Source organism: Cibotium barometz, chromosome 7 (assembly GCF_041138505.1).
Source record: "Cibotium barometz isolate CiBa-2024 chromosome 7, ASM4113850v1, whole genome shotgun sequence".
In the NCBI taxonomy this organism is placed as follows: Eukaryota; Viridiplantae; Streptophyta; class Polypodiopsida; order Cyatheales; family Cibotiaceae; genus Cibotium; species Cibotium barometz.
Genome location: NC_141052.1, coordinates 59,462,552 through 59,606,730, shown reverse-complemented (window position 1 = coordinate 59,606,730; position 144,179 = coordinate 59,462,552). Strand labels below are relative to the sequence as shown.

The following is a 144,179-nucleotide window of genomic DNA, read 5'->3' as shown; positions in this document are numbered from 1 at the left end:
ATAATAGCATCCATATGCCAGTTATTAACCAGACACATTCCTATGACAAATATGTCTGCACACTTATGTAATGGGTGCCAGCACTATATATTGTGAATCCCATCATTTGATAAGAGAAACACCCTAAAGACGCTCCCAGTATTGATCTTCAAAAGACAGACAAGAGGATCTTGGTCAGTCGGCCAAACCATAGAGAAAAGCCTTGTAACTGTGTTTTGGGCGCCTCGGGTAACTTACTCCTGGGTGACCTAATGGGAAAAGGCTTGGAACTATAAAAGCCAATTTCTCTTGTTTGTAACTCATTCTCCCATTTGTGCAATAGAAGTGTAGTGTTCTCTCTCCCCCTCTCTGCGGCAACTCTAATCTAGCATGTGTGACATGCTTAGGGTTAGGATTTAGGACTGATTAGTGCTAATCACTTGTTCCCCCCCCCCTCTCTCTCTCTCTCTCTCTCTCTCTCTCTCTCTCTCTCTCTCTCTCCTGATTAGGGCTACCAATGTGATCCTCTTCCGCAGAGATCCCACACGATCTTCGCAACAACAACGAGAGAGCTTGCATCACCCATTGGATTAGAGCAACCACCTCGGTGGTGTGACAACGAGTGCGGGAGGATGGCAGTGAGAGTGGCTACCGTGGAGCTCTTAAGCCATGCTCGAGCGGCGGATAGACAACTTCCCATGCTCGAGCGGCGGATAGGCAACTTCCCATGACACGTTAGGGTAGGGTTTCCTTAACATCTTTGGTGCCGTTGCCGGGGAGCGCCATCCGCTACTTGTTTATGCCATCTTTGATTCGAATCTGATGGAGCCTAGGCTCTTTGGCATGTGGTGTTTTGATTTTTTGTTGTATTTTGATATTTTACTTGGTTCTTTTTATTGAGATTCATGTATAGCTTTGTGTTTAGAGTAGGATTATCACTTATTTGAGTGAAAAAAAACTTGAGATTTTGATGATAAATTAGAGAGCTTAATCAAGAGGATTTTTACTTAAACCTAAATCGTCTTTCTTAATTTTTAGCTTAATCCTTTTTCTTTTGCTTAAGCTAACCTACCTTTGTATAGGTAGATTAGCATTACTAGATAGAACACTAATCAAACAAAAAAACCATAACCTCTCTTAATTATCACTAGTTATCACTAACCTGGTTAGTGTGATTAGTGGACTTAAAGAGCAAAAAAATAAAAAATTGAGCCTAATTGCTTACAATTAGTTGGAGTGGCATTAGTGTTCTAAACACTTGCCTTGACTTAAATCTATGTTTAGTTCACTCAAATTAGGCTAAGATTAGCACTAATTTGGTCTCTTTTATCTAATTTTTCTCTTTTGAGTGAATTAATTAGTGACCTAATTAGTGAAATTATTTTGGGATAATCACAGCTTTGGATTAGTATAAACATTGCTAATCCACCTATCAAATTCCCATGCTTAAACTCCTCACCAAAATAAATAAATAAAACCCTATGGTCGTTCCACACATGGTCATTCTATACTAAAGCCACGGGCATATGTTTGTAAGCATACGGTTGTACCAAATAAAAAAAACTTTAAAAAAATCCATACGACCATTTCACACTTGCCACACGGCCATTCCATACTAAAGCCATGGGCATACGCTTGTAAGCATATGGCCGTACCAAAACGAGAAAAAAACTTCAAAAAATAAAAATAAAATCCATACGGCCGTTTCACACTTGCTACGATTGTTCCATACTAAAGCCACGGGTGTATGCTTGTAAGCGTACAACCATACCAAACCAATTTTTTTTTCATTAAAAAAATTAATTTGTACGGCCATTCCATTCTAAAGCCACGAGCATATGCTTGTAAGCGAACAGCCATACCAAACAAAAAAATTAATTTGTACGGCCATTCCATTCTAAAGCCACGAGCATATGCTTGTAAGCGAACAGCCATACCAATAAAAAAAAAGTAAATTTTTAAAATTTTTTATTTTCAAAATTTTCAAATCTTTAGAGGTGCTTTTGATCTACCTCCCCGACTCACTAGGGTCGTTTTTACACGCATAAAACGCCTCAAAAGACCACTTTTAACCTTAAGGATGCATTCATGCTTAAGACAAAACTGAGCTAAAACTCCTATTTCGGGCCTGCATGCACACCGCTAAAGCTTTTTTAAGCTTCCCCACGCACACCATGGACACCTTTCGGTCATGGTTGTATGCCCCCAATGCCTCCATTCCATTCGGCGGCACTCGGCCTAAATTGCACATTCACATGTGGTCGCCATGCCACACATGTTTGGCCATGCGGGTGAAATGATTTTTGAAGAGCTCTCATCTAGTGGTGCCCCTCCATACCTGCACCCCGACGTGGATAGTTGCCTCGCGTATACTCACGTACCTCCTTCTCTATCCACCATGGATCTATTCCCACCCCCCACCCTTGCACCACCTCCCCTTATGCCAAAACTTAATATTCCGAGCTTAGCACAAGCTCTAGGAAGGGGAGTGTCACACCACTTGCACCCACAAACATCACATACAAAACCTATGTGTGGGTGAAAATTTTCAAACTTCTGCCAAAATTCCACGGAGTTGGAGACCTCGTATTCCACATCGAGGTCTTTAACCAAATTTGTTAGGCATTTGGAATTTTCAACGAGATGCAGCCAAAGTCCATCTCCTTAGACTCAGCCTTGAAGGCAAGGCCGTGCAATGGTTCCAATCCTTGGACCCTTGGCACAAAGGCGCTTTCAACGCAGTAAGAGAGGCCTTCATACTTGGCTTTGCACCCTATGGGCCCAAATGGAGTTCTATCATCCAAATGTTCCAATTCTAACATCCAATTCTAACAGAAGCCCGAGGAAACATTACAAGACTATATAGCACACATCAAGCACCTTGATTCGCGTTGCGAAGCAAGGGAAAAATTAAGTGATAATTAATGGACCGTTTCCTCTTAGGCTTGCACAATCCCAGGCTTTACGCGACCACCTGTTGGTCAAGGACCTCTCCACCTTTGATCAGGCCTGCAAATGGGCGATCTTTCTCGATGACAACATGCGAGAAAGCTATTCCACACAATTGGCCACCCCACCAATAACAACCCAAAGCTCATTTGGAACATTACCTTTCTCCCCTCTTGGGCCCAAGCCTTACTGGTGGCACCACCCCAAACTAACTACTCACACCTAGCACCACCACGACCTTCTCTAGTACCAACCTTTCCATTCCAACCGTTGCCTCTCTAGGCACACCCTATTGCTCATGGAAAGATCCCAACTAGGTCCATTGCTAAACTTGTGGAGCCCATGCGCTCCGCTATCCCCGAAGCACCCTTAACACCTCATCTCCCTTTGCCAGTACCTCACATGGAGCCTAAACCACTTGTGCACACTATAGGTGCACCCACAGCAGAGGGAAAACACCTCTTTTGTGTTTCCTCTACCAAGGACCCCATAGAGTGGCTGAATGCCCTCAAAAGAAACACCTCTAGTGAAGCCACAATGTCATGGCTGTGGAATTTACCATTACTACAAGGATTTCCATTTGCAATCAATTTCTCATTCCACAGTCAAAGGCATGCCATCCCTCAACGTGTTGTGTGTTCAACATGGGAAGATTTCGACTGTCCCATTGAATGTCATCACATGGTTGCATGCCAAGATAAAGAAGGTCATATCCTAAAAGAAACAATGCTCTAAGTATGCTGGCCACTTATTGCAATGCCATCCTTGAAAAGCAACGACTATGGTGACATCTGGGCTGGGGAATAGATTTTCAGTGTCACGTTGTCTACCAGCAGGTGTACTCATCATAGATACTATGCCTTTTGCTCGAATTGTGAGATGCTAAATGTATTTCCATAATCAAAAGTGGAAAGAACTTCACCATGTGGATCATATTATCTCTAAGGAGGGAATCTGCATGAATCTCGATACGCTTAAGATAATACAATGATGACCCTAACCCAAGAATATCCAAGACCTATGAAACTTACTTGGGATGTGCTCAAATGCAAGAGATTTATTGCACAGTTCCTCACATTAGCAAGTCCATGAATTACTTAAGTAAAAGATGGACTTGCCTAAGCTCATGATACGGTAACTATGTTTCTATGATATTTATTGCATAAACATGTTGCATCCTAATGTTTTTGTGACAGTTTCTTCAGGAGGCCCAAGCATTGGTAGAGCGATACCAGGCTCAACTTGAACCGCCACCCATTATGGTAACCTTTAACCCCGTACACTTGAGTGTGTGTTGTCTCTCATTGAACCTAAACTTCCGCACTAGGTAAGGTAGGTGTCCCCGTAAATGCTCAAGGTCGTAGAAGATCCGTTCGCCAACGTGATGTTGACAAACAAAGATTTTGCCCCACATGTGCCCCCAAATTCCACAGTGCCTATTCCACAAAATGCCCAACCCAAATCTCACGTTCACATCAAACAACTCAATGTGAATAGTGACATAGAGTCCGACAGCGACTCACGAGGTCCGCACACCAAATTTGATGAGGTATTTTATCCTCCTATGGCCACCAAATTGCAACCTCCACCCTTGTCAAATAAGGAGAAAATTGAACTTCCATATACTATTGCTGGTCCACCCCATGATCAAGGCCTTGCCCCTCAAGAAGCTCCTACTCATCAACACGACCTGGCCGGCCTCTTTGCCTTCCTTTCCTCCCAAATCTAAATGCCCATTGGAACCTTGTTAAAAGGTAGTCCAAATTTATGGAATGACCTTTGGGATTGGATGGAATGCAAACTACAGGCTTCTATGGAGGAGGGTGCTACCTCAGATTCCTCAGACGAATCTGAGCCCCATCATCTAGACTTACTCCATCACCACAACCCACAACCCAAAGGTGCACCCACAATTCGTGTCAATACATTGGGACAATACTTTGAAGGTGATGAAAAAAACGCAGCATTGCCCATTTCCTATAAACAGACATGTGGTCAAGCATTCTCACACAAACATGTTGGGACAATTGGGGCCAACCGTGCCTTGATCCCACCACATTGGTGATCAAGCTTGCGGACGGGAATTCTGCAAAACTCCTAAGCATAGCAGATGACCTCAAGGTCAAAGTTTGTGACATGACATTCCACCTCACATTTGTCATCATGGACTTTGGTAATGCCACCTATGATGCCATCTTGGGTCTACCCTTCATGAGATAAACCCGACTGATCCATGACTGGGATATGCATCATGTGTACCTCCGCAAAGGGTCTCAAACGCTTAAGGTCAATTTACATACTTGGCACTCACATCCAAAGGCCAAAGCTCCCTTTGCTGAAGGCTTTGTGACCACCGCCAAGAGCAATGATCTCTTGGTTTGTGATGCTTTCATCAAGCCATTGATGACGCGCGGGTGCCATGCATGATAACTTCTGTTAAGAGTGACAAAGTCGACCATGATTTGCTGAAATCCTTGCTACACTTGAAACCCTCCTAGATCGCAAACTCGGCACACAATTCGTGCTCCCCCAAACAACTAAACCATTCCTAAACCCTATAAGGCCATTGCCTCGCTTAACACCCTCAATGTAAGTGTAGCTCCTCAACATGAAACAACCACCCTAGAGTCTGGATAGATTTTTCCATTTGTAGAAATATGCAAAGAAAAAGTGCCTTGCTGTCACCCACAGCTAGCCATAATCTTTTGCCATCGAAAACATGGGTCTCTCTAGGCAAACCATCTCCTAAAACTGCCCATGCCAAAGTTCAATTTTCGGGTGTACAACACATACAAAGCCTTGGGTCCTTTACACAAACTGTCCAAACTGTCTCTAACCCATTGGCTTGTAAGTTCTATGTGGTTCCCACAGGTAATATAAAAGAAGCAGTCATCCTTGGAGGAAGCTGGGTCTAGAATGCTATAAGTACAATCAACTCCACTGACAACACAACTACCCTAAAGCTCCCCCACGGCAAGGTAACAATGATCCTCTAGGATGGGGAGTGCCTCGAATCTATTCCTCTATGTCCACCACCGACAACTTCCACAAAGGGTATTCGCACACCCCCCCCACAATAACTGGTAAGCCTTCCGCTGCCCTTGAACTACCACCAAACCTCAACCCACCAAGCATATGGATTGGACTCTTGAGTGCGAATGGTCTACAACGGTGGCAAGCCCACATATATCCTATGGTCTGCACTAATCTCATATTCTTGGAGGTGTGGAAAGCTCTTGGAAAACCCACACTAACAAAAGAAGACACTTACAAAAGAAGACACTAACAAAAGAAGACACTTACATTTAAATATCACACGAAATGCGTTTTAGTGAGTGTTGGGTCGTTAATTCTTAAAATTTCTATTGGGAATAACAAGTTGGAGTGCAGATTTCATGTTATTGATGCACGAGAACTCCAAGGCCAGATTATCATTGGAAAAGAGTGGATTGATGCCACTCACTGCCAAATTAATTGGCGTGAAAAGACAGCCACCATGGCAGATAATGGCCAAAAGGCCACAATCCTCTTGTGTCCCCAATAGGAAATCATACACACACCCTCACCCCCAATGATTGCCCTTACTCATCCCGCCCCATCCTCATCACCGGTAGTCTCCCCTGTTCCCACACCCTATGACTCACCAAAACTGGTCGATCGGCCACTATCGACACCATCCACCAATGATAATCAAGCCTTGTCGTCGTCGACATTACCCCTCAACTCTATAGCCTCGACCACCCACATTGCAAGCCCCCCCCCCCCGCGGACCTCTTACCTTTACCCCATGACAATCAGTGGTGGGTGCACCCAAGCATCTTCTTATCGCTCAGGGATTCTATGATGGTAACATAGAACTCTCGATCCCAAAACGGTGATCTCCACCCCCCAAGTGCAAGAAGCCAACTAAGCCAACAAAAACCAATGCTACGTCCAAGCTTCAACGTTGGCTAGTCCCTGATTGCCTGTTTAACGAGAAGATCTTGGCTTTTGTAGTGCCTTTAAATTCCCCACACGAAAGAAGTCCACTTCAATCGATGATGGTGGTGGTAAAGAACCCAAATCGATGACTTTGAGGTAAATCTCCTCTCTTTCTCCCTTGAATTTAACGAGGTCCCAGCAACAAAACACAAATATGTACAATCTCACCAATCAAAATTCTAGGGCTCCTCATTTATGACCTTGTTGGGTGTACATTGTCAAACTAGTATAATGAGCAATTAGACACATGCTAGAAGAGGTAATGAGTAGACAATAAGAGAGAACATTAACACAAGCACAAGTCACATTATATATGTCGACAAGCTTACTAAGTTAGAAAATCACCATTAATACCTGAGGAAACTATAACTCCATTACTAATAATCAAATCACACATCTAGTAGGAAAGTGATAAGCTATAAGAGTGAGGGTAAAGCTCTATGACTTAATATACTAATATACTAGTATATACATTACAAGTGAGCAAGAAGGATTTGTCACTCTCTTCTCAAGAGTTACATTGAGAATAGAAGAAGAGTTCAATTTTGGATTTCCTAAGCACATATGTCACTATCACTTTGTGCTTATTGGTTAATTTTGACATGTGTCTATTAGATAATTGGAGCTTCATGTGTGTGAAATAGTCCTTATGTTCATGTGTTTGTTTGCATATGGATCACCTCTTATCAGTGGATAAGATAAGGTATGCCACATGTCATTAGTTTGTGTGTGTGTGTGTGTGTGTGTGATTAAATTTAGTCAAAGATAAGGCTTTATGCCTACAAAAAGGCATTGTACTCGATGAATTTGGAACACAACATCTAATCATTCCTATTTGAGTCGTGCAAATCATCTCTCTTGAATCTTATCATCTCTTCACTCTCTCTCTACTGCATCACCTGCCATGAATCTCTTCGATCCCCCATAACCAATGCGTTCTCTGCTAACCCTAAATCTAGAAAGCACACAATTTCTTGATTTCTTAATTCAAAGATTTGTTGACTTGGAAAATAGGCTCAACCATAGAGCCCACACAAAGGCCCTGCTCACTCCTATTTTATGGTTCATTATCAATTCTATACACATTTAGCACTATAACCAATACCAATGTACTTATAAATTAGACACATGAACACTCCACTCATTCTCACACCCAATACATAATATTACATAGAATTCATTGGAGCCCTTCACGTGAAATAAGATATTTGGAGTCAAATCATCACATAAAGCCATAGAAAGCCGTCGCCAAGCAGCTCATACAAGCTTCCCAAGCTACCGTCTACCCCATGAGAAACTATTCACATAAGCATTAGCTTCTTGTGCAAGCGCCTTCCTAGTGAGCACTAATGGCATACCAAATGTCAAGTCCCACATGGATAATCACCACAAATATATATATATATATATATATATATATATATATATATATATATATATATATATATATCATCATACATTACAATAAACAAACCTTAACAAGCCTTGTGAGTCTGAAATGTTTGGTATTTCAGACTCACAAGCAGTCTTCTTTGGGAAAAGTTTTATTACTGCCCCCTTTTTGCCAATATAAATGCCAAACTCTTGTAAATGACTATGAGCAGGGTAATGGGTATTCAATGGGTAAAGGATTCACAAGAATTATTCTTCTTTGGGAGAAACTTTATGACACACTCTTACTAACCTTTCCCTATCCCGAATTCTTGGATAAAAATTCAATAAAAACTTCAACAAATAGAACATTCCACCTTGGGGATTTGTGCCTGCACCAAGAAGACATTCATCATGGCCAATAAACCATTCCACCTTGAGGATTTATCCCTTCCCAAAATTTTTAGAGCAAAAAAACATTCATCATGGTCAATCCACCTTATAGATTAATCCCTTCCCATTGTTTTAGAGCAAGAAGACATTCATCATGTTCAATAGGTCTTTCCACCCATTCAACTTGATCAAGAGAAATCTTCCTTTAGATGATAACCAAGAGCCTTTTTTGTGGCTCTAAACCTATCGTAAAAAATGTATTCCTTTTGACTAAATGTTTTTCCCAAGAAATTCGTTCATTTTTTAACCATAAAGTAGAACCTATTGTTAAAATTGTCCTCCTTTTGACTCAAGGTCTTTCCCAAGAAATCCACCCATTTTTCAATTCCATTTAAAGTAGGGGTATCTAAGAACCCTACCACTTTCATCTTTTGCATGCCTTACTATTGACTTGGCATGCAAAAGTACCTATTAGGGTCTCTAAGAACCTATTGTCAAAATTTTCTTCCTTTTGACTCAAGGTCTTTCCCACCAAGAAATCCACCCATTTTTCAACCATAAAGTAGGGATCTCTAAGAACCCTACCACTTTCATCTTTTGCATGCCCTACTATTTCCTTGGCATGTTTGTCTTTGAGAGACTTGAATAAGTATTTGCATGTGGATTTAGTATCTTAAATATTAGCTTCCTAGATAGGATTCTACAGGTTTGGTCCCTTTAGGGCTCAAAGAGCTCAAGTTGGCCAAATGCATTTCATCTTGATTTAGTGATGAGATTTATCCTTTTTTAATTAATTGACCCCAAGGTTCCTTCATCAATCTCTAATTCTATCTTCTTTCAATAGTTCTGAGCTTGTCCACTCTCTTGATGATTGATGATTTCCTATAAGATTGTTTTTCCCCAATTAGTTGGATCCTCCTTTATGTGAATAGCATTGAGGGTTAGTCAGGAAATAGTTCATCCTTGTGAGTAGAGAGTTGTTTTTACCATCAATTTTCTTTTGGTAAATTTAACCAACCCATTACCCCATCAAATTTAACCAACCCATTTCTTTTGGTAAATTTAACCAACCCATTACCCCATCAAATCACATATTCTTAGCTCCATGTAAGGAAAAATTGATTAGAGGGAATGGAAATCTACTCACAACCTTGAGTTTTTGGGAAATCCAGTGGCCTTATTACCAAAGTAGACTGTGTCAAGTCTAGAGGAGAACCAGTGGCCCTATTACCAAAGTAGATTGTGTCAAGTTTAGAGGAGATGATATTAGTATATTGTAAGCTAAATTATGTGTGCCCCCATTTTTGAGCACCAATCTCCATGCTTCTAACCATTCACTAGCCCTTTATAATTCTAAGTAGACTTTGTCATCATGGTATCATCATAACCCGTTTCTACATAACCTGGGTTTTCAAAATCCCTCTTTCTCTAAATCATTCACCATGGTTGGTCATGTGGTTAGAGGCACCAAAATCAACATAGTATACATCTTTGAAATTTGGTGCATCTACAGTTTTAGAACTAAGCATATGTGATACATCACAAATAATTGCACATTTCTATCTTCAACATGTTTTTACTTCAAAATGCATAGTTTCCTTGTTGCTGCTCAACTTTCCACTTTTTATGTCATTTTTCTTTTTACAGTAGTCCTTTTCTATATGCCTTTATTTGCCACAATAGTAGCATTCTATGCTATTTCCACTTTACTTTCACTGCCATCCACCTCAACCTCCTTGGCTCCCCCTGCCTCTAGAGTGGCTTCCCCTACCTCTAGAGTGGCCTAGAGTGTCCTCTTCCATGTGTTTGTGATTGATAGTCCTATTGTTGTTGTGTCCATGACTCCTATTTTTATATCGACCAATCTAGATGAGGATCTGCTGCTACCTCTACATGTGTTCGAGTAGAGGCATGCTCTCCTATATATTGCTAGAAGAGAATTTACTCTCGACATTCATCTCCTCGTTGAGATTAGAAAAGGTCTATAAGGTCTTGAAAGTTAGGAAAATGTTCCTAAGTCCAGATAGAAGTCTAAAATTTCTCATAATCTTTTCCTAGCCCATTTAATGTGACAGACACCAAGTCACCATCATCAGCCTACTGGTGCTCCAACCAAGCCGAGAGCATTAAGTCAAACAACAAGTCCCCATCATCGGCTCTGCTCTGCTGGTGCTCGAATTGATCCGAGAGCATCAAGCCCTTTAAGCTTCAATGAATAATCATTGATACATAACTTTACCTTTATCACATTATGCATCTCCTTCTTCAATTGCATCTTTTAGTACTTGTGCTATATAGCTGTTAGACCATGCATCTTTAGGTGTCGCTACATTTTGTATGTGACCAATCATAGAGTCCGACACACTAATAGAGAGCCAGCACATGACCTTTTTGGTGGGGGCCTCTCATGCTATGCTTTAAAAGCATGTACTTATTGTGGATAAGATTCTTTCAATTAAGGATTTCTATATTTGGCAAGGCAATCCTTTCAATTATGGCGTAATTTTTAAGAGTTCTTTAAGCTCATGCAAAACAATTTTCATGGGTGTGAAAAAATGTTTGAAGATTTTCACAAGCAAGCCCTAAACTCCTAATTTAACTAATTGAGTTTGGGTGAGGCTAGATTTCTCATAAAAAACCCAAAACTCCTAATTTAACTAATTGAGTTTGGGTGTGGCCAAATTCATCATAAATGTTACAACTTTTATAGTGCCTTTACATGATGCTTATTTTTCACTCTCATGTAATGGTGAAGAGCATCTATTGACCCAGAATAGTGTTAAGATGTCTAGACTAGCAAGCAAGTTTTTGGATAAGTATAGATTAAGCAGCCACCATTGAGTCAATCCATGAAAGATTTGAGGTGGTGCACGACATCAGCAAGGATGATTGGGCATCAGCTCTGTTACATTCCCTAAACCATGCAAAGGGTATCATGTCTACAATGAGTTTTATCAAGATCTTACCCTCATACATATATCACAAACATTAGGGGGCCTAGGAGGTCCATAAAAGGGTCCACACGATATCAACAAGGATAATTGGGCATTAGGTTTTACTTTCCCAAAACCATGCAAAGGGTATCATGTCTACAATGAGTATCATCAGCGATGATAATTGGGCATCAAGTTTTACTTTCCCAAAACCATGCAACGGGTATCAATATCTTATCCTCATACATCACACTCCCCGAGCTTCTTTTTTATACAAGATTTGAGGGATGTCATGTCCATGCTCGACTGGTGGGGGGTGTTGGAGGTGCAAATCTAGCATGGGTAGTGGGAATTGCAAAATGGAAAAGGTGCCTCTGGGGTACTAATAGCCCTTGCATGGAGGGACAGCAAACTAGATGGGGCTGGCCTTGATGTTTCCCTTCGCGCCCTGCCACCACTGCTAGCATAAACGGTTTAATAGATTCCCTGCCAACTTGTCCATGCTCATGTCCTTGACTAGGACTCTAGCTAGTGCCAGTTGGGCACCCTTGGTCGACTTTGAGGCTTTTAATGATGTGTCCCCTATCTATTGGTTCAAGTGGATGACTTCTACATCCTTGTCTTACATATTTTCTACTAGGTCTTTTGCCTCGTGGCATTCATCAAAGATGTAGTGCCTAGACCTATAGAGATGGTCATGAAGCCTTTTGTTCTTGAGATAGAACATAAATTAATTAATGAGCGATAAGTCATCTAGTCTTTCGCGGGGGCTATATCTCATGTGGAGATACTTGATTATGGCAATATAGTCCTCCACATGGTTTCTCCCTCCTCTTGCTTGAAATCATAGATCTATGCAATTGGGATTGATCTGGCTTCACTGAGTGGGTATAGGGACCTTAATCACTGGCCTGCTTTGCCTTCAAGGCAAAGTTTGAATAAGAAGATCTTGGTGGGATCATCAATCTGTCCCATGGCCTCACACATTTGATCAAAATTCTCTAGGTACTGAATGGGACCTCTAGTTCCATCAAATTTGGTCATCATCCTTGAGGTGTGGATTGGCTTGGTTTTGCCCAACTCTAAGCCTCTAGGTGTGCAATGTTGGTTGCAACCCCCCTTCCTATTTTGAACATCATCCTAATCATTTCCTCTACGTATTCACACATAAGGTGGCCGCACGAAACCCTCTGTTTCAAGGCATGGAATATGTTACCCTATGGGGTTGGGTTGCACGGTTTCTAATGGAACTTATCCTTTGCCAGCCTAGCCTTAAGGTTGCAGGCTCAAGGACATGTTCTATGATTGCCTTTGCAAATCCCTTTGTTAAGAGGTAGTCCTGCCATTGGCTCTTTACCCTTCCCCACATTCTCTATTCCTCGTCCAAATGAAGAAGATCTCGAACGTGAATCTGGAGTTTGGAGGACCGTTGGCAGCTGTTGTTTCCAAGTGTTGCATTGTACCTCCGCTCATGTATGTGTTTCATTGGCTCATTTCCTCCCAAAGCTCCTCGCTGGAGATGGATCCCAAGGAGTCTAGCCTGCTTAATTGGGGAACACTCTGTTGAGTGTTGATTGTTTGCTAGAATCGAAGGCTTGGTGGGTTTGAGAAGGTCTAGTTTGATACACTACAATTGACTATATTACCGTTTCCAACAATAAGTCTAGATTACAAAGGTCCCTCTTGGTTCTAGATCAAGTTTGAGAATGATTTCAAACAAATTTTTTTAATGATTTTTTTATTTTATTTTTTGCTGCTAGGCTCACATGTCAAGGTTCACATCTCCAAGCTCACGCATGTAGGTGGACTCATTGCCTTTAAGCTCAGGTGTCCAATTTCACATCCCTAGCCTCATGTCTCTTGGCTCACATATGCAGGTTCACGTGTCAAGGCTCACGTCTCTTGGCTCACGTCCTTTCCTGGCATAAGCTCACACCCTTTTTGTATGAACTCGGCTCACGTCCTTTCCTGGCATGAAATTGACCTGTTTAGGACACGAAAAATCTAAGGACATGGCCTATGACATGATTGGTGTGCACTTATTGGAGAATTAGTGTACTTAATTTTTTAATAATTACAAAGTATAAGAATTTCCCTTAGAATATGTAGCTGGTATACAGATTGTATAACAAGAATATCTTCAAGGAAATAGATAGGTACGTCCGTGTGGGTCTTTATGGCTATAATAATTGGTCCGTATACATTAGATGTAGCATCAAACCTCACAATAATATGACAAAAATATGTGACAAAGAGGGCCAATAAGCTCATGGACAATTTCAAATACACTATGGTAGAGCCAATCGGTGATAACAAATATATAATAAGCTACATGGGCAAAGATTGAAGGCCGACGATGATAGGACCTTATAGATCCAACATTTCTCACAGTCACGAGATGCCGGTTCTTCCTCACTATATTAGATATTCCTACCTCCAGGCTCATGTCGCACATCTCCAGGCTCATGGCTCACGTGTCTAAACTCATAGCTCACGTGAAACCGACCTTCAAATCTTTTGTCTGACGGGCGGTGAAACAAACACACACACACAAAACACTTCATCACCCATGGGGACCTGGAAAAGGAAACAAACAGGGGGGAGCTAGAGTGCTCTTGCAAATAGTACAAAGACACCGATTGGCCCCAAAATGCAGTGTTGCCCCTTGCGGTATTTCTTTACTTGATCAAAATTTGAGTACAAAGTACTTCTTGTAGAATCCTCTACCAATAGGATCCCTCGAAGCTTTCACCCATGACTTCCAAATAAGAGCTCTCGTTATTACAGCAAAGCATTCCATAGAGAAGGCACACCTGTATGACATCTCCCTGCTTGAAAAGGTCTTCTCCATCTTCGCCATGGATCTCTCAAACCCTTTCCCAAACAGCAGTAGGGCTGTACCAAACCATATGTCCTTCCCTATAGTCACAGCTTGCATGTAACCTCGAGAAAACTAGAACCTGTCCGCATGAATCCAAAGACATGTTTTCCACATGAAACCAAAGACCTGTATCCGATAAACCATAGGCCTATTTCCTCGATACTACCAAAGTGTTGTTTCCTCTCGAAAACCAATGTCCTATTTCCATGACAGATATACCATCAAATCATGGTTGCCAAAACCTAGAAAGAGAAAGATAGAGGACGTGTCAAGCAATCCTTGAATACACATAGGTCCAAGACGAAGAGCAACAACACATCTCTTCCAAGAACATCATCATGTGCACCTTAGCTTGATCCTCTGTATCCTAATCTCATAAACAAGGCCTGCAATCCATGATGAGAGAGAGAACAATATCCACGCACCAGGGCCTGTAATCCACGATACCAAAGTTCACCTGCTTGGCTGCTTCCACACACGCAGCCCAACAAATGCGCCACACAAAAGCACGAACGTCCATAGCATAGAGACGCACCCAATAGCAGCACACGTGTGCTTCTATGCGACAATTTGGATGCGACTCCTGTAAACCTGCGTAGCCAACAATCCAGCCCACATGGCAGTATGGCGTACGGTTCTGGTGCCCGCCTGGCTGCTGTCCACATATGTAGCCCAACGCAATCCCTTTGGCGCTCGCAGCCCATCTGGCTGTTTCCATACGCGAAGAAGCACCCTTGCTACTCGCAACCAGCCTGGCGCTTGTTCCGCCTGACTGCCTCAATACACGCAGCAGCATGACGCGCACCTGACTGGCTGCCCATGTGCGTAGCAGCGCCCAGGTGGCTGTAGCCTATGTGCGCAGTCCTATGTGCGCAGTAGCGCCTGGTCACCCATACAGTCGCCTCGTCACCCGTACGCGCAACGACCAGGTCCAAGGTGATGCGCTCGTATATACCATGTGCCAGATCGCGCTCAAGGGGATGCGCCATACTCCATGCGCCACCCTTCGCCTTTTTATAAAGATCCGATTCGATTTCTCAAAAACGCCAAAAGCAAAATATCAAAAACGCATGCTTAAAAAATATATATTTTTTAAGCCTTCAAAGGTTTAAAAACCTTATAAACTTAAAAATCCCTTTTGTCCCCTTTCACACTTGGGCTGGCCACACACATATAGGTTTCCTTTGCATACCCATACTGATGCCGTTCACACTTTCCATCCCGTGCCCGTGCCCACCTGCTTGTTGTCCAGAGAAAAACACGGGCTCGTAACATACCCCCCTCTTGAAAAATAACAAGCGTCCTCGATTGCACTCAATAACACAATAAACATCCAATGAAGAAAGTGTCCCCATATGACAAAAGCAATGCCCCTCCAGTGCATCTGGGTGATGAAACAATCATCCTGGACAATAAGGCTACACTGTCACGTCGAAGTGACAAACAACTCTTGCTTGTTCCTTTAGAACCTGTAGCAAAAGTCTAAAACCAACTGGAAACACGTAACCTGTGTTAGCCGAAAACAAAACCATACATTATTCTATACATGACAAACATATGCATGACACATATATACATTCGCAAACAATATGCTCCTCAAGATGCTCTACCCACTCCAAAATAACAGTCTCAGGGTTGCTTGCAAGCCTTACACCCATGGATATCCCTACAGGACCCATGACTGGAGATACAACATGAGCATATGAAACTTCCCGCACATGTCCCATGGCTATCCCGCAGGAGTCACACTCAGTGATGCTTCCATGAACATAATAAAGTACTTGATGTATCACACCAACATACATACATCTCATCGTGAGACACATCCAGAGGATTACCCATGTATTCTCAATGGGTACAAAGATCCAATGGCACCAAAATTCCATAATACCTCAGAAAGTGTATAAATACATGCACAGATAGAGTTCGATCCATATGTCCATGAACGAAACCAACTCTAGGACTGCTCGCAAGACTTATGCCCTCCATAGAGTCTCGAAGTGTTAGCTCAAGTTGTCGCAGAATTTGAGCTCAACCAAACCATGCCATTCCAAAGGAGATCAACTCCACAAATAGCATCATCTAAATATCCAGTTGACCGATCCTGTGGTCAAGAACAGCCAGAACCATATGACAAAGATCAATATTCCAATCTTCCTCAGTCATACCTTAGTTCCAAAGGCAAAAACAATCCCTGTTACCCATAGATGTAGACAAAGTTATCCATAGTTGCAGTTATAGTTCATAGTGCGGCCGACTGTGAACCATACCCAACTTTACCATCTCATGTGACTAGTACACAATATCATAGAAGTCCCATAAGCAGATGTACTGTCAGCCTCAGTACCTCGGGTGAATACAAAGATATCACCAAGCGACTTCTAGATGAAAAACTACCCCCCTTTTGAGCATCAGGCAATGCTCCAGACCCATGCTCTGCTGAACCTGAATGAGCCATAACAAGAGTCGGCTCCAACTCAAAGGCATCAAGATAAAGCTGCAATACCTGAGGTGAATCTGCTAAGTCACCTTCCTCCATCCACTTCGCATCCATCAATGAATAGTTCTTTAAACTTCACAAGATAGCGACAGGAAACTTTACCTTGTGCCTTTCTTTCCTTATGTGCCAGTATCTGCTCTGGAATAAGAACCTCATCAAGTTCCTCTACTTCCGATTGAGCCTCATTTGATACATCCACAGGCACCCAAAACATGCTTTCACTCCACCCCAAGTGGTAAGCACAAGTCCCTATGAAGCATAGTAGATCACCACTGCTAGACATAGAAAGAAGTTGCCTTCCGAACCCCATGAAGCCTCCCTGAAGATACCACCAGTGATAAAGTGTCGAAAGCCATAGCCTTCAACCCATCTCTTGCACCATAACACTTCAACTGCTTCTTGTTCTTGGTTGACTACTCCTTGTCCTTGGTGTCTTTTCTCTTGAGCTTCATCCTTAGCTTTTGCTCTTCACCTCATATAGGCAAAGACACACAATCCTGCTGGAAAAGGAAACAAACAGGGGGGAGCTAGAGTGCTCCTGCAAATAGTACAAGGTCACCGATTGGCCCCAAAATGCAGTGGTGCCCCTTGCGGTATTTCTTTACTTGATCAAAATTTGAGTACAAAGTACTTCTTGTAGAATCCTCTACCAATAGGATCCCTCGAAGCTTTCACCCATGACTTCCAAATAAGAGCTCTCGTTATTACAGCAAAGCATTCCATAAAGAAGGCACACCTGTATGACATCTCCCTGCTTGAAAAGGTCTTCTCCATCTTCGCCATGGATCTCTCAAACCCTTTCCCAAACAGCAATAGGGCTGTTCCAAACCATATGTCTTTCCCTATAGTCACAGCTTGCATGTAACCTCGAGAAAACTAGAACCTGTCCACATGAATCCAAAGACATGTTTTCCACATGAAACCAAAGACCTGTATCCGATAAACCATAGGCCTATTTCCTCGATACTACCAAAGTGTTGTTTCCTCTCGAAAACCAATGTCCTATTTCCACGGCAGATATACCATCAAATCATGGTTGCCAAAACCTAGAAAGAGAAAGATAGAGGACGTGTCAAGCAATCCCTGAATACACATAGGTCCAAGATGAAGAGCAACAACACATCTCTTCCAAGAACATCATCATGTGCACCTTAGCTTGATCCTCTGTATCCTAATCTCATAAACAAGGCCTGCAATCCACGATGAGAGAGAGAACAATATCCATGCACCCAGGCCTGTAATCCACGATACCAAAGTTCGCTTGCCTGGCTGCTTCCACACACGCAGCCCAACAGATACGCCACACAAAAGCACGAACGCCCATAGCATAGAGGTGCGCCCAACAGCAGCCCACGTGTGCTTCTGCGACAACCTGGATGCGACTCGTGCAAACCTGCGAGCCACACAATCCAGCCCACGTGGCAGCATGGCGTACGGTTATGGTGCCCGCCTGGCTACTGTCCACATATGCAGCCCAACGCAACCCCTTTGGCGCTCGTTTAAGCCTTCAAAGGTTTAAAAACCTTATAAACTTAAAAATCCCTTTTGTCCCCTTTCACACTTGGGCTGGCCGCACACATATGGGTTTCCTTTTCATATCCATACTGATGCCGTTCACAATGTCCATCCAGTGCCCGTGCCCACCTACTTGTTGTCCAGAGAAAAACACAGGGTCGTAACGTCATGTCTCCAAGCTTACATCTCTAGGCTCACGGTTCACATCTCCAGACTCACGGCTCACATCTCCAAGCTCACGGCTCACTTTTCCAAGATCACGTCTCTAGGCTCACGTCTTTTTGGGTGGGACTTTGGGCTCACGTCCCACCTCGAGAGTTGGTTTGGCCTAGTTTTTGGTGGTTTTTTTTTGTGACTTTTTAGACATTGATGAGTATTCCTAATCTTAATTGAGAATTGTGATACAAATAATTAACTTTTGATTGTTTTTAGGTGATTTAACATGCTTCTCTCTACCAATTCCATAATGTATGAACAATTTATGAAAATTTATGAAATGCATGAGCTAGAATTGGCAACCTCACTCTAATTCAACCTAATGTAGCTCAATGTTCATGTTTTTGGAGTGAATTTCAATCCTAATCATAATTGCTATGCTAAGTCTTGGATCAAGGCAATGAAATCCAATTTTCTTGGGCTCCAATTTCATGTAAATCACTAAAAAATCCAAGATTTTTTACTACTAATTGATGAACTTAGAATGCCCTAATGCAAACTAAACCTCAAATTGAAAAGAAAAGAAACAAACAAACACATCCAAGGCTCCAAAACACATGCTTTTCAAAGTGTGACCTCCTAATCAACATCGGACAATATTGGGGTATCCCAATAGGCTAGAATGGATGAAAAAACAGAGCTAAGCCCTAGGCTAGTCTTAGTAGTCCTAAATATGTTTGAGTCAAGATCTTACCTTAACCTTGCTGAAGCATGTGTCATTGGGTCTTGCCTTGAAGCCAAAATTTATAACTTCTCAAGTGGGTGCGCTAGCTCATTCTGGCATCACTCCGTTGTCACACTAGAATGCTCCTTGCCAAAGGGGTGAAGGGAAAGCTCTCAATGCTTGGATGGAGGCACGAAGAGATCATCCTTTGCAATGGTTCTCTCACAAAAAGCAACGGAAGAAGAAGATAATCCAAGAGAGAAGCCCACAATCAAACCTACTCAAGCGTGCATCCATCAATAAGCAAGCATGAATTCAAAAAGCAAGCATGAATTCAAAAGCATACAAGCAAGCAAGAAGAGAGAAGAAGGAGAGCTCACGAGTAAACTATTGTAAGGGAATGATTGTGTAGTGCTTATTGCCAAAAATGACTTATATACAAGTGACTAGTTTTCAGACTAGGTCGGTCAAACTTAAAAATGGATCGATCTCTATTACTAGTCTTAAGCAACTATGTACACTAAGTCCATAGACTTTCCCTATTTGACATTAAGCATAGAGTAGCTTTATATATTCTAGCATTGTCTTACAAAGGGTACATACCCGTTCGCATGGGTAAGATGGTAAAGCGGCTTATGGTAGGTTAAGCGGGCGGAACCATGTTAATTGTTGGTGTCGGGTCAGGACTGGCACTTACGTGGTTCCAAACCACCTAGTCAACTCCGAAGGAGACGCAACTAATGCAACCACACCCAATGCAATAAGCCAACGTGCAAATGTTGAGCTGCCGTCTGCCTAAGTGCGGGGAGATTGAGCATGAATGCAAGCAGGTTAGTTCCTATGCTATTCAGATACCAGACAACCTATGACATCCAGACAGGAATAACTTAACACAAGATTAAATACAACACAGATAGAGATGAGTAGATAGAAAGCAACAACGAGACAAGACAATCCATTCTTGAATATTACAATACAATTCCTTTAGAAGCACTCTGTCCCCATCAACTGCTCTCTCAACTCTCCTGTGTCCCTATTTGGTGTCGTTCCTCTCCTCAGATCATCCTGAGTAGACTCGACATATATCTTTATCCAGACAGTGATGCACACCTTCTACAGTCTCAGCTGGGTAGAATCGACTCATGCTCACTCCTTTATTCCCTTATCCGACTAATCTCCCTCTTTCCATTACAACCATGGGTACTACCCATTTATCAAGAAGCTGTTACAAGTTTATTATAAAATAAGAAGACCCCGTTTGTTGCGTAATGGTCAGTCCAACAGCAATCTGGCTGGCAACCAAATGAATTGGTTGGCCGCTAACACCTCGTGATCATGATGGACGCTGCGCCAGCAATGAAGCCCACAGTTGCGGTTTTGGAAAAATTGTTTCTGAATTGCAACTTGGTCCGGATCCTCCCATCTTCCACTAGCCACCTTCTAGTAACTCCTCTGTGGGGGCAATGCCCCTTGAGATGAACTTGATAGGGTGATTGGGAGCATACCGTGGCTCATAGGCTCTCTTTCTGTTGCTCACCCAAGTGTGCCCAATGCCAATTCTTTCACCAGCTTTTCGGAACTGCACTTCAATGGGCCTTGCGTCCGGATGCCTCACCCTTGTCCTATGCATTACTTCCACTGCCATTCGTGCAGCGAAGGCGTGAGGCTATGTCTGCTCGGGGGTGATGAGGTCCTCTTCAAACACCATCTATTCTAGTTCCTTGGGCCATCTCTCCCCATCACGACCCATTTCCACCCATAAGGTGGTGTTCATGTAGGTTCAGGCCTTGGTGTCTCCCTTTACATGTCTGCTAGTTGACTCCGTTGGTGAGGGGATTTAGCAGGGTTGCTCTGTTGTCGCCTCACCCAAGTTCGCGAGTCACAAGAGACCACTGCTTTTGCATACCTCTCTGGCTCCGGGGGGCTTCTTCCTTGTCTTGCTGCACCTACCTGTGAGCTGCCCTGCCCCTTCCTTCCGGCCTTCGACCCTTCCAATTGGTTCATGAATTTCACAATCTCCTCCCAGTTGGAAGGCCTTAGGGCGCCTGCTGCCTGTTGGGTTGTCTGAATTAAAGTCTGCATGTAATTCAAGGCAGTGCCTTCCATAGACGCCCATGCTCTGTTGTCCTAGCTCTTCCTGGACCCTCTTCTGCAGCTCTTCCTTATCCCTCTTTTCCCTTTTGGACCATCCTTGAAAGTGTTCTATCATCTTCTCCTTGGCCCTGATTTCCTCGGCATGCCCCTTCCTCATGGCATCCAGTTGATCCTATCTCTTTCGGAGGTCAGCATGTTGACGTTCAACTCATTGACGATCATTCTTTCTCCTTTTGCTCATTGACATTCAAGGTGACATTCAACTCATTGACGGTCATTCTTCCTCCTTTTGATCTTGTTTTCTTGGCAGGGGTTGTAGATTCTACCCTTTCTAGTTCTTTAATCTGCGCTTTAAGTGCAGCCTCGTGATTCTCGTGCTCCTCCAGCTTCTTTGTTTCAGCCCACGCGTGCTCCCTTAGCTCATTGCCGGGGATCACATCCATTGATAAACCCTTGTATATGACAAGCTCCTTTCCCTTCCTGTCTGTTGGCGCAACTATCTTTTTCCCATCTCCCTTCAGGAGTGTGAACCGATGCTTCCAGACCTCCACCTCGTTTTTGAGCTGCTCAATCTCCTTTTGCACTTGCTTTTCTATGCTGGCAATTCCCCCACTTCCCCCGGCCTCCTTGTCTTTTTGGTTGGGTGTTGAAACCGGCCTCTGATAGAAAACCAGAGTGCGGTAAGAGCTAACACCCGTCCACTTGTAGTCTAGATGATAAACAAAACACAGATTGAGGCTAGAGTGCCCAAATCTGAAAACACAACGACACCTGTTGGCCCCAAAGCTTGGCGCCCCTTGCGGTATTTCTTTATTCCATTAAAATAATATGTATGGCTGAGTACAACATAAAAACCAGCCAAGAGTTTACACCTGTAGTCCAATCTGACTGCCCACAAATCCTTCTCAGCACAGAGGATCTATGCACACAGATCTGTGTCTTCAAACAACACACTGTGCCTCCCTCTGATCAGCCAAGTTCACAAAGCAGGCCAGCCATGGGCATACATCTGGCATAACTCATAAGCATGATACATCTTCTCAGCTCAACATACATGTGCTGTTCAATCCCTGTCTTAATCTCTTGTCAATCTGCTATACTCCTCCTCTCACAAGGAGCCAGATAACACATACCTGTAGCAGACATCAAGCAATAGAAAGAGAGATGGATGAACAGAGTCAAGGCTTACCAAGTTCAGCTCGTGAAACAACTCTGGAAGAAGCAACAGCACTAATCTGTGCCTGCAGGCACTTGAACCCACAATCCTGCTTCACACATGTGCTTGCACTTGCCTGTATCTTCCTCCTGATGCTCACTCCTATGCTGTCCTTGAAAGTACAGATCTGAAAATCAGCACTGTACTTGATTGTACCGCCTCGGAATGCGTGCCAGGCGTTGTACTTGCAAAAACAGCCTGCTGTCCACTTCTGTACCAGCCTGAATCAGCCTGCACAGGTCTGTCCAGCACCTGTAATCACTTCTGCAGCAGCTGTACCTTCTGTACCTGACTGCCCGTACACTGTACGGCAGTCGTACAGGGGTGTACTTGCTGAAAAACCAACTGTGCAGCCTGAACAGAGCTTCTGCGCAGCCACCAGCAGCAGCTCTGTGCGCCGCCAGCAACAGAGGAGAGAGAGGGAGAGAGAGAGAGTGTCCTGCTCTGGCCGTACAGTGCTGTACGGCTGGATCCACTCTGAAAAACAGCAGCCAAACTGTTGTACAGCAGTCGCCTCCTCCTCCTTCAGCTTTTCCACGCTAGGAATCACAAGCGCATGAGAGAAGCTCCACTTTTGCTACACGACTCCCCAAAAAGGGAGGAGAGAGAGTGAAGAGAGAGAAAACTCCTTTTCCAAGTTAATCCCTAGGGCCCCAACTTAATAAGTTCCCTAGGGCCACTAAGGCCTAGGGGCAACTTTCAATAAACATTCAAACTTAATGTTTTAATGTTCCCCCTTCACACCTAGGGTTGTCCACACATCTTAAACACTGTCCGGGCACCCCCCATGTGAATCATAGAATATTCTGACTCTGCAACCACCATGCCCACACTTGTCCTGCTCCATTTTCACAGGGCCATGACATACCCCCCTCTTGAAAGATGGCAAGCGTCCTCGATTGCATTCTGGTGATGCATCAAAATATCCAAAGTGAAATATACAATATGGCAAGATCAGCGTCCCAATCTCTCTGAGCCATACACATGTATCATCATTCACTGCAAAGCAATGGCATAGTAATAGTCCAAGTTGTATACCACTGTGAACCATACATATCCACAAAAATTTCCATGTGACTAGTACACATATATCATAGAAGTCCCATAAACAGATGTACTGTCAGCCTCAGTACCTTCGGATGAGATAAAATCTGCACCAAGCGACCTCTAGATGTCATCTGAGCCTGTCTGTATCAAGGGAGTGGAGGTGCTACCCCCCTCTTGAGCATCAGGTAATGCTCCAGACCCATGCTCTGCTGAACCTGAATGAGCCACAATAAGAGTCGGCTCTAACTCAAAGGCATCGAGATAAAGCTGCAAAACCTGAGGTGAATCTGTTAAGTCACCTTCCTCCATCCACTTCGCATCCATCGGTGAATAGTTCTTGAACTTCACAAGATAGCGACGGGAAACTTTACCTCGTACCTTCCTTTCTTTATGTGCCAGTATCTGCTCTGGAATCAGAACCTCATCAAGTTCCTCAACTTCCGGCTGAGCCTCATCTGATACATCCTCAGGCACATCCCCACGGAAAGGTCTAAGAAGACTCACGTGAAAAGCATTGTGAATCCGCCAGTGATCTGGTAACTTCAAACGATAGGTTACCTCACCAATCTTTTCCAATACCTGAAAAGGCCCATAATATCGCATACTCAACTTAGGGAATAAGCGCTCTTTACCCTTCATCTTCTTGAGTCTAGCCTTTTCAAAGCGCAAAAGAACCCAATCACCCAATGCAAACTGTAAATCACGTCTGTGACGGTCTGCGGCTTTCTTTTGCTTCTGCTGAGTTTTCTGGAGGGCCAACTTAACTCTCCGATAAGCTTCATCCAAGCTCTCCACATACTGATCAGCTTCAAAAATCTTATCCTTTGTATGCAAAATGGGTGGTATCTTCTTCCCTCCTTCTACAATCTCAAAAGGCGCCTTGCCTGTCGAGCTATGTACAGTGTTGTTATATGCAAACTCCACCAAAGGAAGATACTTTTCCCATTGTTGCTTGTGCTCTGACACATAACACTTTAGAAGATCCAACACTGTAGAGTTAGCCTCTTCTGACTGACCATCTGTCTGTGGATGAAATGACGATGAAAACTTGAGAGTTGTACCCATGTTGTCAAACAACCCTCTCCAAAACAAACTCGTCATCCGTGGATCACGGTCACTAATGATAGACGTAGGCAAGCCATGATACTTGAAGATGTTCGCCATGAACAACTTCACCATATGATCCACTTTAATTGTCTTCCTCACGGGAATGAAATGAGCCTGCTTACTGAACCTGCATATGATAGTCCAGATGCCATCATTTCCCGTTTGTGTCCGTGGAAGATCAAATACAAAATCCATGGCAATGCTTTCCCAAGGTCTATCCGGAATAGGTAAAGGCTGTAATAACCCTGGTGTCTTCTGACGGTCAAACTTTACCTTCTGACATACGATGCATTGCCTCACAAAGGCATCAACATCTCTTCTCAAGGTTGGCCAATAAAAGAAAGTCTCCACTGCTTTGACCGTGGCGTCAATACCTCTATGACCTGCATACGGTGGAGCATGACTTTCAATCATAACCTTGAGTCGCAATGGCCTGGTAACACACAGTCTGCCATGCATCAATAAAAACCCATCTCTAAGAGTGTAATGCTCATGCCGCTGACCCTCAGACATCTGATCATACAACCTTTCAAAATCCTCATCATGGGCATACTGCTCTTTCATTTCATCAAGCTCATGATGATAAGCAAGTGAAACAGCAGAAACCTGTGGCTTGCGTGACAAAGCATCTGCCACTACATTCTTTTTGCCTTCCACATGCACAATCTGGAAGTGAAACATTGACAAAAAGTTTGCCCAACGCATATGCTTCTCTGAAAGCTTAGTCTGCGTGAGAAAATATCGCAAAGTCTGATGATCTGTCTGCACAGTGAAATCAGCCCCAAGCAAGTAGTGTTTCCATGTAGAAAGAGCGTGAATTACAGCCAACATCTCTTTCTCATACACCTGTAAATGCTTCTCGGCATCTTGCAAAACTCTACTCTCATAGGCTATCACATGTCCCTCTTGCATGAGAACTGCACCAATGCTACTTCCACATGCATCACACTGGACAACAAAAGCCTTTCGGAGGTCCGGTAACACCAATACTGGGTCCGAAGTAAGCTTTTCTTTGAGCTTTTTGAATGCTGTAATTTCCCGATCAGCCCATCTAAACGGAGTTGCTTTCTTCGTCAAAGCATGAAGAGGCGAAGCAATTTCAGCAAAGTGCCGTATGTAACGCCTGTAATAGGAACACAATCCTAGAAAGCTGCGTACATCATGCACGGTCCTCAAAGCTGGCCAATTAAGTATTGCTTCCACCTTTGCTGGATCCATACGGACTCCATGACCAGACACAATATGCCCCAAGAAATGTATGTCCTGCAAGAAAAACTCACTCTTCTTGCCATTAACCACCAACCTATGGTTTCTGAGTTCTGCAAACACAATGGCCAAATGCCTTCTATGCTCTTCCTCAGTTTGTGAATGCACAATCATATCATCAAAGAATGTGCCCACAAACTCTCTATGAGGTCGGAAAATCCTGTCCATCATTCGGTTAAATGTGGCAGGCGCATTCGTCAAACCAAAGGGCATAACCAAGAACTCATACAACCCAAATGTGGTTCGGAATGCTGTTTTATGCACATCCTCGGGTCTAATGCGTATCTGATGATACCCGCTTTTCAAGTCAATACGACTAAAAACTGTGGAGCCCTGTAAGCGGTCCAAGATGTCATCGATCCTTGGTATGGGGAATCGATTCTTGATGGTATTCTTATTCAGCGCCCTGTAATCAATACACATGCGCCAAGAACCATCCTTCTTCTGCACTAAGAGCACAGGTGAGCAAAAGGGTGATGAGCTAGGCTGAATCAATCCCTTATTCAATAGCTCCTGCACCTGACTCATAATCTCTTCTTGTTGGGCTGCACTAACACGATACGGCGGTCTATTCGGTGGAGTACTACCAGGAATCAGATCTATGGCATGATCTTCTGGCCTCTCAGGAGGTAATTCTCCTGGCAATGACTCGGAAAAACAGTCTTGAAACTCACTTAAGAAATCAGCCCTGTCTTTATCTAACATTGACAAATTAGACTTAGACTCATCATCCTGTGCATCCTTTACATAAATCAAGTACGCGGAAAGATGCTTTTTCATTACTGATGAAATCGCCGAAGCGGATACAATAGGAACAGATTCCCCTTTGAGTTTTACATCCAATACATGCTCTTTCCCTCTATGAGTCAGAGTAATTTTCCTATTGTAAGTATCCACCACCGCATGTACTCTGTGGCACCATGGCATCCCCAACAAAACATCACAGCCATCCAAAGGCATGATGAAGAACTCCTCGCTGTCCACATAACCCTGCAAATGAAGCCGAAGCTTCCCAATAATAGGAGTAACGGGTTCTGCATACCCTGGACAAGCCATATTTGCCTCATGTAATGGCCCCATCTCCTCTGCGCGAATCCCCAATCGGCCAGCCAAATCTGGTGAAATGAAGTTGGCTCTAGCACCTGTGTCAAAGAAGATCAAAGCATTCTGATCTCTCACTTTGCCCCATGCCCTGCACAACTCTGTAGCTTCACCACCTAGCTGCTCCCCCACAAGATCAGGAACTAAGCCTGCAGAAGGCTTTGGTTTCTTTGGCTTGGGCTCTCCTTTATTGTCAGGGTCCTTCTTGGACGTTCTCTTGGGACAATTGAATGACATATGCCCCTCTTCAGTACAGTAAAAACACTTTTGAGCATCTCTCAAAGCCTGTCTTTCCTCAGAAGTTCTTTTGGGCATTGGCAACTTCTTATACTTTGTCTCTGTAGACCCTTTAGCATCACGAGAAGCATGCCCAAATTTTTCAGCTTTCTTGCCCAATTTCTTACTGCCTTTAAACCCAGATGAACCACCTGTGAGTAACGCATTAGCTGTCATAGCATTTTCAATCATCTGTGACATGTTCGTTACTCTTGTCTTTATACAATAATCTCGTACCTCCTTGGGCAGCCCACAACAATACTTCTCTACCTGCTCAGATAATGGCACGGCACGATAAGAAGTCACTGGGAGTAGAGCTTCCCAAAACTTCTTGTTATAATCCTCCAAACTATCACACTTTGAAGCATCCAGCTTGTGCCATGCTGTCATAACATCCACCTCAAATGTAGATGTGAGCCATACAGAAGAGAAAACCTGTTTGAATTGGACCCATGTGGTGGGTGCTATGCCCTGCAAAAGAAGAGTAGACCACCACTGCAAAGCATTACCCTTGAGAAAAGTGGCAGCTTTCCTCACCTTTGAGGACTCTGTGTAATTCCCACCAGAAAAAGCAGCATCAAACTGCTGTAAAAAGGTAAGTGCCTTCAATTTATCCTTGGCCCCACTGAAAGTGTCAAACTTCACTGCAGCTCCCCCTTCCTTGTAATCCTTCGCCTTGCCCATAGGCGTTAGATTATCATATGGAAGTGGTTTCGTAAGATTGCTGCCCCCAACATTCATACCCATCATTGGGTCAACATTTCCCATTCCAACACCAGGCATACCATACATCCCAGCCATGTTTCCATACATTCCACTATGCATACCTGGCTGCATGCCACCAAACATATTGCCTTGCATCCCAGGTTGCATGCTTCCAAACACATTTCCTTGCATACCGGACTGCATACCACCATACATATTCCCTTGCATGCCAGGCTGTAAATTGGCTCCAAAAGGCCCATACATACCCATGCCTCCCTGAGGATAACCCCCAGTCATGGATTGAAACACTGAGCCACCACCAAAGTACCCTGGATGCATGTTCTGCTGAGGAATAGGTGGCTGTCCATAGAAGGAACTCTGTGGGTTTGCACCAAAAGCATGCTGCATGTTCGGAAACTGTGCAGGAGATGGATCCTGTGGAGTGGTACCACTATGACCATGAGAAAGATTCTTCGAACGAACCTTCTTCTTCTTTTTCTGGGGCTCTGTGCGGGGCTCTGAGCGAGATCTCAAAAATTCAGCAAATCTCTCACTCTGTGTGAGCTGCATAAAAGTATCCATAACACTAGCCAAGCGATCTTTGAACTTAGCATCATCATCCTCTTTACCATGCACATCTTCTGGCTGTGTTACATCCTCATAAGGCTCAACATCTGCAGCCTGTTCTCCTGCAAAAATATCCTCAGATACATCTCTTTCAGGAGAAGTCTCTTGCTCTTCTTCTTCTTGATAGAAGTACTCTTCCTCTGTATCAGACATGATTGCTGAATTTTCAGCGATGGCTTTCTCCAAAACAACCACGAGCTCACCCCCTTCAGAAAGTTGATGATTGGTCCCGGGGACGGAACCTTGAAACCGGCCTCTGATAGAAAACCAGAGTGCGGTAAGAGCTAACACCCGTCCACTTGTAGTCTAGATGATAAACAAAACACAGATTGAGGCTAGAGTGCCCAAATCTGAAAACACAACGACACCTGTTGGCCCCAAAGCTTGGCGCCCCTTGCGGTATTTCTTTATTCCATTAAAATAATATGTATGGCTGAGTACAACATAAAAACCAGCCAAGAGTTTACACCTGTAGTCCAATCTGACTGCCCACAAATCCTTCTCAGCACAGAGGATCTATGCACACAGATCTGTGTCTTCAAACAACACACTGTGCCTCCCTCTGATCAGCCAAGTTCACAAAGCAGGCCAGCCATGGGCATACATCTGGCATAACTCATAAGCATGATACATCTTCTCAGCTCAACATACATGTGCTGTTCAATCCCTGTCTTAATCTCTTGTCAATCTGCTATACTCCTCCTCTCACAAGGAGCCAGATAACACATACCTGTAGCAGACATCAAGCAATAGAAAGAGAGATGGATGAACAGAGTCAAGGCTTACCAAGTTCAGCTCGTGAAACAACTCTGGAAGAAGCAACAGCACTAATCTGTGCCTGCAGGCACTTGAACCCACAATCCTGCTTCACACATGTGCTTGCACTTGCCTGTATCTTCCTCCTGATGCTCACTCCTATGCTGTCCTTGAAAGTACAGATCTGAAAATCAGCACTGTACTTGATTGTACCGCCTCGGAATGCGTGCCAGGCGTTGTACTTGCAAAAACAGCCTGCTGTCCACTTCTGTACCAGCCTGAATCAGCCTGCACAGGTCTGTCCAGCACCTGTAATCACTTCTGCAGCAGCTGTACCTTCTGTACCTGACTGCCCGTACACTGTACGGCAGTCGTACAGGGGTGTACTTGCTGAAAAACCAACTGTGCAGCCTGAACAGAGCTTCTGCGCAGCCACCAGCAGCAGCTCTGTGCGCCGCCAGCAACAGAGGAGAGAGAGGGAGAGAGAGAGAGTGTCCTGCTCTGGCCGTACAGTGCTGTACGGCTGGATCCACTCTGAAAAACAGCAGCCAAACTGTTGTACAGCAGTCGCCTCCTCCTCCTTCAGCTTTTCCACGCTAGGAATCACAAGCGCATGAGAGAAGCTCCACTTTTGCTACACGACTCCCCAAAAAGGGAGGAGAGAGAGTGAAGAGAGAGAAAACTCCTTTTCCAAGTTAATCCCTAGGGCCCCAACTTAATAAGTTCCCTAGGGCCACTAAGGCCTAGGGGCAACTTTCAATAAACATTCAAACTTAATGTTTTAATGTTCCCCCTTCACACCTAGGGTTGTCCACACATCTTAAACACTGTCCGGGCACCCCCCATGTGAATCATAGAATATTCTGACTCTGCAACCACCATGCCCACACTTGTCCTGCTCCATTTTCACAGGGCCATGACAGGTGTTGTTGCTTCTAGGGCTCTTGTTGGTTCCGAGCTTGTTAGTTGAGCTTGGTTTGGCTGTCCGGAGCCTCCTTCCGGATTGTTGTCCTGTGAGTGGTAGGGCATCATCTATCTCTAGGACGGTGTCGAGGCTTGCATTGCTGCTGACAACTTCTTCAAATAATCCCTCCACACCTCCTTTAGATCTTCAATGGTCTGCCCTTCCCACTGCTCCATCTTTTTAGCTTCCAGCTCATATAGTTTCGGAAGTTCATCAGCGTCCAAGACAGCCAACCTTGCTTCTACCTTGATGAGGTTTACTCTGTCTCTATCAGCCCTGGCCTGCACTTCTTTGATGATTCTGATGTGCTCTCCCCTTATTAAGGCAACCTGGCCTTCTGTCCATAGCCTAACTTTCCCTAGCCCTGTCCCCTTGCAACTACATAACCTCTTGCTCTATGACGAGGGTGTCAAAAAGCCAGCTCTTCGTCCTGGGCTCCTGGAAATGTACCTGGAAGCACTGCCGCTCAAGTAAGCTCAAGGCTGCATATCCCCGCGTCACTCTGGCATGTGCTGCGGGAAGCATGGTAAAGTGTAGGCCACTAAAAGTGACACCAAGGTAGACATAGGATGAGACAATCTCCACAAGATCCCCTCTATATGTGAAACTCAATCTGGATGTGAAGGGGCGAGAGGTATTGAAGATCATTACCTTGGTTTTACCAAGGTTAATAGAGAGGTCCCACTGAGTGCGAAAGTCATGTAAGGCATCCAACTGTCTCTGAAGCCCTTCGGCTAAGTCTGAGAGGAGGACGATGTTATCTGCATAAAGTAGTATGGGGATCAGTATGCCTGCCAGTGTGGGACCAACCCTGCCTAATCCATCAATGAAGCTCGAGATCTCATTAATGTAGAGGCCGAAAAGAGTGGGTGATAGAGGGCAGCCCTGTTTCACCCCAATAGTGCTGGAAATCTCCTATGATGTACCCCCTGGGGCTCTCACTCGTCCGGTGACGGACTCATAGAGAGCGATGATGCTCCAAACCATGTCAGATGGGACTCCGATCTCTTGTAGATGGTGTAGGAGGCGGGCTCGGGGTGCCCGATGTCGTGCTCTACCCTCCTCGATGATGGCACGGAGGGTGAAGATGTGGTCAACGGTAGAGTAACTCCTCCGAAAGCTAGCCTGTCCTGAGGCTCTGCATCCCTGGCTCTCTGCAAATGAACTGAGCTCCGCCTCTAGCACTGATCCATAGCTAATGTGTCGCCAATCATGATCGTCATGTAGTTATTAGGATCAAGTGGATCTCCGGCTTTGAGGATGGGGGTGATGGTGTTGGTGGACCAAGACGGTGGAAATCCTTCACAAAGGGCTCTATTGAACATGTAGGCTAGTAGGGGCGCCAGGGTATCATCGGCATGCGAGATGTACTCGGCAGTGAGTCCCTCATGATCTTGGGCTCGCCCATTGCGTAGTCTATGAATGGCCTTGAGGATCATGCCCTTTGTGAAGAAGGTGGAGGTGGTGGGGGTAGGGGTGGCTGATGGGGGATATGATAGAGGGAGCGTGCATAGGAGTGCCATGTGTCATACACTGTGATCTCCTCACGGTCCTGTGACGATTGCTGCAGCCATGTGTCAGTGATGTCCAGCTCTTGTAGTCTGAAAGGGTCGTCTAGATCGAGTAGTGGGACCTGCTGACTTCCCGTCCTACTGTTGAAATCCCTGAGCAGGAGGACTTTCCCCAACTGTGAGAACTCCATGATATCCCCATATAATGGTAAGTACGGTGACTGGCCATGCTGTGCGGCATGGTGCAAAATAACACAAAGCAATGTGGATGACTCTGTCACTACTAAGCTGTAGCCGCACCCAAAGATATCGTGCATACACGTCCTTCCGGACGATGCTGAGAATCGTCGGGGATGGAATCTAAAAAGGACAGCTACCCCCCCATAGCCACGTACTCCTCCTGATGTGTGGATCTCACCTCGAAAAGCTAACTCCCACTCATACCCGGCTATGTATGGTAAGCCCCTCTCAGGGCTCTGATGAGTCTCTGTATAAAAAATGGCATCCCTGCTTGTGAGAATCTCGCTCAAGCCTCCTGGATTCGACCACAGCATGCCATTGCAATTCCATACTGCCAACCCCAGGTGTTTGGTCTCATAGACCCCGCGTCCCTATTTGGAACCACGCTCAGTGATAATGACTCTACCATCTTTGTAGATAGCCCACTTGCCTGCTCTGTGGGCCGCATGAACAGTCACCATCGCCTCACGCCGGGGTGCCTGCTGTGCTGGAGTGAGATCATCTCCCATGTACACTTGTGTGCATGTGAGGGCGGCCCACCTATCTAAGAGGGCCTGTCTGCTGGTTTCGCCTCGAAAAGCTGACTCCCACTCACACCCGGCTATGTATGGTAAGTCCCTCTCAGGGCTTTGATGAGTCTATGTATAAAAAATGACATCCCTGCCTGTGAGAATCTCGCTCAAGCCTCCTGGATTCGACCACAGCATGCCATTGCAGTTCCATACTGCCAACCCCAGGTGTTTGGTCTCATAGACCCTGCGTCCCTATTTGAGATGGCGCTCAGTGATAATGACTCTACCATCTCTGTAGATAGCCCAGTTGCCTGCTCTGCGGGCCTCATAAACAGTCACCATCGCCTCACGCCGGTGTGCCACCTATGCTAGAGTGAGATCATCTCCCATGTACACATGTGTGCCCTTGAGGGCAGCCCACCTGTCTAAGACGGCTAGTGGTGGCATCAGGGAATCTAATGATGAGGGGTTGCTCTCGTGTCATATCCTTTCCTGCCCTCCATGTATCTACAAAGGGGGGGGTGATCCCGTCCACTCCTAGCATCTGCAAAGCGTCACGGCATCCTCCTTGGGGGAAGCCCCCGCCTATAGCCCCCGTACTCGCACATGGAGGGCCCTATCCTTCCTGCGTCTCTCCTCCTCGATAGTCTCATGTATGATGCTATGTGGGGGTTTGTGCTTCTTCACCACCTCCACCCAATCTTTCTTAGTGGTTTGCAGTTCTTCCCGCAGCTTTCAACTGCTCCAAGTCAGTCCTTAAACCCTCCTGAATATTCATTTCTCCTTCCTCCACTGTATGGTCCTTGACCGTAGCCTTTAGCGCTTCCATTTCTGCCCGGAGTTCCCCTATCATTGGGGTAGCCTCTAGCAATCCTGTTTGTTGCAGCTGGGTCTCTTTCAACATCTGAATCACCTCTTCCTGGTGGTTCACCTCGGCTTCCAGTTCTTTAATCTTGTTGTTCTTTCCCTGTATCTCCTTGCGGAGGCCTTCCAACTATTTTTCATGTTGGTTCAGAACCCTGTCCAACACCTTCTTTTGTTCGCCCAGTAACTTCTTGGTGTTGTCCTCCACTGTCTTGATGTATGCCTCTAGCTCCTGTAGGTTCATTGTGGCTATTTCCCCCTAGTTGTTGCCTTGGGGGCCTGAGCTACTAAATGTGCTCCTAATCCTCCCTGTCTGTCTATGTAATCCGAGATCTCGTCACTGTATAGACCAAATAGAGTAGGAGACAAGGGGCAGCCCTGATTCACCCCAATAGTGTTGTGTATGATCTCTGAGTCACCTCTTGGAGCCCGTACTCTGCTTGCTGACTCATAGAGTGTAATGATCCCCCATCTCTGTTGGCACTCCCATATCCTACAGTCTCCTCATCAGTATGGCCCGAGAGAGAGAGAGAGAGAGAAAGAAAGAAAGAAAGCTGTATTAACGTCTACTAGAGGCCAAACTCGACCTATGAAACAAATCAATGTACAACTGTCAATGTCTTCTGGATGTCCATAAAAAAAAAGGACAAAATGAACATGAAATAAACTATGAAAGTACTGAGCTAGTGGGGCGGTGTGATGGATGGAGCGCTACTGCTAGAGGCTCAGTATGCAACCTATATGCGCAGGGTATATACAAGAATGCAATGCAGATCTCTCTAGCTCCAACCAGTACCATAATGGGGGTGTAATATGTGATACATAGGCGATGGTGAGGCAAAAATACCTCGGAACATGATCTCCGGGTGTGAGTGTAAGTGAGCTAGCCGCTCCTGGATATGGTGCTGATGTCGAGCCCGTATCTCTGTGATCTCCCTCTGATGTAGTCTGGGAGTCTGGTAACCTGGTGCTCTCGGTCTCCGTCTGGCTCGGAGGTCCGCAGCGCGCTGAAGTGTAACCCCCTCCTGTGTCAAGATAGGCACTGGGATAGATCTCTGGAAGAAATCAGTGAGCTGGAGCTGTCGCCCACCTCTCCTTGTGGTATGAGTCCGTAGCAGTCTCTCTATGGCGCTGTGTCTCTAGCAAGAACTGGCCACTATATGCTCTGCATCTGCATACATAATGTTCCTCACTCTCAACCTCCTCTTGGCATCGCTGCCACAAATCCTGCCGAAGGACTCTGTTCCTCTCACTGTGAGAGAGTTGGATGTGTGGTGCATGTATATCATACTGGAAAGGTGGCAGGTGAACTATGTCAAGACCATACTGAGTGAGCCACTGTATCATCTGTGATACCATGATCTCCTATCTGCACTCTCTGTGAGCTGCCTGGACGCCTTAGAAGCTCTATGTGAGAGTCGATTTGATGGCATATCTCTGATCCTCTGTATGAAGCAGATCATCTGGAAGAGGGCCTCTACTAGCATAGGAGGTGCAGCAAACTCCGTCCGGACAATGTCATGTGGGACGGAGGGTTTGTCCTGCGGATCATCCGTGAGAGCATGAGAATTTGAGGCCTCTCTATCTGAGAGCATGAGAATTTGAGGCCTCTCTATCTGAGACCATGTGGAGGTGGCGAGCCTAGGTGCCCATACTGCTGCAGCATACATCAAAGCAGGCGTGACTAGTGTGTCAAACAACCACCCCTTCGTGCGGGGCTCCTAGAAGTGTGCCTGGTGACACTGTCTCTCTAGCATGGCCAGAGCTACATACCCTCGTGTGAGTCTATCCCTGGCTGCCTGTGCCATAGTAAATCTTCCTGGCGGAGTCGTAAATGTAATCCCCAGGTACACATATGAGTCTACCACCTCTACCTGTCCTCCTACTAGTGTGAAGATGAACCGGCTCCGAGGTGTGGAAAATCATGGCCTTGGTTTTCCCAAGGTTCACTGTAACCCCCCTCTGTGTGCACAAGTCATCGAGTGCATGGAGATGGTGCTGTAGTCCCATCCGCGACTCAGAGACCAGAATAATATCATCTGCATATAGCATAATGTGGGCTGTGGTACCTGCTGAGATGTCTACCCCGTCCCCACCACCGTGACTAATGAAGTCAGCCACCTCATCGATGTATAGCCCAAATAGTGTAGGAGAGAGTGGGCATCCTTGCTCCACACCTATGGTGCTAGCAATAGCATCAGATAGCCCCCCAGGGCATCGTATGCGCCCGAAGACTTGCTCATATAAAGCATAGATGCCCCAAACCATCTCTGATGGGATCCCCAATGACTGTAGGCGTTGGAAGAGTCTCTCTCGTGGCACCATGTCAAATGCTTTGCGGAAATCCACAAAGCAGCAGTATAATCTCTTCTCCTGCGCCCTAGCCTGGTCAATCAGACATCTCAGAGCGAATATATGGTCAATAGTGGAGAAAGCTCGTCGGAATCCAGCCTGCCCTGGTGCTCAAAGTCCCTCCTTCTCTGCATATGAGCTCAACTCTACCTCGAGCACTGCGCCATAAAGTTTGGCCAATGTATGACCAATCATGATAGCCCTGTAGTTGCTGGGGTCTAGCATGTCTCCCGCTTTGTGGAGAGGCACGATGGTGCGCATAGTCCACTCAGCTAGTAGGCCCTCCACTAGTGCCCTATTAAAGAGGTGAGCAACAAAGGGTCCCAGTGTGTAAGCTGCATAAATAAGATGCTCACTCTGTATACCTGTGTGGTCAGCCGATCTCCCATGCTGTAAACTGGTAGATAGCTCTCTCTACCATCGAGGCGGTAAAGAAAGTAGAGGTGGTAGGGCGGGATTCCTGTGGCTGTGGTATGGGCCGCTGCTGAGGGATATCATAGAGGCTCTTTGCATATGTGTGCCATGTGTGTGGATCCTCAATCGGGGTACGAAGGTATATATCCCCGTACTCTGCCTCCTCATATGCACACCTCTTACGGCGTGCGAGGATCCTCATCTTTCGGCTCACCTGTCTCTGTGTAATGGTCCCCAGTGCTCTATGGGCACGAAGGTGTCTGTGTAGCTCTCTGCACTCATCATCATACCACCGATTTTGGGGCATGCTCCTAGATCTATTTGTGTGTGCAATGTGTGTATGATGGGGGAAGCTACGGGTGGCGGCCGTATGTAGTAGAGATGACAGATGGGTGGTGAGTGTGTCTAGAGGTGACAGGGGATCCATCTGGAATAGCCCGTCATATACATGATGCTCCTATATGTTTGCCAAGTCATGGGTGAAGTAGAAAGTTGTTTGCCAAGTCATGGGTGAAGTAGAAAGTTGTATGCGATGCCTATGTGGGCTGTGTGGGTGCTGGTGTGGAGCTCGCCAGTGACAGTAAGAGGTATGTGTGATCCGCACCAATAGGACACGTGAGAAAGAAAGAAAGAAAGCAAGCTGTATTAACGTCTACTAGAGGCCGAACTTGACCTATGACACAAATCAATGTACAACTGTCAATGTCCTTTGGGTGTCTAGAAAAAAAAAGGACAAAATGAACATGAAATAAACTATGAAAGTACTGAGCTAGTGGGGGGGGGGGTGTGATGGATGGAGCACTACTGCTAGAGGCTCAATATGCAACCTATATGCGTAGGGTATACAAGAATGCAATGCAGATCTATCTAGCTCCAACCAGTACCATAATGGGGGTGAAATATGTGATGGCGAGGCAAAAATCCCTCGGAGCATGATCTCCGGGTGTGAGTGTAAGTGAGCTAGCCGCTCCTGGATATGGTGTTGATGTCGAGCCTGTATCTCTGTGATCTCCCTCTGATTTAGTCTGGGAGTCTGGTGCTCTCGATCTCCGAGAGAGAAAGAAACAAAAAAAGATATACTAAAGACCCGAGAGAGAGAGAGAGAGAGAGAGAGAGAGAGAGAGAGAGAGAGAGAGAGAGAGAGAGAGAAATGAAATGAAATATTATATTAACGTCTTCAAAAGGCCAAAGTGACCTATGAGACCAAAGTTACAACCATGTGACATCTGATACACTGTCTAGAAAAGAAAAGAGATAGCCCCACAATATATCAGTAGTAGGGGGGAAGCTAATGCTACTAGTCAAAATGGGGTACATGAGTACATGGATACCTGAATACATAAATATGGGGGAGTACAAAAGTAACAATGAGTACAACAGTATATGGCTAGAGTCGTAATCATCCTAGGAGCTCTAGCATGGGTCTTTGCCAGATGGCCTGGATATCTGCCATAGTGAGATGCCTGGTCGGACGAGCCCGATGCCTCGCAATGATGCTCTGAATCCTCCGGTGTAGCCACCGTCTCCGCTGTGAGGATCCGCGAACCCTCGGGCGTCTAGATCTGTCCAATTGGATAGCTCTCTCAACTAGAGTCCCACGGGGTGCCCACTGCTGGGCTGTCAGCTGTGTCCCCTCCTGGGTAGTCCCTCTAAAGAAGTCAGTAATCTGTCTCTGTGTGGACTCCTTGCCAGTTGGGCGTCTGCTCTTGATAATGGACTCTCTGAGAGAGAGAGAGAGAGAGAGAGAGAGAGAGAGAGAGAGAGAGAGAGAGAGAGAGTTGTATTAACTTCTTCAAAAGGCCAAAATGACTTATGAGACCAAAAGGTTACATCATATCTATGAGGTACATCATCCTGGGTACAAAATAGTGATAAAGAAAGAATATAAAAATCTAGAACTATAAAATCTGATCTAGGTACATGAGCGAAGAGCTCTCATATCACCCTAATACATCCCTCATGGGCCGCTGTGACATGGTGCTGAAGGTGGTAAAACTGAGCTAGCGCGAGAAGGTCTTGTGATGATGGGAGATGATGGCCTGGATCCTCCTGTGGTGGCGTGGCCGTGGGCGAGGGCCATGGGGTCTAGGGCGTCGAGCTCTGCATAACTCAGTGGCTCTGTGGAGTATCACACCTCTCGGCTGAGCTCCTGCACTAGCGTGTGGTCTGGGTATGATGGGTGGATCGGCCCTCGGAGTGCTGGTATGGAAGAAGTTGGTGAGAGTTCTCTGTGCTGGTCCTTGAGCAAGTACAGCTGATTTGGATCTCACTAAGGACTCCCTGTGTCTATGGAGCTCTAGAAGACAAAGTCCCAGGCATCTCTGATCCGGGAAGTCCATGATCCCGGAAAGTGGTCCGAACCTAGCTCGGAAGAGGCAATGAAACCTCCCGCGAATATCATAGTATACAGGGCATCGGCATATGTAATGATCCTCTGTCTCGGGCTCTGTGTGACAGAGCTAGCATATCCTGTCCTCTGGTGCGACCGCCCTAGGACCATATCTGGTAGTCTCCACTCTCAACTGGTGGGGACGAGGTGCGGATTTGGCCGATCGCACATCTCACCCCAAAGGATAGGTGTGTCCATGTAGCGTGGGCAGATGATGAACCCATCCTTTGTCACGCATAGGAGGTGCGCCATCTCTGTAGAAGGCCATCTTCGTCCCCAGTGGACGACTAGGTGAACACCATGTCGTCTGAGTATCCAGTCTGACAATGTCCTTCCTGATAACCCTGTTCCGCTCTGTGCGGTTGAGACCAAATGACGGGGCCTCTATGCTGTACTGGAATGAGGGGAGTGCCTCCATCTGCATACCATGCATGCCAAACCAAGTGCCTACCTCTGCATACCAGCACTCTGTATCTCCCTCAAGTGTCAACTGTCTCGAGGACTCCAAGGCTATACGAGGGTATCTATCAAGTGGAAGCTCCCATAGCTTGTGCCAGTATGTCATTGTCTGGAATAGAGCCTCTGTCACTGTCAGTGCAGCCCCCATCTCTGCCCGCACAATCTCATGGGGCACCACTGATGGCTTACTCCTAATCATGCGTGAGATCATCGCCACTAGGGGCCTCTCCATCAGCTTCCACCCATCATATACCTCCTCTGTATCTGTCTCGGCCAGCTCTCTCCTCTGTCTCCTCCTGTGGTATAAGCTAGGACCCCATATGGGGGCACCATACAGTAGTGCAGGTGTAACTAGAGTATCGAATAGCCAAAGCTTTGTCCTCAGCTCCTGAAACTGTATCTGTGAGCATTGCCTCTCTAGCAAGCCAAGGGCTTCATATCCCCTCATCAATCTAGCTTCGGCCGCCTTCCGCATTGAGAACTGAGGTCCAGCAAAAGTGATCCCAAGGTACATATGAGATAACATACTCCACAGGCTCTCCACTGTATGTAAACTGTACTGCAGATCTACTTATCCACTGTGAGGAGGTGTTAAACATAATGACCTTGGTCTTTCCAAGGTTCACAGTGAGGTCCCGGTCCTTGCAAAAGGCCCGTAATGCATCCAAATGCCTCTGCAGCCCCTCTGGTGAATCAGAAATAAGAACAATATCATCTGCATACAAGAGGATCGGTTGCCAAATGTGCTTCTCGTCCTCCCTGTCTGTCTATGTAATCCGAGATCTCGTCAATGTATAGACCAAATAGAGTAGGAGACTAGGGGCCTCTCCATCAGCTTCCACCCATCATATACCTCCTCTGTATCTGTCTCGGCCGGCTCTCTCCTCTGTCTCCTCCTGTGGTATAAGCTAGGACCCCATATGGGGGCACCATACAGTAGTGTAGGTGTAACTAGAGTATCAAATAGCCAAAGCTTTGTCCTCAGCTCCTGAAACTGTATCTGTGAGCATTGCCTCTCTAGCAAGCCAAGGGCTTCATATCCCCTCATCAATCTAGCTTCGGCCGCCTTCCGCATTGAGAACTGAGGTCCAGCAAAAGTGATCCCAAGGTACATATGAGATAACATACTCCACAGGCTCTCCACTGTATGTAAACTGTACTGCAGATCTACTTATCCACTGTGAGGAGGTGTTAAACATAATGACCTTGGTCTTTCCAAGGTTCACAGTGAGGTCCCGGTCCTCGCAAAAGGCCCGTAATGCATCCAAATGCCTCTGCAGCCCCTCTGGTGAATCACAAATAAGAACAATATCATCTCCATACAAGAGGATCGGTATCACGACTCCTGCCAAATGTGTAGGATAAATGGGGTAGAGACAAAGCTGAAACTGAAACTGAAATGAAAGCAAGACTAAAAAGGAAACACAAAGCGTAGACATACCTTGAGATGAGTGTAGACAAGACACAAGATTGATTGATTATTGATGTGACACCTACAATTTATAGGTGAGAAGTACAAGATTGAGTAGACTCACTTATGGGATAAATGTAGAGGTGCCACATGGCACTAGACTCAAGACACAAAGACTCAACTGAAACTAGACTAGAGAAATAGTACACCTAGTGTGCACTTATTTCCAACACCCTCCTTAAGTGGACACTAGGAGGAAGACAAAAAGACAAGACTATGACATGACAAAAGATAAGACCAAGACAGAGAGACTAGACAAGGATTGAGAGACAATCTAGAAGACAAGATGGACAAGACTAAAAGACAGACATAAAGACTGATAGACTGAGAGACAAGACATGAGAGACAAAAGATCCTGAGACACCCTCCTCAAGTGATATCCTCATATGGGTCCACAAGGGTAGGGACAAAAGTGGATCATAGACAGACAGAGAGAGAGACAATCAGCCAGTAGAGTGGTCCCACAGAGAGAGAGAATGTCAGATAGACATGAGAGAGACTGACAAATAGAAGATAAATGGGGACATAGACAAAAAAATGCCAAGAGAATGTGGGTAGCTAATCCACAAAAGAGAGGCATATAGACTGATAGATAGAGTGTCAAAGACATGTGACACGATAGACACACAGGATAGACACATAGACAGAGAGACTGACTGATTGTAGATAGACAGAGAGATGGACCTAGATAGATAATCCCTCCTCAAGGGCAATCCTCCTGCTAGAGTGAGTAATGCAGGGGTGCTTTTGGATAGGGACAAAGATAAGTCCATGTAGACAAATAAACATGACATTACCCCCATGATCTACATCATTGGTGATCAATGGTGGTAGATAGCATGAAAAACATAGATAATTATGAAAGAGATGGGAAGGTCTTACCAGATTTGGCAGTGTCTAATCCCGTACAAGATAGAGAAATAAATGAAATTCAGTACTGAGATTTTTTTTTAATTAAATTTTTCAAGAGATAGAGAGTAGACTGAAAATACTTCTTAAATGGAGAGCGCCTTGAGCTGCTGCTGTAGAGGTTGCTGGAGTAGAAGATGGAGACATGGAAGTTGGAGTGGAGGCCGGAGGAGAAGATGATGAGGCACGAGACAAGCGGGCAGTTCCAGCAGATGCAGATGTCGGAGCAGATGCAGCGCAGGCCTTGCTGGAGATGAAGAGGCAGAGGCGTAGAAGGGGGCGCGGTCCAGGGGAAGATGGCGCAGATCTGCAGCAGGCTGGAGCTGAAACGTGGCGACAGAGATATGGCGGGGAAGCTCAAGTAGAGAGACGGCAGCACCATGATGAACCCCCGCAGCAGCAAGAAGGAGAAGACGGGCAGCTGTTGGCGCAGATCTTGAGTTGCAAGCTGGAGCAGAATCAACAGGCGGAGCAGAGGCAAACAGGGCAGCGATGAGGGTAGGGGCAGCACGGGCTGCACCTAGAGAGATGCCATCGAGAGAAAGAGTCGCCCAGCTGAAGGAAAAGATTCGCACCATAATGAAGAGCCTTATGCTGATGGAGTAGATGAAGAACATTGTCAGGAAGAAACAGGAACCCTTCAAGTAGAGTATGGCGAGGCAAATCTTGATGAAAACACGGGCGGTCAGAATTCTGTGGCGGGCAGAAAAAACGCAGCTATGGCTGCAGCAGACTGAAGCAAGGATGAGGGGAGCCAGGATTAACCTGCTCTGATACCATGTAGGATAAATGGGGTAGAGACAAAGCTGAAACTGAAACTGAAATGAAAGCAAGACTAAAAAGGAAACACAAAGCGTAGACATACCTTGAGATGAGTGTATACAAGACACAAGATTGATTGATTATTGATGTGACACCTACAATTTATAGGTGAGAAGTACAAGATTGAGTAGACTCACTTATGGGATAAATGTAGAGGTGCCACATGGCACTAGACTCAAGACACAAAGACTCAACTGAAACTAGACTAGAGAAATAGTACACCTAGTGTGCACTTATTTCCAACAAAATGTGCTTCTCGTCCTCCCTGTCTGTCTATGTAATATGAGATCTCATCAATGTATAGACCAAATAGAGCAGGAGACAAGGGGCAGCCTTGCTTCACCCCGATAGTGCTGTGTATGATCTCTGAGTCACCTCCTGGAGCCGCCCCTACTCTGCCTGTGACTGACTCATAGAGTGTAATGATCCCCCAAAGCATCTCTGCTGGCACTCCCATATCCTGTAGTCTCCTCATCAGTCTAGCCCGTGGCATGGTATCAAAAGCTTTGCAGAAATCCACAAAGCAGCAGTATATCCGATGCCCGTGAGCTCTCCCCTCCTCAATGATCCCCCGTAGTGTAAAGATATGATCTAGTGTGGAGTGCCCTCTCCTGAAGCCTGCCTGCCCCGGTGCCCTGAGTCTCTGCTCCACGGACCATCTACTAAGCTCATGCTCCAAAATCGAACCATAAATCTTGGCCAAGCTGTGACCAATCGAGCATTATCTACAAGCTACTCCATCTCTTTAAGGATGAGAAACGAGGGAAAGTGAAACAGGTGAAAGGATGTTGAAGGAGTCATATCCTCACATGCATTCAAGCATGTCCTCCAATCATATCCATACATACAAGATAGCATTCTCCACAAACAGAGGCTTGTACGTAGCCTGTTATCATTCTCCATCACGTACAGAATAAACTTACATGTTCACCTAACCTTGTATATGGTTTAGACTTCCAACCACTTGAAAGATGAAGAGGGGGCTTTACACAAGCACCTAAGATTATGAATAAAGCATTTTCATGAAGAATCGTACCAAATATTTAAGTTTAGATTTTTTTTTCATTCTTTTGCTATGCAAAAACCTGGGATACCTTGCTTTGCAAAGGCAAGCCACAAACCAACATCTACTTCATTACTTGACAGCCTCCTCTGACTCAAACATTCTACTAGTTTAGGATTGGAGCTCTCTATATACACTTGTGTTGCCTTTGCATTGACGAATGCTTTGAGTGAGTCATCTCAGAATATGAACACGAACATTACAACTCAATTGGCCTGAAGGATCATAATGAAGCATTTACAAAAAAATGTACAAAAAGCTAGCTTTTCTTTTTCTTGAAGTTGAGGAATATGAGGTAGCTGTTTTTCCTCCTTTCAATTGTCTTCTTGTGGTTTGTATCTTTCACTCTACCTACAAAATCCAAATTCCATCCTTACGCTCTCTCTCTCTCTCTCTCTCTCTCTCTCACACACACACACACACACACACACACACACACACACACACACACACCAAATGAGGGAGATGGAACCACTTTGACTCCCACGACTTGCACTACAGTTATCACAGCAGATAGTGGCCGGAGGAGAGCATTCATCTTGGTATGGCACAATACTCACTTGGTTTCAAGCGCATAGATTACACATGGACCGGCTCCCTCCATTTCAGTATGATCCAGATTCCCCATACATTATGCTTACACATGAGGACAGGAACCGGGTGATCCGATACTATCTACTAGGGCTATACATACGTAACACATGGATCACACAGGTAGGCCCATTGCCTACCAAGATGCAGTACTACAGAGATCATTTCCTGACATTCACAGCAGATGGCTCTACCATCGTCTCTTGGATGTAGACCCATCTGCACCCCTCACCACTCTCACCTCACAGATCACAAGAATCATCCCACATCCGTCATTGATAGTTTTCCACACACCTTCCGGTCGACCGCCAAAGCCCGCACAGGTAATATGCCTCAGAATTGTTGGTACAACAACGGATGCCGTATCACACGTGCATGTATTTTGCATGAGTTAGCTACCGGCCAAATCCAGTCGTGTGAAGCTGAATGGACTAACTGGTACCTTACTCGCCGGCAAGAAACGAGCACATTGTCGTAAACAGCACGAGGACTCTTCCTAAGCAGGAATTTTGACGAGGCTTGGAGTAGATCCGGGAACGCCACTTACCCACCCCCATCATAAACCAACACATCTCGCACTCATATGCACATGCATTATACCACATACCCCGCCAACCCCCCCTCCCACATCCACCTCACGCATGTCCCACCCACAGCCACCTTCTTCACAAGAGACATGGTGGTGAAGGCTATACGGAGGCTTCAGAATGGCCAATTACAGGATCACGAGGGGCTTATGACTGAGCACCTCTCTTATGCAGGCGACACCCTGGCACCCCTCCTAGCCCATATGTTTAATAGGGCCCTCTCAAAGAGCTTTCCCCCCACTTGGTCATCACACATCATTGCACCTGTGCATAAGGCGGGAGATCCCATGGATCCTATCAACTACACAAGCATCATGATCGGCCATATCTTAGCAAAGCTCTGTGGATCTATATTTGAGTCTGAGCTCAACACACCGGCAGAGAGAGAGGGATACAAGGCACCACGACGGGCAGCGTTCAGGAGGACCTTCTCCACACTGGATCGCATATTCATGCTTTGGGCTATCATCGAGCAGACCAAGGCACATGGCCGCAAACTATACTGTTGCCACAAAGCTTTTGGTACAGTGCCTCGGGCCCGTCTCCTACAACGCTTACAACATCTTGGGGTCCCGTTTGCCATGATCTGGGCTATCATTGCCTTATATGAGTCAGTTATTGTCAGGGTGAGATGCCCAAGAGGACTATCTGAGGTCTCTAGCACCATCAGAGTGACACAAGGATGCCCACTATCTTTGACCCTCTTTGGACTTTACATAGATGAAATCTCAGACTTCATTGACAGAAGCGGAGGCGGAGGAGGTATTCTTGTTTCCATCCTTTTATATGCTGATGATATTGTGCTCATTGCAGATTCTAAGGAGGACAACAGAAGCACGTGGATACTTTACAGGAATTTTGCACACAAAGGGGGCTCTCAGTCAACCTTGGGAAAACCATGAGTACAACCCGACACTTATGCAAATCCTACATGCACTACATGTTCTTTCCGACTGGGAGGTAGCTTCAGCTTCATGGAAACCTCATTATCTTCTTTAGAATGGGAAAGGGTCCGAAGCTCCGAAACGACAACTTTGGGCATTGCATGCCCACCTGTTTCAACCTTTGCTTCATTATCTTGAGCTATACCCAATCTCCTTCTAAAAAGATCACATCTCTTATGTCCTTGTTGGCATGTTCAGTGTAGACCTCTTGTGCTTTAGCCAGCCTATCTTTTACAGACTTCAAAATCTCCTGGTAAGACTCCGTCAATCTGTTAGCTTCAGGCACTGAGGACAACATCCTAGTCAGAAAAGACTGGAACAGTCTTCCAAATGCTACCTCGTATGGAGTCCTACCAATAGCTGAAGAAAAAGAGTCATTCAACACACCTTGAACTAAAGGCAAAAATTGTTTCCACTTACCTTGGTAGTCATGAACATTAACACTTCAGCACGTCGAACGCCAATTGATTGTAAATATCCATATGGCTGTCCGTCTGTGGGTGGAATGCATTGGAAAAATTCAACTTAGTTCCAAAGTTATCAAATAATGCCCTCTCGTAAACTTGGCATCTTAATCTAACACAATGGTCCTAGGTATGCCACCTATGGGATACCAATGCCGGATAAACAACCTAGCAACATCTTCAGCAGTCATGTTAGCCCTACAAGGAATAAGCATAACAAATTTGCTAAAATGACCAACAATCGTCAAACACTGCGTATTACACTTACCTGGACCGGGAGGCAGGTTCGTCACAAAATCCATCGAGATATACTAAAAGGGTCCTTTAGGAATGAATAAAGGTTGTAACAACCCTATCTTCTTCCCACAAGAGCTTTCACTTTTTGACAAACCAAACATAGCTACACATCAGTAAATATGTCTCACCTCATTCTTGGCCAATAAAACTGCCGCTCTAACTTCTCCAAAGTTGAGTTCATGCCCCTATGACCACCATGTTATGGGCTACCGCACCTCCTAGGAGGGAACTCCACACATCCACAGTCAGAAGACGCAATAGACAACAACTATCGTTGGGTACTTACCAATGCTTCGAGCTCACGTCCCTCTGGCTCTCCAAACTCGCTTTTGGAAGATCCACTCCTCCAATCTCCACCTCCACGATGTCACCACGGAGTCGCTCACACCACAATGCAAGGCAATCTTCCTCTCTCTCATACACACATGCATAGAAGAGGAACATGCACTAGAGTACTCTCTCTCTCATAGCTGAGGGAGACCTCTCGGCCATACTCATTAGCCCCATGCTTGATATTTTGGAGAGTGGTATACCATCTACTCGGAGCTAATGTTGCTCTTATGTTTCTATGTTCTTAGTATTCCATGATGAGTTTCCATGGACAGTTTTGTATCACCCCACTGAGATAGCTATGTTTATGTTTTCTTTTTGATTTATTTTCCATTCCATGATGAGATATGCCATGGACATTATTGTATCACTTTGGTCTCATAGGCCCATTGGGTCTTTAGTAGACGCTTAATATATCTTTCTTTCTTTCTTTCTTTCTTTCTCACAAGACAAAGCAAGAGCTCTCATAGCACAAAGGGGGATTGTGTGTTTCCATTACGAGAAAGTGCCTTTTATACAATTAGCCCTTATTCATACTTGGGCGCCCAAAACTCACTAACTAAAGCCTTGGCTGGCCAGTATCTCATAATGTACAACCTTTATAGTGCCTTAACATAACACTTATTAATGTCCTCAAATGGAGGAGCATCTTGTTAATCCAAAATGGGATTAACATCTCCCCCTACCTGATGTAGGTTGTCCCCTCCGAACCTTTATCTAGGTCGAAAGACCGGGTCGCCGAACTCATGTCGGTAAAAGTTGCGACGTGATTGAAGCTTTTTGAGGATTCTTCGGAATGCTGAGTGATGTCTAGAACCCGGTGTCTACCATGTCTTCGAATGTGACATGCATGTAACCTGGTAGACACCTGAGGCGATGATAATAAAGCATCATTCCGCGTTAATTCGGGCCTTTGTTCATGACGAAGCATAACTGCTTTGCCTCACGGCCATCATACCTTTCCTTTGGTTGATCGATAAAAGAATTATGATCAACTTCAAAAATCTGACGACAACCACTATATCAGGACCTTGTATTTTGCACCATGCTTGTATCCACGTCATCATCTAATTTCTTTGACCGGTAATATCCTAAAGTTGATAGCGAGAATTGAAGGAAGTTATAGCAAACGTGGGAATCCCATTGCTTTGCCTCGTGGAACTGTAAAGAAGTGGGCCACCTTTTGATTGGCATATACAGAGAGTCTACTCTTTGTTTTGGCGGGGAGCGTGCTACCTGATATGAAGCTATGTCTTTGGCCACCTCTTCCAAGCGCTTGGTCTCTAGTTCCACTTGTTGGAGGCTGCCTCTCATCTTCTTGGGTTTCCGTGGCTTTTACCCTTCCTTGGCTTCTTTGGTTATTTCCTTTAGGATCTCTTTTGTGTCTTTAAGCACAGCTTGTCCTTCCTACAAATTTGTTGTGAGGTGTGCCGGATCCACCATGACCTGTTGTTGTGTCTAGGCTTGTGATGCTTCTTGTTTCTGAGTTCCTTAGAGTAGTGAAATGTTGCCTGCACGGCTAAGTATTTTGGTGAGAAGGTACGGGTTGCACACCTTTGACTGGTGCGACTTGAGGAAGTTTTCCATCTCCCTGTGGATAAACCATGCCCAATCCTCCTCTTTCTCCTCATGTACCTTGGCAATTCTCTTAAAACCCTAAGATCTCTCTAGATAATTGTTATGCATAAACATACATAAATCAGGCATAAACTCAACCACCCAACCACCCCCGAGCCCAAGGAATGCACACATGGAACATAATGAAATACATCATACCTCTACCTTGATGTCCCATACCATCAAGAGGTATAACTCCAATCCAATAGCATGTAGCTATAGTGTGAAATGGTAGGTGAGTAGATATGGACCTCTACACAAAAGACCATAGCCTAAGCCTCCAAGCCCCCAAGCCTCCCTTGAGTGTGCCCCATGCCCCTATTATATAGGAGGGCCCTCGAGTGACTCTTGACTTTCCATTTCCCATGTGTGACCCTTGGATGCCTGACCCTAACCTTAACCCTTAGGGTTAGTCCTAACCCATGCTCCACTAGAGCTTGTTTCCATGCTCCCATGCTAGCCTAAACCTCCAAGTCCCCAAGCCTCCAAGCCTCCCTTGAGTGTGCCCCATGTCCCTATTATATAGGAGGGCCCTCAAGTGACTCTTGACTTTCCATTTCCCATGTGTGACCCTTGGATGCTTGACCCTAACCGTAACCCTTAAGGTTAGTCCTAACCCATGCTCCACTAGAGCTTGTTCCCATGCTCCCATGCTCACAAGCCTAATGTGGGTTAGCCTCCTAGTATATGCACACATAATGTGCATATAACAAATTCTGTGAAGAGGTACTCTGTTCTACCTGTCCACTAGCTTTACCTGCAGGATCATTGACATGGTGCGGGAGGCTCGTTCATCTGCTTCTTCCTTGATGTTTTCATATTGAGCCCCATTTGAATTATATGAAATCTTCTTTAGCATGTTCTCCATTGGCATTTGATCTATGGGATGAACATGTGACTGGATGGGGGCCTAATGTTTTCATATTCAGTCCCATTTGAAATATATGAAATCTTCTTTAGCATGTCCTCCATTGGCATTTGATCTATGGGATGAACATGTGACTAGATGGGGGAGGGGGGAGGGGCAATTGCAGTGCCTCTCATATTATCCTCTTGGTAATGAGGACATGTTCTGTAGATCCATCTGGCTTTGTTATTGTTCCCCTTTTTGTATTCCTATCGTATGTCTTGAGGAATTCGGCATAGAAAGAAAGAAAGAAAGAAAGAAAGATTTTATTAACGTCTTCCAAAAGACCGAACTCGGCCTATGAGACAAATCGGAGTACCTGTATGGGGTATCCTCTGTCATCCCAACAAAATGAAAAAGTACTGAACGTGTGGGGTAGTACCTCTGCCATCTTACCCAGCCCCACCTTTTCCAGCTTATATTGCACATGTGTCCTCCAGAATCTGGAGGCAATCGGGGCTTTGGTATTGGAAGAGGATCTTTCCTTGATCCGTTTGGAAGTGTGCCTGGAGCATTATCCCCTTTAAATCCGGTGCATAAGGTCCCAGATATGTCAGCTTGGTACCTCGTGGTGCTCGCTTCTTCTTTGCGGCCAGAGATCCCATAGCATTGGCTTGAGTCACGGCTGGGATCCCTTCAAACTCCGGGTTGGAGTTTTCCGAGAATGCCATTTGTAACATTATCAATAGAGCATTAGTCATTGTTGACTGGTAGAAGCTCGTGTGTGAGTGGTGCGTTAATTGGTGACGTATGATGGGAAGAGTGTTAGTAAGGTGAGCAATAACAATAATGGAGTGATGTGGTGAATTAGCAGGGTAACTACGCAAATTAGTTTGTGACGTGAAACAGCAGCCTATAGTTCACGACATGAAAGGTTAACCCATGAAAGGTTAAGACGTGAGAGGTTAAGACGTGAGAGGTTAACTTGTGAAAGGTTAAAGCATAAGAGGTTAACCTATGAAATGTTAAAACGTGAAAGGTTAACCTGTGAAATGTTAGGGCGTGAGAGGTTAACCCGTGAAAGGTTAACCCGTAAAATAGCAGTTTCAAGCAGGATATCTTTCACGGTTTAAAATTTGTGATGTGTGTTAGTGTTTTTCTCTATTGCGTGAGCGATTTATCATTAGGAGGTGGATGTAGAACATCAGTTATTTTGCGTGATCGTGCAAATGGGGTATTGCTGCCGTGAAATAGTAGAATGCTATTTCATGTGTTGAAGTCCCGCATTTTTTGTGAGTGTGAGTGGAAGAAACGAAGCACATGGGAAGATAAATATATATATATATAAAAGGGAAAGGACTGAAGTAGATGCAATTACATGTTCTTTAAAAACAAGAATTTCAAGAAGAAACTCAAATCACCAATGATTGAAGCAATCACAAGGCATCGAGCTCCTACCGAAGACAACTATAGTGAAATGGAGTGATGACTGCAAACGAGCAGTGGGCGAAGAAGAAGACAACTATGGTGAAATGGAGTGATGACTGCAAACGAGCAGTGGGCGAAGAAGAAGACTCGAAAAATGATGATGAAAATGCACGAAAGAGGAAAGACGTGGTATTTATGATCTAGCCGTCGGCACGGGTGGCCATCTTTATTGGGCATGCCACATGTCTGCAGACGATTCGCGAAAGTTTTTGACTGTTTCACAGCGTGAACTGTCATGAGGCGGTTCACGACGTGAAATAGCCTGAAGTGTTTCACGGCGTGAAACAGCTCAAAGCGGTTCACAACGTGAAACAACCCCGTTCCCTTGTGCATGCAAATGTTGATACCTTATGAAGTCCTATATGCTCAAACATTCCAAGGCTACACGATATGCATTTAGAAAAGTAGAATTGTACACGTGAAATGTATGAACATGTTTCACGGTGTGAAATGCATGCCCCTTTACCTTATACCCATTTGGAGTTATTGCTTGGAGCTAGATACTCTTTGTCACCCTCCTTCCTTTTATTGCCATGGGAACCAAGTTTGTATTTGGGAGCTGGTGGATATGTGTTGTTGTAGCCATTGTAGACTGTAGTTTTGAGTGAGAACTTCTGATTTTTCCTTCCATCCAATGGACAAGTGCATTTACCGAATCCCGGTGAACCTGTTTTGTTTCATGTGCATGTGGGTGCATATCTTCATTACCTTGATCCACCACTTGGCTCAGCTTGATCTCTTTGGTGGGTGACATTGGAGGTGTCGCACTCCTTTGTTTACTTGGTTGATTGGTTTTCTTCTTCCAAACCCATTTTGGTGTGCTATCTTGATACTTGATCTATCTAGGCCTTTATTCTGCTTGTGGCTATGGCTCTCCTCTGCGCCTTTGGAGGTAAATGCCGCATTGGATCTTGTGTTGGTTCTTGGTACCCATACTTCTGTATTTCCTTGATAGTAGCCTTGTGCTGTTAGTAAGTCTTTTCTTACCCACCTCTTTGAATGCCAATTGGTGTTCAAGCGTGCTTGGGTTGCAGCTTCCTCTCCCTGGCTTGATCTCCTTGGCTCTTGCATTTGGCTGTGTCATTGCCCTGATACCCATGAGGTTTTGTCACTATCATAATATCCTTGGGCTTGAAGCTGGGATTTGGGAACCCACTCTTGTCTGACTTGATACATTTGCTGCTTTTTCTGTGGTTCTCTTGAATGGCGATGTTGGGTTGAGGTGGACACCTGATCTGTTGATGCTTTTGTTTGCTTGGCATGGGCGGCTCCATGTCGCATGTGACTGCCTACTTTCCCTTATTCAAGGGACTCCATAATGGGATGGTGATGGTGTCATTGCCATCATTGAGTTGCACTGCCCATCTTTCCCATTGGATGTGACAGTTTCTAGCGCAAATCTAGGATCGTCCAAAAATCATCTCCTCTTCCAGGATTCCTGCAGGCATAACAAATATCTTTCCAACCAAGGAATTATCTTTGATTGTCATGTGCACAGTGTGTATCTACCGTGTGTTACACGCACACAAGACTAGCTTCGAGGTTTGGGGAAGCTTGGAGCTAGGCAAGCTGATTGGCGAGATGAGTTAGGGATAGACTAACGAGCGGGCATCCAAGTATGAACGGACAGGCACCCAAGTGTGGATGCCCGATGACCGGCCAAGAGCCTATAAAAGAGTGGCCAAGGTTAGTCATTATTCATATAGAGTCTCACATGTCTTTGTGAGAGCTCTATGGTCAGGAGCCTGGATCTAGTTCAGACGTGCACCTGCTTTATGCAGCCGATGCCGGCAGTCTCGCGGCCCGCAAGGGTAGCTTTGTGGCGGTATGGGACGTCACGAGGTAGAGATTGGTCAGTACGTTCATCTAGTTAGCTCAGCTCGTGGCTCGGTGGGGACAGCCAAGACTTGTGGGCTTGCCCACGGCTGTCAAGGTTGGGAGGTGAGTCTGGCCTGCACCCCCGTCATGTTAGTTTGGTTTGTTTGCAGGCTTCGAGTCTTGTACCAAGAGCGTTCTACGAGGAGATCCTATGGAGATTTGACAGTGGTATCAGAGTAAGCCTCGTGAATGAGCAAGTCGGTAGGTAGAGAGAAGAGGTCGAAGAAAAGGTATGAGTTCGAGAAGCCTACTGGTTTTCTGTTTATACTGCTGTTTTTTCAATTTCAGCATGTTCCTTTTGCATCGTGGGAACCCATGATGAAGGTGTGGTCTTGTATGGGTTGTTTGCTTTGCAAAGAAGAAGGCTAGATGCTTTTAACTGTATAAACAGTTTAAGAGAGAGAGAAAAGAAGAAAAAGCCTGTCGACTGTTTGTAAGAGAGAGAGAGAAGTAGCGATGGCTGTAACTGTGCGACGCCTATGTGGTGGCGCAGCTCTTATGAGCGAAGAAGCCAACTGCAAGAACATTGCACCAGTACACGCAGGCAGGCGAACTGATCCACGCAAGTAGCCGGACTGGTACACGCAGCCAAGCGTATAAATGGCCAGACGAGTCTTGCAAAAGTCAGCCAAGTAAGTGTACTCGCTGGCGGCCAGGTACGTTTGCAGTTGATCAGGTATGCACGCGTAACCAGTCGTAGGCACCCAGGCGTAGGCAGGCGCGCAGGCGGCCAAGTCTATGCGCAGGCGGCCAACTACACGTGCAGGCAACAGTGATTGCAGGCGGGTACACATGTTCAGGCAGAGGCAGCCAGGCACCTATGCAAGCGAACAGGTGACGCAGAAAATAGCGAAAAGCGTAGTCGGTGGTTTTTTTTTGCTTTTTTTTTAATTTTTTAAAAAAAAAATCAAATCACCTTTGCTTTCGTTTTTTTTAACATGCGCCTAAAGGTTTTATTAAACCTACACTTAAGAAGAGGGTTTAAAAAACCCACTTATTGCTTTGTAAGTGTTTTTTTTAAAGCAAACCAGAATTATATATATATATTTTTTACCCAAAAAAAAAACACAAAAGCAAAAGCTAAGTTAGCTTTTGGGGAAGCCTATATATTCCCCTTAAGCGGGCTTCTTGCCACACATCTCTCAAGCTCTCAAGCTCTCTAGCACTCTCCTTGTGCAAGATAAATATTTTTTCTCCTCTTGCCCTCTTCAAGATGTCGACCCAAGAATCCGAGTTGGAGCCCATTCTTGAACGTGAAGACCTGCCGGCTACGGAAGCCACCGATGCCGATCTTTTCGACGATTATGTTTCAAAATCAGATTTCCAAGAGTTTAAAGTTGCTCTCGAAGCTTCTTCCTCGGAAGGTCAAGCACAAATCGCCGCGCAAATGCAGGATTTACAGAACTCCATCTCTTTGTTGACCACTACCCTATCTACTCTTTCGGGTATGGATACCTTGGCATCTGCTTTAGGCCCCAATATTACCTCCGGAACAGTTTGGGGGTGAGCAAAAGCAGCGTACCAAGGAGATAGTGGACACTTGGCTACCTAAGTGGCAAGTCCATTTTCTGTTTCATCCATATGACGATGGAAAAAAGATCCAATTAGCAACAGGTTTCCTCTCAGGCAAAGCTTTGCTTTGGTGGAAAGAACTCAACCCTAAATCAACGACTTGGGCACAGTTCGAAGACGTCTTCAAGAAAGAATTTCTCAAGAAAGAGGATGACTATGATATTGTTGTCAAGTTTACTACTTTGACCATGACCTCGCAGAACCTCACTCATGAGGTCTATCTCCAGAAATTTAGGGACTTGCAGATGAAAGCTATGAAGATGGATTCCACAACTCTTTTGGGTTTCTTCGTAGCCGATTTACCCGACTCATATTGTTTACAGGTTAAAAACAACAAATGCAAAACTTTGGACGAAGCCATTCATTCCGCTTGTATCTATGATGATACAATGGTCTCTTCCAAGTCTAAACCCTTACCGAGTAGGGAAACAAGCACAAAAGAAAGTTCTCCGCACCGATGACTAGCACGACAGAGGGAAAGTCTTCGGACCAAACTTCGAAGAATTCGACTTTGACCCTAGCGAAGAAAAAACGTCTCCTTAAGGCTTTGAAGCTCAAGAAGGAGGGACATTGCTTCATCTGCGAAGAACAAGGACATATGCGTAACGAGTGCCCGAAGCAAAAGGGTGCAAAGACCAATGGAGGACCCAAGCCAAAGGCAGCTAACTAGTTGTCTTTGACAGGTACGTCAGTTACAGTACTTTCTCGCCCTAGTACATGTTCTGATTGTCTGTTCAACTCTAAAGTTTTTGGCTTGCATGATCTTCTCCGAGTTTATGGAGAAGTGAATGGCCATAGAATCCACATTCTTCTAGACCTTGGCAGCTCACAAAATTTTGTTAATTACAAACTTGTGCAGAAATTGGGTCTTGACACAACACCCAGCGATCATACCTATGAGGTACGCCTACCTACGGGTTGGCAAGTATGAGATCGAAAGGTGGAGACGCTATCGATCCAGATTCAGGACTACAAAGATACTCTGGAATGCTATATTATGCACCTAGAACATGTAGACTTGTTATTAGGGATTGAGTGGTTTAAGACTCTTCAAGTCCAGATAGATTGGTCTAGTCATATTTTTTCTTTTGAACATAGGAACACCCAGTATAGTATCTTAGGTGATTGTATACATCCCTCTTAGGGACCTCTTGTAAATACAGTTGATTTTGGTAATATAATGGATTCTTCTTTATATACTGCTTTCCATTGTGTATTGATTCCACTTTCTTCATTTCTCATACCTTCTATGGATGTCAATGAATTACGTGTATTTGAAAGCAAAGAATTACAGAAGATACTTGATTGGTTTCAAGATGTATTTCCTAAGGAACTGCCATCGGGCTTACCACCTGAAAGGGCAGTAGATCATCGTATTGACCTGATCCCTGGTGCTCACCCTGCTAGTATTCCACCTTACAGGATGAGCCAAGCTGAGGAAGATGAGTTGGCCAAACAACTCGAAGATTATTTGAGGATGGGCCAGATCCGTCCAAGTAAATCACCTTGGGGTGCACCTGTGTTGCTTAGGAGAAAGAAGGACAACACCTGGAGAATGTGTATAGATTACAAGAGATTGAACAAGCTAACAATTAAGAACCGTTATCCTCTCCCTAGATCAGATGACCTGATTGACCGGTTAGCCGGAGCGAAATATTTCACGAAGATAGATTTACGTACTGACTATCACCAGATACGTATTCATGAAAGGCATGTCAAAAGAACCGCCTTTCGGACTAGGTATGGCCATTACGAGTTTCTCGTATTACATTTTGGGTTAACCAATGCTCCAGCCACTTTCCAGCAAATGATGAACGATCTTTTTCGTGAACATTTGGAAAAATTTGTGGTTGTGTTCCTGGACGATATTTTGATATATAGTCGTACTCTTGAGGATCACGTTAGACACCTCAAGAGTACGACTATATATAGTGTTCCTGGATGATATTTTGATATATTGTCGTACTCTTGAGGATCACGTTAGACACCTCACGATTGTCTTAACTCTTTTAAGACAGAATCGACTATATGCTAAATTAAGTAAATGTGAGTTTTTCATGACAGACATCATTTGCTTGGGACAAGATCACTAGAGATGGATTGAGTATTGACTATGACCGAGTTCAGAAGGTTCTGGCTTGGCCTATGAAACCGGCCTTCAGAAATCTGACGGGCGGTGAAACAAACACTCACACACAAAACACTTCAACGCCATTGAGGACCTAGAAAAGGAAAACAAACAAGGGGAGCTAGAGTGCTCCTGCAAACAGTACACGGACACCGATTGGCCCCAAAACGCAGTGGCGCCCCTTGCGGTATTTCTTTAATTGATTATAAGAGCTTTGATTACAATAAGGCTGGGAACTCAGCCGTCATAGTAGAACTCCTGAAACCTACAAATACCCTGCATCATGGCTTCATATCCACTCGGCATCCACAAACAAGTCCAGCAATTGTTCACCTCAAAAGACTCACACATTGAGTCCTGCATACACAAGTCTACTCCCATGATCAGGACTGCCACAACCATCCATAGCCTCTCACACTATGAACAGCATCACACCCCGACACATCCAGTGCTTCTGCATCACAACACAGACTCCCAAACTGTCTCTCAAAAGAGAACTCGTATCACAGCACAACATACCATACAGTTGACACACCTGTACCAACCCTCTCTACCTTCCAAGGGTACTATCCATCTCTGTCATGGATTCCCTGTCCCCTGCCCAATCAGTAGCAAGGTTGTACCAAACATGTGTCCACTCCTGTACCTTCTACCTGCATGTGACCTATCTCTCTTGGAGAAACCCAAATACATGTTTCTTGAGAGAGAAACCTACGACCTGTTTCCACATGAAACCCTTTGTCCTGCTTCCCTTTGAAACTTCTGTCCTGTTGGTTTCTGCGTTGCTGTACATACAGGTTGGCCGGCTGCTGCTCTGCTATACCAGCAGGCTGTAGCTTATAGGCTGGTTTCTCTGGACACACAGGCGGCTAGGTGTGCATTTTGGAGGGCGGCATGTTTTTGCAAAAGGGAGAGGCTGGTTTCCGTGGACTCTCAGGCGGCCAGGACTGCAGAGGTACACGCAGCTTCTTGAAGGCAAACTTGGGCTGTCAGTGCAGCGCAGCGCACAAGGTCTTGTGCAAGTGCTTACAGCTGCTGGCGAGTTGAACTGCTTGCGCAGATGGTAATAGGGCTGGTCCGCAGGAGGATAACACTACAGAAGACCATGCAGGCCTTTGGCAGTGCATAGGAAACTCCAGTTGGACTGTAGTAGTGTACAGCTCCTTTCACTCATAGGTGGCTGCTGGACAGAGGTGCACAAGTGTGCTGATCCTCCTTGCAACAGGGATGTTTTGAGACTGTTTATGGGTTGTTTTGCTTGGCTGCAAGTACACTGTGTATATGGATTATCGGCTGCAAGTACAGGTCACTTGAATGTGTTCTTGGCATGGGAGTGAAGCAAGCTCGCATGGCTGCATGCTCATGGAGCAGATTGTTTTCTTCCTGCTAGAAAGGAACAGAGGGACCTACAGTTATGGGCATCTCTATGTTTCCAGATGTTTCATGAGGGAACAGGTAACTAGATGTATGCTGTTGTTGGCACTGTTGTTGAATGGTGCCATGAATGGTTCTGTATGGAAACTTGTGAATGTAAGAAGAATGTCAACATTCTAAGTAAGAAGAAGAGAGATCTCTGTGTGAAGTGAGAGAGGGAAGATTCAATTAAGATAGACCATTGTGGGTGTAAATAAGAGAAAGAAAGAGAGCTCTCTGGTTTGTAGAAACAGACGGTACTTGGAGGCTTCACAGTGGAATGTGTGGAGCCTATTGCCATGATCACCTTGCCTCAGTAGCCCAGCTCAGGGAAACTCTTCCCAGCACCATAGCCTGTAGGAATCAGGCATCTATAGGCAGCTACAGTCTCATCATCAGATTCAAGATCAAGTAGAGCTTCACAGGTTCTATTATGCAGAAAACAGAGCCAATTTTGAGATTAAGAGTGTGAATTAGTTGCTAAGTGAGCTGATTAAAAGAAGGTAGACTCGCTGGACAGCAGCTCCTTCCATCGCTGAAGAAGTGCGCAAACCTGTGGCCGGGTGTGTAGGCAGAAATACCAGCTAAGCGAGCTCTCATTGGTGGGCACTGTGTGAGTTGGTTCAGCTTGAGCTCCAAGATTCTCTACAACAGCAAAGAGGTGGAAGAACAGTGCACCGCGGCTTCCTCACCTTCTCACGCCAAGAAGACCACTCACCCTCAATCCGTGCGGTGCGCAAGGAGGTAGCTCAATTTTTGGTGCAGAATTCAAGGAAAATTTCCTTCTCTCCTTGAGAAGAGGGAAACCGTTTTTAAAATTCAAATCGAAGCTTTCGATTTTTAACCTTACTGGTTTTAACCCTTAAAACCTTGTGATAAACGGGTTCATCAAACCTTTGGCATATTACTATTATCTTTGTGGGGAGGGTAAAATTACACATGCATTCTTTGTGAAAAGCGTATTGTACATGCTCTAGAGATATAAAGAGCACATTGCATTCTTTGGATTTCTCAGTGAAAAGGGGGCAAAGGTTCATAGTGTTATCCCATCTTGAGTGTGCACACACATGATATGTGATAATGCCTAGATTCATCAAAACCAAAACTAAAGCCCAAGTGCAAAAGTTAAAGCAAAGCATTCAATCCAAACAAATCTCCAAGGTTAAATCAAAGACATGTTACCTGGAGTGGTCAGAGTTCATGTGCACACACCTTCATTTATTTGGTGACGGAGTACTTGAGTAGAGTGTCTCTCTGTGAAAGACAAGCTCCTTTGTAAAGTCCTAGAGCTATAAAAGACTTCCCTACTTGTGTAGTTTGGCAACGCTATGTGTGTGTGTAAGGTTGAGTACCATGGCAAATGTGGTGGGAAAAATGTTTGATAAAACAGACAAATTTGATGGATCCAAGTACCATACTTGGTGCATCGAAATAAAGAAAGACATGTGGGAAGTGATCAATGGCATTGAAAAACGGCCAAACAGAGATCCAGATCTTATTACCAAATGGCCCAATCTAGACTTCAAAGCTTTATCTCTCATCATTTGCGGGCTAGGTGATAGCCAAATTCATTAGGTGAGCTCAACAAAGATTTCTAATGAAGCATGGCTTAGGCTCAAATCCATTTTTGGGAAAACCAATGTAGCTGCTAGATTCTTCTTAAGGAAGAAACTTTACAAGATGGAAAAGGATGACAAAACCAGTGTTGCTTCTCATATCAATGATATTAGATGTATGATTGATCAACTAAGTGGTCAGGTGTTACCATTGATAAAGAGGAGGCCATCTATGTGTTGCTCTCTAGCATGCCTCCTTGTTATGAGTAGTGTGTTTCAGTGATAGGAAATCAAACAAATCATACTCTGGAAATCAAACAAATCATACTCTTACCTTAGTGACTTCTGCTCTCATTCTAGAGGAAACCCGCATGGAGGGTTCCAAGGCTTCAGCTTCTTCAACACAAGTTCCAATGGAGCATACCTATTCTGCCACAGTCGAGGACAAAGAGAAGACGACCAAGGCTCCTCGGACTTAATACTACTGCAAAAAGAAGGGACACATCATCAAGGATTACTTCAAAAGGAAAAAGGTTGAAGAGGAGAAAGAGAAGGGCAAGGCAAAACAACCAAAGAAGGAGGTGGCCAACTTTTCTGACACATTATTCTAGCAGTTTCTATGCATGACATTTTATAGCCTGTGGAGTATTTTTTTCTTAGTGATATCTTAGTGGTTTTATCTTCGTGGTAAACTTGATCCAAGCACACCCTATGTGGTATGGATGCTTGATCAAGGGAGGGTCTGTCAAATCCCCACCGGATCTCCTCGTGGAACGCTCCTGGTACGAGACTCGAAACCTGCAAACAAACAAACAAACAAGGGGTGCAGACCTAACTCACCTCCCAACCATGACAGCCATGGGCAAGCCCACAGTCTTGGCTGTCCCCACCGAGCCACAAGCTGAGCTAACTAGGTTGACATACCGACCAATCTCCTCCTCGCGACGTCCCATACCGCCACGAAGCTACCCTTGCGGACCCGAGATTGCTGCCGGCCTCGGCTGCGTAAAGCAAGTGCACGTCTGCATTAGATCCAGGCTCCAGACCATAGAGTTCTCACAAATCTCGCGAGACTCTATATGACTAATGACTAACCTTGGCCACCCTTCTATAGGCTCTTGGCCGGTCATCGGGCGTCCACACTTGGGCGCCCGCCCGTCCATACTTGGGTGTCCGCCCGTTAGTCTATCCCTAACTCAGCTCGCCAATCAGCCTGCCTAGCTCCAAGCTTCCCCAAACCTCGAAGCTAGTCTTGTGTGCGTGTAGCACACGGTAGATACACACTGTGCACATGACATACTCCCCTTCCTCTAAGAGCTCACTCCTGAGCTCACTAAAAAGCCAGGGTAATCTCTCTGAAGAGTAGTCAATGTCTCCCATGTAGCGTCCTCCTCAACACGATCCTTCCACTTGATCTTGTATTCCGTGATAAGCGTATTGCGCAATCTTCTTTCACGAAATCCAAGAATCTTTTCAGGTTCGTGCGGAACAAATGTCATGTCCTCGACATCTATGATTTCTTGAGGAGTAACTAACTGGTCTGTTCCACCCAGTACTTCCTTAAGTCTACTGACATGAAATACACGATGAACTTTCACATGAGAAGGCAAATCCAATTCATATGCAACTGAACCAATCCTTCGTGTAATACGAAATGGTCCACAGTATCTAGGGGATAATTTCAGAGATCGACCTGTTCGTAAAGTCTCGGAATCTTTCGGAACTCGCAAATACACCATCGTTCCTTCAGAGAACTCTCTGGGTGAACGATGTCTATTAGAATAAAACCTATCTCGGTCTTGATCACTTCTAATAGATTCTTTCACAACTTGTAATATTTCTTGCATATCTTGCAAAAAATTACGTGCTGCATCATGCTGAAGTCCTGAGAATCCTACTGTAATAGGTGATCTAGGTTGAAAACCATACATACGCATGAAAGGACTAAAACCTGTACTTGTATGCTTAGTACTGTTATATGCAAATTCTAACATAGAAAGATAATCCTCCCATGAACTCTATCTTTTGGATACATATGCTCGAAGCATATCCTCCAAAATCTGATTCACTCTTTCAGTCTGGCCATCAGATTGAGGATGATCTGAGGAACTCAAATTCAAAGTTGTTTCCAACTTCTCAAAAATAAGTTTTCAAAATCACTCGTAAACTTAGAGTCCCTATCACTGACTATGTCCTACTATAACCCGTACAGTCTAAACAATTGCTCGATAAACTGCCGTGCTAATTGCGTAGCTGTAATAGTCTTCCGGATCGGTAAAAATCTAGCCATTTTTGTCGAGCGATCTACCACAACCCAAATAGAATCGTGGCCTTGATGTGTTCTTGTTGGCAATCCGGTAATAAAATCCATGGAAATGCTTTCCCATTTATTACCTGGGATTTGCAAAGGATGCAACAACGCAGCCTGTCTAAATCATTCAGCTTTATTTGCCTGACAAATTTGACACTTGAGAACATAATCTTCTACATACCCTTTCATCTTTGGCCAATAAAAAGTGTGTTTCACTAATGATAGCATCCTGTGTACCCTAGGGTGTCCAGCAGAAGGGACGTCGTGACACTCCTTAAGAATCTTGGACCTAATGTCCAGGATCTGTGATACACAAATTTTGTCATTACGGAATAGTAAACCATTCCGAATCATCCACTGGCCTCCCGTAGCATGAATGGTAGACTGCTCAGTCATTGAGTCTTGGTCAATCAATGAGCTCCCGTCCTGGATCTTCTGCCAAAATGGACCAAAATAACTATCAGTCCTGCAAAGCCCTCTCAATGACTGAAATAAGTCAGTAGAAATCTCGGTGAACGACAAAGTATTCACCTCTCTAATTTGACTCAGCGCATCTGCAACACTAATCATGGATCCTTTCCGATAACGGATCTCAAAATCAAAATCTTGCATTAACTCAGCCCAACGAGCTTTCCTTCCTCTCAAATCATCCGCATCACACACATACTTGATTGACTGATGATCAGTCAATACCACAAACTTGGAGCCATATAAATAATGTCTTCGAAACTTGAGAGCATGAATCACAGCATAAAGCTCCTTCTCACGGGTTGGCCAACGAGATTGAGTGTCGTCTAGCTTTTTACTTTCAAAAGCAACCGGTCTACCATCTTGAAATAGAGCAGCCCCGAAGGCATAGTTACTGGCATCAGTTTCAAAAACATAAGGCCGACTAGGATTGGGTAATGCTAAGATAGGTGCTTCCTTGACTTTATCTTTCAAAAGTCTGAAGGCCATATCCAAATCGTTATTCCAAGTGATAGGCTGATTTGACTTACGTCCACGACCTTTCAATAAGTCGGTCATTGGTAGTGTGAGCTGAAAGTACTCCCGCACAGATTTCCGAAGAAAAACAACAAAACCTAGAAAAGAACGAAGTTGTTTCACTGTTCGCGGTATAGGCCAGTCCAGAACCTTCTGAACTCGGTCATAGTCAATGCTCAAGCCATATCTAGTGATCTTGTGTCCCAAGTAAATGATGTCTATCATAAAAAACTCACATTTACGTAACTTAGCATATAGTCGATTCTGTCTTAAAATAGATAAGACAATCGTGAGGTGTCTAACATGATCCTCAAGAGTACGACTATATATCAAAATATCATCCAGGAACACCACCACAAATTTTCCCAAATGTTCACGAAAAAGATCGTTCAATCATTTGTTAGAAAGTGGCTGGAGCAATTGGTTAACCCAAAAGGTAATACGAGAAACTCGTAATGGCCATACCTAGTCCGAAAGGCAGTTCTTTCGACATGCCTTTCATGAATACGTATCTGGTGATATCCAATACGTAAATCTATCTTCGTGAAATATTTCGCTCCTGCTAACCGGTCAATCAGGTCATCTGATCTAGGGAGAGGATAATGATTCTTAATTGTTAGCTTGTTCAATCTCTTGTAATCTATACACATTCTCCAGGTGTTGTCTTTCTTTCTCCTAAGCAACACAGGTGCACCCCAAGGTGATTTACTTGGACGGATCTGGCCCATCCTCAAATAATCTTTAAGTTGTTTAGCCAACTCATCTTCCTCAGCTTGGCTCATCCTGTAAGGTGGAATACTGACAGGATGAGCACCAGGGATCAAGTCAATACGATGATCTACGGCCCATTCAGGTGGTAAACCTGATGGCAGTTCCTTAGGAAATACATCTTGAAACGAATCAAGTATCTTCTGTAATTCTTTGCTTTCAAACACACTTAATTCATTGACATCCATGGAAGGGATGAGAAAGGAAGAAAGTGGAATCCATACACAATGGAAAGCGGTATACAAAGAAGAATCCATTATATTTCCAAAATCAACTGTATTTACAAGAGGTCCCTGAGAGGGATGTATACAATCACCTAAATTACTATACTGGGTGTTCCTATGCTGAAAAGAAAAAATATGACTAGACTAATCTATCTGGACTTGAAGAGTCTTAAACCACTCAATCCCTAATAACAAGTCTACATTTTCTAGGTGCATAACATAGCATTCCAGAGTATCTTTGTAGTCCTGAATCTGGATTGGAAGCATCTCCACCTTTGGATCCCATACTTGCCTTCCCGCCGCCGCAGGTAGGCGTACCTCATAGGTATGATCGCTGGGTGTTGTATCAAGACTCAATTTTTGCACAAGTTTATAGTTAACAAAGTTGTGTGAGCTGCCAGGGTCTAGAAGAATGTGAATTCTATGGCCATTCACTTCTCCATAAACTCGGAGAAGATAGTGCAAGCCAAATACTTTAGAGTTGAGCAGACAATCAGAACATGTACTAGGGCGAGAAAGTATAGTAACTGACGTACTTGTCAAAGACAACTGATTAGCTGCCTTTGGCTTGGGTCCTGCATTGGTCTTTGCACCCTTTTGCTTCGGGCACTCGTTACGCATGTGTCCTTTTTCTTTGCAGATAAAACAACGTCCCTCCTCCTTGAGCTTCAAAGCTTTAAGGAGTCGTTTCTTCTTCGCTGGTGTCGAACTTGAATTCTTCGACGGTTGGTCCGAAGACTTTCCTTTAGTCGTGTTAGCCATAGGTGCGGAGAACTTTCTTTTATGCTTGTTCCCCTGCTCGGTAACGGGTTTAGGCTTGGAAGAGACCATTGTATCATCATAGATACGAGCTGAATGAATGGCTTCGTCCAATGTTTTGCATTTGTTATTTTTAACCTATAAACGGTATGAGTTTGCTAAACCAGCTACGAAGAACCCCAAAAGAGTAGTGGGATCTATCTTTGTAGCTTTCATTTGCAAGTCCCTAAACTTCTGGAGATAGACCTCATAAGTGAGGTGCTGCGAGGTCATGGTCAAAGCTGTAAACCGGGCAACAACATCATAATCATCCTCTTTCTTGAGGAATTCCTTCTTGAAGACGTCTTCGAATTGTGTCCAAGTTGTTGGCTTAGGGTTGAGTTCTTTCCACCAAAGCAAAGCTTTGCCTGAGAGGAAACCTGCTGCTAACTGGATCTTTTTTCCATCATCATATAGATGAAAGTGAAAATGGACCTGCCACTTATGTAGCCATGTGTCCACGATCTCCTTGGTACGCTACTTTTGCTCGCCCCCGAACGGTTCCAGAGTAATATTGGGGCCTAAAGCAGAGGCCAAGGTATCCATACCCGAAAGAGTAGAGAGGGTAGTGGTCAAGAGAGAGATGGAGTTCTGCAAGGCTTACATCTGGGCGGCAATTTGTGCCTGACGTTCTGAAGAAGAAGCTTCGAGAGCAACTTTGAACTATTGGAAATATGATTTTGACACATAATCATCAAAAAGATCGGGATCGGTATCTTCCGTAGCGGCAAGCCTTCACGTTCGACAAGGGGCTCCAACTCCGATTCTTGGGTCGACATCGTGAAGAGGGCAAGTGGAGAGAAAATTCCATCTTTGCACAATATGGATATATATATTCTGCTTTCTTAAAAAAAACACCTTTAAACCTTAGATGGGTCTTTAAACTCTTTTTTTAAAAAAAGTGAATGCTTTTACGCTTTTTTTTTTGTGTCCACCTGAATTTAGTGCCGCCAGCCTGCCTTGCTGCCGGCGCTGCCTTCGCCCGGGTGGCCATGGTTGTCTGCGCCTAGGCTTGGCCGCCTGCGCACGGCTACCTGCATAGGCCTGGCCGCCTGCGTAGGCCTGGGCGCCTACCAACATGGCAGCCTACATAGGCCTAGTCGCCTGCATAGCCGAGCCGCCTACTCACTTGCGCCTACAACAGCAATACACGACCAGCAGTACCCGGCCAGCACTCGACGTTGCATAGCTAGCAATGGCTTCTCTCGCTCACTCTCTCTTTCTCTTTCGAACAACCAAAAGCAAACGTGCTTTTTTTTTCTGTTTTCTCTCACCTAAAACTGTTTACACAGTTCAAAAACATCTTTCCTCTTCTTTGCAAAGCAAACAACCCTTTCTAGACCACAATCGCCATCATCACGGGTTCCTATGATGAAAAAGCAACATACTGAATTTGAAAAACAGCAGTATGCAAAGAAAAAACAGCAAGCTTTTTGAACACATACCTTACTTCAACCTCATCTTCTCTACCTACCGACTTGCTCGTTCACGAGGCGCGCTCTGATACCACTGTCAAATCCCCACCGGATCTCCTCGTACCGACCAATCTCCTCCTCGCAACGTCCCATACCGCCATGAAGCTACCCTTGCCGACCTCAAGATTGCTGCTGGCCTCGGCTGCGTAAAGCAGGTGCACGTCTGCACTAGATCCAGGCTCCAGACCACAGAGCTCTCACAAATCTCGCGAGACTCTATATGACTAATGACTAACCTTGGCCACCCTTTTATAGGCTCTTGGCCGGTCATCGGGCGTCCACACTTGGGCGCCCGCCCATCCATACTTGGGTGTCCGCCCGTTAGTCTATCCCTAACTCAGCTCGCCAATCAGCCTGCCTAGCTCCAAGCTTCCCCAAACCTCGAAGCTAGTCTTGTGTGCGTGTAGCACACGGTAGATACACACTGTGCACATGACAGGGTCTTAGAAAATATGTGATCTAGCATCCATCCTTATTGGGAAATTCTTAGTAGTACCTTAGAATTAAGTGGTCTAAGGTTAGAAGACACTTGTTTTACTTGATTACTGTGTGTAGGTCAAGTAGGTGACTCCCTCATTATAGTCATCACCTTTTTAGGTGAGTTTGGTGAGAAATCTTAGGGAAGGTGGAGTGATTCTAGGCCTCTAGGCGCCACCTCCTCGTGAGCCTATATAAACAGGGTATTCTACTCATTCACTAGAGAGCTCTGTGGAGAGAGTAGAGTGCATACTTTGTGTACTTTCTTAGTGCTTAATATACTAAGTGGTCCTTTGAAACTGGCCTTCGGAAATCTGACGGGCGGTGAAACAAACACTCGCACATAAAACACTTCAACACCATTGAGAACCTAAAAAAGGAAAACAAACAGGGGGAGCTAGAGTGCTCCTGTAACAGTACACGGACACCGATTGGCCCCAAAAGACAGTGGCGCCCCTTGCGGTATTTCTTTAATTGATTATAAGAGCTTTGATTACAATAAGGCTGGGAACTCAGCTGTCACAGTAGAACTCCTGAAGCCTACAAATACCCTGCATCATGGCTTCATATCCACTCGGCATCCACAAACAAGTCCAGCCATTGTTCACATCAAAAGACTCATTGAGTCCTACATACAGAAGCTTTCTCCCATGATCAGGGTTGCCACAACCATCCATAGCCTCTCACCCTATGAACAACATCACACCCTGACACATCCAGTGCTTCTGCATCACAACATAGACTCCCAAACTGTCTCTCAAAAGAGAACTCGCATCACAGCACAGCATACCATACAGTCGACACACCTGTACCAACCCTCTCTACCTTACAAGGGTACTATCCATCTCTATCATGGATTCCCTGTCCCCTGCCCAATCAGTAGCAAGGCTGTACCAAACATGTGTCCATTCCTGTACCTTCTGCCTGCATGTGACCTATCTCCTGGAGAAACCCAAATACATGTTTCCTTGAGAAACCTTTTTTTTTTTTTTCCGAGAAAAGATCCTTTCATTAGTTATATAAAAACGCCCGTAGGGCTACAAAAGATCGCTCCTGCTCCTAAGAAAGATAGAGCAGCGAATACATCATGGCAGCCCGGGAGACTCTTCCTAGGTGCTGCAAAATACAAGCATCAGTATAAAGAACTGAGCGGCTAAATCATACAATGGGGGGGGGGGGGGGGGGGAAGAGCCAAACAGGTGGCCTGTAGTGCCAACGGGGGGATCCCGTGTGTAAGGTGTAGAAAGGGCCACAGCGCCAAGTGGTGTGAAAGGCCTGGCGTCGTAAGATCGCCTCATCCGAGTCTCCCCGAATGCGGTCGTACTGTCCTCGCAGGGTGTGGATCAACTCCTGCCAAATCCCCCGTACAGTCTCTGCTCGTGGCTCCAATCTCCCCTCAAAGGCCGTAAAGCACCGGGCCCTCCAGGTGAACCAGATGGTGAGGCTGCTGAGGAGCTCCCATCGTAAATCCCTCTCCTGTGTCCAGCTGGCGGACGAGAAATCCGGTGCCGGAACCAGGCGAGGCTGGCCCCTAATAAATCTGATGGCCTGACTGCCCTGCTCCATCTCATAGCCCATAGCAGGCCCTGACGAAGTCGACCAAGCAGCGGCACCCCACGTAAACATACCCTCTGGAGAGAGGGGGGCCAGAATACGCAGCATCCACAGCCAAATCTGCTGTGCCTGAGGGCAATCCCAAAGGCAATGTCTCTGTGTCTCCATAGGGTGGCCGCATTGGACGCAGGCCGCCGGAAGACCGCTGTACACAAGCCAAGTGCCAACTGCTGAGCCCCTGTGGGCGACCAGCCACTGAAAAGCCGAGATCCTGCGGGCCTGCCGACTAGCCCAGAGCCGAGCCCAGAAATCCTCCAGGAACTCCTGTGAGAGTCCCTGTAGACGCCAATGCCCCGCTGCCGCTGGAGAAACCGTCCTCCTCGCCGTCAAAATATGCCGTCCCAGCCGGACAGTATATTGGAAAAAGGTGATCTCTGTGGCCTCAAGGGATGCATAAGGATCATGCCACTCGTACTCCCCGGTGAAGCCGGGCCAAGGGGCGCGCTGCATATGCCCATATGTGCCAATCCGGGAGCACATCAGCAGGGTCGGGTCAATATGCCACTTCCGAGAAGCGGCGGTCACTACCCGAATCCTCTGAAAGGTGCACTCTACAACCAAAGGCGACTCCACCTCCACTCTCTGGAGTCTGCCCTCATCCTGAATCTCATAGTAGAGGCATCTGCCATCCTCAGTGCTAGCTCTGACAGCAATCAGGATCTCCAACTGTGTAAAGGCTCCCATCCACCGTGGGGCCACTGGCTCTAGAGGCGCGAACCACTCCTCTGTGAGTGCCTCCTGTATATCATCCCTCATAATCAACCCCCCTCTGAAGTGACTCAGCCTCTCCACCTGGATCTCCTCGGGTAGACTGCAGAAAGCCTGCCAGTCTCCAAAACTACGAGCTGGGCCTGCGCCGCTAAAGGTCCCCAGGCTAGACGAGGCCGAGAACCCAGCATATGACCCTGCTCCGTGCGAACCGCTGGGCTCCAGATGAGCGGCTGCCTGGCCCGCTCCTCAACACAAGAAGGAGGCCGCTGAGAGAGCCCCGGTCTCAGCAGCTCCCAAGCTCTCAGGATACTCAAAGCAAATCTGTCCTCCCATCCTCTACTGAGGCCTGTCCTTCTCATCTCTATGAAGATCCAGCGAATCTCTGGTGCCCAAGTACCCCCTGCTGGGGGCGCCCGAGCCTGCAGTCGCTGGAAGAGGAGCTCTTTCCAAGGCTCAGCGCCTGGAAGCAACCCCCGAACAATAAGCTTTCCCCAATAAGGCTCTACTCTGATCGACTGGATCTATAATGCCCAAACCGCCCTGAGCCAGCGGAAGAGTAATAACTGCCCATGCAACCTTTGCCCGAGCTGGCTGACCGTCCCTCCCAGACCACAGAAAGTTCCTGATCAGCCTCTGTATACCTGGCTGATGCAAGAGCTCGAGAAAATCCAGCAAGACGTAATGTACCACATGGTCGCTAATAGCACCTGATTTACCACCACCACCCTCCCAGCCAAGGAGAGTCGAGCTGTACTCCAATACAATAGCTTCTTCCGAATGCTCAGAAGAAGCGGGGCAATCTGCTGCTCAGGTGACAAATCTAGGCCAATCTGGCATCCCAAATACCGCACTGCAGTGCCTGGAGGAATCCATCTAAAACCGGGGTCCGGGCTCCATGCCGGAGTGGGAGCACTACTGATCCAAAAGGCCACTGTCTTGCGCCAATTGATCAATGCTCCCGAAGCTGCACTAAAAACCTGGAGCGACTGCTCAGCCCGAATAAGATTGGCCTCATGGCCATGCAAAAATAAGCCCGTGTCGTCTGCAAACTCAGCATCAAGCAGGTCCTCCCCCCGGACTGGGAGCTGCAGTCCTCTCAAACCAACCTCTTCTGCCGTCAAATACATACTCATAGCCTCCGCAAAGAAGAGAAAAAGGAAAGGGGCGAGAGGACACCCCCGACGGACTGATCTGGTCAGCTCAAAACTCGGCCCCCGTCCTCCTGCAATCAGCACCTGGCTGCGAGCTGTGGAATACAGCCACCCCTCTGATCCCTCCTAGCTCAAAGCCCAGGCGAAGCATAGTGCCCTCTAAGAAACCCCAATCAACTCTATCGTATGCCTTCTCAAAGTCGAGAAGCATCACGACCAAGTCCTCGCCAAGAAATCTAGCTCGGGCCGTCGCCTCCCAGAAAGTAAAGATGTTGTCAAGGATACTGCGCTCCTTGACAAATCCTGTCTGAGTAGCATGAATCAACTCCCCCAGAAGGGCTGGATCCTCAAACTCAAGGCCTTTGCCAAGACCTTGTAGACAGTATTGAGGATCGTAATAGGCCTCCAATGCCGAATGTCATCTGATACTCCCTCCCCCTTGGGGATAAGATAGATCAAGCCCTCTGAAAAGCTCTGCGGCATCACCCCAGTGTCCAAAACATGCTGAAAGCCCCTGCGGAGGCCTGGCCCTAAAAGGTCCCAATAGCGCATAAAAAAGGCCGACGTCAGTCCGTCCTCCTCTGGGCAACTATGTCGCGGTAGGACCCTCAAGGCCTCAGCAAGCTCAATCTCTGACAGAGGCGCACCTAGAACTGTACGCATATGGTCTGTGACCCTCCTCTGCACATGGGCCCACACAGTCTGTCTGCAAACATCTCGATCCTCAGAGGCTGGCTCCGCTGAAAGCAGGTCACTATAAAATGCAGTAGCAATGGCTCTGATCTCCCCGAGCTCAGTAGCTACCGATCCATCCGGTCTACCAAGCTGGCGGACTCCTGCTCGCGCATGACGGGGTCCAGTGATCTCAAAAAACTCTCCAGTCACTCTATCACCAAGCTGCGTCCACTGAGAGGCCTGACGACGATAGTAAAACTCATGTCTCTGCTCCTCGACCTCTAGGCTGCTGCTCCTGAAGGCGCTGTAGCGAAGCAAGGTTGCGTCTCAGCCGTTGCTCCCGCTCGCGAATCTCTCCCAGTCGTGTCAAAGCTGCAGCGTGAAGAAAAGAGCTAAGATCAATGAGTCCCTGGGCACACTGGCCCGCTGCATCCTGGTCAGAACACTGACTATCATGCCAGATCCTCTCAATGTCCTCAGCGAGACTGGGATCTGTAAGTACCCTCTCTGGGATCCTCAACTGCAAGCTGGGCTCCCGTTTCCCCTCCTCCAATGTCAATATAACTGGCGCATGATCTGAAAATGAGGTGCCAGCGAGGATGCCGACAGAGCCCCCCCACATAAAAGCGATCAATCCGTGATAGATTAGTCCCTCCCTGCCGCCGATCCGACCGAGAGAAACTAAGACTGTCCTGAGACCGGGAGAAAGCCCCATGCTGCCATGCATCAGTGATCCTCAGTGACATGCAAAACCGGTCCCAAGCTGCAAGCTCCGTGCCGTGCACTGTAACATGACTGCCTCCCACCCTATCTGCCGGGTCCTCAAGCATGTTGAAGTCTCCCCCAACACACCAATGTGCGGCCTCTGGCAATGCATCTGTAACCTGAGTCCAGAACTCTGCTCTGGCACTAGCATGATTGGGCGCATAGATGTTGAGCACACCCAATAGCTCATCATGCATCCTCAGAATGACATACTGTGCTCTAACAGGCACAATGATCCCTCGATCCACAATGGCCTGCCGCCATACATCTGCAATAACCATGCATACTCCTCCCTGTCCACCCAAAGGACCAAACCCTGCAGACCAAAAAGTATCCCATCTACCAGGCATCACCGAACCATATCTCCGGATCCTGCTCTCACCCAAATGGTGCTCCTGCATCATCAGAATGTCAATGCTGCCACCAACCAGGCATCTCTGAAGCTCCTGCCTCAAGCAACCTCGATAGCGTATAAAGTGTGCTCCGCCAAGGCCCTGTACATTCCATGAGATGATCCTCATGGATGCCCTGCTGAGGTGGATGCTGTCTCAGCCGTACGGCGGGCCTTCGCAAGCGGCTTGGATGGAGAGTAGTCCCCATCCGAACGGCTGCGAATCTGCCCACCCGGTGTACTGCGAGAATCCCGGATCAGGCGCCAGTGGCTGTGGCCCATGGCGACTGCCTCCTGCTCTGACAGAACAACCTCGTGTATACTCACATATCCAGGGTCGCGTGCCAAGTCTGCCACTATGCGCACGACCAAATGCCGAATCCCTGAGGTATCCACACTCCCGGGATCCAAGAAAAAATGAGCCAACTCCCAAAGTCGGCCTATCACATCTGTTACCTCCAGATCGCTCATGTGATGAGAAAACTCAACTGCCTGAGTCTTCAAAGTGCTGAGAGCGAGCTCTAGAGTCCACTCCCGGTCACAAGGTCCACATAGAGGGAACGAGAAGGCCACCGCTGAGTCTAGTGCCTCCTCCCCGCGGGCCAGAGGTATCACTACATGAACTCGAATGGGTGCTGGCTCATGGGGGCCCTCTGCTCCAAAAAGCCATGTGAAGGTATAATCAAAAGCCTCCGAGCGCTGTCTAATGCCAAGGCGACTCAGCCGACTGCGGATAGATGAAATCCGTGAGGCCCTAATCGGCATAGGTCTCCTCTGTGAAGGTGAGGCGGGCGGAGGGGGAGGAGGGGGAGGCGAGGGAGGTGGAGAGGGAGCCGCTGCCGAAACCGGAGCGGGAACGGGAGGAGGCGATGGTGGAAGCGAGGCGGTGGGAGGGGACGGGGGTGGGGGGGGTGGAGGAGGGGGAGCTGGCATCTCCTGGTCCTCAGTCGCTGCAGGGGTCTCCTCCTGAAGGGGAGCAAAGCTGTTCCTCATGGGAACCCAGTGAGGCTGAGAATGTGGCTGCTGCTGCAGTGGTCTCTGGGCGTGCTGCTGTGGCTGTCTCCCTCGGCGGCGCCCCTGTCCAGGCTGCCACTCCGAGGTCTCTGTGGCCTGAGCAGGTGTCCCGGAGGCAGCCTGCCGAGCCGAATCTGTGGGCGGGCCATCAGTAGCCTGCTGCTGTGGTGAGGGTCGAGGTCTCCTGCGAGGGCAGGCCTTGGCCAGATGACCGACCTGCCTGCAAATGAAGCACTGGTTCGGGAGCCCCGAGAACTCCACTCTCTGATCTATCCACCCCCCCCCTATCCTAGGTAGCCGAATGACCTTAGGAAGAGAGAAGATGTCAGACACCAACACTCTGACCGAAGGTAGCCCAGCTGCTCTGGCCACCACTGAAGCTGCTGAGGGGCCTGTCTCTAGTATCGAGCCCACCAATGCTCCGAGCCTGGAGAGGAGCGGAAGATACTCCCGGCGGAGACCAGGGAAACAAACTGTAACATGGAAGAGGCGCTCTCCCTGCTCCGCCGCTGCTGGGTCAAATCCATGCTGCCAAGGTCTGAAGAAAGCCCGAGCACCCCTGATGCCAAGGGGACTCATGGCAAGGACCTTGGCAATGCTCTGGGCGGCCTCGAACTCGATCTGATAATGTCCCCGGCCCAGAAGCTGTACATCCAGGATCTTGCCCACATCTGCAAGAAGGCGGGCCTGAAGAAGATCCCTGATCTCCCCTCTGCTCGGGCGAGTGCCGACTATACGGCAGATGGTGGAATGAGCCTGGAGGCGTTCCACCTCTGCGGTGAGGCTCGCTTCCTCTTCCGGCGAAAGAGAAAGCCTGATGGGGGTGACCTCAGGGGCGGGCGAGGGGGCTGCGGATGAGTCCCTCTGAGGCGGGGCGGGAGGAGCCTCCATCAGAGTCTGAAGCTGCGGCGAAGGCGAGGCAACCTGCTGGAACCGAACTGCACACAGAGAGGCGGGATACGGAGCGAAGAAGAAAAAACAAAACCCCAAGGGGGGGCGGAAGCAAGAAGGAGGGGGGGGTGGGAGAAGGCGAAGGAGAAAAAAAAAACCCTAAAAAGGGGGAAGGCGGGGGCTGCGCGCAAGAGGGAAGGGAGAAAGCGAGCAGGCGGAAGGGGGGGGGATGAGGCGCAGCAGAGGGGAGGGGGCGCGAAGACAAGGGGGAGGCGCAAGGAGAGGAAGCGAGGCGGAACAGAAAAAAAGGGGGGGGGGGGCGCAGCAGCGGAAGCAGGCGGGGGGGAGGGCTAAAAAAACCCGGCGGCGGGCAATGCAGGGAAGGCGGAGGGGGGGAAGTAGAGATGGGAAGGCGGAGGGGCGAGCAGGCAGGGGGGGGCGACAGGCGCAGAACTGCGAGCAGGGAGAGAGGAGGCGGGAGCTTCAGCGAGCACGTTTTTTTCCTAAGCAAATCCTTCTGTTTTTTGCTTTACACTTAGCCTTTGTTTCCTCGAGAAACCTACGACCTATTTCCACATGAAACCCTTAGGCCTGTTTCCCTTTGAAACTTTTGTCCTATTTTCATACAGAACCATTCACAACACCATTCAACAAAAGTGCCAACAACGGCGTACATCTAGTCACCTGTTCCCTCATGAAACATCTGGAAACATAGAGATGCCCATAACTGTAGGTCCCTTTGTTCCTTTCTAGTAGGAAGAAAACAATCTGCTCCATGAGCACGCAGCCATGCGAGCTTGCATCACTCCCATGCCAAGAAACACTTTCAATTGACCTGTACTTGCAGCCGGAAACCGAAGCACATACCTGAATTTGCTACCAAACAAAAACAGCCCATAAACAGTCCTCAAACTGATCTCAAAACAGTCCCGAGCATTGCTCATGTTCATAGCCACATGCACTGCCACCACGAAACAGTCCATAAACCCTTTCCAAAACAGTCCCGAACCAAAGAAAAGAGAAGCTGAAAGTTCCATCAGTTGAACACCATCGACATGATGTCTATGTTCATGAAAAACCAGCCCCTGTCCGCCTTTATGTCCAGAGAAAACAGCCCCCTGGCCACCCAGGAGAAGAGCACGCAGCCCTAATCGCCTGCGGTCACTCGCGGCCTGCAGTCCAGCCCTCCTGTGCACCAAGCGAGAGAGAGAGAAAGGAGCATGTGCCGCAGCTTCAGCCCTCAACTTTTGCACACACAGAACAACGCCCAAAAACAGGCCGCCAGCCCCCTGTTTTCTCCCAAAAAGCAAGAGAGAGAAAGATGCGCATCCTCCAAGAGCTAGAGAGAGAAAGAGAGAAAGAAGGCCTATGTCTCTGTTCTGTAGCACAGCACAGCAGACAGCCCTTTACTCTCCCAAAAGCACGCCTGTGGAGCTATTCAGCTGCGCCTCCAACTTCTGTAGCACAGCCCGCTTGCTGCCCTTTCCAAAAAGCCAAAGCTATTCAGCTGCTCAGACCCGCCTGTAGCTGTTTTTCCCAGCAATAACCAGAACTCAGCGCTGGCCGCCTGTGTAACCAGCTGAGCAGCCCTCCTAAGCAGAAAATCACCACTTCATCAAAAGAAAGGCGCCTCTTTTCTGCCCGCCAACCCCTCTTTTTTCCAAAAAGCACACACGTGGCCCCAAAAATAGCATATGGGCCACGTTTACTTTCATAAAGGGCATTATAAAGTTTTTAAAGGTACTTAAAACCTTTTGAGTTAAAATCTCTTTGCCCCCTTCACACCATGGGGGGGTTGTCCACACATGGGTTTCCTTTTTAACTCCAATCTGATGCCATTCACACTGTCCACCATGCCCCGTGCACACCTGCATACTGTCCACAGAAAACACAGGGTCGTGACATCCTTTGTGGATATACTCTCTTCATTAGCATGTGTTTATGGTTATGCTTAAGTGGTGACTCTTGAGGTTGTGTGTGGTCCAGGCAGGCACTGCTGCGCACATAGGCTACATGCAGGCCGGCACTGCTGCGCCCATAAGCTACAGGCACGCAGGCCTGCTACGCGCATATGCTACAGCCAGGCAGGAGGCTCTTTGTAGTATGGGCGTCAGGCTGCACCTACGGGGGACCATGCGGCTATGCAATGGGCGACCAGGCGGGCTACAGTTAGCTACGGGCGCCACGTGGGCTGCAGCCAGTCAGGCAGCCAGGCAGGTGTCAGATGGGAGGCTCTCTACGCCATGTGGTTGCACGTATGGGCTTCAGCCAGCAATGGGCGCCAGGCGGGAGACTCTCTACAGCCAGTCGGGCAGCCAGGAGGACTGCAGGCGGCCACCACAGAGGCGCAAGGGCTGAACAGCACGTTTGACTCTATCCCTCTCTTGGAAGGAGGCGAGCTGTAGGGGGCGCCGAGGGGCTAACAGCCAAGGGGTTTCTCTCTCTCTCTCTTCGCAAGCAGATGGGGTTGCAGGAAATACACAGCCAAGAGACCTTTCTCTCTCTCTCTCTCTCTCTCTCTCTCTCTCTCATCGTGGATTGCAGGCCTAGTTTTACAAGATTGGGCTACAAAGGGTCACGCTAAGATGCACAAGATGATGTTCTTGGAAGAGATGTGTTGTTGCTTTTCGTCTTGGACTTATGTGTATTCAGGGATTGCTTGACACGTCCTCTATCTTTCTCTCTCTAGGTTTTGGCAACTGTGCTTGGATGGTATTTCTGTCGTGGAAATAGGACATTGGTTTTTCGAGAGGAAACAGGACTTTGGTATCGAGGAAATAGGACTATGGTTATCGGATGCAAGTCTTTGGTTTATCAGATACACGTCTTTGGTTTCATGTGGAAAACATGTCTCTGGATTCATGTGAACAGGCTGTAGTTTTCTCGAGGTTACATGCAAGCTGTGACTATAGGAAAGGACATATGGTTTGGTACAGCCCTACTGCTGATTGGGAAAGGATTTGAGAGATCCATGGTAAAGATGGAGAAGACCTTTTCAAGCAGGGAGGTGTTGTACAGATGTGCCTTCTCTATGGAATGATGTGCTGTATTAACAAGACTTTTCTTAATTGAAAGTCCTGGGTGAAAGCTTCGAGGGATCCTAATGGTAGACGATTCCTCAAGTTGTACTATGTACTCAAATTTTGTTCAAGTAAAGAAATACCACAAGGGGTGCCACTGCGTTTTGGGACCAATCGGTGTCCTTGTACAATTTGCACGAGCACTCTAGCTCCCCCTGTTTGTTTCCTTTTCTAGGTCCCCATGGGAGATGAAGTGTTTTGTGTGCGAGTGTTTATTTCACCGCCCGTCAAATTTCTGAAGGTTGGTTTCATGGCTCCATCGTCGGGATATTGTCGACTTTCTCAAGGAGGCGAGCCCGTGGTTGTCACATCAAAAGTGTTGTAAAAATGGGGGAGAGACAAAGATAAACTGAAACTGAAATGAGAGCAAGACTAGAGGAAAACACAAAGCATTGACATACCTTGAGATGAGTGTAGACAAGACACAAGATTGATTTATTCATTGATGTGACACCTACAATTTATAGGTGAGAAGTACAAGATTGAGTAGACTCACTTATGGGATAAATGTAGAGGTGCCACATGGCACTGGACTCAAGACACAAAGACTGAACTGAAACTAGACTAGAGAAATAGTACACCTAGTGTGCACTTATTTCCAACACCCTCCTTAAGTGGACACTAGGAGGAAGACAAAAAGACAAGACTATGACATGACAAAAGATAAGACCAAGACAGAGAGACTAGACAAGGATTGAGAGACAAGCTAGAAGACAAGATGGACAAGACTAGAAGACAGATATAAAGACTGATAGACTGAGAGACAAGACATGAGAGACAGAAGATCCTGAGACACCCCTCCTCAAGTGATATCCTCATATGGGTCCACAAGGGTAGGGACAAGAGTGGATCATAGACAGACAGAGAGAGAGACAATCAGCCAGTAGAGTGGTCCCACAGAGAGAGATACTGACAAATAGAAGATAAATGGGGACATAGACAAAATGCCAAAGAGAATGTGGGTAGCTAATCCACAAAAGAGAGGCATATAGACTGATAGACAGAGTGTCAGAGACATATGACTGTAAGATCACACAAGATAGACACATAGACAGAGAGACTGACTGATTGTAGATAGACAGAGAGATGGACCTTGATAGATAATCCCTCCTCAAGGGCAATCCTCCTGCTAGAGTGGGTAATGCAGGGGTGCCTCTTGGATAGGGACAAAGATAAGTCCATGTAGACAAATAGACACGACATTACCCCATGATCTACATCATTGGTGATCAATGGTGGTAGATAGCATGAAAGCATAGACAAATATGAGAGAGATGGGAAGGTCTTACCATATTTGGCAGTGTCTAATCCCGTACATGAGAGACAGATAGATGAAGGGAAGGTCTTACCACTTGCTGAAATGCAAGGGCAGTGTCTAATCCCATGAAAACTGAAAATTAAATTTTTTATATTTTGAGTATTTTTCGAAAGTAGAAGACTGAAAATTACATCTAGATATCCTGATTTGATTACTCCAGCTTGAGCAGGTCTTCCCTCTTTCAAAACCATATCTTTGACAGTCTATCCAGAGGGATAAACCATGAATGCTGAAAGTAATCATGAAGCATGAAGAACTTGCTAGAGTCGTGAAAGTGAGTGGGCATTAGGGCCAGGCTGAGGATTGTTAAACGAAGAGCATCCATACCTTGAAATTTGCAGAGCCAGGAGCAGCCTTTATGCTTGGAACAGATCAGCAGGAGAACAAGAGTAGAACAAGACTTTGACGATGTAGCTTAAGGTACAGCTCAAAAGTGAATGCTGAGTGATAGTGATCTTCAGTTGATGCACAGGACCAGTCTACACGAGTGGCAAGGAACAAGAGCCACAAACTGGTAGAGGCTAGTGGTTGCAACCATAAACAAGGACTGAAGCATCAAGACAGGACCGGATTCTTCCAGCAAATGATCAAGGCTGTAACTGAACTGGATAGCTGAAACAAGGCTGCTGAATATTTTCAACTGCAGGGCGGGGAAGATATTTGAACATGATGATGCCTTCGATGAAGGTCGCCCAGAGTGATGTGCCCCAAACCGTAGAAAAGCTGAGGAGGTAGGTCAGGCGGAGAGGCACCATAGTGCTGCTGTTGGTAGAGGTGCTGCCCACATCCTCGAATCCAGAGGTGAGGGGATCCAGGGAGGAAACCACCACAACAAAGTGTGAGATCCGCTCCGGTCAAGCCAAAAGCCAAGCCAAGCGGATGCACGCTGAAGCTGGGCCAGAAGTTATTGACAAGAAAGAGGGCCGAAATATTGGACTCCCCAGGTAAGAGCTTGTAGGGCGGATCTCAGCCAAAACTGCCACAGTGCCCAAGGAGTGCTGCGCAGATAGAACAAGAGCTCATAGGCAGGTTTTGAGCGCACACAAAGCTGAGTCGACTGCACTAGGCCAGCACAGGAGAGTGGCAATGGTTGGTGAGGTCGAGACTCGATATGCAGCACGAACAGGCTGGAGTCATGGATGTCACAGCAGAGGAAGGCTCTGATACCATGTTGTAAAAATGGGGGAGAGACAAAGATAAACTGAAACTGAAATGAGAGCAAGACTAGAGGAAAACACAAAGCATTGACATACCTTGAGATGAGTGTAGACAAGACACAAGATTGATTTATTCATTGATGTGACACCTACAATTTATAGGTGAGAAGTACAAGATTGAGTAGACTCACTTATGGGATAAATGTAGAGGTGCCACATGGTACTGGACTCAAGACACAAAGACTGAACTGAAACTAGACTAGAGAAATAGTACACCTAGTGTGCACTTATTTCCAACAAAAAGCTTCTACATGAGGAAAGTGAAAAGGAAAAGCAAGAGATAGTGCAGGATTATGAGTCTTTGCCTATATGAGGTGAAGAGCAAAAGCTAAGGATGAAGCTCAGGAGAAAAGACACCAAGGATAGGAAGTAGTCAGCCAGGAACAAGAAGCAGTTGAAGTGTTATGGTGCAAAACATGGGTTGAAGGCTATGACTTTCCACAGTTTGTCACCGATGGAATCTTCACGGAGGCTTCATGGGTTCAGAAGGTAGCTTCTTTCTATGTTTAGCAGTGGTGATCTACTATGCTTCATTGGGACTTGTGCTTACCACTTGAGTGGAGTGCAAGCAAGTTTTGGGTTCCTGAGGATGTATCAAATGAGGCTCAGACGGAAGTGGAGGAACTTGATGAGGTTCTTATTCCCGAGCAGATACTAGCACACAAGGAAAGAAAGGTACAAGGTAAAGTTTCCCGTCGCTATCTTGTGAAGTTTAAAGAACTATTCACCGATGGATGCGAAGTGGATGGAGGAGGGTGACTTAGCAGATTCACCTAAGGTATTGCAGCTTTATCTTGATGCCTTTGAGTTGGAGCCGACTCTTGCGACGGCTCATTCAGGTTCAGCAGAGTATGGGTCTGGAGCATTGCCTGATGGTCAAGAGAGGGGTAGCACCTCTGCTCCCTTGTTACAGACAGGCTCAATTTTTCGTCTATAAGTCACTTGGTGATATCTTGGTATTCACCCGAGGTACTGAGGCTGGCTGTACATCTGCTTATGGGACTTCTATGATATTGTGTACTAGTCACATGAGATGATGCTATTTGTGGAGTTGGTCTCCTTTGGAATGGCATGGTTTGGTTTAGTTCAAAGTCCGCAGCAACCTCCAGTCATGGATTTCCATGGGTGTACGGCTTGCGAGCAACCCTGAGACTGTTACTTTGGAGTAGGTAGAGCATATTGTTTGCGAATGCATATATGTGTCATGCATATATGTTTGTCATATGTAGAATGATGCATGGTTTTGTTTTTGGCTAACATAGGTTACGTGTTTCCACTTGGTTTTAGACTTTTACTGCGGTTCTCAAGGAACAAGCAAGAGTTTTTTGTCACTTTGACGTGACAGGGTGGCCTTATTGTCCAGGATGATTGTTTTATCACCCAGATGCACTTGAGGGCCATTGCTTTTGTCATATGGGGACTCTTTCTTCATTGGATGCTTACTGTGTTATTGAGTGCAATCCAGGACGGTTGCTATTTTTCAAGAGGGGGGTATGTTACGACCCTGTGTTTTTCCCTCTGGACAACAAGTAGGTGGGCACGAGCACGGGCACGGGATGGACAGTGTGAACGGCATCAGTTGGGATAAGAAAAGGAGACCCATATGTGTGGCCAGCCCAAGTGTGAAAGGGACAAAAGAGGATTTTTAAGTTTATAAGGTTTTTAAAACCTTTGGCATGCGTTTTGATACTTGCTTTTGGCTTTTTGAGAAAAGCGTTTGGAATCAGCTCTTTATAAAGCGAAGGGTGGCGGAGCTGAAGGAGGTCAGGTCGCTGAGTGGTCATCGTCGAGTCGTGTGTGGTCCAGGGCCCAAGCGGGCGCTGCTGCGTACATAGGCTACAGGCAGGCGGGCGCTGCTGCCCACATAGGCTACAGGCAGGCGGGCGTTGCTGCGTGCATGGGCTACAGCCAGGCGGGAGGCTCTTTGTAGTATGGGCGTCAGGCTGCGCGCGTACGGGGGACCAGGTGGCTGTGCAATGGGCGACCAAGCAGGCTACAGTCAGCTACGATCGCCAGGTGGGCTGCACGTATGGGAACGTATGGGCTTCAGCCAGTTGGGCAGCTAGGCGGGTGTCAGGTGGGAGGCTCTCTACGCCAGGTGGTTGCACGTATGGGAACGTATGGGCTTCAGCCAGCAAAACGGGCGCCAGGTGGGAGACTCTCTACACAGCCAGGAGGACACTGCAGGCGGCCACAGAGGCGCAAGGGCTGAACAGCACGTTTGACTCTATCTCTCTCTTGGAAGGAGGCGAGCTGAAGGAGGCACCGAGGGGCTAACAGCCAAGGGGTTTCTCTCTCTCTCTTCACGAGCAGGTGGGGTTGCAGGAAATACACAGCCGAGAGACCTCTCTCTCTCTCTCTCTCTCTCTCTCTCTCTCTCTCTCTCTCTCATCGTGGATTGCAGGCCTAATATTTAGAGAATGGGATACAGAGGATCAGGCTAAGATGCACAAGATGATGTTCTTGGAAGAGATGTGTTGTTGCTCTTCGTCTTGGACTTATGTGTATTCAAGGATTGCTTGACACGTCCTCTATCTTTCTCTCTAGGTTTTGGCAACTGTGCTTGGATGGTATATCTGTCATGGAAACAGGACATTGGTTTTTCGAGAGGAAACAGGGCTTTAGTATCGAGGAAATAGGACTATGGTTATGGGATGCAGGTCTTTGGTTTATCAGATATAGGTCTTTGGTTTCATGTGGAAAACATGTCTCTCGATTCATGTGAACAGGTTGTAGTTTTCTCGAGGTTACATGCAAGCTATGACTATAGGGAAGACATATGGTTTGGTACAAGCCTACTGCTGTTTGGGAAAGGGTTTGAGAGATCCATGGTAAAGATGGAGAAGACCTTTTCAAGCAGGGAGGTGTTGTACAGATGTGCCTTCTCTATGGAATGCTGTGTTGTAATAACGAGAGTTTTCTTAATTGAAAGTCCTGGGTGAAAGCTTCGAGGGATCCTATTGTAGAGGATTCTACAAGTTGTACTTTGTATTGATCAAGTAAAGAAATATCGCAAGGGGCGCCACTACGTTTTGGGGCCAATCAATGTCCTTGTACTATTTGCAGGAGCACTCTAGCTCCCCCTCTTTGTTTCCTTTTCTAGGTCCCCATGGGTGATGAAGTGTTTTGTGTGCGAGTGTTTGTTTCACCGCCTATCAGATTTCTGAAGGCCGATTTCAGGGCACCTCTCCCACCTTGTGTTTAACTCACTCATTGTATTCCTACCCTCATGTAAAGATTCAAGCCCTAAGTCAACATTGTGCCTATGAGGCACTTGTGATAGAGCACTACAGCAAATGACTAAGAGTGTAGATCCAGTGTATGTACGGTGGTAGTAGTTCATCACTTGAGGGGGAGTGTTAAAAATAGCAAATGATGTTGGATAAATGCAAAGCCTCAATTGAATGTATGGGTTGCATAAGTCACAGACTATGGTTGATAAGGCTCAAAGGAAGCCCGAATGTGAAGATATAAGTGGAATGTCCAATCCAAATGGAGGCCAAAAGGAGGCGCCTAGAAGAAGGTTAGAAATAGTCCAAGTGGATGCTCACTTCAAGAAAAATTGCACATAAATCTAGGCAAGATTAGGGGATCTAGATTAGGAGCCACAATTAGTGGCTAATGGAGATGTACTCAAGTCTATATAAATACCCTCTATCTAATGGATTATCTATGAGCTTTTTGTTAAACCTCTTGTCTTGTCATTATGATCTAGTTTTAATATTAGCTTTGTCATTAGTCTTAATCTCTTTCTTGCATTTCTATTACGTCAAGAAGTTGATACTAATCCATTTCTACACACCCTAATCCTCTCTAGGCATGAAATTCAAGTGCTTTTGACTAGAACTATTGACCCGGGACTATTTTTAACTTTTGTCCGACCTAGTGTGAAAGCTAGTCACTTGTATATAAGTCATTTTTGACATTGCAATACACAACATTAGGAAACTTGTGAGCTCTCCTTTTCCTCCCAACCCTCTTGCTTTTTTTCTATTGAATCTTGCATGCTCGATGGATGCTAACAAGTAGATTTGATTATAGGCTTCTCTCTTTCACTAGCTTCTTCTCCACCCACCTTTTGTGAGAGAGAACCACCGTGAAGAATATCTCCTCCATGCCTCCATCTAGGCAAAAGAAATCTCTACTTTCACCCGCCTTAGCAAAGGAGAATTCCGGTGTGACAATGGAGTGAGGACCGACAGACGAGCTAGGCGCACCCACACGAGAAGTTGCATTTGCGGCTCTATGTGGCTCTGTGACAAAGTATCGCATGACACATGATTCAACAAGGCTAATGTAAGCTCTTGACTTGAACAACTTGTGATAATGAATCTTTTGACTTTGTAGCAGATCAAGCTAGTCATGAATTATATTTTGATTTTGAAACGAAGGCCAAGATGATTTATAGTCTTCCGGATTCCTAGTTGTTTTGTGGCATTGGTCCTTGATAGTTTGTCACCAAGGACCATAGCTGTCAGGTACGATACCGTACGGTTCGTACGATACGATACCGTACGGGAAAATACCGTATGATATTTTTAATTAAAAAAATCTTATCGTACAGTCTTTTTAAAAAATACTTACAAACTTCAGTATTTTCAATTTCAAAGAGAAGACAAGTTGTCACATGACACAAACCAAAATTCCATTAAAACCAAGTTGAAAACATACATAGATGTTAGGCTAAAGCCTAATTCATACAATGCGAGGCACTCTAGGCACAGGTAGCCGTAGCAGTAAGTACAAAAAGTGGTGCACAAAAAAGAGAGGCTAGAGGGTTGGGGCTAGAATCAAGATGGAAAAGTGATCACTATCAAAATCAGAGATCTCGCTAGGCTCATCTCCATCAGAAGAATGCCCATCGGAGCGCTTGCAGAAGTCACCCTCGCTAAGGATATTGCCCTCGTCATCAAACTCAGGCTCTCTAATGTCCTATGACAAGGCAATCAAAGCGTCCTCATTTGCAGAAGCGGAGGAAGAACTACCGGAACCTCGTGTGTAGGTTTGCACTATGTCACTCGAACCGGGACGAAAGGTGCATCCACCGCGAGTGCTTACTCGCACTTCTCTGCTACTAGGCCGAGTTGTTGCACGCCCACAACGAGTACGAGAAACTCGTAGATCAATCTCCTCGAGCTCTACATAGAGCTCCACATACAGTCTCTCCTCCTCATCTACCTCCTTGTAGACAGTCTTGAGAGAGTCACTTGTGAGCTTGAACTCGTCCACATTGACCTACAAGCGATAATGCGCATTGATACATAGTTATTATTAAATAAAACTCAAAAAGCAAAAAGTTTGAAGTTTACAACTTAGTGGTCATTAGTTGTAACTTATAAGTTATACCTGTCTAGCCGAGTCCATCTTGTGCATGGCACGTAGCATGCACAAGTTAGTGCGGCAATACACTAGCCGCTCTAACTGTAGTGTGCTCAAGCGATTGCTGTATAAGAGAGTAGGTGCTCCAATTCCTCTCACATGCACCTGAAGTGCAATCTTGAGCCAAGAGTCTCAAAGCCACCTTTTGGAGACGGTTGAGCGTGTAGCCAAATGTCTCCCACCAAAAAAGGGGTTTTACAAGATACTCCCTTTTCCAAGTATGAACTGAATCAAGTGCAGCTCCCCCCCCTCTGGTCGTTGTAGCTAATGAGCTCCTCCAGGAACTTCCCATGGAACTTCTCTGGCAATGCCTGAGGCAAGAAGGCATCGCGGTCAGCATGTCAGTGAAGAGGGCGGGTGATTTGTAGGCTGGATGTAGCAAGGCAGCAAGACCATGGATAGGTCGACGCATCCACCTCCATCTCCTATCCACAATGTGCAAAAGATCTTCACGCTTGTCCTCATCGGGTAGCTCCCTCGATGTCAGTCATGCACAAAACCCTATAGAAGGGGTTATGGCAATGACAATGCTCTGCACCTCGACCCAAAAATCCTCATGCAAGCACAATTTTTGCATGTCTTTTGCCTAACTCGTCTCTCGCTCATCCCATTCCATCCACTCCAAGCCGACCACTATTTGGCGAAAGGGTGTTTTCACATCATATATAGCCTCTCCAAGAGAAGCCACATGTATGCAAAGCATGTAGTGGAAGGATTCTTTAGCTCAAGGGTGCTATGTGCACGGAACATGGCAAGCACCTTCACCTTTGTTGAGGTGAAAAAGGTGACGATGGAGGTGGCTCTTCATCCACTCCAACTTGCCCATGTCCTCCATGAGCAAGTCTACATAATGAGACACACATGGCGTCCACACTATCGAGGGATAATCCCTCTCCAACAAGCGACCCATTTGTCGGCAATTCGACGCATTGTCGGTGACGACTTGCACCACATTTTCTGGGCCAACCTACATCATACATGCCAAAACATTTAAATAAGTAACGTAACGATACTTTCAAGAGAAAAAAAGCAAGGCACACCTCACGATTCTCACCTCAATGATGACTTGCTTGATATGGCGATATATGAAGTGGCCCGTTGTCTTCCTCCACTTCTTCTCGGAATCCATTGCTCGTACAAAGTATGTGCCTAGAGGGGAAGACACAAGTATGTTTATAATTCCCCTCTTCTTTCTATCACTCCATCCATCTGAGAGGATGCTACACCCATACTTGGCCCATCCTACTCGCACGGGTGCTAGAGAATTATCAATTCTCTCCCTCTCTTCGTCAAGTCGTTTTGTGGGCATGTCATCCTCGCCGGTCCATCCATCCTATGTCGGGCCCACATTTGCAATTGCTTTCACCATTGTCTTCCATTGCTCCACCTTGAGCACATTAAAGGAGAGATTGCACTCAATAACGGTGTGTGCAATCTCTATCTCCGCTTGACGTTGACGCTTTCGAAGATGTGAGAAAGAAAGAAAGTAAGAAAGATATATTAAGCATCTACTAAAGACCCAATGGGCCTATGAGACCAAAGTGATACAATGGCATATCTCATCATGGAATGGAAAATAAAACAGAAAGAAAAAATAAACATAGCTATCTCACTAGGGTGATACAAAACTGTCAATAAAAACATAAGAGCAACATCAGCTCCGAGTAGAAGGTATACCACTCTCCAAAATATCAAGCATGGGGCTGATGAGTATGGCCAAGAGGTCTCCCTCAGCTATGTCATGTAGAAAGGTAGCTCGATGGCAGTGGAGCATGTCTTGGATCTGGAGCTGATGAGGTGATCGTGGCCGACGGGGGGTCAAGGGCGTCGGGCACGCTGGAGTGCAGAGGCTTGGTCCGAGGTAAATCCTCTCGGGCGAGGTAGGTCCAGAGCAGCTTGTGGAGGGTCCACAAGATCCACTATGTAAGTGTCCTCCACCTCCTGGGTCCGGAAGAAACTGGTGATGGTTGGCTGGTGAGGGACAGGGCGGGGTGGCTGGGGCCGAGGCTCTCTCAAGAAGGTGTCCCTGTGTTTGCGGAGCTCAAGCAGGAAGAGGCCCAGGCAACACTAGTCTTGGAAGTTAATAATCCTAGAGAGTGGACCGAATCCCTCACGAAATAGACAGTGAAACCTCCCCTGGATCTCATAGAATACTGGGCAACGGCATATGTAATGCTCCTCCGTCTCAGCCTCTGTGTGGCATAGTCGGCAGATCCTCTCCTCTCTGGGTCTCCATATGAGCTTCCCGGCTCTGAAGATGCGCTCAGCTCTACCTGTCTCCACTCTAAGGCGGTGGGATGAAACCCATATCTAGCCAATCGCAAGCCCGGCTGCTGGATGAATCCATCCTCAGTGAGTGTGAGGAAGTGATCTCTATAGAAGTGCATCTTTGTGGGGAGCTCCGGAGGTGTGATCCATGTGCAATGTGTATAGAGGCTGAGAAGATCTGACCGGATAACCCGGTTAGTATCCTCGTGAGACAGCCGGATAAAAGGGGAGTCCAAACTGTACTGAAGGTGGGATAGGCGGTCCATGTAGAGCCCATATACTGAGAACCAGTGGAAACTAGTGCATACCATACTCCAAAGTGCCCCTCAAGTGCTAGCTGTCTAGAGGACTCCGGGGCAAGCCTCAGGTATCTATGGGGATCCATGTGACTCTAAGAGAGAGAGAGAGAAAGAAAGAAAGAAAGAAAGATTTTATTAATGTCTTCCAAAAGACCGAACTCGGCCTATGAGACAAATCGGAGTACCTGTATGGGGTATCCTCTGTCATCCCAACAAAATGAAAAAGTACTGAATAAAAAAGCTGAATCTGGGTGTGCAGGGGATGGAGCTCTATTACTAGGAGAATGCAAAGCTATATGCATGGAGTATACAATCATGATATGCAACCTAGCTAGCTCCATCCTGTACCATACTGGGGGTATAAAATGGTAGAGAGAGAGAGAGAGAGAGAGAGAGAGAAAGAAAGATTTTATTAACGTCTTCCAAAAGACCGAACTCGGCCTATGAGACAAATCGGAGTACCTGTATGGGGTATCCTCTGTCATCCCAACAAAATGAAAAAGAACTGAACTAAAAAGCTGAATCTGGGTGTGCAATAAGTACAATGAGTGGTGAAGGGGATGGAGCTCTACTACTAGGAGAATGCAAAGCTATATGCATGGAGTATACAATCATGATATGCAACCTAGCTAGCTCCATCCTGTCCCATACTGGGGGTATAAAATGGTATACATCAATGAAGGGAGTGTCCACAGCTCCCTGAAGAACATGCCTGGGTGTGCTCTGAAGCGAGCCAGTCGCTCCGCACCCTCTCTGTGAAACTGAGCTCTGATCTCTCTCATCTCTCTCTGGTATAGGCGTGGTGTCCGAAAGCCAGGTGTCCTTTGTCTCCTGCGGGCTCTAAGTGTCTCTGCTCTCTCTGGAGAGTAATTCCCTGCCATGTAGGGGCTGGGAGTGGGATGGATCTCTGAAAAAATGTAGTGATCTGTGTCTGTCATCCCCCCTCTGGAGCTGTCTGAGCTTGTAATGATGTCTCTCTGTGGCACTGTATGTCTAGAATGAATCTCCCCAATATGCGCTGGTCTGCTGCCTCAAAGATCTGGCGTAGGGAATGTGGCTCTCTGAATAAAATGGGATATCTCTCTCTGATGGCTATATATGCTCTGCATCTGCATACATAATGCTCCTCACTCTCCACCTCCTCTCTGCACAATTTGCATACCCTCTCCTCTCGGGGGATCCGTGCTGCTCTGCCAGTCTCAATCTCCAATCGGTGTGATGAAACTCTAAGCTGACCAATAGCCACTCGAGAGCTGTGTGGTAAAAAGCCCTCCATGTATCTAGGCCTCTCTATAAATCCATCATCAGTGATACTCATGAAGTGATCTCTGTAGTATAGCATCTTCGGTGGAAGAGGCTGTGTAGGCGATATCCATGTCTCTCGTGTATAGAGCTGCCATAGATCGTGTCTCAATACTCTGTTCCTCTCACTATGAGAGAGACGGATATGTGGTGCATCCCTGCCATAGATCCTGTCTCAATACTCTGTTCCTCTCACTATGAGAGAGACGGATATGTGGTGCATCCCTGTCATACTGGAATTTGGTAGATGATCCATGTCTAGGCCATGCTGTGAGAACCAATGTGTGACCTGTGCATACCATGATCCTCTGTCTCCTGCCTCAGCCAGCTGTCTAGATGCCTCAAAAGCTCTATATGACAATCTGTCCTGTGGCATCTCTCTGAATCTGTCTAGCAGGCATATAGTCTGAAATATGGCCTCTACCATCATAGAAGGCGCAGCAAACTCTGCTCGGATAATGTCATGAGGTACTGACGGTTTGCTGCATATCATGCGTGCCATCATGAGGGCCTGTGGTCTCTCTATCTGTGTCCACCAATGGGTAGCAAGGTCTGGCGCCCATACCGCTGCTCCATACATCAATGCCGGTGTGACTAATGTGTCAAATAGCCACCCCTTCGTCCGGGGCTCCTGAAAATGCGCCTGGTGGCACTGTCTCTCTAGCATAGCCAATGCTGCATATCCCCGTGTCAATCTAGCTCTGGCTGCTGAACCCATGGTGAAGCGTGTGGCTGCTGCTGCAGAGAAGGTAACCCCTAGGTACACGTATGATGTCACCACCTCCACCTGGCGTCCTGCGAGAGTGAATGTCAGCTGACTCCTGCCCTGTCTCGATGTATGAAAGACCATAACCTTGGTTTTCCCAAGGTTCACAGTAAGACCCCTCTGTGTGCAAAAATCATCGAGTGCATGTAGATGCTGCTGTAGACCACCTGGAGACTCAGGCACTAATACAATATCATCAACATAGAGCATAATATGTACAAAGGCTAGAGAGAGAGAGGCTAGAGAGAGTTAGACTCTAGAGCTCAAAGGCTTGAGATTTTAAGGCTTAGAGCTTGATGGCTTGAGAGCTAAGAGCTTGAAGGGCCAAGGCTTGCTTGAAGGCTTGAGAGCTTGAAGGCGTGGAGGAGCTTGAAGGCTAGAGCCTTAAATAGGTAGAGGCTATAGGCTTTAGCAATGAGCATGAAGGGCTAAAGCCAAGGCCAAACAACTGAAAACGGGCATCCAAACGGCTCAAAATGGTCAAAAAACAGTTGAAAACGATTGCTGGCAAAACTACGCATAGGCGGCAACGAGCAAAAAAGGTCGAATCCTGTGGACCATACGGTACTCCGTGAGAAATCCTATCGTACAGCATACATAAACAACCCTGCCAAGGACCGATGATTTCTAGGGAGGGAGAATGTTACAACCCTAACAAGTGATGGTATAAAAATTAGGGTTGCATAGTGCTGCAGAGCTAAGGATGTTCGAAGACCATCATGGGTAGAGAGAGAGAGAGAGAGAGAGAGAGAGAGAGAGAGAGAGAGAGAAAGAAAGAAAGAAAGATTTTATTAACGTCTTCCAAAAGATCGAACTCGGCCTATGAGACAAATCGGTGTGTACCTGTATGGGGTATCCTCTGTCATCCCAACAAAATGAAAAAGTACTGAACTAAAAAGCTGAATCTGGGTGTGCAATAAGTACAATGAGTGGCGGAGGGGATGGAGCTCTACTACTAGGAGAATGCAAAGCTATATGCATGGAGTATACAATCATGATATGCAACCTAGCTAGCTCCATCCTGTACCATACTGGGGGTATAAAATGGTATACATCAATGAAGGGGGTGTCCACAGCTCCCTGAAGAACATGCCTGGGTGTGCTCTGAAGCGAGCCAGTCGCTCCGCACCCTCTCTGTGAAACTGAGCTCTGATCTCTATCATCTCTCTCTGGTATAGGCGTGGTGTCCGAAAGCCAGGTGTCCTCTGTCTCCTGCGGGCTCTGAGTGTCTCTGCTCTCTGGAGAGTAATTCCCTGCCGTGTAGGGGCTGGGAGTGGGATGGATCTCTGAAAAAATGTAGTAATCTGTGTCTGTCGTCCCCCCTCTGGAGCTGTCTGAGCCTGTAATGATGTCTCTCTGTGGCGCAGTATGTCTAGAATGAATCTCCCCAGTATGCGCTGGTCTGCTGCCTCAAAGATCTAGCATAGGGAATGTGGCTCTCTGAATAAAATGGGATATCTCTCTCTGATGGCTGTATATGCTCTGCATCTGCATACATAATGCTCCTCTCTCAACCTCCTCTCTGCACAATCTGCATACCCTCTCCTCTCGGGGGATCCGTGCTGCTCTGCCAGTCTCAATCTCCAATCGGTGTGATGAAACTCTAAGCTGACCAATAGCCACTTGGGAGCCGTGTGGTAAAAAGCCCTCCATGTATCTAGGTCTCTCTATAAATCCATCATCAGTGATACTCATGAAGTGATCTCTGTAGTATAGCATCTTCGGTGGAAGAGGCTGTGTAGGCGATATCCATGTCTCTCGTGTATAGAGCTACTGTCACAAACCCCTATATTCTAGGGACATGCGGATGCGTGTCAGGCCTAGAAACATGCGGATGCATGTATGTATTATACCTGGGCATGTGTATGGATCATATGAGTGGATGCATATGAGTCCAAGGACATGGCAGGACATTTGTGGACTTTCGGGCGGTGCCCGTGTGGATTCCGGCCATGCACACATGGTGTGTTATGATGGCAGGCGGAATATTTTCAAGTACAAGAATGATGATAGGTGGTTCTCCAAGTTTACATGTGCACAATGCATAAATGATACATGCCATTACTTTATTTTACTTTGTGTGACATTGTCTTGCTGCCTGGACAATGCTTGTTATTTTGGCTTGTGAAGTCCGAGGGACCGGGGACGCCCGGGCACCTTGTGGACACGTGTGTGCACTCCTGTTTGGGCCTAAAACTGTGGGCTTATGGGTTTTGCAGGTGGTAAGTGCATCCACACTCAATTTACAGCTTACTTCATTTACTACTAAGGTTTATTGGTTTGCAGGTCCACACTCATTAATAAGTGGCCGGACAACTTATAATGCGTTCGCATTTGGTTGGACCAAAATTAATGAAGTCCGGACAGCTTATGGCCATTTCCCATTTGGTTCGACCTAAACTTATAGAAACAGGACAAATGGAGCACTATGGGCTGGACACCTACCTGGACACCTTATGGGGACAGATGTCAGCCAGCATGTGTATCCACCAGGCCCCTGAGGTGGCACCTGAAAAAGGCGCCTCCCTCAAGAGGCCCTTTTGGGCTGTTTTACTCATTATTCAACATATTGGAGAGCTGGTTGGAGCTTTGGGAGTTGCTACAGGGCTGGTTGCTTGCTTCCCGGACTCACACAAGCTTGGACAACGATCCCCACACTCTTCTAAAGGGCTGCTTGGTAAATTTTAGACCTGCAATTTCTAGTTATTGCGAGTTTTGGGCTGGTTACAGGTGTCCAAAGTCAACTTGGACAGTACAGGACAGCTCTAGGGACCTCCACAGGGCTGTAGGACCCTTTACAAGTGGATTTCTCGCGACAGAAAGTTGCTGTTTTGGGCTGGTTATTGCACAAAACAGGCCGGACAGCAATGGAATATGTGAGCATGGATGTGTCTCAAGGATTCCTGGTATAGGAGGTGATTAGGGCAAGCATTGGGGACACTTGCTCGCGGAGAACACAGGTTTCTGGATCAGTTTCTCGCGTGGAAACAGGGCCTAAAGATCCATTTACATCTTGTGCAGGGCGGAGTACCTGTGAGGATTGTGATACTCTTGTGCAGGGCGGATGTACCTATAAAGAGGCTTGTGCAGGGCGGATATACCTGTGTGTAGGGCGGATGTACCTACAGATTCTCTTGTTTGAAGTGTATTCATTCATAATGTATTTGGAAGAATCAGGTGCAGGCTGGTGGTGAATCCCCAGGCACCCGTAATCTTGTACTTTGCAGACCCTTTTGGTAATATAACCTAAAGGGGGGGTGTCAGCCTATCATCGGCCCCTTTATGTGGTGTACTGTCATTTTAAGCTTTGTGGTTGTAATGCTCAAGTGTTAAGTGCTCAGAATCTTGTTCACATTTATACGATTCCAATACACGCGTCCGCCTCCCGTTACATTGGTATCAGAGCTCAGTTTTTTTCCCTCATTGGAAAACGGTCTGAGGCTTGGAATCATAACTGGTGACCTGATTTGAGTGTCATGGACAGCCACATTTCTGACAGTGTGGAGAACACACAGGACCGTGAATTTCATGGTACAAGGGATGCAAGAGATGCTGCAGGCAATGATGTCTATGGAGATGTAGGTACTCATGACACTATACATTCTGATTTGGAATCTTTGGGGCGTCAAGTGCGACGCTATAGGGCTGAAACCGAAGAGCTCAGGTCATTGAAAAATGACCCGGATGTACAAAGGGTGTTGGCTGCGAAGGCAAAGGCTTCGGTCCATGAAGTCACTTCTGAAGCAATTGCAAAGGAAATGGATGTTGAGAAACCCCGAGAACTTGCACTTGCATACCTAATGGTTAAGGGTGATGTATACACCGAAGCAGATGGTAGATTGGCTTTCAAGAAGCCACCCCTCATGGCTGCCCGTGATGGTGCACATGATGCACAACAAGCAGGAAGAGCACAGCAAGTGCCAAATGCTGAAAGGACAAGAGTCCCTGGTGCTAGGCTTGATGCAGGTCAAGAGAAGAGTAAGGATGAGGGATCCTCTACTCATTCCCGCTTTGCTCCAAGAAGACATATCCGTTCTCGTGTTGAGCTTTCCGTGTGGCTCAAGAGAGAACGAAGAGGGATCGTGAATCTTCATCGTGGCATCATCACCATGGAGATGAACAGGATGTACATAGGGATGCACATAGAAGGAAGAAGCCTCGAGAGTTCAAGTCCGGTGACAAGGATGTAAAGTTTGAAAACTTTCAGGGACAGATGGACTCTACCAAAGCACTTGCTTTCATTAGACAGTTTGAGATAGCTTTTTGCAATGAAGACTTTTCGGAAAAGTCTATGCTCAGGCATGTGGGAATGCATCTCAAGGATACGGCAAGTGATTGGTGGCTTGCAAAAATACTTGATGGAAGTGCTGCCCCAACTTGGTCTTCTTTCAAAGTTCAGTTTTATGATCAATTCTTACCACCAAACTTTGCAAAGGATGTACGCAAGGAGTGGGATTGGCTGTCCCAAGATGAGGGAGAGTCCGTTGCTTCATACATAGCAAAGTTTTGGAAAGTCCTTCTCAAGGTTACTCCCTTCATGAAGATTGGAGAGGACGAGAAGAAGAGAAAGTTTGAATCGGGGCTCCATCACATCATCCAACAAAGCTTGGGAGTGTACACAAATAAGACCATACAAGAGCTTCCATGATTGCGGAGAACTTGTACATGAAAGCACCCACAAATGAGCCATTTGCAGGTCAAAACAAGAGCAAATTCAGGGCTAGTTATGACCAGAAAAAGGGTGGACAGCCACCTAAGAATGCTCCCAAAGATGGCCGAGATGCAAAGGATGACTCCGAAAAGAAGCCGGGGGGTAAACGCCACAATTTTGGGCTCTCAAAACAGCAATTGGAAGAGTACAAGAAGGCTGGAAAATGCTTTAAGTGTGGCAGTAAAGATCATATATATCCTAAATGCCCACAGAATCCTAAGAATGCTGAGCCTAATGTGGAAAAGCCTCTTGTGAATGTTGTACCCGATGTGCAGGGTAATACAGGGCATAAGCCCAAGAGTAGAGTCATATGCAAGGCTTGGGGCAAATTGAAGGATCAGCCCGCTTTGTTTCTTTTTGATGATGCTTCCACAAATAACTTTATATCCGTACAAATGGCTGCCGCCATAGGTCTCAATGTGGAAGACATGGGAATGCAAATGAATGCAGATGCCGCCTTTGAGGGCAAACAGGTTGATGTAACTCTGGTCATTGGTAAAATACTCCGTGTACATATACAGGACTACCTCGACCATGAGAGCTTTTTAGTGGAACCTCTTACAGGTTGTGATGTTTTGTTGGGGATGCCCTGGCATCACCGTTTAGAGCCTATTAAGGCTTACAAAGAGAAGAAAATCAGCTTTGTACATAGAGGCCGTGAGCACTCTATAGATGCTGGTACTACTGGAAGTACCATACCTCTTGTAAACCATGTACAAATTAATAAGGCAATAAATAAATCAGCTTGTTCTTACTTGGTTTTTGTACGTGATACCATTTAACATTCTAGTGTTGATGTTAGTACATTAGATCAAGACAAGCTTAACTTTTTGAATGAGTTCAAAGATTGTTTTGCGAATGCTTTGCCAGCAAGGTTGCCACCCGAGAGACCGGAAGATCATTGCATAGATCTAATTCCCGGTAGCTCTCCACCTAATAGGCCACTATACAGGGTGAGTGCTAGTCAACAAGAAGAGATTATGGCACAGGTGAATGAACTTTTGGAAAAGGGTTTGATTCGGCCTAGTTCCTCGCCATATTGCTCGCCGGTACTTCTTGTTCAAAAGAAGGATGGTACTTACAGGATGTGTGTTGATTACCGTGCCCTCAATAAGATAACCATCAAGAATCGGTTTCCGATTCTGCCCATTGATGACATCTTGGACAAGCTTGAAGGTTCGGCATGTTTCAGCCGAATAGACCTCAAGAGTGGGTATCATCAAGTGAGAGTGGCACCTCAAGATGTACACAAGACTGCATTTAGGACAGCCTTTGGTCTTTATGAGTTTTTGGTGGTGCCTTTTGGCCTTACAAATGCACCCGCTACCTTCAACAAGATGATGGACAGGGTGTTCAGAAAGCATAGAAAGTTCACGGGTATATTCTTTGATGACATTATTGTATTCTCACAGAATGAAGTCCAACATCGTGAGCACCTGGCTATCGTGTTTAAAGAGCTTAAGGAAAATCAGCTCTACATAAATGCAAAAAAGAGTGAATTCTTCCTCCCAGAGATTCACTATCTTGGTCACATTGTATCAAAGGATGGTGTGCGCATGGATCCCGCAAAGATACAAGCCATGCAACAATGGCCAAAGCTGAAATCAGTCCATGAAGTGAGGAGCTTCCTTGGTTTATGTGCTTACTACAGGAGGTTCGTCAAGCATTTTGCTTTCATTGCCGCTCCGTTACATGAGTTAACGAAGAAGAAAGCAATCTTTAAATGGACACAAGAAGAGAGAGATGCCTTTCAAAAGTTGAAGAGTGCAATCATCTCGGGACCAGTACTCATTATTCCGGATTTACACAAACCTTTTGTGGTGGAATGTGATGCATGTGGGGACTGCATAAGGGCTGTTTTGAACCAAGAAGGACATGCCATTGCCTATGAGAGCTTGCCTATGAGAGCAGACGCTTGCAACATGCAGAGCTTCACTTACAGGTTTATGAGGAGGAGTTGTTGGCTGTAATTCTTGCCCTTACTATTTGGAAACACTATCTTTTAAGGGCTGATTTTATGGTCAAAACTGATCATCAAAGTTTGAGATACTTTTTGACTCAAAGTAAGCTCTCAGAGAAGCATATGAGATGGGCAAATTTCCTCTCAATGTTTCATTTTCAGATTTTACACACTCCAAGGAAAAAGAATGTGGTGGCAGATGCCTTATCTAGATGACCACAGGTTCATGCTATTACAGTTGCATACCATGAGGCCTTATCGGATATGCGTAATACTTATCATCTGGATGAGGATTTTGCACATGTATGGGCTGATTTGCAAGAGGGTATTGCTGTCCCATCTTATGTCATAAGAGATGGATATCTCATGATGCAAAATCGTATGTGTGTGGTAAAGAACCTTCGCCATAAGGTTATGGATGAGTGCCATGCTCCTCCATATGCAGGTCATAGAGGCATTTTGGCCACAGCACAAGCTTTGGAGAGGTATTTCTTTTGGCCAGATATTCGCAAGGATATTGAAGCATATGTACGTGAATGTATGGTATGTCAAAAGGTCAAGTTTGACCGACATAAAGCACCTGGATTGCTTCAGCCTTTGCCTATACCAAATGAACCATGGGAAAGCATTGCTATGGATTTCATTATGGATTTGCCAAGGACGCCACAGGGAAATGATGCTATTTGGACCATCATTGTGACAGGTTTAGCAAGCAGGCACATTTCATTCCCGTGCGCAAGACAATAAAGCCAGATCATATGGCTAGGATGTTTTTGGCACAGATATTCAAACACCATGGCATGCCTAAATCTATTGTGGGCGATAGAGATCCTAGAACCACAAGCTTATTTTGGCGCGCATTGTTTGACAATATGGGTACAAAGCTGAACTTCTCATCAGCTTACCATCCACAGATAGATGGGCAAAGTGAAATAGCAAATTCAGCCGTCCTCGACTTGCTAAAATCTTATGTATCCGACTGCAAATCGGATTGGGAGAAGTATTTACCACTTGTGGAGTTTGCCTACAACAATACGGTACATACTTCTATGGGCAAGGCGCCCTTTGAGATTATCTATGGCAAGGTGGTACTACCACCCATCCTTCATACAAAGGATGAGATTTTTGCAGCAGATGAGTATGTCAGAGACTTGGATACTGCATTTGCACAGGTACGGACAGCCATAGAGAGGTCTCAAACCAAGAATAAAAAGGTAGCTGATAAGCATAGAAGGGATGTACAATTCAAACAAGGTGATTGGGTCTTGCTGAAATTTGAAAAGGCACGCCTTCGGAAGAGGCCAGGGAAAGAGGGAAAGTACCCTAAGCTTTCCAACAGGTACTATGGACCTTTTCAGATCTTGGAGAAGATCAATGATGTTGCATTTCGGCTTGTACTCCCAGATCATTGGAACATACATAATGCTTTTCATGTGAGCCTACTGAGGCCTTATGTGGGACCCACACCGTTTGAGCCGGTTTTGGAAGACCCACCCGAGGTGGATGAGCTGGAAGAGATTCTTCAACCTGAACAGATTGTTTTTCACAAGGAACGAAAGCTTGCGGGAGGCAAACTTGTTCGTAGGTACCTTGTGAAGTTCAAGAATTATATAGCTTTGAATGCGAAATGGATGGATGAGGCCTACTTCGAGGATTACCCAGATCTTTTGAAGGCCTATCTGGAGGGTTTTCAGTTGCGGTCAACTGATTAGAAGCCGGGGGGAATGTCACAAACCCCTATATTCTAGGGACATGCGGATGCGTGTCAGGCCTAGAAACATGCGGATGCATGTATGTATTATACCTAGGCATGTGTATGGATCATATGAGTGGATGCATATGAGTCCAAGGACATGGCAGGACATTTGTGGACTTTCGGGCGGTGCCCGTGTGGATTCCGGCCATGCACACATGGTGTGTTATGATGGCAGGTGGAATATTTTCAAGTACAAGAATGATGATAGGTGGTTCTCCAAGTTTACATGTGCACAATGCATAAATGATGCATGCCATAACTTTATTTTACTTTGTGTGACATTGTCTTGCTGCCTGGACAATGCTTGTTATTTTGGCTTGTGAAGTCCGAGGGACCGGGGACGCCCGGGCACCTTGTGGACACGTGTGTCCACTCCTGTTTGGGCCTAAAACTGTGGGCTTATGGGTTTTGCAGGTGGTAAGTGCGTCCACACTCAATTTACAGCTTACTTCATTTACTACTAAGGTTTATTGGTTTGCAGGTCCACACTCATTAATAAGTGGCCGGACAACTTATAATGCGTTCGCATTTGGTTGGACCAAAATTAATGAAGTCCGGACAGCTTATGGCCATTTCCCATTTGGTTGGACCTAAACTTATAGAAACAGGACAAATGGAGCACTATGGGCTAGACACCTACCTGGACACCTTATGGGGACACATGTCAGCCAGCATGTGTACCCACCAGGCCCCTGAGGTGGCACCTGAAAAAGGCGCCTCCCTCAAGAGGCCCTTTTGGGCTGTTTTACTCATTATTCAACATATTGGAGAGCTGGTTGGAGCTTTGGGAGTTGCTACAGGGCTGGTTGCTTGCTTCCCGGACTCACACAAGCTTGGACAACGATCCCCACACTCTTCTAAAGGGCTGCTTGGTAAATTTCAGACCTGCAATTTCTGGTTATTGCGAGTTTTGGGCTGGTTACAGGTGTCCAAAGTCAACTTGGACAGTACAGGACAGCTCTAGGGACCTCCACAGGGCTGTAGGACCCTTTACAGGTGGATTTCTCGGGACAGAAAGTTGCTGTTTTGGACTGGTTATTGCACAAAACAGGCCGGACAGCAATGGAATATGTGAGCATGGATGTGTCTCAAGGATTCCTGGTATAGCAGGTGCTTAGGGCAAGCATTGGGGACACTTGCTGGCGGAGAACACAGGTTTCTGGATCAGTTTCTCGCATGGAAACAGGGCCTAAAGATCCATTTACATCTTGTGCACGGCGGAGTACCTGTAAGAATTGTGATACTCTTGTGCAGGGCGGATGTACCTGTGTGTAGGGTGGATGTACCTACAGATTCTCTTGTTTGAAATGTATTCATTCATAATGTATTTGGAAGAATCAGGTGCAGGCTGGTGGTGAATCCCCAGGCACCCGTAATCTTGTACTTTGCAGACCCTTTTGGTAATATAACCTAAAGAGGGGGGGTCAGCCTATCATCGGCCCCTTTATGTGGTGTACTGTCATTTTAAGCTTTGTGGTTGTAATGCTCAAGTGTTAAGTGCTCAGAATCTTGTTCACATTTATACGATTCCAATACACGCGTCCGCCTCCCGTTACAGCTGCCATAGATCCTGTCTCAATACTCTGTTCCTCTCACTATGAGAGAGATGGCTATGTGGTGCATCCCTGTCATACTGGAATGGTGGTAGATGATCCATGTCTAGGCCATGCTGTGAGAACCAATGTGTGACCTGTTCATAGCATGATCCTTTGTCTCTCCTGCCTCAGCCAGCTGTCTAGATGCCTCAAAAGCTCTGTATGACAATCTGTCCTGTGGCATCTCTCTGAATCTGTCTAGTAGGCATATAGTGTGAAATATGGCCTCTACCATCATAGGAGGTACTGACGGTTTGCTGCGTATCATGCATGCCATCATGAGGGCCCGTGGTCTCTCTATCTGTGTCCACCAATGGGTAGCAAGGTCTGGCGCCCATACCGCGGCTCCATACATCAATGCCGGTGTGACTAATGTGTCAAACAGCCACCCCTTCGTCCGGGGCTCCTGAAAATGCGCCTGGTGGCACTGTCTCTCTAGCATAGCCAATGCTGCATATCCCCATGTCAATCTAGCTCTGGCTGCTGAACCCATGGTGAAGCGTGTGGCTGCTGCAGAGAAGGTAACCCCTAGGTACACGTATGATGTCACCACCTCCACCTGGCGTCCTGCGAGAGTGAATGTCAACTGACTCCTACCCTGTCTCGATGTATGAAAGACCATAACCTTGGTTTTCCCAAGGTTCACAGTAAGACCCCTTTGTGTGCAGAAATCATCGAGTGCATGTAGATGCTGTTGTAGACCACCTAGAGACTCAAACACTAATACAATATCATCAGCATAAAGCATAATATGTACTGAGGTACCTGCTAAATCAACTCCATCTCCACCTCCCCGTGTAATGAAGTCAGCCACCTCATCAATGTATAACCCAAATAGCGTGGGGGAAAGTGGGCATCCTTGCTTCACACCAATGGTGCTAGCAATAGTCTCGGACATACCTCCCGGACATCTGACTCGCCCAAAAACCTGCTCATATAATGCATAGATGCCCCATGTCATATCTGCTGGTATGCCAAGAGACTGCAGGCGCTGAAAGAGCCTCTCTCGTGGCACTGTGTCAAATGCCTTGCGGAAATCCACAAAGCAGCAATAGAGCTTTCTCTTCCTCACTCTGGCCTGATCAATCATACATCTTGAAGTGAATACATGGTCAGTGGTAGAGAAAGCTCTCCTGAAGCATGCCTGCCCTGATGAGCGTAAACCTGCTCGCTCAGCATATAAGCTAAGCTCTTGCTCCAACACTGCACCATAGAGTTTGGCTAGCACGTGGCCAACCATAACCGTCCTGTAGTTGCTCGGATCGAGCATATCCCCTGTTTTGTGAATCGGCACAATGGTGTGCATCGTCCACTCTGCAAGCAAACCCTCTGCTAGTGCCCTGTTAAACACGTGTGCAAGAAAAGGAGCCAAAGAATCTACTGCATATATGAGATGCTCACCTTGCAGGCCCATATGGTCGGTGGCCCGTACATGTGTAGGCGGCGGATAGCTTCCTGTACCATCGACGAGTGGGCTAGTTGTGGTAGGTCGAGGCTCCTGTGGTGGCTGAGGTATAGGTGGCTGCTGTGGGGCGTGGTATAGGCCCTCTGCATATGTGTGCCATGTCTGTGGGTCTGCAATAGGTGTCGATGTCCAGGGCTCTCTGAAGTGCCGCCATGAGACAGGGCTATCTCTACTCATGAAGAAATGAAAGATCTCTAGCTCCTGTATCTCTGCGAAGGCCCGCCTTTTGCGGCGAGTAAGTCTCCTCATCTCTCTCCTCGACTCCTGCTCTGTGATGGCTCCCAAGGCTCTCTGTATGCGGAGCCGTGAGTATAGGGCTCCATGAGAGAGAGAGAGAGAGAGAGAGAGAGAGAGAGAGAGAGAGAAAGAGAGAAATGAAATGAAATGATATATTAACGTCTTCAAAAGGCCAAAATGACCTATGAGACCAAAAAGGTTACAACAATTGGAGAGAGAGTGAAACAACTGTAGAGAGAGAGAGATTGTAAATTGCAAGACTCAATGAATACTAGATTAATGTTGTAATGAAGTACAACTAGTGCATGCTTTTAAAGGTTGCAAACCTTATCTTTTGACTCACATAAATCATAAACACATATATAGAGACATTACACATGGCACACACGCTGATCTTATCCAGTTATAAGAGTACACCTACGCTGGTGTTCACACACACACATACATGAATAAGGTTACACAAACACATACAGGGTGGACACACACACACATATTCTAACCCTTTCGGGGCAGTTCACACAAGGACACAAGTACACAGGTACACACATGATGGTTACACACGTGCAACTCTAAAATACCCAACAAAACCCCTTCAGAGAGAAAGTGGTGATACCCCAACGCAAAGAAGATGTTACCACTTACCCCATCCACCTGCCTAAGAGAGAGACTCACCATCTGTACTTCTCATGCCATGGTAGTCTCTCATATCAGGGTGAGACCGAGGTACCGAGGCCAGCACTTAGTCACCCCCTGGCTCCTAACTGGGATAATGGAAACACAAAGCATTTTATAACATTAACGCGGAAAAACACACACAGAGATTATTACATCTCATTTTGGGGGACATCCCGGGCAGAGAACCCATGACACTCACACACAAAAACAAGGACACGTAGGTAAAGCATGGGACATGTGGGTAAAGCATCGGACCCAATGGTGGCATACGATTAATGTGAATGGGTAACATTCGTGGGGTAAAGGTTGTAGGACAAAGACCCACCGATGTGTACTAGGGGGCGCATGAGTAAAGTGTGTGGCCGGCAAGGTTCACACTAGATGCCTAGGGTCACTGGTATATATAATGATTGGGTGGTTAAACTAAGTATGCCATGTTAGGGTTTCATCTCTTTGGGCGATCTCTCTTCAACGTCATCTCCTTCATCACGTTTTTGCATGCATGCTGATTTCTAGGGCTTAGGGATTTGCATACAAGCGATCTTACACTAACCCTAGGTTAGTCGTGTTAACCTTGCTGGGACAATCAATGTACTCTCGCGGTTGGAATCTACTTCAATCCCCGAATTGGGGCTCCTCTAGCGTTCCTGACAAAGTAGTAAAAAAAAGGGCGTGTCTTATAGGGAGATACTGCTGTATACTAGGGCCTTTTATTGAGGCTGCTACAGCCACACACATGGCTCATTGAGAAGAAGGCTATCCTGCAAGATGGTTGTGGAAGAGCCATGGTCCTTGTATGGTTTCCACGTTCTTAGGTGATTTCACAGAGATCTTTCCATAAGGGCGTGTCATGACATGCTGTTGTAAAGACACATCAGTATTGTATATGGACCAATTTATCTGGGTAGGGCATGAAGCCCATGCTAACATGCTGTTGTAAAGACACATCAGTATTGTATAAGGGCATGGAGCTCATGCAAACATTGTAGGCATGAAGCTCATACTAACATGCTGTTGTAGAGACACATCAGTATTGTATACAGACCAATTCATCTGTGGGTAGGCAGCAGGCAGGTACTGAGTTTCCATCACATGCCCAATGAGCTCAACATTGCAATATTTGAGCGCAACAATTAGAGACAATTAAACTTTAAATGATGAGTTTCTAGTCAATTAAATAAGAAAATACAAATTGATAAACCAATGTTAAAATAAAATATAAAACAAGGCTTACCTTGGCAAAGTGTTGCAAATCCTTCAAAAAAGCCTTTGGATCACGGAAGCACCCAGGTATTTCTTCAGTATCACCAGACTGACGATATAAAAAATATCAACAATAGAAAAGCAGGTCTTAAAATACAAGAACGAAAAAAGGCAGCATCCATGGACAAACCTAGCTCTGAGTATCATTTTACTTTCCAATTCATAAGTGCAAACCTGCTGATGTAGCCAAGACTCAAGGGAGATCCAAAGGCTCATAAGACCTTCTCGCTCCCATACGCTTAGAAACTTTTTTTGTCTACCCCTCTTCTTCTTCAAGGACTGCAAGTAGTATGAAGCAGTGTGCCTACAAAAGAAAGCTTCCATATCATCCTATAGCCCAGATAGCTCTGTCTAAAAAGCCTTTTGAAACTTTCCATACACACGAGGCAAGTAGGGTAAGGTGAGTGGGGACATTTTTGGTGTCAAAGACAGATTTCCTTGCTTGAGAATTATACCACATTAGAGGCTTGTACAAAGGATAACGGAACTTGGGTCGAACTTTCAGTCGCTCCTCCATGTGCCAAGTTTGCTTTGAGTCAAGAACTTTCAAATGTCATGATAATTACCTTACTAAACATTATGCCATGCCTTCAAATGTCATGATAATTACCTTACTAAACATGCCTTCCATTCTAAGATTCCAAAAAAAAAAAAAAAACTTAATCCGGATCCTTCTCACCACTTGTGCATGAGCACAAAACCACCCTTGGTTAGTGGTGAGGTACCTAATTGCACTCTCCCACCCTTCCTTGGTGGCGAGGTACCTAATTAAACTCATTACAAGAAGCCACTTACAATGACTAGCCTGATAAGTGTGTGAGCACAAACGCATCTAGAGAAAGCACACCCTCATACACAGAGATAAAGAGAAGTCTTGTTACAATGACAAGCCTGATAAGTGTGTACACACAAAAGCATCTAGAGAAAGCACACCCTCATACACACAGACAGAGAGAGAAGTTTTGTTCAATCAAGCTTAACTGACTAGGATATATTTCAAGCTGGAGTGTCAAATTGTAGCCAGTCAAAAAGTTCCCGCCAATCACTAAGGAATCAACAGGAGTAGCAACACTATGTGGCCATCCTCCAGGTCTGCCAATCAAAGAAATTGTCAAGAATCAGAAAAATGGTGATGGTAAACACAATGCAAGAGATACCACCACACTTAAAGTAACATTAATATCTAATTATGCCTAGACTTCTATAATAAGGTTGTAAGGTTTGTATGATTGAATCGAACACCATCTCTTAAAACTTCAAACCTTCTGTTTTTAAATAGTTTAAACAATGTACTTGAGATGTGTTATGGATAAAAATGTCTGATCAATTTTTTGAAAATGCTTTTACGCAAAGGATGAAGTCTCATCTTCGAGTGCCTAATGAGGACGATGTTATTGCCATGTGCAGAGATGCTCTGGAAGACATTAGCGGGATATACAATTTTAACAGGGAGACATTGGTGGAGGTGTAATAAGGTGTTGCTTTAGAAAACATTAGGGAAAGTTATTTACTCTAGCAGAGCCAACTACGCCTAGGTTCTTTGTACCTTTGCAAGCGGAGCGTAATCGTGGACGTGAGTGACCACATTGAATGGTGGAGTGTCTCTTCTCTTGGATCCTTGTTTTTAGAGCATTGTAGCACAAGAGCTTTCCACTAGTATAGCTTTTAAATCTAAATCCCATCCTGATCAATTGTAATTACTTGGGTGTCACATGTAATATTTTAAACATGCCCCAACAAACTGGAATATACCTTCTCCCAAGCTATCTACACTACGTTCTATTAATGCTTTTGCCAATTGGACATGACTACCCTCCCACCTGACTGTAACAGCTGTGAAAACTGACTGCAGCTCAATAGCGTATGAAGCAACTATGGAATCCACCATCACCAACCTACGCTTTCAAGACAAGACTTCCGTCTTTTTTTTTTTTTTAATATCTTTTTGGCTTATGTAGGGAGATATCTCTTCCGCTCCCCTGCTGGAACCCTCCTAGAGGAGGATTTAGATGATCGTGGAAGCTCGCTGAGGTGGCACCCTTTGGACCTGAGTGGAGAAGGTCTAGGCTTTAGGTGAAAATACTTATTAGATAGGGAGAAAGGTTTAAATCCCCCTATTCAAGACTATGACCCCTCATTGACAAGGCCGACCAGTAAAAGGGATTAGAAAAGGCCTATAATCAACCCCCACACCCCCCCCCCAGGCGGGCGGTTGGAGATGTGTAATGTCCACGAGAGAGTGATAGAGAAACTAGAAGAAGACCCCAAAACACCAATTGGACAAAGGAAATCAGCCATGAAGACAAAGAGTCTGCATTTTAATCGAATCAGCCACAAAGGCCCAAATCTTGGAATTAAGAGGTCGTTAGACGATTTGTAGAAGCGGCCCGAGGTGCCCAAAATAGCCGCTCTTTGATCCCAAATAGGGCGAGAGCTAGTCTGGCAAGTGAAACAAGGGGAAGGGGTAAAATCCCTCTTTTCAATCCAACAACCCCAGGCCGACCAGCAAAAGGGATAAGAAGAGGCCGATAAATACCGCCCGTCGAGAAAGAAATACCAGCCCTCATTGTTTGTCATTCCAGCCCTCAACCCTATGGCACCAACTCATATAGTTGGGTTCACACTATGGACCTTGTATGTTTTATTAGTAGAGTACTTTCCATTATAGTATGTACTCTTATATTTATGTTACGCTTGCAGAGAAGTGTACTCTTATCTTTATGTTATGCTTGTAGAGAAGTGAAGAAGATAGTGGAAAATTTAGATGCTTGTAGAGAAGTGTACTCTGTGAGGGAAAAAGGACAAAAGTACGAGAGATCAGAGCAAATCAACACAGCATGAAATGGGTGAGTGAGTGTATATATAATGGTGAGTGAAAAACATGTACAAGAGCCCTCTGAGGTGAGGAGACTCTGACTAGAAGAAGACCGCTGCAGAAGCAAAAACGATGTCAGAGCTGAGGCATAGTCGGTGACGAAGGCTCCCGTCGATGAGAGACAAAGGCATTCCATGAGGTGGTCGGTGTCGAAGGCGAAGACCTTTTCAAGCAGGGAGATGTTGTATAGATGTGCCTTCTCTATGGAATGATGTGTTGTAATAACGAGAGTTTTCTTAATTGAAAGTCCTGGGTGAAAGCTTCGAGGGATCCTATTGGTAGACGATTCCTCATGTTGTACTATGTACTCAAATTTTGTTCAAGTAAAGAAATACCACAAGGGGCGCCACTGCATTTTGGGGCCAATCGGTGTCCTTGTACTATTTGTAGGAGCACTCTAGCTCCCCCTGTTTGTTTCCTTTTCCAGGTCGACATGGGAGATGAAGTGTTTTGTGTGCGAGTGTTTATTTCACCACCCGTCAAATTTCTGAAGGCCGGTTTCATGGTTCCATCGCTGGGATATCGTCGACTTTCTCAAGGAGGCAAGCCCGTGGTTGTCGCATCAAAAGCTTCTACGTGAGGAAAGTGAAAAGGAAGTGCAGGAGACAGTGTAGGATTATGAGTCTTTGCCTATATGAGGTGAAGAGCAAAAGCTAAGGATGAAGCTCAGGAGAAAAGACACCAAGGACAGGAAGTAGTCAGGCAGGAACAAGAAGCAGTTGAAGTGTTATGGTGCAAAACATGGGTTGAAGGCTATGACTTTTGACAGTTTGTCACCAATGGAATCTTCACAGAGGCTTCATGGGTTCGGAAGGCAGCTTCTTTCTATGTTTAGCAGTGGTGATCTACTATGCTTCATTGGGACTTGTGCTTACCACTTGGGTGGAGTGCAAGCAGGTTTGGGTGCCTGAGGATGTATCAGATGAGGCTCAACCGGAAGTGGAGGAACTTGATGAGGTTCTTATTCCCGCGCAGATACTGGCACACAAGGAAAGAGAGGTACAATGTAAAGTTTCCTGTCGCTATCTTGTGAAGTTTAAAAGTTTAAAGAACTATTCACCGATGGATGCGAAGTGGATGGAGGAGGGTGACTTAGCAGATTCACCTAAGGTATTGAAGCTTTATCTTGATGCCTTTGAGTTGGAGCCGACTCTTGCGATGGCTCATTCAGGTTCAACAGAGCATGGGTCTGGAGCATTGCCTGATGGTCAAGAGGGGGGTAGCACAGACAGGCTCAGTTTTTCATCTAGAAGTCGCTTGGTGATATCTTGGTATTCACCCGAGGTACTGAGGCTGACAGTACATCTGCTTATGGGACGGACTTCTATGATATTGTGTACTAGTCACATGAGATGATGCTATTTGTGGAGTTGGTCTCCTTTGGAATGGCATGGTTTGGTTTAGTTCAAAGTCTGCAGCAACCTGAGCTAACACTTCGAGACTCTATGAAGGGCATAAGTCTTGCGAGCAGTCCTAGAGTTGGTTTGGTTCATATATGTATTGAACTTTATCTGTGCATGTATTTATACACTTTTTGAGATATTATTGTATTCTGGTCCCATTGGATCCTGGTACCCTTGGGAATATATGGGTAATACTCTGGATGTGTCAGGATGAGATGCATGTATATTGGTATGATACATCAAGTACTTTATTATGTTCATGGATGCATCACTGAGTGTGGCTCCTGCGGGATGGCCATGTGCAGAGTGGGTAAAGCATCGAGAGGGACATATGTGGGAAGTACTTCGTGGCTGTATAGTTTGGATGAATTGAGTGCTTTCATATGCACCTCCAATCATGGATATCCATGGGTGTAAGGCTTCCGAGTAACCCTGAGATTGTTACTTTGGAGTAGGTAGAGCATCTTGAGGAGCATATTGTTTGAGAATGCATATATGTGTCATGCATATGTTTGTCATATGTAGAATGATGCATGGTTTTGTTTCTGGCTAACACAGGTTATGTGTTTCCACTTGGTTTTAGACTTTTGCTGGTTCTCAAGGAACAAGCAAGAGTTGTTTCTCACTTTGACGTGACAGGGTGGCCTTATTGTCCAGGATGATTGTTTCATCACCCAAATGCCCTGGAGGGCCATTGCTTTTGTCATATGGGGACTCTTTCTTCATTGGATGCTTACTGTGTTATTGAGTGCAATCGAGGACACTTGCTATTTTTCAAGAGGGGGGTATGTTACGACCCTGTGTTTTTCCCTCTGGACAACAAGCAGGTGGGCACGGGCACGGGATGGACAGTGTGAACGGCATCAGTTGGGATAAGAAAAGGAGACCCATATGTGTGGCCAGCCCAAGTGTGAAAGGGACAAAAGAGCATTTTTAAGTTTATAAGGTTTTTAAAACCTTTGATGACTTAAACTATTATTATTTTTGTAAGCATGCGTTTTGATACTTGCTTTTGGCTTTTTGAGAAAAACGTTTGGAATCACCTCTTTATAAAGCGAAGGGTGGTGGAGCTGAAGGAGGGCAGGTCGTTGGGTGGTCATCCTGTGGTCATCGTCTAGTCGTGTGTGGTCTAGGCGGGCGCTGCTACGCACATAGGCTATAGGCAGGCGGGCGCTGTTGCGCACATGGGCTACAGCCAGGCGGAAGGCTCTTTGTAGTATGGGCGTCAGGCGGCACGTACGGGGGACCAGGCGGTTGTGCAATGGGCGACCAAGCGGGCTACAGTCAGCTACGGGCGCCAAGTGGGCTGCAGCCAATCGGGCAGCAAGGCGGGTGTCAGGTGGGAGGCTCTCTAGCCAAGTGGTTGCACGTATGGGCACATATGGGCTTCAGCCAGCAACGGGCGCCAGGCGGGAGACTCTGTACAGCCAGTCGGGCAACCAGGAGGACTACAGGCGGCCACAGAGGCGCAAGGGCTGAACAACACGTTTGACTCTATCTCTCTCTTGGAAGGAGGCGCCGAGGGGCTAACAGCCAAGGGGTTTCTCTCTCTCTCTCTTCGCGAGCAGATGGGGTTGCAGGAAATACACAGCCGAGAGACCTTCTTCTCTCTCTCTCTCTCTCATCGTGGATTGCAGGCCTAGTTTTACGAGATTGGGATACAAAGGATCAGGCTAAGATGCACAGGATGATGTTCTTGGAAGAGATATGTTGTTGCTCTCGTCTTGGACTTATGTGTATTCAGGGATTGCTTGACACGTCCTCTATCTTTCTCTCTCTAGGTTTTGGCAACCGTGATTTGATGGTATATCTGTCATGGAAATAGGACATTGGTTTTTTCGAGAGGAAACATGACTTTGGTATCGAGGAAACAGGACTATGGTTATGGGATATAGGTCTTTGGTTTCATGTGGAAAACATGTCTCTAGATTCATGTGAACAGGTTGTAGTTTTCTCGAGGTTACATGCAAGCTGTGACTATAGGGAAGGACATATGGTTTGGTACAACCCTACTGCTTTTTGGGAAAGGGTTTGAGAGATCCATGGTAAAGATGGAGAAGATCTTTTCATGAAGGGAGGTGTTGTACAGATGTGCCTTCTCTATGGAATGTTGTGTTGTAATAACGAGAGTTTTCTCAATTGAAAATCCTGGGTTAAAGCTTCGAGGGATCCTATTGGTAGAGGATTCTTCAAGTTGTACAATGTACTCAAATTTTGTTCAAGTAAAGAAATACCACAAGGGGCACCACTGCGTTTTGGAGCCAATCCGTGTCCTTGTACTATTTGCAGGAGCACTCTAGCTCACCCTGTTTGTTTCCTTTTCCAAGTCCCCATGGGAGATGAAGTGTTTTGTGTGCGAGTGTTTATTTCACCGCACGTCAAATTTCTGAAGGCTGGTTTTAGAGTGGGCTGCTGTCCCAAGATATGTACTGATGATAAAACACTGAGGTGTTGTATTGTGTAGCAAACAGGGCTGTTGTCCCATGAACTAAAGATAAAAACGCTGAGGTGCTGTATGTAGCAAAGAGGGCTGTTGTCCCCATCAGCGGAAGATAAAAACGTTGATGTGCTGTGTGTAGCAGAGAGGGCTGTTGTCCCGTGAGCTAATGTAAAACGATGGTATGCTCTATTGTAGCAAAGAGGGCTGTTGTCCCATGAACTGATACGAAACGCTGATGTGCTGGAGCTGACAGGCGAGGATGAAGAATCAGATGCAGTGTAGGTGCCAGCAACAACAGCAGCAGCAGCAAATCATGATGTGGTACCGGATGTGTGCAATGAAGTGGTACAGGATATGGAATGATGAGGTGAATGCTATATATAGGGCAGGACTGCTGTTCGACCCAAAAAAGGTGTTGTCGACCAACAGCAAGACCCAAGTAAAACCGAAAAACAAATAAAACCCAAAAAAACCCCTTTTTTACGGCTAGGACATATGCCATTTTCACACCCCCTCTCAGGCCAAAAAGGGGACCATGAGAGAAGATGAGAGAATTAGATGGATGCCAGGGTCCCACACTGGCACACTGGAAGAAGGAATGTATCCCCCTCTGGAAACAAAGTGTGATAAAGTCAGAGAAGGTGATCGTGAAGGCAAAGGTGGTGAAGGTGAGTTGATGTAGATGGGTGGTCGTCTCCCAAAGTAAGATCTTGAACGGGGCTCTCCTCTGAGTAAGAAGTCCCATTCCTTGTGTGGTCCAGCTCAGAGGTAGGAGAATCAACTTCTGGTGAGAAAAATTGGTCCTCCAAGAGTGTGGGTAGACGATCCATGCAGTGTGCCCTCGAGATCTTCAATCCCTTTGCCCACGATAGCTCTCATACCACGTGAGGGAAAAAGGACAAAAGGACCAAATGTATGAGAGGTCCGAGCAAATCAACACAACATGAAATGGGTGAGTGAGTGTATATATAATGGTGAGTGAAAACATGTACAAGATTCCTCTAATGTGAGGAGACTCTGAGTAGAAGAAGACCGGTGCAGAAGCAAAGATGATGTCAGAGCTGAGGCACGGTCGGTGACAAAGGGTCGCGTCAATGTGAGGCAAAGGCACTCTGTGAGGTGGTAGGTATTGAGGGCTCGTGTCGGTGGACGCAGAGGCACTCCGAGGTGGTAGTGGGCAGCGGAAGCTGAAGTGATGATGATGTTGATGATGATGCAGAACCTGATGACAAGGGTGTTGCAGTACCTGAATGGTGGTGATGAGCAGAGAGGGCTACCGTCCCGAGTGGTGTAGTGGTGCAAGCTCTGGTGACAAGGGTACTGCAATACCTAAGTGGTGGTGAGGAGTGCCGTCCCGAGTGGTGGAAGTGATGAGCAGAGAGTGGGCTTTTGTCCCAAGGTAAACTGTAGAAAAAAACGATGATAAACTATAGCAAAGAGTGGGCTGCTGTCCCAAGGTAAACTGTAGAAGAAAAACGATGAAGTACTATAGCAGAGAGTGGGCTGCTGTCCAAAGATATGTACTGATGATAAAACACTGAGGTGTTGTACTGTGTAGCAGAGAGGGCTGTTGTCCCATGAACTGAAGATAAAAACGCTGAGGTGCTGTATGTAGCAGAGAGGGCTGCTGTCCCATCAGCAGAAGATAAAAATGCTAATATGCTGTGTAGCAGAGAGGGCTGCTGTCCCGTGAGCTGATGTAAAACGATGGTATGCTCTATTGTAGCAGAGAGGGCTGCTGTCCCATGAACTGATACAAAACGTTGATGTGCTGGAGCTGACAGGAGAGGATGAAGAATCAGATGCAGTGTAGGCGGTAGCAACAACAGCAGCAGCAGCACAGCAGCAGATCATGATGTGGTACCGGATGTGTGCAATGAAGTGGTACAGGATATGGAATGATGAGGCGAAGGTTATATATAGGGGAGGACTCCTGGTCAACCTAGAAAAGGTGTTGTCGGCCAGTAGCAAGACCCAAATGAAACCAAAAATAAAATAAAACCCAGAATTTTAGGGCTGGGAAAAATGCCGTTTTCACACGCTCTTATCTTTATGTCATGCTTGTAGAGAAGTGAAGAAGATAGTGGAAAATTCAGCCATCCATCTATCTCTTGTGTGCTTGTCTGCTCGTGTGTCTGTGTGTGTGAAGAAGTTTGCTTACAAGGCGCTCAAGCTCACCCTTTCCCACTCGTTCATTTCCGCACGGGGCGGGGGAGGGGGTTCACTCTATAAAGAACCTTTATATCACTAGTGTTCAAGGGGTATTTTGAAAGTTCCACATCTGTGTGTTTTGAAATTTTAAAATGACACCTTTTTCTTGTAGATTTTTTTTTAAATCAAATCATTAAGAAAATCCCTTATGTAAACATATTTCTAGGGCTGGGTTCCAAAGGCCAAGACCCTCTCCTCCCCTCCCCTTTGCAGAGTATTTGCTTGTTTTATTTATTAGAATGAAAGTGCTCTGTGCATTACTGATTGCAGATTTCTGTCTTCCTCTGTCCAGTTCCACCTCTCACTTTGTGTCTAGGTCTGTTCATCACTTTCCGTCTAGCTCTGTTTATCAATTACTATATGGACCAATCCCTTGTGAAGGACTGGGCTGCAATTTCTGGTGTCTTGGACTTTTGACAAGGCTCTGGTGGATGTGTTTGCTCATAAATCATGTGTAAGATTACGGCCAATTCGAAGATATACAGCATCCGGACTCATCGATACAGCATCCGGACTCTTCGATGAGTATATATATTCACTATCACATAATCTTACACACGTGATTTAGGTCCGTATTTTTTAGGACGAGGATAAGGAGGAGACACGTCATACAATGAGAAAGTCTATGTTTCATTACTATGTGATGAGTGGACGACTACATAGAGGCTTTAAAGACCTCCATGTTAGAAGTTGGGTGAGCCCATGTGTGCTTGACATGAGGAAGAAATGACTCTATCAAGGGCATGGACGACTCAATGAATATTTAGGCATGGACGACTGATGACTTCTTTGAGCCCAAAACCACACTTAATGAAGATCAATTACGACAAGCCATGAGCACTCCACTACATGAGGGGTGTGCATACTCTACCCTTTGTGCAACTCTACTAATCAAAGTGGTTGTCATATAGCCTATAAACCACTAGCCGTATAACAACCATAATCTCACCAACCATGCCAGTGGCATACATGTGGAGGTGTCATATGGGCCACATATCCACAATATTCTCACCAACCATGCCAATGGCATACATGTGGAGGTGTCATACGGACGTGTCATCCATATACGCACTAGTTGAGCTTGATATCTCAACACCCCCCTTTAAGCTTAGGTCCATACCCTACACTCCAAGTAAGCTTCTAAACCTACTAAGCTTCTTTGTACCGAATGCCTTCGTAAAGATGTCAGCACCTAATCTTCTATGCTGAGATAAATCAAATCCACATCACTTTTCTAGAACCTTCTCTCTCACAAAATGATAATGCACCTCAATGTACTTTGTCCTAGCAACGAAGCTTCTCTATACCAAATGCCTTCATGAAGATGTTAGCCACCTCATCCTCTATGTTGACATGAATTAAATCCACATTAATTTACTAGAACCTTCTCCCTCACCACTGCAAGGTACGTAAAATATGGTACGGTACGAAACTATCAACTATGCAAGCAAAACTAATACTTTTTTTTAATGGCCGTTTTACTATTCTTTATGGTCGTTTGGGCAATGGGGGCTTTCTACCTTGCCACCTTCTCTCGACTTTGCATCTCTAAATGTGTACAAATATATCTATTTTTCAAGCGTTTTTTAAAGTGGACCGTACCTCTATCGAACTCATTTTTTCGAAATAAAAAGTCTCATACCGGTACGGTTTTTTGTACCTTCATCTCGTTTCGTACCTTTGTACCTGACAACTATGTCCCTCACAAAATGATAATGCACCTCAATGTGCTTCGTCCTAGCATGGGTTGCTGGCCAATCATTTTGTCACAATAAATGACAACTGTCCTATCCATGGGCTTACCCATATCTGCAAGTAGCTTCTGCAACTAAGCCACCTCACATGTCACCATAGTAGCACCCCTGTGCTCAACCTCTGTACTCAACAAAGAAACCGTCGGATACTTCTAACTACTCTAGCTAAGACCAGTACTTCTTAAAAGAGAACATAAAGCCGCTAGTAGTTCTCCTGTCTAAGACACTACCAGCTCAATCTCCATGTGCATAGCCATGTACCTGTACCTGTATCCCAGCCTCAGAGAGAAGTCCATAATGTACTTTATGTACCTTAGTATCCTCCTAGCCATATCTAGATGTGGCTTCCTCGAGACCTACATAAACTCACTGACTTCTCCTAATCTGATGCTCTCTTGGAGAGACGTATGCATGAAGAATATCCTCCAAAACCTAATTCACCCTCTCTGTTTTCCCATTAGACTAAGGATGATCAAAGGAACTCATACTCAGCATAGTCTACAATGTCTGGAAAATTAGCTGCTAGAAATGTCCAGAAAACTTCGAGTCCTTATCACTGACTATATCAAAAGGCAGTCCATACAACCTGGAAAACTACTCAACAAACTGTTGCGCCGATTCAATTGCCTTCACTGACCCTTTTGTAGGTAAAAGTCATGCCATCTTCGTCAATTTACCACCACCCAGCTAGTATCATCATGCACTCTGCCGACCCGTAGCAAACCTACAATGAAGTATGGAAATACTCTCCCATTTACCTCCTGGGAACTGTTGTGCTTTATGCCCATCATGAAACATCTCTTCAATTGAGCATCGTTTAGTTTCTTCCATGGCTCACATCGTGAGGATGTAACATACCTCTAGCCCTAAAGCGTTCAGCCTTATTCACTTGACATTGACGGCACTTTACCATATAGTCCTGAACATATGCCTTCACCTTAGGCCAATAAAACATCCATTTTACTAAATCACAAGTTCTTTGTATCCTTGGATGACCCACCATAGGAGCGTCATGACATTCATGCACGATCCTTTTCCTAATCTCAACATTGTCCAGTATATAAACCTTCTGATTCAAGAATAGCAATCCATTTCGGATAACGTCCTTCACAAAATCTGCCCTAAACACAACTGAAATCCAAGGATAGTCCTAAACCAAATCATGAGGTAGCACGCTAGTGAGCTAGGCCAGGGCTTCCTACACAATCCCATAGGCCGAGTCTAACTTCGGCGTCTCATACCACCAAAGCTTGCCTTTAGGTCTTCGACATGTCAACCTACATATTCACCATCATGTGCATGGCATGAGCATGCCTACTCTCTTGGTCCAAGCTAGACCATCAGTGGTGCATCCGCACAACTATGTCTCATAGTAACCCAAGCTCTCACTTATGTAGTGATAACTATGCTATAAATAGCTAACTTGCTATAAAAGGCCATTAAGCTGTAGAAATCCTAGCCAAGTAGAAATCAATTAGTTTGAGTGTGAACTCCAGGTCCCCCCCCTCCTGCGTTTTCTGCATGCCTACACTCCTCGCTCTCCTTCTTGCACACACTGTCACTATTTGGGCATTCTCTGCGCTTCAGGCCTATGGACGAGTTCTGTAGGATGGACTGGCATCTTATGGTTGGGGACTTATGTCTACACCGAGAGCCAGTAGGCTGGATATATGGGTTGGGATTGTGTATCTGCGCCCAAATCCAGAGTGTGGTACCACGGACTACAAGCTAAATGAATAGGGAGACTGTTCAATGCATCCTTGCATAACATGTTTGCAAGTTAAAAATCCTGTCTTTGCATGAACTATTTGATTGCATGCAAGATTTGTTTGTGTAGTTCACATGTAGGGGACGCCCTCTTGTGAACCGTGCGAGTGAAACTGTATTCTGACCTCGTTTGTGGGCTGTAGACAGGTGGTAAGTACACCACTTTACTCTTTTATGAGTTAAAGCAATGTATTCTTTGTTTTGCAGGTCCACACTTTAATAAGTGTGTCCGCCCAAGTTATAAGTGAGATTGGGCGTCCACACTTCATTAAAGCTCGGGCGGACAAACTATAAGTAAGAATAGACTAGAATTCCCTTCCGGTCGGCTAGGTGAGTGTCCAGGCACCCTTCCCACTAAATTTGTGTGGAAAAGGGATGGCTATGGACTGGGTGGCAGTATGAGGACCTGCCACCATGCTATTACTCATTTTGAAAATTACCTCTCTCTACACCCTCTCTCTAGAAATAGGCGCCCCCCTTCAAGAGAGCCTATTTTTGTTATTCTCTCCAACTTTTTGCTTGGTGAGAGTGCTGATTTTCATTCCCTCTTGCTCCCAACTCCAATGGAAAGCTTGAAGATTCTTCCTTTCACAGTTAAGCCTCCAGTTGCTCACCTTTTCACTCTATCTCTCTCTTCTAAATGAATATGGAGTCTCCTAACCATTCTACCGCCCCCAAATTCTGCTGAAACCCTAATTTTCAGAAACCCTAATTCTGCAGAAACCCTAATTTCAAAAACCCTAATTTTGGAGGAAACCATACCAAGCTGTGCCCCTTACTCATAGGCATCTAAAGAGCCCAAAATGCCCAATTTTGGACTCATATAACCTGCTTAAAACCCTAAAAATCAGAAACCCTAATTTCAGCCGGAAGTGGAAAACGGTCACATTCAAGCTGTAGTTCGTCCGCACGGAGGTGGAGCTCGACATTGATCGTCCAATACTTGGTAAGAGCATTTTGCAAGCAATTTTCAATTTGAGATTCGAATGCTTTGTCAATATGGTCTCCTATGTCTCGGTCCTGGCACACACATGTGTATGTGTATGGATGCCAGTGGAGCATAGCTGCGTTTGACAAGCTTCAAGGAATCAAGGAACGAAGCTACTCTCAAGTGAAGCTATGGATTCCATCGTCTACGACAAATTTGTTTGCAATGCTGTTTTCATGATCATGGATGCACTTGAATAGTTTGGCATGTGAATGCCCGTGAGGCTTGTAACAGTTTTCCTTGATAATAAAATCTATTACAAGGGGGGTCGGCCCTTTCCGGCCCTAGTGCAGTGTGCAAAAATAAAATTCAGCTTCTTACTCTATTGTGTTGCGCCATTTAAAATTGTTTAATTATGTTAATAGCTTAAGTGTTTGCCAAGATTGTGCTCAACCCCGACCGGGGGAATCTCATTGTTTAATTATGTTAATAGCTTAAGTGTTTGCCAAGATTGTGCTCAACCCCGACCGGGGGAATCTCATTGGTATCAGAGCCTAGGATCTTCCTCCTTTCTGTGTGGAAGACGGTCCTAATCTAGCTTACACTAGCTGTTAGCATTCTTAAGCATTATGGCGAGCCAAACAGGTACTTCACGGGATGTAAATCCAAGGAAGAGTACATATGTGAAGCCAAGAGGAGACAATGTGCATGATGATACTCAAATGCATGAACAATACACTGCTGAAAATGTTTTTCTTGGGTCACATGATGGTATTGCACATGCCGGACAGCCATCTTATGTTAGAAGGGAAGGAAATGCAACTCATGTATATATGGGACAGCCATCCCGAGGTAAGGAGAAGGCTATACAGAGTGATGCACATGATGCTATGCAGGCTGAAATTGCAGACCTCAAAAGGCAATTATGTATGATGCAAAAACAACTCAAGGATATGCATGAAGACTCACAGTCAAGGCATGTATCTCGTGTGTCAAAGCATTCTCCTTTTGTGAATGATGCATTGGAAAATGTTGCCATGGAATTGGGGGTTCAACCAAGAGATATGGCTGTCTCTTACCTCATGGGACAAGGTGATGTAGTTACTCGAAAGGAAGGAGGGCTTAGGTTTAAAAAGCCTCCTCTTATGAATCAACATGCAGCTGAAACATCAAAGCTTAAATCTATTGTGCGACAGGAAAGAGAAGAGGCGTCTGCTACCTCTCATCATGCCTCTACCGCACATGTTTCTCCTCCCCACAGGTCATCTATTAAAGCTCATGAAAGTCTTCTCAAGGAACCGACTCATAAATCAGCCCCTCCTCATGATGGAATTGAGCGATATGTTCCTACTAATGAAGCAAATAAGCAACCAATCGAGAGAGATGAAGAGGAAACGCATCAACATAAGAAGAAGAAGACTAAAGAGTTTACTGCAGGTGACAAAACAGTTAAGTTTGAGTATTTTCATGGAGAATATGATTCTACCAAAGCTCTATCTTTTATCTCCCAATTTGAAATTGCTTTTCATGAGGGAGAATTTTCAGAATCATCAAAACTCAGACATGTGGGCATGTACATGAAAGGCACTGCTGCTCATTGGTGGTTGGCCGAGAAGCTTTCCGGCAACACCATTTCTACATGGGCTGAATTCAAACAAAAGTTTTATGATCAATTTTTGCCTCCAAATTTTACTCAGGATATATGCAGGAAGTGGGACAGGTTGGAGCAAAAAGAAGGGCAATCCATTACCTCTTACGTCTCCAAATTTTGGGAGGTATTAATGGAAGTGTTACCCTTCATGACCGTTACTGAAGAAGAAAAGAAGAGGAAATTTGAGTCAGGATTGCAACCCATCTTCCAAAGAGGACTACAAATCTATCCAAACCAAACTCTTCGTCAACTCATAAACTCGGTCTTGGCTTCCGAAGAGCTTAATGTCAAATGGGTGCAATCTAGAATTGACCAAAGCTTGGGCAAGAGTAAGGAGAAAGCTGGTTTTAATGTGCAAAAGGGTGGACAGCCCTTTAGAAGAGATTTCAAAGCCATGCACAAAGCTGAAAATTCAGATTTGAAGGATGTAAAGCCCCCTCAAAGAGCTGAAAATGCAAAAGAAAAGAAACCGTGGCAGAAAAAGGGTGTTTATGGCTTGACTCCTCAACAAAGGGTACAATACATTCGTGAAGGCAAATGCTTTAGATGTGGTAGTAAAGATCACATCTCTCCACAATGCCCTAACAAGAATAAGAAGCCAGAAGAGCCTAAAGTGCATGTCAATATGGTATATGATGTACAGGGCAACACGGGACATGCAAACATGCATAGAATGGTATGCAAAGCATGGGGACAACTAAAAGACCAGCCAGCTTTATTCATGTTTGATGACTGCTCCACTGACAACTTCATCTCCACTGATATGGCTGCTGCCTTGGGGATTGAAGTAGGTGACATGGGACCCGAAATTCATGCATGTTCAGCTTTTCTGGAAAAAGATGTGAAGGTTACACCCCTTATTGGAAAGCTGCGAATGCATATCCAAGGATACCTCGACCACGAGAACTTTCTCGTTGCCCCTCTTAGTGGATGTGATGTATTACTGGGAAAACCTTGGCATGCACGCCTTGAGCCTACCAAGAATTACAAGACCAACAAAATCACTTTTATGTATAAAGGTAGAGAGCATCATTTAGATGCAGGTGTGTCGGGTGATACTATCCCCGTTGTATCTCATATACAAATCAATAAAGCAATGAAAAAGAGTGTTTCTTCGTACTTGGTTTTTGTACGTGATAATGTGGAACACAGTAATGTACATGTGGACACTCTTACTAAAGAGAGGCTGAAATTTTTAAGCGAATTCGGGGATTGTTTTGCTGACTCTTTACCTAATGTAATGCCTCCTTCACGGCCAGAAGATCACCGCATTGAATTAGTTCCAGGGAATTCACCTCCAAATAGGCCAGCATATCGTGTTAGTGCTTGCCAACAAGAAGAGATTATGAAACAAGTGGGTGAACTACTTGAGAAAGGCTTGGTGCGGCCTAGTTCTTCGCCATTTTGTTCACCCGTTCTTCTTGTACAAAAGAAAGACGGTTCATTCCGTATGTGTGTGGATTACAGGGCATTAAATAAGATTACCATCAAGAATCGGTTTCCCATACCGAGGATTGATGATATCTTGGACAAGCTGGATGGATCATCTTGTTTTAGTCGCATTGATCTTAAAAGCGGCTATCATCAAGTGCGAGTGATGCCACAGGATGTACATAAGACAGCATTTCGCACTTGTTTTGGTCTCTATGAGTATTTGGTTATGCCATTCGGTCTTACAAATGCCCCAGCTACTTTCAATCGCATGATGGACCGAATTTTCAAAAATCATAGAACTTTTACAGGTGTGTTCTTTGATGACATTCTTGTATTCTCCAAGAATGAGGACGATCACAAAAAGCACTTAAGAGTGGTCTTTGAAGAACTAAGGCAGCATAAGCTTATGATCAACGCCAAAAAGAGTGAATTTTTCCTTTCAGAGATTCACTACTTGGGACACATAGTATCAAAGGATGGTGTACGAATGGATCCTGCAAAGATCCAAACCATCAAAGATTGGCCAGAACTTAAATCTATTCATGAAGTCCGAAGCTTTCTTGGTCTATGTTCATATTACAGGAGATTTATCTTTCACTTTGCAATGATTGCTTCGCCATTGCATGAACTCACCAAGAAACGTCCTATGTTTAAATGGACAGAGGTTGAGATTAATGCTTTCAATAAGCTCAAAAATGCCATTATCACAGGGCCAGTCTTAATCATTCCAGACTTGCAAAAGCCATTTGTGGTAGAATGTGATGCTTGTGGCAATTGCATTGGAGCCGTCTTAAATCAAGAAGGACATGCCATTGCATTTGAAAGCAGGAGATTGCAAAATGCTGAACTTACTCTTGATGTTTATCAGAAGGAATTATTGGCCGTCATTCATGCTCTCACAGTATGGAAACATTACTTATTGGGAGCTGAATTTGTTGTCAAAACTGATCACCAAAGTTTGCGGTACTTTCTTACGCAAACTAAACTCTCTGAGAAACAAATGAGAATGGCCAATTTTCTCTCAATGTTTCATTTTCAGATTTTGCATACTCCTGGCAAGAAAAATGTGGTAGCAGATGCATTGTCCAGAAAACCATATGTGGCTGCAATTTCGGTTGCTTCTCATCAAGACTTGTCTACTATGCGAGAAATGTACCATTTGGATGCTGATTTTTCAGATTTATGGGCTGATTTAATGACTGGTCATACACATACTTCTTATGTGGTCAAAGATGGTTATATCATGAAGGATAACTGCTTATGTGTGGTTTCAAACATGAGACAAAAAGTTTTGGATGAATGTCATGCACCACCTTATGCAGGGCATAGAGGGATACTCCCTACTACTCAAATGATTGAGAGATACTTCTTTTGGCCAGGTATGAGGAAAGATATAGAAGCCTATGTACGTGCATGTGTCACCTGCCAAAAGGTAAAATTTGATAGGCAAAAGACTCCTGGTTTGCTTCAGCCTTTGCCTATTCCGGACCAGCCATGGGAAAGCATTGCAATGGATTTTATTATGGATTTGCCCCGCACCCCAAATGGCAATGATGCAATATGGACAATTGTGGACAGGTTTAGTAAACAAGCACATTTTCTACCTGTCAAAAAGACCATAAAACCAGAACATATGGTCAAAATTTTTGTGTCACAGGTATTTAAACACCATGGTATGCCCAAATCAATTGTGGGAGACAGGGATCCCCGAACAACAAGCCTCTTTTGGAGAGCTCTTTTTGATAACATGGACACAAAGCTGAATTTTTCTTCAGCTTATCATCCTCAAACGGATGGACAAAGTGAAGCTGCAAATTCAGCTGTGTTGGATTTGCTTAAATGCTATGTGACAGATCAGAAATCTTCTTGGGAAAAGTATCTACCGCTTGTAGAATTTGCATACAATAATACGGTACATGCTTCTACAGGCAAGGCCCCATTTGAGATCATTTATGGCAAAGTGGTATTGCCACCTATCTTACGCACAAAAGATGAGATATTTGCTGCTGATGACTTTGTCAGGGACCTTGATATTGCCTTTTCACAAGTTCGGACAGCCATTGCACGCTCTCAAGCAAAGCATAAGAAAGCTGCCGACAAGCATAGAAGGCAATTGGACATTAAAGAGAATGACTTGGTATTGCTAAAATTTGAGAAAGCTAGACTCAGGAAGAGGTCTGGCAAGGAGAGACCATGCCCAAAACTCTCTACCAGGTATTATGGACCCTTCAAGGTGATCAAGAAGATCAATGATGTGGCTTTTCGACTTGCTTTACCGGATCATTGGAAGATTCATAATGCATTCCATGTGAGCCTCTTGCGCAAATATGTGGGACCGGAACCTTTGGAACCGGTTATGGAAGATCCACCAGAGGTGGAAGAGCTGGAAGAGGTATTGCAGCCAGAGCAAATTGTGTTTCATAAGGAGCGAAAGCTTGCAGGTGCCAAACTCCAGAGGCGCTACCTTGTGAAATTCAAGAACTATTCTCCTATGGATGCAAAATGGATGGATGAAACATACTTCCAGGAGTATCCGCAGCTCCTCCAAGCATATTTGGAAGCATTTCAGTTGCGGTCAACTGTTTAGAAGCAGGGGAGGATGTCACTATTTGGGCATTCTCTGCGCTTCAGGCCTATGGACGAGTTCTGTAGGATGGACTGGCATCTTATGGTTGGGGACTTATGTCTACACCGAGAGCCAGTAGGCTGGATATATGGGTTGGGATTGTGTATCTGCGCCCAAATCCAGAGTGTGGTACCACGGACTACAAGCTAAATGAATAGGGAGACTGTTCAATGCATCCTTGCATAACATGTTTGCAAGTTAAAAATCCTGTCTTTGCATGAACTATTTGATTGCATGCAAGATTTGTTTGTGTAGTTCACATGTAGGGGACGCCCTCTTGTGAACCGTGCAAGTGAAACTGTATTCTGACCTCGTTTGTGGGCTGTAGACAGGTGGTAAGTACACCACTTTACTCTTTTATGAGTTAAAGCAATGTATTCTTTGTTTTGCAGGTCCACACTTTAATAAGTGTGTCCGCCCAAGTTATAAGTGAGATTGGACGTCCACACTTCATTAAAGCTCGGGCGGACAAACTATAAGTAAGAATAGACTAGAATTCCCTTCCGGTCGGCTAGGCGAGTGTCCAGGCACCCTTCCCACTAAATTTGTGTGGAAAAGGGATGGCTATGGACTGGGTGGCAGTATGAGGACCTGCCACCATGCTATTACTCATTTTGAAAATTACCTCTCTCTACACCCTCTCTCTAGAAATAGGCGCCCCCCTTCAAGAGAGCCTATTTTTGTTATTCTCTCCAACTTTTTGCTTGGTGAGAGTGCTGATTTTCATTCCCTCTTGCTCCCAACTCCAATGGAAAGCTTGAAGATTCTTCCTTTCACAGTTAAGCCTCCAGTTGCTCACCTTTTCACTCTATCTCTCTCTTCTAAATGAATATGGAGTCTCCTAACCATTCTACCGCCCCCAAAATTCTGCTGAAACCCTAATTTTCAGAAACCCTAATTCTGCAGAAACCCTAATTTCAGAAACCCTAATTTTGGAGGAAACCATACCAAGCTGTGCCCCTTACTCATAGGCATCTAAAGAGCCCAAAATGCCCAATTTTGGACTCATATAACCTGCTTAAAACCCTAAAAATCAGAAACCCTAATTTCAACCGGAAGTGGAAAACGGTCACATTCAAGCTGTAGTTCGTCCGCACGGAGGTGGAGCTCGACATTGATCGTCCAATACTTGGTAAGAGCATTTTGCAAGCAATTTTCAATTTGAGATTCGAATGCTTTGTCAATATGGTCTCCTATGTCTCGGTCCTGGCACACACATGTGTATGTGTATGGATGCCAGTGGAGCATAGCTGCGTTTGACAAGCTTCAAGGAATCAAGGAACGAAGCTACTCTCAAGTGAAGCTATGGATTCCATCGTCTACGACAAATTTGTTTGCAATGCTGTTTTCATGATCATGGATGCACTTGAATAGTTTGGCATGTGAATGCCCGTGAGGCTTGTAACAGTTTTCCTTGATAATAAAATCTATTACAAGGGGGGTCGGCCCTTTCCGGCCCTAGTGCAGTGTGCAAAAATAAAATTCAGCTTCTTACTCTATTGTGTTGCGCCATTTAAAATTGTTTAATTATGTTAATAGCTTAAGTGTTTGCCAAGATTGTGCTCAACCCCGACCGGGGGAATCTCACACACACCCCCCCAACAGCCTCGCAAATCAATAGTTGCATTCCGCCTTGCATTTTCCAATCATTGGAAGATTCACAATGCCTTTCATGTGAGTTTTTTGCGAGAGTATATGGGGCCAAATCCAGCAGAGCCTATCACAGAAGATCTGCCAGAGGTTGATGACGTAGAGGAGATCCTCCAACCTAAGGAAATTGTTTTCCAGAAGGAAAGAAAGCTACGAGGTGGTATGCTTTCCAAAAGATACCTTGTGAAGTTATGCCTATTGATGATGCGAAGTGGATTGATGAGGACTACTTCAAAGATTACCCACAGCTCTTGCAAGCATATCTGGAGGCTTTTCAATTAAGGTCAATTGTTTAGGAATTGGGGAGACGTCACCGTTTGGTCCCCCAAGTGGTCATTCCCTGTTTCGTGCCACTGAACGGGAGGCCACGCAGCTTTCATGCAGCCCATATCTGAGGCCAAGATGTAGACCGAAGTGTCAAGGCTCCCAGTTCAAGATGTTTTTATGATCTGTCAATTCAAACCAAGAGCCCAGGCATCATGACTCCAACCCTCGTATGCACATTCCTCTTCACTTCTATGTTGATGAGGAGTTTGCTAACCACATTAGAGATATTTGAAGATTGCAGAATTACTCTGATGGACCTCAGAGCGTTACTTCAGCCATTCAACACATTAATGATTTTGTCATAACTTAGCTCTATTGAGGAGATAGGTCTTCGTTGATCGAGAGAAAGCTATCGGATGCCGGTTATCGGCCCTACAAAAGCACCAGTAGTTCTGAGACTCTCACTACCATGAGGAATGAGTTGCATCATATTATGGATCAGAGAACAGGAGTCGTTTTGAACTCACATAGGAGGCAGGATACAATAAACACTTCTTTGCTACTCTTGGCCCCTCTGATAGCAAATTTAGTGTGAGGATATTACAGGGTGTTCATGGTATCATTCAATCAAATCCCCATCGTAGTCAAACAGATTGCCACAGACTCCTCCTCCTCCTCCTATTGCTACTTCTGCTGCTGCTAAACCACATATCCAAGAGAGAGAGAGAGCGCGCAGCAAAGTGTCTAGGAAGCCGCCTTTTGACCACTCATGAGATGAGAGCATCTCTAGATTCCCTGTTTTCCACTTTTGATCTGAAACGAGCACTCTTACCACTACTCCGCAGTAAGTGCTTGGGAGATGATGGCCTCCTCATACCCGTCCAAGTCCTAGGTAACTGTGGAATTCATGGTATTGCTTTTGGGTAGGGGACCCAAGGTCCATTAGAGGTGTCTCCTCCCAGGATAAACCCAGCTTCAAGCTTGTTAATAGGATTGTATATTGCATGCTGCATCCACACGCTTAACTGCAGGGGGGTGGATCAAAAGGTTTGATCCTACAGTGGAGATTTTTATTTTTATTTTTACCCTTGTAATAAAAAATGTACAAGTATGTAGAAGATTTTCTTTTATGTGACTATACAGTCTGTGTGAGACTCATCTGAAGCAAACTCACATAAAAAGAGTGTCTCCTGCCAGAAGTTCAACTTTTTGACAGTCGTTTGCACGCTCAGCAAAGAACACGCTTGCCTGCAAGGACCCAAATCATTTGAAATTCAATACCAAGTTTCTATAGGGATCAGCATGACATCATGATGTTCCTTCATAAACATTTTAAAAAAAGGGGTCCAGTGCTGAACCTGTTTCTTTGATGAAGCCCATTCCTCAAACATGAGGAGGTTTCCCTTGCTGGGAGGGACTAGTAGAAAGACTTTCCGGCCACTATGAAAAACCATAAATCCTAGGTAAGGTTTTGCTGCGATCGAAATACATGACAACATACCTCAGCACAAACTTTCGTTTCTCAACAAACACACCAGAGCATCCTTCTCACATTGCCCTACCAAAGAAAAAGCAGAAGTGAAGGTCTATGATCATGGGTATACCTGAGCACATGATACCATACAGACGATCCACCAAAATCAATATGGAAATCCGTGTAACAGTTTGCAACGCTCATGAGAGCATACAATTGGACCTGCCAAAACACGAATACTCTAGAGGGCATGTACCAATACTTCTCTTTCATATCTATCATAAAGGAAGGGCTTCTCTTTTATATCTCTAGATTTGTGTATATGTGTCGTGCGTGTAGTATTTGAAGGTTCCATTACCTTTGGACGACAATGGTCAGTGTGGGGCCAGGCTTTCCCAACTAAATCCAGCTCTTTCACTAGAGAAGGTACGCTTACCTAGGTTTACACACAGGTTATGCAAGTTTAGCATTCTTAAAATAAGATAGGCATTACATCAATTTCATGAAACTCACCATGTTCTGAAGCGGAGTGTCTGCGAGGTCCAGAGAAACTACATTTAGTAGAGGCTTTCTTGGAGCCGGCGACAGAAAATAGGACACCCATTCTTCCATGCAATAAACCGGGCCCTCCAACTGTCATGTAAAGGTGATGGGCAAGAACAAGGGTGAGGGAAATGCAAACTGTCATTATGTGCTACTTGAAGGAGATAAAAGAGTCACCTGCGTTGCCACATCAATGGTGTTGATGGGGTGATCAAGGCCCACCAGCTTTGCAAGTCGCTTCACAGTCATTTTCCCACGTGGCAACCTACGTGTGAATGTATAGATCATGAAGAGTGATTACATGTGATTGCTATGCAGATGGTTTAAGTGACTAAGGTGCTCGATAACCCGTACATGTTTTAGATTATCTCGCAACAATTAAAGAATGGCATAATTATAATGGTTGCAGACAAAAAGAAGGAAGCGGGGCGCCTGTTATCAGAATTTAGATTATCAACATCAACGAAGCTTAATCTAATTATCCAATGCAATAAGCTTAATAATTTTGTTAGTTTCTAATGAGAGTAATAAGAAGGTCTAATTAGACGCAACGGAAACGGTTATTAAAAGAACCTGATTCCCAGGGCTTGGGGGGTGGCGGAGGTGCGGCGGACGAGGCAAGGAGAGCGGAATCCGGTGCGGTGGGCGTGGGCGGATAGACTTTCCGGCGAGAGGACGGCCAAGCTGCTGAGATTCCCCGGCCACCTGAGGACAGCGCGGGCCAAATTGCGGTGCAATTTTGAACATTCGTGATGATTGGTGCCGCCGTCTTCGTCCTCGTCTTCTGCAGCCAGCATGCGGGCGTAGTCCACCTCCACCTTCTGCCGCTTCGATCGCCGAAGCACAGGAGCCTCCATATCAATCATCCCATGGAATCTCTGCGCAAGAATGTACTACTACGATCACACCCCAATCCCCCACCCCAGCACGCAAGCGCACACACGCGCGCGCGCCTCTCTCTCTCTCTCTCTAACACGCACCCCTCTCTCACTCTCACGCGCGCGCACTCAACGCAACTGCAACACATGCAGAAAACTCTCTCTCTCTCTCTCTCTCTCTCACACACACACACACACAAAAAGCTCTGATTGATTGGCCCTTGACCGCACCTTTACGCCCTTTTCCTCCTCCTCCTCATCCTCCGAGGAGAGCGACTCGCCTACCCCTCACCACCACAACCAAATCTTTTTAAACCAGCACAAATGGCATTTTTCTTGTAATTTTTGCCACCTGTATTAATTAATTGGCCATTTTTCTTGTAATTTTTGCCACCTGTATTGATTAATAGGCCATTTCTCCTTTTCCTTGGCCTGCTGGGATAAATTAACGAAAAATAGCATTGGAATTTTCACGATACAAATTATTTGATCGCAAATAAGCGCATTATCCCCCATTTTCGCAAAGCGGCGCTATGAACAGGTTTGACGATCACAGCATGAGCATGAGAGAGAGAGAGAGAGAGAGAGAGAGAGACTGCTTACCTTCACCATCAAACACCAAAGGGCGATTGAACTGCTTCTAATTTTGGAGAGAGAAACCCTTAATCAGCAAAGGAATTGCTACAATCTCGCAGCCATGCCTTTGCCCGATAGAGTCTCTTGATGTGTATGTAAGAGGGGGGAGAGAGAGAGAGAGAGAGAGAGAGAGAGAGAGAATTGTGTGCGTGTGTGTGTGAGAGAGAGAGAGAGAGAGAGAGAGGGGAGGGGAGAGAGAGAATTGTGTGAGTAGAGGGCAGGGTGCCCATCTTGGCTCAGCACCAAAAAAAACACACACTTAAGGCTTAATGTGTCGTTTTCTTTTCTTTTTTGGATAAGTGTTTCACCTTTGCTGTCGTCTTCCTTTTGCACACTTTTGAGTACTTGGCTTGGCCCCTTTTACGTTATATTAGCGCTTAGATAAACCACACGTTTTGTTCGACAAGTTTTCATTAATAGATCTAACAAGCCCTTAGAGCTTAGGGTGAGGAACAATAGCTCGGTGGTGGTTAAGGCAATGCCGCGAGTTCTATTCTAGCCCACCCCTTTCTTTAAAAAAAAACAAAAACAAAAAACCCTTACAATTGAGTATGGATTTACCCCTTCCAATGCAATATCTTACAAGTCAAGCAAAATGGAATACCACACGCACTATTAAAATGAGGATCTTCCGTGAAAAAGGGGGCATTGTGCACAAGTGGATGAAATCTCATCACCTTATTGGATGCACACTTCTGAGTTGCTCTAATTTTCGGACTTAAAAAACATGACTAGAGAAGACTTGTAGAACTCAAATTTGTACTTGTTGAGCATGAAACATAGGTACTTATGGTGCTTACTGAATATATACTACTCCCTCTAGTTTGCAAGGGATGCAGACCTTAGTCCCACCACACACAGTATAGGATAGATTTATGTGTACGCTACTTGACTCTTGACTAACTTTATCATAATCATCTACCAAACTCTTGATTAACTTTATGATGATTTGTACAAGCCAATACTTAGGCACTGTCATTTATCCTCAAATATTAACCCTATCCCACGGTAATAAAATATCTCTCTATTGACCACCAACATGATTATCCCTTTCCATAAAGAATGGCATCCAATGGACCCACACACTAATGTGGTTGAGCACTTAGATCGATGACGCTACACTAGATACAAATTTGAATGATTGGGCTGAGAGCAAAGGAGCCACAATCATGAGGTAGGCCAATTTGAGATTGGGCCATTTTCACGTTGGATCATAATTCACACACATCCTTGAGGAATCCAAGCACAAAGGGAAAGAATTATAGTGTTGCTTTGTTACTTTGTGCATTTGCACAAAGTTTTTGCCATAACGACCAAGAGCTCATTTGTTCAATAGACTATGGTGGCTATTAGTAGAGGAGCAACTAATGTCGACCACTCTCATAGTATATGAGCAAGTGTGCATATAGTCTAAGGACTCTTAGAGGAGATACATAGCACTTTTCCAGTGACACTTGAGTGCCCACACTGTTTGGAGTCTACGCAAACGAACTCCTTAGTGTTTTTTGGAGAGAGTGGCTCTACAATGGTAAAAATAGTGGTTTATATTTTTTTATGTGGATGTTGTGTACTTTTATCACACTTTCTAGATGGGCTACAACATCGTATGGATGCCTTATAATAGTTTAGCTAATACAAATGCCTTAAAGTAAACCTTGGCGAGATCAAGGTTATGGACTTCCATAATAGCCTAGGTTGCTTGTAAAGAGAACCATTTCCATTTTATTTAGAAAGCTAATGGAGATCGTATGAGCATACACATGGTTAAGGGTGGCTTTCTCATGCCCAAAATCTAGAATGTAACACATTGTCACATCATTGCTTACAAGAAGAATTCTTGGCCTGCCTTGAGTGGTGACAATGTTTTCAAATACATTCTCATTAGTTCAAACCAATCACTTCTTTTTTATTTTCAAATGCAATCTCATTAGTTTAAACCAAGCTACTATTTCAAATACATTCTCATTTTTTACTTTCAAATGCATTCTCATTAGTTCAAGCCTAGCCACTAGTTCAAGTACATTCTCATTTTTTATTTTAAAAAGCAATCTCATTTTTTATTTTCAAATGCATTCTGATTAGTTCAAAACCAAGACACTTCTTTTTAATTTTCTTGTCAAATTAGAAATGATGTTTTGGGCTACTGACCCACCTTGAAGAGAGAGAGAGAGAGACAGAGACAGAGACAAGAGACACAGAGAGAGAGAGAGAGAGATAGAGATAGCATATTATGATATTGTCACATCTTATTTAGAATAAATCCTCCATTCCACATATTATTTATAATAAATTCTCTTATTCTATTTGTTTGTGTGTGTGTGTGTGTGTGTGTGTGTGTGTGTGTGTGTGTGTGTGTGTGTGTGAGAGAGAGAGAGAGAGAGAGAGAGAGAGAGAGAGCATATTATTATTACATGCATTTAACATATCCATTATATAGGGAAGAATGTTGATGGCAAAGAGAGATTAGCATGGCTCACCTTTTCTTCCTCTATACATTTAGCTACTCAAGGATGAGTGTTCGTATGAATAGACGACATGTTGGATGACATTGCATGGATGTATTACCACCTAATTTACACAGTTCCACACAACCATATTTACTAGGTAATAGTGGAGGAACATTATCAAATACGACCTTTGAGCTCGGGGCTCAAATATGCCTTTGAGCTCTATAACTATAGGACATGGGTTTAAGTTATCGAATATGAACTTTGTGCTCTCCACAACTATAGGACATAGGGTTAACTTGACACATTCCAAACCAAAATGAGTCTCTAAAGATGCCACTTTCTCACAATCAAAGAGGAGAGCTAATGCATCTCAATAAGGAGCACAATAGTTCCACATACGCATGGTATGTAATGTGAATAAGGTGGAGATACATGAACAAGCTTTACTCCATTGCTCAACATAAAATAATGAGAGTTCAAGTGTTCTATCATTGTACGATCAAAGAGGGATTTGTTACTCTCCATACAGCCATACATATGAGGACCACATATGTGTGGTAGTCTCTATCTCCTTAAGATTCAAATGCACACAACATAAATCTTGATGAAAAGCATGAGTACAAGTATATGTGACAACATGTGTGTGGCTCTCTAACTCCATAATATTCAAATTCATAGAGAGTAACTCTTGATGAAAAGTATGAGTGCAAGTATGAAGACACCATCCTCGTTACTTGTTGCTTTCCACTAGAACTCTTGTTTCTTTAGTGTGGAAGACACTAACAAACATTCCTTTATTTTTTCTTTCAAGGGATTAGACAACACATTGAGGGATACAACTCACACCAACCCATAAGACCACCTAGTCATAACTCAAATTAAGGCATGCCCACATAGGACTCATCTCAAGACATGTCAAGAACTTACTGCATTAGGCAAACCATAGATATATGGAGCGATCATGCATTTGGATTGTAAATCTTGTGCATTCATGTGCAAAACTCAAAGGATAGCATTTGAAATGATGTATTGTACATAAACATATAATTATTCATTTGGTCCAACTAACTTGACACACTCCCAACCAAAATGAGTCTCTAACTGTAGGGACTTTCATGTAGAGATACAACTAGAAGTGCATCTAAATATTAATACTAAATAACTTTACATAGCATAGATAAAGTTCTCAATAAACCATTTTCTCTTTTTTCTCTTAGAAAGCTCTCTCTCTCTCTCTCTCTCTCTCTCTCTCTCTCTCTCTCTCTAATAGAGGCATTATTTGTTTTAAAGAGAATATATTTTCTGGTTGCTCTATCATTGTACCTATCTCTTCAAGATACACCTTTCAAATTTTTGAAGATGTAATGTTGTTAATTTGAAACATGTTTAAAAAGTAGGGATAGATAAATCCACTTATAACCATTCATATGCATAAGACTTTTGAAATTATGCATTATACAAAAGCTTTCAATCATCCAATAAAAACATTAGTCTTGGTATGGTTTGGTTTAAACTAAATTAAAATTGCTAAAATTTAAGCTCCAATCCTTTTGACTTTTTATGTTCATTTTTTTTTAAATGTGAAGGAATGGACTTGAGCCATTTAGACTAAGCCCCTCTGGTGCATTTGTGTGAAAAATTCAAATGAATACATTTTGAAATATTATTGTATATAAACATATAATTAATCATTGATCTAATGAGATTCACACAATTCCAACCAAAATAAGTCTCTGAAGAAGCCACTTTCTCAGCCTAAAAAAGAGGAGAGTTACTCTACTAGTAGGGCTAATATGTTTGGGGGTAGGGACTTTCATTCAGAGATATTACTAGAAGTGCATCTCAATAGGGAGTATAGGACACATGGGGGGCTCACCATCTAGGCCCTTAATAGATGAAATTATTTGTTGTCTATATAGCCCTATTCCTTTAAAAGAGACCTTTCCTTCCACACATGTACTTTTAAATCTCTCTCTCTCTCTCTCTCTCTCTCTCTCTCTCTCTCTCTCTCTCTCTCTTCCCACCACAAGACAGATGATTGGAGTCATTGTGGAGTTTTGATCTGATGAGTCAAGCTCATTATTTTTGGGACACACATTTCACCCAATACACTGTTGAAAATACAAGTGAATAGGGTGTGTGTGGGAACAAGCTCTTGGATAGAGGCTGTAAAAGAGGAGATGTAACTGTGAAAGAACCTGTGAAAAGGTTAGAAGAATCTACTGGGAGAGAATAATGGGTAGCATGAGGGAATTTAGGAGTGTGGAGTTATTCTGGGAGATATTCAAGGAAAAGAGAAGAGGTGGAGAGAATCAGGCAAAAGGTGGAGATATTCTGGGAGTGAATCATGGAGAAATCAATGGGATTTGATGCTTGATGTAAACTCTATAAATTGAGGCATAGCCCTAATGAGAATTTGCTGGTTTTTGAGTATCCATGCCTACATTAATCTATTTGCTAATTATTCACTAATTACGTCTTAATCATTTGCTAATCACTTTATTAATTATGTTGATTCTAGTGTTTGATCCACCATAGCTCATCATTTTGCTCAAATTTCAACATGGTATCAGAGCCATGCCTAGAATCAACCAGATTTATGAGCCCATTAGTTAATTAATTAGGATTAGTAGGTAATTAGCAAAAAAATCAATTTTTAGTGAGTTTTTCATCTTCCCCTTCACCCCCAGCCAGTGGAGGATCTCTAGCACCTAGCACACATCAAATTAGGGCAAAAGCTTCTAACCATAGCTAGCTAAGATCCTTGGCTTCAAGCCCATCAAGAAAACGCAGCAAACCGCCGCGCGGGTTCAGGAGAACTTCACGTTTTTTCCAGCACTGATTTTTCTGAGTAAATTACAGATCTACACTTCATCAGTTCAAATTGATTCGATTCCTCCTAGCCCAAGGGGTAATCAAGCATGCTCTACAAGCTGGTGAAGACAGAAATCAATTTCATCAAGTCTACAGTGAGATCCAAGCTCTTCATCAAATCTGCAGGTGACTTTGGTAAAACAGAGATTAAGCTTTCATTATTTGGTCAAATCTTGTGTTTCTTGGCTTAATCCTCTACTAGACTCATTGCTATTGATGCCTTTGAAAGCATTTGAGCTCATTTGAAGTGGAAGGCACCAGATCTGGGCTCCCCGCATACTCTGTTTTCTGCACACAAAATAGAGCCTAATCAGTGATTAATCAGTGCTAATCACTATACTTTGGTGCAATTGAGGGTTCAAATTAACCATTAGGTATCTGATACAGATCCCTATAACTTCAGATTGCAAATCGGAGTTGGTTTGATACTCCAACCATCCCGTACAAATTGGTTACCCTTGATTTAGTGTAATTTCTGGTAAAATTGTGCTGATAAATTTGTGAAAATCATCATTTTGCATTTAACCCTTGGTTAATGCCTGTAAATCTCACTCAAATTCAAGATTATTCACAGCCAGAGTTGCATTTGGAATGTGCATGAGAATGAATGCTATACGCATTATGTATTGGGCACATTGCATCAGTGTAAAAATGGGAACAGACACTGCCCTTGTCCAGATTAAGGCAAGAGGTAAGACCTCCCGCATAAATTTGGGATTGCATTGCATAATGATACAAAATAAACATAAAAAGCCCAAAGGAACTGTCACCAAAACATTGAAACATGTTGCTCACATGGAGCAAAATGACCTGACGGACGAGCTCATGGCCCCAGCCACCATGAAAGAAGAAGAATATCTCTTCCCAAGAAGAGGATCCACACCGAGAAGAAGATCTGAAGGAAGACATGGACACGAGAAGAGAAGCTGCCACAAGAAGAGAAGCTACCCCAAGAAGACTGAAAGAAGAGACGGACGCGTGGAGAGATGCTGCCACGACAAGAAGACTGAAGACAAGAGAAGATGTGAGGCTCCAAAGAGTGAGGAGCCATGTGAAAATCTCTGAGAGAGAGAGAGAGAGAGAGACCCCACAACCCAATGTAACCTGCCCCAACAAAGTAAAACCACCTCTGAGCCACCAATGATGTAGGCCACGTGGTAGATGTATGTGTGAGCACTTTAGTCAAGGTCGCGGGCACTTATAGTAGCCTTGGACACATAGAGAGAGAGTGTGTCAAGGACTATGGAGTTTAGGGACTTGAGGCACTGGTTGCGGACTGTCAAGTAAGAAAGAAACTTGATACAGGGTCCAGGTGTGCTGAGATAACTTGAGGGGAGGAGTAGACACTGGTCGCGGACTACCAAGTAAGGGGAGGCAAACTTGGTATAGGGTCTAGGTGTACTAGGAGTATTCACTTGAGGGGAGGTGTTGAAAATACAAGTGAATAGGGTGTGTGTGGGAACAAGCTCTTGGATAGAGGCTGTAAAAGAGGAGATGTAATTGTGAAAGAACCTGTGAAAAGGTTAGAAGAATCTACTGGGAGAGAATAATGGGTAGCATGAGGGAATTTAGGAGTGTGGAGTTATTCTGGGAGATATTCAGGGAAAAGAGAAGAGGTGGAGAGAATCAGGCAAAAGGTGGAGATATTCTGGGAGTGAATCATGGAGAAATCAATGGGATTTGATGCTTGATGTAAACTCTATAAATTGAGGCATAGCCCTAATGAGAATTTGCTGGTTTTTGAGTATCCATGCCTACATTAATCTATTTGCTAATTATTCACTAATTACGTCTTAATCATTTGCTAATCACTTTGTTAATTATGTTGATTCTAGTGTTTGATCCACCATAGCTCATCATTTTGCTCAAATTTCAACATACACATACCCCCCTCATAGGGGGATCTCACATGTAACCCTAGTGCCTAGCCAGTCTTCACTTCTTATGGTATTTTGTATTGTGTGCTTTTGTTGTGTACCATCATAATCGTCATTGTCATTGTCATCACCATCATCTCTCTCTCTCTCTCTCTCTCTCTCTCTCTCTATATATATATATATATATATATATATGGTTTGGTAACCCTATGTGACAAAAAAGTGTCATCTCGTATGTTTAGAAAAAAAAATCATTTCTCTCATATACATAACCTTCTTAGATCTATAGTCGATCTACATTATCTGGGGAAATAACTCGCATGGGAAAGATGATCATACATTAGAGATTAGTATAGTAAGGAATGAAAATAGGGTACATTTTGAAAAGAAAACATTCTCTCAAGGAAAATTTTATTTAATAATTTTATTTGTCGTGCTCAATATACACAAACAAGAAATAATGGAAAAAATACCAGCACATGACAGAAAATTCACGCATCATGGCTATAAGTCAAACTTTCCTTCCACACATGTACTTTTAAATCTCGCTCTCTCTCTCTCTCTCTCTCTCTCTCTCTCACCCACCACAAGACAGATGATTGGAGTCATTGTGGAGGTTTTGATCTGATGAGTCAAGCTCATTAATTTTGGGACACACATTTCACCCAATACACATACCCCCCTCATAGGGGGATCTCACATGTAACCCCAGTGCCTAGTTGAGTACCCATGCCCTAGCCAGTCTTCACTTCTTATGGTATTTTGTATTGTGTACTTTTGTTGTGTACCATCATAATCGTCATCGTCATTGTCATCACCATCATCTCTCTCTCTCTCTCTCTCTCTCTCTCTCTCTCTCTCTCTCTCTCTCTCTATATATATATATATATATATATATATATATATATATGGTTTGGTAACCCTCTATGACAAAAAAGTGTCATCTCGTATGTTTAGAAAAAAAAAATCATTTCTCTCATATAAAGAATTAACTTCATAACCTCCTTAGATCTATAGTCGATCTACATTATCTGGGGAAATAACTCGCATGGGAAAGATGATCATACATTAGAGATTAGTATAGTAAGGAATGAAAATAGGGTACATTTTGAAAAGAAAACATTCTCTCAAGGAAAATTTTATTTAATAATTTTATTTGTCGTGCTCAATATACACAAACAAGAAATAATGGGAAAATACTAGCACATAACAGAAAAATCACGCATCATGGCTATATGACAAAAAAGTGTCCTTTAATATATTTAGACAAAAAATCATTTCTCTTATATAAAGAATTAACTTCATAACCTCCTTATCTATAGTAGTCAATCTACATTATCTAGGGAAATAACTCGCATGGGAAAGATGATCATACATTAGAGATTAGTATAGTAAGGAATGAAAATAGGGCACATTTTTAAAAGAAAACATTCTCTTAAGGAAAATTTCATTTGATAATTTTATTTACCGTGCTCAATATACACAAACAAGAAATAATGGGGAAAATACTAACACATCAATATACACAAACAAGAAATAATGGGAAAAATACTAACACATGATAGAAAAATCATGCATCATGGCTACTTTCAAGATTCCATACAAGAAACTCTAAATCTTTGATTCAATCCTCATGCAAAAAACGTGAGAGAGAAGAAGAAGAAGAACTCGAGAATAGCCAAAATAAACCTATCTTGCCATTCCCGGTCACACACCATACTCACGTGCCCCTCAGCGTGTCCCCCGCTAGTACCCCCATGCTACACATCATTGGGTCTTCGGCCTACAATCGTCACCCATGAACATTACCTGTTCACACTTATTAATATAAGCAGTGATGTGAAATAGTATGCCGTCATTGGTTTTCCCATGCAACGCTTGCATATACCAAGCATTAAATCCCACTTTTAAGTGTGTACGTGTCCCACGTGTTAGCGTAAGGGTCATAACAGGTACACCATCCTTTTTTCTCCCTCTTTAGCATCGAGAAGCCCAAGATAAAATATTAATTCTAAGTTGGCATTTAAATGGACACGATGGAGGTGCTAAATAGTTATGGAAAAAAGGTCAGGTTCTTTTCAATACGTAACGATCATGACATATGCAAAATACATCTTTTATATGTTAATAAAATTTTAATGAATTTTTTAAATTGACAGAACACAAATGCCATAGGACACTTTTATGTCCTATTACCAAACTATTGCTACACACACACACACACACACACACACACACACACACACATGGTGTGCATGCACACACTTATGTGTGCATGTGCACTCTAGCTCTCTTATTGAGTGTAGGTTCAAGGTTAATGCTCACTTTATACTTAACTAATTGACCTTGCACATGCATAAGCATGAGCACATTACCCTCCCAAATGTGATTGGAGAAGCCTGATCCTTCATGTCCTTGTACCTTAAAGTTTATGTGCTTAAACTTCAAACACACACACACACACACACACACACACACACACACACACACACATGCATGCACGTATGCATATACACATGTATGCACACACGCGTGCACACACACATAAGCACCCCCCATTGTCTTCGGAACCATCATCATCGTGTTTGTTCATTTTTTATAAGCTCCCCACATTGTGTGTAGAATTTATCTAATTTAAAAAGACCATAATCAATGCATCTTGTGATTTTCTTTGTTGCCTTATACTTATTAAAACAAAATCTTATTCTCTTATTTACACTTAATGTTGTGATATATCTAATCGCAATCCACTTAGCTAAATTTATAATTAATGATGTAACCAATAAGCTTCATCAATTAAAAGTATAAGGATTATATAGAAATTGCTATGATTAACTAGTTTTCTAATTTAAAATCAAAACCAGAATATTCTTTGATGATTGGGAAAAATATCCCTTTGATGTATTTATCTATATGAATAAACAAATTCAAAAAGTAACCAATCTCTACCTTGTGCTTCACATCTTCAAGAAAAATAATTGTGTCAACTTCCTTGTGGCCAAATATGCAACTTTTTCAATCAATGAAAAGAACCTTAATTGCACTCAAGTGCACCATTATATATGTTCTCATTATTATCTCTTTTGCCAGTTCCCATCATCTAGTTACATAGGAATTACTTTTATTTCTATGAGGATGTGGATGAGTTTTAGATGCACAAAAAAGATAAATATGAAATAGATTTACATTAGTATATATTGATTTCTCAATAACCATTTGCCTCGCATCAAAATAGATTAAACCATTGCTAATAGAATCCTTGCATCCAAATGCCTTTTTTTTAGTAGGCTATAGTGAAATTACTTGTTGAGTATCTCCTCATTTTTCTCCTAGAAATCTCACAAGCTTGCTCTTCCACCCCCTTCTCTCCCTCTCTCTCTCTCTCTCTCTCTCTCTCTCTCTCTCACACACACACACACACACAAAAGAAGTCTTCTCAAAAATGTATTTTTCTCTTGTTATTCTATCAATTATAATTTTTAATGTAACCAATAAATTTTGTTAATTAACCTATATAGGCACATACACACACACACGGACATATGCACGTGTGCGTGTCTATATCAGTTATATTTTTTAATGTAACCAATACATTTTTTAATTAAACCTATATAGATACATGCACACAAACATGCACATACGTATGCACACATGCAAACACACATGTGCACACGCATGTGCATACATGCACACTTGATATGTACACGCACACATGCGTGTGCACATAATGCATGCACGCACACACACACATTCTTTGATGGTTATGTGTGCACACACACATGAATCCATGCACACATAGCACACACACACACACATTCTTTTTGTTGGGAGAAATCCTCTCTTAGATGTGTTTATCTTTTTAAATAAATAAATTTGAAAAATAACAAATCTCTACGTATGTCCCCATAACATAAAGTTATTTTGGCATTCAGTTACCATGAGTTATGCATTTTTCTACCATTTTTTCAATGATAGATTTCCTCTTGCATCATGTCTTTAGACAAAACAATTGTGTTGAATTCCTTGTGCCCAAATACCCAAGTTTTTTAATCATTTAATACCACTACAAAGAACCATATTGCACTCAAATGCACCATTATGTATCTTGGTATTCATCATCAACAGATCCCATCATATAATAGTAGTTACTTTTATTTCTATGTGGATGTAGATGTGGACGAGTCCAGAAGTACCAAAAATATAAATACTAAATAACTTCTATTAAAAACATAGATTAAGGTCTCAATAAAGTGTTGCTGCTCACACAAGAATTGCATGTTAGATATTTACCTTTTTTTGGATTGCCTTTTGGATAGGCTATAATGAAATTACTTGTTCGGTATCTCCTCTTTTTTCTCCTTAAAATCTTTCACATTTTCTCTTCTTTGTGTGTGTGTGCTCTTAACAAATGTACTTGCCTTGAAGAGATATTTTTCTCTACTAGTTGGTCTATTATTTATTAATTCCATGTATTTAAGATATAGCATCCAAAATTTAGATGATGTAAATAATAATTTTCTTAATTTAAACACCTATAAAACTAGGGATGGATATTTCCACTAATAACCATTCATATGCAAAATTTAAAAAAAAAACATTTTCAAGTTATGCATTACAAGTATATAAGTATTTAATAAATTATTGATCTAATACAACATATTGTTGGTATGGTTTGATTAATGTGATTTTTTTATTTTGTAAAAGTTGAGCTCCAACCTTTGACTTTTAATGTTTAATATTAATTCAACCTAAACGAATGACGCATTGGACTACTATGCCTATCAATGCATTGATATGCAAAACTAGAAAAGCATTTTGAAAAGATGTACTATACAAAAACACATAATCATTCATTGATTTAATGCAATAAAATTCTTGGTATAGTGGTTCATTTGATATGCGTCGTAATTTTGAAAAAAGCAAGCTCACATTCTTTGACTTTTCATATTTTAAACCTAATCAGCCTTAATGAATAGAGTCAAGCCATTCAAATCTCACCAATTTGGTGCATCTTCCACCTGTAAAAAACTTAAACCTTATTGGCCAAGTAATATTTCTCTCTTACTATGTGTGTGTGTGTGTGTGCATAGACACACGTGTATATGTGCATGCAAGTGTGGGTGTGTCTATGTGGATGTGGGTGCACATCTACAAGATAAGTATGGGTGTGTCTCTATGGGAATGTGGGTGCACATAAACCTAGTTTCTCCACAATGTGAGGCATAAGCACTACCGCTAATGGTAAATGCACATTAGAGGCATGGACACTGGGAGGGCCCATGAAATAATGGGTTCATGCAAAGGGGGAATTTGTAGTAGCTACAAATAATGTATCTTTTAAATTATGTTTATGAGATAAGATTCCTTTAATTGAAATATTAGGAGAGGGTCTTATGTAACTAAAAATCAAGAGAGGGTATTATATGCAACCAAATAATTTAATACCTGGAAATCAAACATAAGTGGGTAGTTGAAATAATTTAATACCTGGAAATCAAACATAAGTGGGTAGTTGAAATAATTTAATACCTGGAAATCAAACATAAGTGGGTAGTTGAAATAATTTAATACCTGGAAATCAAACATAAGTGGGTAGTTGAAATGTGAGCGTTCAAATTTTTATAGTACCCTGATGAAAAATTATTTGTTTGTAAGGTATTAATAACTAGAAGAGAGAGACTTACAAACCTTACATATTCACTATTATCTATAGTAATTGATGATAGATTTAAAACTACGAGCATAAGGTGTGTTTAGATATGTATATCTAAGCAATATCTCTATGCAATTACTTTGTGATGGTGTGCAAAAGATATAAATTTAAAAAAAAATAGTAGCATTTGCAAGGTAAACTTCAATAATCATGGGCTACCTAGTGTTAGGACAATAATTGTGGGATACCTAGTGCTACACACCCTGAAAAACATTAATAATCATGGGCTACCTAGTGCTACACACCTTGCAAAATATCATTAAAACAAAGACCATCTACTTTTAGGTGGATTTTGGTTTCTTATGTACACTTTTTTAAGGAAGGCATTCATGGTTGAGGGAAGTACATTTATTGATGCTTATGTCAATGTTTTCTTTTATATGTTTTTTCCTTTAGCAAATGTCTTATCTACTTTTTCAAAAATAAATTTGCATCATTTCGAAGATGTTTAACTTAACAAAAATAAAGTGTGTGTCCAAAATTCCCATGTGCATGCATCACACTTGTGCAAGTGTGTGTAAACATGTGCATGTGTAACAAGCATGTGTGTACACATTGGTAGGTGCAATACCGATAGGGAAGTCATAGATACGCATGTGTGCATGTATTCTTTGTGTGTGTGTGTGTGTGTGTGTGTGTGTGTAGAGAGAGAGAGAGAGAGAGAGAGAGAGAGAGAGAGAGAGAGAGAGAAGGAGAGAGTTATGCATGCATGTGGCATAAATACATGGGAATGTGCACATGATTACGTACATTTCTGTGTGTGTGTGTGTGTGTGTGTGTGTGTACGCACTTGAAAACATGTGCCTATATGTGTGAATACTTGTACATATGCATGTTAGGTGTCTGTGCATGTGGGCATGAGTGTGTGTGTATGTGTGTATGTGTGCGTGCGAGTGTGCGCATGTGCATGCATGCACATGTGTGTATGTGTATGCACACAAGTGCATGTGTGTGTACTTGTGTGTATGCACATGTGCATGCATGTAGGGGTGTGTGTGTGTGTGTGTGTGTGTGTGTGTGTGTGTGTGTGAGAGAGAGAGAGAGAGAGAGGTTGAGAATTTAACCTCAACTAAGGCTTACAAGTCCTAACTTTAATATGTTGATACTTACTCTATGTCCCTATAGAGTTATTAATTCAATTGTAAATGAATGAACAAGTTGATCAAAGCCTTTATAAGACTATTTTTCTTTTAAGTGAAATAGTTTTATAGAGTTTGTATAGAATTTTTTGCACTCATAAAAAACTTTAAGAAAATCTTCTTGATTAAAGATTCTTGTAGCATGCACAAGTGATAAGTGCAATTATGAGGGAAACATCACGGCTAGATGTTTAAATCATTGTCTATGATATCACCTTCATAGACTTATGTAACATCATGGCTGGATGTTTAGATTATTGCATTTGACATCACCCTTCAAAGACTTACATAACAAAGGTATCCAATGTCCATATTCCTCAAGTCTAATTATTACCACTAGTAGAAACTGACAAGTTGTGGGGTGTGACAATGATCCAAGATGAATTAAAGGGTGCTAAGGTTTCAAAATGGGATAGTTTATTTAAATGTAGATGCTTGAGCTAGTTCATGTTTGCAATCATGGCACATCTTAGGTTATTCACATCAAAGTATATTCCATTTTCTTGAGTTTAAATCTTATGATTAGTTTTAGGAGTTTTTTGGATGCACCATACACATCGTAACCTATTAGTGAGAGTCCATACATGGGGGAGGCCAAAAAAAGTTATAAGCACATAATACATCTTATATGCACCATGTACATCATAGCCTATTGGTGAGAGTACATACATGGGGGAGGCCTTAAAAGGCATAAGAATATAACACATCTTAAATGCACCATGTACATCATAGCCTATTAGTGAGAATTCATACAGGATGGACGCCTTAAAAGGCATAAGCACATAACACATCTTTGAGTAGGACTATCCATAACTATCATTGATAGGAAGACATGCATCCTTGGTGATAGCAAAAAATATTAGCAAGCTAGTTACTTAGCCAAAGTCATTTTGGACACATCATTTAATGGTACTATAGGTGTTGAAAATTCAACAAATTCACATGTATCACTAAAGGGAAAAAAGAAGATAGATCAACCTTTCATAATGCCTGATGTTTTAGCAAGTCATTCCTTTTTTAATATGGGGATAGTGGCTCAGAACAGAGACAACCTTTGATAAGGATTCTGGGACCCCACCTATTGTTACACCATGTGTACAAAAAGGAGCAAAGCAACATTGAGAACACTGGGCATTGATCTAGGTGTATGTAGGTCTATGAGGTCAGATATCTAGTGGATAGGTTGAGATATGATGGGTATATAGGTTACAACCCATCATTATACATATATGGTCAAAGCTTTTAAATTAAATCTTACATCATATTCTTTCTCAACTATTTTGACCAACTAAAATCAGGTTTTTGGTTATACCTACAACAAGAAAGACATCTGTTAAATCTTTTACTTGATCTAATGATGTTTGTACTGAGATGGTGCCTTGTAGGCTTGTATTGTATGATGAGAGGCATCTCCTACAACCATTGATGCATCCTTTAAGATGGGTTGAACTTATTTGAACCATTCAACATGATGATTCATATGGTTAGAAACTCCCAAGTCAACATACCAATCATCTTCTATAACTTATTGTAGATGTGCCATGCATGTAGAGAGAAAGATCTACTATAGGGGCTAATTTGAACTTGAGGCTGCATAGTTTGAACTTTGATTGTTGGTTTGTCCATTTGTGATTTGGGATCTTCCATTTGTTGCTAGCTTCTTTCTGCATTCTCTTTCCGAGTGGCCTAGAATGCCATAGTGGTTGTTGTGCTGGTCTTCTTTGTCCGTAGCTTCTTCTTCTTGATCCTTTATAGTTTCCTCTTCCTCTTCGGTATTGTGGTTGCCATAATTTTGTAGCTTCAGTTGGTGAGTTTGAATCTTCATATGGACCTCTTGGGTTATAGTTGTGGTATTGTCCTCTTCCTCTTCCACTTCTGCCTATGAAGTTGGAGCTTCCTCTTCCTCTGTAGATTGTAAGCGTTGATTCTTGTTTCTTGAGTTGGGTGTGTGTTCCAACAATGACCTTTCTTATTCTTGAAGTAGAAGGGATGTAAGGTCTTTAAGTGAAGGAAACTTTTCCCTCATAGCAATAGAAGTAACAAAGTGCTTGTACTCCTTCTTGACTCCCTTGAGGATTGCTTGTGTCATCTCTTCATCTTTGACTATTTCACCTAATGCTATAATCTTATCTTAGATGTTCCTCAACTTTAGTAGATAATCATGTACACTTTTATTTGAATTCTTTGGAGTGTTAGTAGGATTAGCCCTTAAATGCATAGCTCTAATGGTACTTTTACCTTTGTTACCACTTTTTCCATGCACATGATGTGCTTCCCACCCTAGCTTAGGAATCTCACTCTACATTGGAAGTCAGCCATATAAGGCTTATAAACTAATAATGGGCACCCCATAAGTGTGGGCGGCTAGGTAAATCCCATTGTATAAAAGTGACCGATGGAGGATTCTAAAGATATAGTCTGAGTAATACAATCTACTTTTGAGCTCAAGCTTGGAGAGCTCCTCTACTTGCTTTGTCTTATGATTTCATGTCTCTTGTTGCTTTCATTTTTTTGTATATCTATATGGCTATGAATCTTGATTGCTTGCATGTATGCTTGGGTGAGTGTGTGTGTGAGAGCATGTTGAGAAACTTAAGCTTGCATGGTTCAAGTTTTGTGATTTTGCTAGTTGTGGAGAGGGAGAGATTGAGTGAGCCAATTGCTGACGTTGAAGGTATATGTGTAATGAAGTTTGTTAGTGGTGGCTTGGGGGTGACTGTGTCACATAGGACTTTTTGCTTCCCTTTGTCTTGAGTAATTTGGATTGTAGATGTTGCCTTGGGTTCCCAT

General features: G+C 44.6%; 1 protein-coding gene across 2 annotated transcripts; it reads right to left on the bottom strand.

Annotated features, from left to right (window-relative positions):
* Window positions 1-34,370: 34,370 nt before the first annotated feature.
* Window positions 34,371-127,488, bottom strand: LOC147637261 (jmjC domain-containing histone demethylation protein 1-like). Of its 2 annotated transcripts, XM_086800881.1 has the most exons (13): window positions 127,304-127,488; window positions 126,396-126,700; window positions 126,000-126,087; window positions 125,793-125,912; window positions 125,638-125,715; window positions 125,410-125,501; window positions 125,164-125,245; window positions 124,980-125,053; window positions 103,793-103,891; window positions 103,255-103,323; window positions 102,974-103,103; window positions 102,771-102,848; window positions 34,371-34,646 (listed from the first exon to the last, which is right to left on the bottom strand). In XM_086800881.1, the coding sequence occupies exons 1-13, from the start codon at window positions 127,310-127,312 to the stop codon at window positions 34,386-34,388; spliced, it is 1,485 nt and encodes a 494-aa protein (XP_086657007.1). In that variant the 5' UTR covers window positions 127,313-127,488; the 3' UTR covers window positions 34,371-34,385. The 2 variants fall into 2 exon arrangements, with proteins under 2 accessions (XP_086657007.1, XP_086657006.1); XM_086800880.1 differs by lacking the exons at window positions 34,371-34,646; window positions 102,771-102,848 and having other exon boundaries at window positions 103,255-103,316; window positions 127,304-127,474.
* Window positions 127,489-144,179: the final 16,691 nt, after the last annotated feature.

What these genes read in the sequence shown, in the direction of transcription:
- LOC147637261 (XM_086800881.1), bottom strand. An exon ending in CCCCAAGCCCTGGGAATCAG is followed by an intron (nt 126,088 to 126,395) that starts GTTCTTTTAATA and finishes ATTCACACGTAG; the next exon opens with GTTGCCACGTGGGAAAATGA. An exon ending in GCAGGAGACACTCTTTTTAT is followed by an intron (nt 103,892 to 124,979) that starts GTGAGTTTGCTT and finishes TTTGATTGGCAG; the next exon opens with ACCTGGAGGATGGCCACATA.